This window comes from Bos taurus, chromosome 4, assembly GCF_002263795.3.
Source record: "Bos taurus isolate L1 Dominette 01449 registration number 42190680 breed Hereford chromosome 4, ARS-UCD2.0, whole genome shotgun sequence".
NCBI lineage: Eukaryota > Metazoa > Chordata > Mammalia > Artiodactyla > Bovidae > Bos > Bos taurus.
Window position 1 is genome coordinate 88,500,441 of NC_037331.1, and position 144,179 is coordinate 88,644,619.

Genomic DNA, 144,179 nt, shown 5'->3' on the forward strand with positions numbered 1-144,179 from the left:
AGTCAAGGCTATGGTTTTTCCTGTGGTCATGTATGGATGTGAGAGTTGGACTGTGAAGAAAGCTGAGTGCCAAAGAATTGATGCTTTTGAACTGTGGTGTTGAAGAAGACTCTTGAGAGTCCCTTGGACTGCAAGGAGATCCAACCAGTCCATTCTGAAGGAGATCAGCCCTGGGATTTCTTTGGAAGGAATGATGCTAAAGCTGAAACTCCAGTACTTTGGCCACCTCATGCGAAGAGTTGACTCATTGGAAAAGACTCTGATGCTGGGAGGGATTGGGGCCAGGAGGAGAAGGGAACAACAGAGGATGAGATGGCTGGATGGCATCACTGATTCAATGGACGTGAGTCTGAGTGAACTCCAGGAGTTGGTGATGGACAGGGAGGCCTGGCGTGATGCGATTCATGGGATTGCAAAGAGTCGGACATGACTGAGCGACTGAACTGACTTACTGAACTGAATATTCTATGCTGCTGCTGTGTCACTTCAGTCGTGTCCGACTCTGTGTGACCCCAGAGACGGCAGCCCACCAGTCTCCCCCGTCCCTGGGATTCTCCAGGCAAGAACACTGGTATGGGTTGCCATTTCCTTCTCCAGAATATTCTATAGTCAACCTAAATATTAAATTCAGTTTTGAAAGACATAAAAATAAAACCAAATGAGAAGTAGTAATAGTTTCTTCCTGGAACCATGGTCTAGATTGCCCTAATTTCCCCATAATCATTTTCTTATTTGATTCACTGACTTGCCATCGTCATTGCCAACTTCTTAAAAAATAAATCCTAAAGTGAATATTTTTCCACTCAAAAAATAGGAGTTGTAGTTGAAAGGTGTGAGCTGCTTGGATTTTAAAGAGATAAGTGGAATGTTTGAATAATGAATTTTGAAGATACAGTATCTGTCAAAACCTTGGCTAGAAGAGTCAGAAGAATTTTCTATCTTTATAGAAAGCTGTTTGATTTCTTCTTCTTCTCCCCACCTCTCCTTCTCCTTTTGCTAGTCCTTCACCTCCTCTCCTTCTCTTCTCCTTGTCTTCATGTCTGTTTTACAAATTTCCTTTCCTTTTTTATCCTAGAGATTTATTTTTAAGAAGTTGGCAGTGATAATGGCAAGTCAGTGAAACAAATAAGAAAATGATTGTGGGGAAAACAGTGCAATGTAGATCACAACTACAGGAAGAAACTCTTTCTCTCTTGGTTTTATTTTTCAGTTTTCAAAAAAGGATTTAATATTTATGTTGACTATGTAATATGGTCACATGGTTCTAAATTCAAAGCTAGAGAAGGGAGTAGAGAGAAAAATCTTTCTCTCATATCTATCCTCTAACCATTTGGTTTCTTCTGGACAGAAAGGCAGGATCAAGTTTCTTCTGTGTCCTTTCAGAGATATTTTACACATACATAAATAAACATACACATGCACACACACCAACACATATTCTTTTTGTTCTCTTGTACATAAACCAAAGCACATATTTTCCAGCTTAATTTTTCTGGACACCACTTACTTTTATTCATTGTTGCAAGGTATTTCATCATGTGACTGTACTGACTATATATATTTAACCAGTTACTTGTAAATACTTAGGATATTTCCACTATTATGTTGTTACAAGTTATACCAAATAAATTACCTTGTACAAATGTCATTTCAAACATGTCCAAGTATCTCTATATTCAAAGATAAATGGCATCTAGGTTAAAGGTAAATAATTTCAATGAGTACTGCCAAATTGCCATCTTCTCACACTTATGAATGACGATTTTCTAAGCCTTTTGATAATTACCAGTCTGATTCACAGAGTCACTCTGAAGTATGAATATGATTCTTCTCCTATTAAATATTCCACTAGCTAGTTATTAAGACAAAAAAAAACAAACACTTTTTTGTGCCTTTATCATGTTTATTGAATTTTAGTAAAGTGATTAATCGAAAGAACTCAATATGTGTTGGTGACTGTGTTCAAAGAACTGTTTGAAAAGTAAAAATGATATACCTCAGCTGGTTGTTTAATTGCATGATATTGAACCACTGATAGGACGGTTTTGTTTCAGTGACTTGGCAAAAGTAACTTATCATTTAGACTTAGATCCAAGTTCTTAATTTCATAGTAGTTCAAAATACATTGTTTTATGTGTTTATTTTTGCAGTTTACTTTCTATCAGTGCTGCTGCTGCCGCTGCTAAGTCGCTTCAGTCGTGTACTACTCTGTGTGACCCCATAGACGGCAGCCCACCAGGCTCCATTGTCCCTGGGATTCTCCAGGCAAGAACACTGGAGTAGGTTGCCATTTCCTTCTCCAATGCATGAAAGTGAAAAGTGAAAGTGAAGTCGTTCAGTCGTGTCCGACTCTTAGCGACCCCATGGACTGCAGCCTACCAGGCTCCTCCGTCCGTGGGATTCTCCAGGCAGCAGTGCTAGAGTGGGGTGCCATTGCCTTCTCTATCAGTGCAGCAAACATTTACTACCTAAAATATGCTAGATGCTATTAATACAGGATTGGAAGAGTCAACAGCACATATGACAGTCTCCCAAATCAGGAGCTCACAGTCTAATAAACAGACTTCTAAAACTTAATTTAGTCAGGGTATTGAAAGCACTTGCCTTTAATTTTAAATAGGCTATTAAGAAATCAATCCCATAAAGAGGTTGAATAAAATCTAAGCCAGGAAACTGTTTCAATCAACAAATGGATAATTATTCTCTTCTTGGCATTAATTAGATTACCCTTTTCAATACAGCAACATGAAATGTGAGATATAAAACTTTCCACTCCTTTTTACTCCTTAATTGCTATAACTGGGCAGTTTTCTTATAATTTGGAAATAGTTGATTTAGCTTGATCAATGCAATTATCTACTTTTTAAAGATCAAACAACTAATTGAAAGATCAGTGTTTTTAATGATCATGCTGTAGCCTTTCTCTGACCCTACATCATCTTATTTATGAATTAATATTTATCATATAATCAGAATCAGTGAACACGAAATTTATATATTACTTAATGCAAATAGATTGCATGATATTGATATATTTAACTTGTTTTTATGAACTCTCTATCTCTTGTTTATGCAACGTTAGACCTTAACTTACTTAATGACTGATTTCTTCCATAATGCTGCTGCTAAGTCACTTCAGTCATGTCCGACTCTGTGCAACCCCATAGACGGCAGCCATCAGACTCCTCCATCCCTGGGATTCTCCAGGCAAGAACACTGCAGTGGGTTGCCATTTCCTTCTCTAGTACTTGGTATCAATTTTGCCCCACAATTATATTATAACTAGAATTTACTCATCTGCTGTTGTTAATATCTTGTTACTTTGATTTTAGTACTTATTTCATAATTCATGCATTGAACAAAATAATTAAGACCTATTATATGTCAAAATAATGTCTATATATTAAGAGAGTAGCTGAATATCATAGTTGCATGAATGAGGTTTACAGTTATTTGGAAGACCAGTCTAGGCAGAGATAATCAATATTAAGGCAGGAAAAACAGCCTGGCATTTTCTGGGGAAAAGATGATAGTAAATGACTTATTTGGAGATGCACAGATACTGTTAGATGTCAGAGGTCTCACTTAGTGTAATGTCATCAAACATACCCAATAGAAATGTAGAAGAGATTCATCACTCATTCACTCCATTTATTTAATCTACTCCACTGGAAACACAAAGATCAGAACAGCAAAACCACTGCCTTGACATCTGATATTTTCAGTAGTTAAATTAACTTTTCAAAAAGTTCATGTTTTTATCATTTTCTTGATAAAACTTTCATTTCCCAAACGGTAAAACACAAGATGAAATATTTGACTTTTGAATAGTATTTTTCCTCAGTACAAAGAAGATTTCAATTGCCAGTAGGTCATAAACTCTGACTTTTAACATGATGAATGTATAAATTGGATGGCATGCTGTCTATTACACTTTCTTTTAGCCCCAGTTGAATAAGAGGTGGGCATCTGACCCATGATGAGCCAGATGGTTTTGGAGTAAGAAGCCTGATGAAAGGAATTTAAACTGGAAGGATCAGTAGAATGGGCGAGAACCATTGCACACCAAAGCAACATGGTAGTTGAAATTTTTGGGGGTCGTAGAGACCCTGATGGCTCAGACAGTAAAGAATCTGCCTGCAATGCGGGAGACCCAAGGTTTGAGCCCTGGGTTGGGAAGATCCCCTGGAATGACTACCCACTCCACTATTCTTGCCTGGAGAATTCCATGACCAGAGGAGCCTGGCAGGTTACAGTCTGTGGGGTTGCAAAGAATCAGACATGACTGAGTGACTAACAGAGGAAAATATGTAAGACACAGAAAGCCTTTTTTTTTTTTTTCCAGAAAGAAGCAAGAAAATACAGCAAACATGCAGAGAAGCAGCACCAAGACCATGTGGCTCCTTGAGAAATTGAGTCCTGTGCTTCCAGATTTTCCGGTCTTTATCTGCAGGGTTGCCACTCGTCCAAGCAAGAGGGACTCCTGCCATGAACCCTTTAAAGCACTTGGGCTCCACAGATCACAAACTCATGAGAAAAGTCTCTGTCCAAGAGATTTTCCAGGCAAGAATACTAAAGTGGGTAGCCACTTCCTTCTCCAAGTGATCTTCCCTACCCAGGGATCAAACCAAGGTCTCTGTATTGCAGGCAGATTCTTTACCATCTGAGCCACCAGGGAAGCTCCATAACTCAAGAGTGGTTGTTTAATTTAGTATTACGATTGATAAAACGCAAATTAAGTGAACGTTTTATTATAACAATATAATCAGCAATTTTGCTGAAATAAGAGTAATAATTAATCTTGTGGAATATATTATTTATAGCTTCTATATACCTTTATTTTATTAGTCATCCAAAATCTGCTTATCAGCAGAATACCTAGATATGTACAATGATAAATTTATTTATCTATGGTATTTTGCAATTTGGTTTCTTGACTTATCCCTTTTAAATATTTAGTCATGTGATAGGTAAGTAGCCCCTGTACTCTTATGCCATGTGCTACAGACATTGAGGGTAGGTCCATTTCTGGGACCTGCATTTACTTTTTTCTGGTTGAAATTTCTGACGTTATTTCTGTGAGATCTCTGTTGTATCCTTTTAACAATACCCCATTGACTTGACCTAATTTGAGGGGATTTCACTTCTTTGCACTAAAGAATTTTACCTAAGACAATCACAGAGGCAAATATCATTTCCTTCCAGTAGTCATGTATGGATGTGAGAGTTGGACTGTGAAGAAAGCTGAACGGCCAAAGAACTGATGCTTTTGAACTGTGGTGTTGGAGAAGACTCTTGAGAGTCCCTTGGACTGCAAGGAGATCCAACCAGTCCATTCTAAAGGAGATCAGTCCTGGGTGTTCTTTGGAAGGAATGATGCTAAAGCTGAAACTCCAGTACTTTGGCCATCTCATGCAAAGAGCTGACTCATTGGAAAAGACTCTGATGCTGGGAGGGATCGGGGGCAGGAGGAGAAGGGGATGACAGAGGATGAGATGGCTAGATGGCATCACTGACTCGATGGACATGAGTCTCAGTGAACTCCAGGAGTTGGTGATGGACAGGGAGGCCTGGCGTGCTGCGATTCATGGGGTCGCAAAGAGTCGGAAATGACTGAGCGACTGAACTGAACTGAACTGATGTAGAAGAAAAATAAATGGATTCTCATTTGAATTAAAAATCATGTAAACCATAGTTTACCAAATTCTGATTTTCTATATTCTGAACCTTTTAGAAATCAGGATTTTGAAAAAAAAAAGACCAGTAATACTGCCAAGTTTATCAGTAAGCATACTTCTGTTCCTCTGAATATTTAGATGGATTTTGAGTATACTGTAGGAGTGAAGCAGGCACAAAAAATAAAAAGTTTACATTAAGTTCCATCTTTTTAAAAATATTAAAATAATTGTTTTCTTTATTTTTTTGGTTGTACTGGGTCTTTGTTGCTGCCTCTGGGCTTTCTCTAGTTGCAGCAAGCAGGTACTACTCTTTGTTGCAGTGCTCAGACTTCTTATGCAGTGGCCTCTCTTGTTGCACAGCACAGGCTCTAGGTGCATGGGCTGCAGCAGTTTTCCCACGTGGGCTCAGTAGTTACAGCTCATGGGCCCTAGAGCTTGGGCTCAGTAGTTGTGGTGCTCGGGCTTAGCTGCTCCACAGGATGTGGAATCTTCCTGAACCAGGGATGGGATCAGTGTCTCCTATATTGACTGGCAGATTCTTATCCACTGTGCACCAAGGAAGTTCAAGCTCAATCTTTTTAATAGATGAAAACACAGTTAGATTGATGCCTTAAGTATATTAAGAACCAAAGTGATGTTAATGGTATATGACTAGGACTTCAGACAGAAAACTGAACATTAGGAGAAAAGAACTTCATGTAAAATATTAATATTAGTCAAAAAAGGAGCCTCATCTCTGGGGGGGGGGTGTGTGTGTGTGTGTGTGTGCACTAATTTCTAGGTGAAAACTCAAGAGAAATATTTCCTCTATTTATTTTCTTGGTTAAAATCAGATTATTCACTGTTTGGAAAATGTTCCCTGATTTAGAGCCAGAGAATTCTTAAACATGAAAAGATCTTATATAATTCTCTAAGTCCACCCTCTCCTCTTATAGATGAGAAAACTGAGGCCTAGTTTGCTATATTGATTTGCTCATAAATAGCAGCTAAAAATACCCATGTGTTTGAATTAGTAGTCCAATATTCTTTCCTTTAAAGAATATTCTTTCTGTAGTTTCTTTCAATACAAGAAAATCTAAGAAGGAAGTGATTATAATACAGAGGAAAGAGATTTAATGATCAATTTTAGAATCTATTCCTGACCTTGTTATTCATGAGGGCATTACTTTGAGATAAAGAAGAAATTTAAACAAAGATCTCCTGCACTATATTCAGATATAAACATATTTTGATTCCACCTAATTCTATGCATTTATTCAGATGTGACACAGATATTCAGATCTCTTCTGGTGCCTAAATGTGTGGAGAGTTGATCTTGATATGAAAAGAAAACAGAATTGTTGAAGTTCCATAAAGTTTCCTTTTCTTGTGGAGTTACTGTTTCAACCTCTTTTTTTCCCTTCCTTCCTCCTTAGGGGACTTAATAATTTTCCTGAACTGTTTTATCACTTTCTTCTCTCCAAGGTGAATTGTTGTACTTAAATGCTTTGGAAACTATCCACCTGTACCTCTTCAGAGTCCTCATTTTTTTTTTTTTTAACACTTTCTGCTTGTCTCTCTCTAGAAAGAAGGTCTTTCTCATCACCATTTAAATGTGCTAAGTTTCTCCTATTATTAAATGCAAGCAAGTGACCTACCTCCCTGATCCCCCTAAAAGGATGTTGTCATCCATCTATCTTCATTCTCTCCTTGTCCTCAGGGCCAAGATATTTGAAAGATAAATGTCTAGAGCCCCTCTCGTGACTCAGTGGTGGAGAATCCACTTGCCAATGCAGGAGATACGGGTTTGATTCCTGATTTGGGAAGATCCACGTGCCACAGAGCAACTAAAACTCGTGCATCACAACTATTGAGCCTGTGCTCTAAAGCCAGGGAGCCACAACAACTGAAGCCCGTGTGCCTAGAAATTGTGCTCCACAAGAGAAGCCAGCACAATGCAAAGACTGCACACCACAACTCAAGAGTCGCTCCCGCTCACCTCAACTAGAGAATAGCCCGCGCGGCAACGAAGACCTAGGACAGACAAAAATAAGACAATAAACTTCTTAAAAATGATAAATGCTTTGACTCTGTCTCCACTTGCTCAATGCATTTCATCTCAGCTTGACCCTCCCTTACTCTAAGTCCAAATCCTTGTCACAAATTCTGGCACAGAAATTGCTCCCTACTGTTACCACTGACTGCCTGCTTGCTAATATTTTTAAGTCTTTATCTTGCTTGTTCTATAGAACCACAGAATGTCCCATGTGGAAAAAAATCATCTACTCCATCACCTACTCCAGCTGCCCCTCCCATTCCCCAGCCATGATGGACGTGAAAACTGAAGATGTGAAAACTCAAGGCGTTCTCTTTCCCAAGCACTTTCACCACTGTTTCCATAGACAAGGGGAAGAAAGGAAATGTCATGATGCCGAAAGAGTCTTCACTGTTCATCTGACCATCTCTCTACCAGGAAGTGTTGTGCTGTGCTTAGTGGCAGTCATTTCTGACTCTTTGTGACCCCATGGACTGAAGCCTCTGTCCAAATCAATGCAAATCTGTGATGCTGAAAGTGAAATGATTTCAGTAAGAGGTCAGAGTAAAAATGACTTGTGTTTTGCATGTCTCATGAGTCTCCTTTGAGAACTTCATGATAGCCAGTCTTTTTAAAAAGCATCAGTAACTCTAGAATTTATTTTACAAAGGAGAATGGATATTAAGAGCCATGAAAAGTTTGACAAGAGTACAGTCCTACTCATAGTACTAGTGACTTTTTGAAGTGCACTAGCTGATACATCTACATGAATGAATTTTAATTGTCACACAGGGAAGAAGTAAAAGTTATATCTTGTTGCAAATGTGATCTATCAAGCAGCTGGATAGGTTTCTGCTAGAAGAGGAAGAAGCTGTCTTCTCCACTTCCTTCCTCTCTCCTCATACAGAAGTAAGATGTTATGTTCAACCTTTTACTCTGGCCAGCCTGGATCTTTTCTTGTTCAAACTCGAGTACTTTTAAGTTTCACATCCATCTGCAGCTCCTCAGCTTCGAGAATTAGGTCAGCATTTAAATATAGAGCCATTCATTATTTAAAAACTTGAGAAGCTTTGGAGCCATGTCAAGCCTCATCTCCGTGAAGCATTCTGCCTAATTCTTACTAACACTATTTGAATATTATTACTACTTGAAATGTCCTTAGTGCTTGTACACTCAATTTGTGCCAGAAATCAAATGTCTGCTCATGGGTTGCCTAGGAGCAATTCTCTAGTTTTGTTTCTTTTCTTTTCTTTTCTTTTCAAGTATATTTCTTTGCCCATTCACCTGGTTATTTTCATGAAGAATTTGGAGTCCACCCAACTAGATGAATAAAAACTGGCAACTTACTTAGCTTACCTATCCTAAATCTTAATAGGGATTTCCTAGTGGCTTAGTGGTAGAGAATCCGCCTGCCAATACAGGAGACACAGGTTCAATCCCTGGGTCTGGAGGAGCCCCTGGAGTAGGCAATGGCAACCCACTCCAGTATTCTTGCCTGAGAAATCTCATGCACAGAGGAGCCTGATGGGCTACAGCCCATGGGGTCACAAAAGAGTTGGACACCTCTTAGCGACTAAATAGCAACAAACAATGAATCTTCATCTCCTCACCTCTCCAAAAGGAATACTATTTCAGGTTTACAAGGTTGCCACAAGGATTGTATGCTCCCAGCATGCTTGGCACGTGGCAGACTTCTAGCACAGATTAGTTTCCTTTCTATCATCCTCATTTCCTCTCTTCTCTCCCTTTCTTTGTCATAGAACCAATAGCCAAGTCGCTTTTGGTACATACTTTATACACTCTCATTAAACGGATGGGTATTACTATGACAGATTATGGTAAAGGCTTATTTTGCAAAGGTAATACTGAAAACTGTGTGTGACTTGGGATGAGTGATTCTATTCTATATATCTAATATGTAGTTCAGCTGGCTAGGCATATTTTGCAACTTTTTCAGAGAATGCAATGAATTATTAATCCAAATTAGAGGGCGGTAGCTGGGGCCCTGTTGAGAGAACAGCTCAGCTCTGCCACATTATAGGCATACGGTCACCTGGCTGGGACAAGGACTTTTTGTAACGTGCCAAATGAAACTCTACAATGTGCATTGACTTTCTGTCCTTCTTTTGTTTTTCTGTTATTGGATGAATTTGTTGCTCGTGTGTGTGTGTGTGTGTGTGTGTGTGTGTATTTTGTCACAACTTATGTCCATTAAACATTACTGAGAAAATAAACAAGATGAAGGAACAAGTGTATCTTGTTAGATGGATTCATTGAGTGTTAAAGCTGAAACTCTTTCACAAGGTTCACAGCCTTTTCATGAAAGCCCAGTTTTGCCTCAACTCATGTCTGTGTGTGCATGTGTTTAGAGAACATGAAATACCACCAAGGTGCATATATGAATATGTGCAATCTCAGGAAGACTCTAGCTCTTCTCACATACAATAAATATATGCCACCCACCCAGCTGCCACAAGGCTGCTTTCCCATATATCTGGTTTGAGATTCCTGATTCTAAAATCCTTAGTATTACTCAGCCATTAAAAAGAATACATTTGAATCAGTTCTAATGAGGTGGATGAAACTGGAGCCTATTATACAGAGTGAAGTAAGCCAGAAAGAAAAACACCAATACAGTATACTAACGCATATATATGGAGTTTAGAAAGATGGTAACAATAACCCTGTATACGAGACAGCAAAAGAGACACTGATGTATAAAACAGTCTTTTGGACTCTGTGGGAAAGGGAGAGGGTGGGATGATTTGGGAGAACGGCATTGAAACATGTATAATATCATATATGAAACGAGTCGCCAGTCCAGGTTCGATGCACGATACTGGATGCTTGGGGCTGGTGCACTGGGATGACCCAGAGGGATGGTATGGGGAGGGAGGAGGGAGGAGGGTTCAGGATGGGGAACATGTGTATACCTGTGGTGGATTCATGTTGATATATGACAAAACCAATACAATATTGTAAAGTTAAAAAATAAAATCCTCAGTAGATTAATAATAATAAATAACTTATATCTCTGGGGCTGCCTGACCTCAAGACATGGTTAGTGATTTAATTTCTGGATGAAAGATTAGAAAGCTGTATTAATCAGATGTGCTCTATCTGGGGCACTGATAATTTGTTGTTGAAAATCAATGTTATTTTCTTATAAATATTTTTCTATTTAGTAAAGCAGGTCATATGATCTAAATCATAAGAATATACATTTTGACCACTGAAGTCAATTCAATTATTTTAAAACTAAATGGAAAAAAAAAAAATAAAAGGATTCTTTAAATGTTTTTTAGGATTTTCTCAAGTTGAACTTCATGCCAGTTGCTTGCCACTGGGCTCCATGATCATAGGCTGGGGATTCATCTATGACAGCCAGCGCTCAAATCACATGCATGTGGGAACTAATTTTTTTTAGGTCTCTTCCTGAACACATTGACCTGGTTAATGGATCACACTTGGTGTGACCACTTTGGACAACTTGGGAGATAGGTAAAGGACTGGTGATTGTATTTCTGCTTTGTAAATAAAACCATCTATACCAATGTATTCCACAGAGATGACAGACATAGAGAACAGATGTATGGACACATCAAGAGGGAAAAGTGGGTATAAAATGAATTGGGAGATTGGGATTGACATAAATACACTGTTGATACTATGCATAAAATAGACAACTAATGAGAGTCTTGGAGAAGGAAACGGCAACCGACTGCAGTATTCTTGCCTGGAGAATCCCATGGACACAGGAACCTGGCAGGCTACAGTCCAGAGAGTCGCATAGAGTCAGACACCACTGAAGTGACTTAGCACTCACAATGAGAACCTACTGTATCCAGCACTGGGAACTCAACTCTATGCTCTGTGGTGACCTAAATGGGAAGGAAATCTAAAAAAAGAGGGGACATATATGTCCTTATAACTCATTCATGTGGCTGTACAACAGAAACTAACACACTGTAAAGTAACTATACTCTAATAAAGATTTAAAGAAAAATAAAAGGATTAATGAGCTTCAGTGAGGAAGGACTAAGGACCACAGCAGGGGAAATCTTAGATAAGGGTCTGGGAGAGAAAGAAAGGACAAACAAGACTGATTTTGCTCAGGCACAGTTACACTAAAGGCTGGGTCCCTTCATCAGAGGAGTTCCAGCTGCTGGGAACTGGCATATGGGGCTGTACCAGAAGAATGGGAGAGAAACTTATCTGAGAGCCAGGAATTGTGGCTGAATCTGGGCTCTGCGTTAACCAGCTGTGTGATTTCAAATAAGCCACTATTTTGGATAAGGCCTCCACTTCCTCAGTTATAAAATAATAGAGTCAGATCACTCTGTTCTACTGGCAGTATCCTATGATTCTAAGATCCGCTAGTTCTGATACCATATTCTGTATGTAGTGAGGACATTCCTCAAATCCCTAGGTAGAACTGAGGAAACAACAGTGGGTACACTGTTGTTTTCTGAAGATTAATCGAATTCACTTTCAACTTCTGATATTGTATTTCCAAGTTGACTAGTACCTCTGTATCAATTTGACTTGCAGCTACCTCTTAACTGATGGGGAATGATCTGAGGACGTTAAACATGATTTACAATTTTTTTTTCAGAAACATACTACACAACTTTAAAACCTCTATGTTTGATAATTAGAAAATGCATATCCACAGTACTATTAGCAAATATAAATTCTATGTAAACTCAGTATTCTTGTTTAAAAAAAGAACTTTGCTAAGCCATTTTTACTGTTTATGATACTTTCTTTTAGTCTTATGACTCTTGTTTTCACCAAAAGTATTGATAGAAAAATCAGTGGAATAATATCTTTTTCCTATCTTTTGGTTATTAAGTTGTTTATTCTGTTTGGTTTTATTAAATAAATATTACTGATGTCAAGAACTTATATGCAATTCCCTGGCTATTCATATGATATGATCCCACATTAAAATTATCCTTGAATTGAAAAGGAAAATTCAGAAAAAACACTAAATATTACCTTAGAGATGAAATAAATCATTAAAGTGTGAAATGGAATCAAAAGAGATCTGAAATAGACATAGAATTCTACATGAAGTGAACATATGGACGATGCTAGAGGAAAATGCTGCAGTTTCCTAGACTAGAAGAAACACCAGCAGCTGGTTATGCTACTGGCACAGATGGAAAGACATGACATATTTTTTCTAATATATTAAAATATTCAGAGACATAGAAAATTTTAGTAGATTAAGAAACTTTATAACCTTATTATCTAAACCTGGTTAAAAATTCTTACAGAGCTTTGATAGGGAAAATGCAAAAGGAACTATTTGTTAAGAGTTATGGAATCATTTAACCAAGTTTCTTGAATCTATAGAAGGTATTTCTTTTGACTATATTCCTGAATAGAAGGGATGCATGAGGATTGTAACTGAAATTGAGTTCTGCCAAGGGAGTGTGAGTGAGAGTAGGGCAGAGTTTTAGGAGTCAGTCCTCTTTTCTCTGTGGAATTAAGAAAAAGAAATGGCAAGTGACTTGAAATTCAATGAGGCAATGTGACCATTTCAGTGAAAAAGTTCATCTGACTCACAATGGAAAATAACTGAAATGGGATTTTTATCCGAAACAAGCAACATTTATAGCCACCCAAGATATTTTATTCTTGCCTGGAAAATTCCATGAACAGAGAAACCTGCTGGGCTACAGTCCATGGGGTCGCAAAGAATCGGATATGACTGAGAGACTGACACTAAGATATTTTAAAGGAGCAAAAAGTATTCTCAATAGTTCTAAGAAAACAAGATATAGCCAGAAAAATCATAATAATTCTTTGCCTGTTCCCTCTCCACATGTATTATAGCTAAGAACGTGACCAGGAAGGACTTTTGGAAAATGTGGAAGGGAAGAAGTGCTAAGGTACTGCTCTTTTCCTGATCCAGAATTTTACAGCCTGAAAGGCAGTTGGAGAAGGACAGGGAGCCAGTTAGTCCAGCTGACATCCATCTTTAGAGATAAAAATGTTACAATTATTTTGATACACTTCTAGTTTAGACTCTTCCCAGGTCAGAGATTAGAGTTTTAGATGTCAAAAGTGGAAAGATGATACAAATGAAGCTATTTGCATGAGCAGAAATAGACACACGGATAGAGAGAACAGACTTGTGGACACAGAGGGGAAAGAGAGTGGGATGAATTGAGAGAGTAGCATTGAGAATATACACTACCTTGAGTAAAATAGACAGCTTGTGGGAAGTTGCCTCATATAGCACAGGGAGCTCAGTTTGGTGCTCTGGGATGAAGTAGAGGGGTGGGATGGGGGGCGTGTGAGGGAGGTTCAAGAGGGTGGGGATATACATAACTATATACATAGGGTTGATTCATGTTTTGGTACAGCAGAACTAGAATAACATTTTAAAGAAATTATATTCCAATAAAAATATTCCAAGTTCATTTAATACAATAAAGTTATACACAAAACCAATTTAAAAGTATCTTTTTAGTGTAACTTAAATGCTACCTTAAATAAGTACAAGCACTGGGATGCAAAGCAGGTACCATGGCTCCAAAAGCCATACTCATTACACTGCTTACCTTTATCTGACCATCCCTTAAATATCAGTATTGCCCAGGGTTCTCTGCTGGATCCTATTTTATCCTCCCTCTCCACACTTTTTCTGGGAAATTCCATACAGCCCAGTGCAACCACATGCTGCTGCTGCTGTAAGTCGCTTTAGTCGTGTCTGGCTCTGTGCGACCCCATAGACGGCAGCCCACTAGGCTTCTCTGTCCCTGGGATTCTCCAGGCAAGAATACTTAGTGGGTTACCATTTCCTTCTCCAATGCATGAAGGTGAAAAGTGAAAGTGAAGTCGCTCAGTCGTGCCCGACTCTTAGCGACCCCATGGACTGCAGCTCACCAGGCTCCTCCGCTCATGGGATTTTCCAGGCAAGAGTACTGGAGTAGGGTGCCATTGCCTTCTCTGAACCACATGCTGACTACTTTCAAATATATCTAATGAGCCTTAAACACCCCAGACACATACTTGACAGCGTGTCATGGATGTCCTACAGGCAAATTGAACTTAGCACTTAATAAAATAAACCCATCATTTAACCCTTCCAAACTCTTAGCTAAAATGTGAAGTTCTTTGTGGGAACTCTGCTTATCAATGTTTTACTTCTCCTTGTTCCATACCTTCCTTTCCAAGTCATATTTCTCCAATTCACACACTTTGTATGTTTTGGAAGCTACCTTAAGTCCATTCGTTGCTGTTTATGAGTCGCTAAGTCATGTCACTTTTTCTATCCAGTGGACTGTAGCCCACAAAGCTCCTCTGTCCATGGGATTTCCCAGGCAAGAATACCGGAGTGGACTGCCATTTCCTTCTCCAGGGAATCTTCCACACCCAGGGATTGAACTCACGTCTCCTGCATTGGCTGGTGGATTCTTTACTATTGAACCACTGTGGAAGCCCTCTTAAGTCTATTAATATTACCAAATACCAATAAATGAATGAACTAAAAAACAAACAAAAAATTACTCCATGTGGCAGTGGATGATGGCATGCCCATGGGTTGGCATGATCTGTCCAGGAGATGGCGCTCATAGTATATTTTTTGCTTTTAGGCTTATATGTTGAGAAAAATCTCACAATTTCCTTAAACAGATAATTAATTCAAAGCAATATGATGTTTCATGTCTTGTCATCTTTAGATAGTCCTCTTGGCTAACAAGACTTTATCTAATGATTTTGTGTCCTTATTTTACAGCTGAAGGTAGAGCTTGGCATGAAATTGTTAGAAGGAACAAAATTTATGATAGGAGAGAATTTGAGATGAGGAAGCATATATTTTGACACTTTTGATTCTAAAATTCCAATAAACATAAAGTCATAACCTTAGTATTATAGGGTGGGAAACATACAAGCTGGAAAGTATTAGTAGAAGAGAAGAGAGATTTGGGGAGAGAGAACTAATAACCACACATGCATCTAGGGTTATGTGGAATCACGAGGAGGAAAAACTTTATTTCAAAGGCAATTACACAGTGGAGTCCTGGCACTCCACATTTAAGATGTGTGATTATGGGTAAGGTCTCTCTCTCTCTGGTCTTTAGATTACTTTTCTAAGGAATGAATGGAGAAGGCAATAGCACCCCACTCCAGTACTCTTGCCTGGAAAATCCCATGGACGGAGGAGCCTGGTGGGCTACAGTCCATGGGGTCGCTAAGAATCGGACACGACTGAGCGACTTCACTTTCACTTTTCACTTTCATGCATTGGAGAAGGAAATGGCAACCCACTCCAGTGTTCTTGCCTGGAGAATCCCAGGGACAGGGGAGCCTGGTGGGCTGCCATCTATGGGGTCGCATAGAGTCGGACACAACTGAAGCGACTTAGCAGCAGCAGCAAGGAATGAAATTGAGCTAGATAATACCTATGAATACCACAGTTCTAAAATTCTGTGGCTGCCAAACAAAACTACAGAGTAAGGGGGAAAAATAATTGCAAGTTCAACTGGGGAAAGACATAGGTTAAGAGAGTAGCCTTCTGAAAAGTTAACCTACTGGTCCTTGCATAGAACTAGTTTTGAAGCCAAGCAGGACCCGATGGGTCCTTGTCTCCCACATCCTCAGCTTATCTTTTGTCTGTAGAAAAACTTTAGCCAAATAATAAGTTTAATAAGAGAAGTGAGAAAATACAGAAACAAAGGAAAACAGTCCAAGAAGACCAGATAATAATAGCTTCATAAGCAAAGTCAAGGACCTTTATTTCCTCCTCACGGGCTATAGACACTATTCTGAGGCATATCCTTTGAGTTATCTTGTATAATAAAACCTCCACCAGGTGGAAGTTAACTACACGATGACCAGACGGTCATGACATAAGCTTCCGCAGTTCTGAGAACTGGACTCAAGGAAATGGGAACACACTGACCCTGGAACTGAAGATTAACTGTACTTAAAACAATTAAGATGACACTGAGCAAACTGCCACATGACCAATTTCAGAGTTGACTGTGCTGTTTCTGTTAATACATGTCGCCCCTCCCTTTACCTATAAAAGCTCTTGCCCACTGGTTGTCAGTGGGGTAAGTTGGACTTTGGACAAGAGTCCAACACCCTCCCCCAGTTGCTGGCATTGAAAATAAAGCAAGCTTTCCTTCCCATCAACTTGCCTCTTTATTGGCTTTTGAGCTGCAAGCAGCTGGACCCTACATCAGGTTACAGTTTGTTGATGGATAGTAGTTCTGGGTCACTATCTTCAACCAATGGTTGCATACTAGGCTCACTGGGGAGTATTTTAAATTATAGCAATGGCTGGGGCCCATCCACTCAGACCAACTAAACAGAGTCTCTGAAGGTGGGACACAGCTCTCAGTACTTGGTAAAAGTGCTCCAGGCAATTCTGTTGCACAGACAAGATTAAGAATCACTAATTTAGATAATCAGAAAGACTCTTAAAACTAAAAACCTTCAATGAGGATAAACAATGTTCTTAATACTGATGAAAGGTGTAGGCATAATTTTGGAGGGGAAAAAGATGCAAATGGAAAAATGAGAACATAAAAGAAGAAAGAGAGGGTAAAATACACGATGCAGAAATCTGGGGGAAAATACAGAAGAGAGGGTCAGGTGGCGGGAATATGGGCAAACTCAAGTTGTCTTGCTTTTGGAAAATATAATCTAATTTTAAATGAAAAAAATTGCCCTGTTTAGGAAAAAAATATACATTTCCTTCGCCTTCCATTCTAAACCTTCCATGCTGTTATTATTGTCAGGAAGGAAATTAAAGTGGGAAATGTTAGGAACAAGAAATAACACAAGCTATATCATGTTATCTGGAATCTCTTCTCTCTCTTTTCTAGATGGAAAAGACTAAGTGTAAGGCATTTCTATGCAGACAGAGTGTTCTGATATCCACGTGTCTCTTTGTTATTGAACTTTTTGTTGAATTAGGTTGCATGTGACTTTTATGGTTATCTACCTGATTTTACTGTTTTGTTGCAAATAAATCTGCAAGTTTTTTGAGTAATAGAATCATTCTTATATGCCCTTCTATCAGACTACTTGGCTTAATTCTGGGTGGAGACAAACTATTTGCTGCTTGGTTCATTGGATTTGGAAGCATTAAAAAAAAAGAAAAAGAGTCATGCTATGCATGTTTCTTTCTTGTAAACATACAGAATTCCTATTCCTGGAGAATCTCACACTCTAGAAAGTTCTTACCTGAATGAGACTGCAGAGGAAAATATACCAATCTCTCAGAGAAAACAAGATAAAATAAAAATCAAATTTATGTTATACACATATTCATACACATATACCCACACACGAAGGTTTGTATATAATTTCAGGGACTCGTTATGGTCTTGAAACTCATCCACGGATTTCTTTTGGGCCCTGGATCTCATCAGGATACATCCATGAGGGAACTGGACTGGGCTTGTGAATAAGAACTGTTGCAGCCTTTGATTTGTTAAATGAATATACACCTAAATGGCTTCATATGTATGAATGAATTTTTCCTGAAAGACACAGAAGTTGACTTGGACAATTAAGAAAAAAAAATTCCCTGTTCTCAGGCAGAATTAGTCAACATCATAAAGTTGTCAGTTCTCCCTAAGTTAATTTAAAATTTTAATGTAATTCAATAAAAATACCAGTAAACATTTTTAATGGAGACAAACTGATTAAAATTTCATATAAAAATTTAAGAATAGCCAGAAAAACACTGAAAAGGTAAAACTGTGAGATGAGCTAACCTTACTAGATATCAAAACACACCATGAAGTCACTATAATTAAATCAGTGTGATACTGGCTCATGAATAGGCAAACAGGCTAGAGCAATAGAACGGGGGGATAAAAATCCCCAAATAGACACAGCACATATGGAAATTTAGTATAATATAAAAGAGTATTTCAAATCACCATAGGAAAAACGAACTTTATAGTAAATGGTGCTGAGACAACTGGGTAACAATTTTGAGAAAAAATAAAATTAGATACCTACCTCGTACTATACACAAGAATAAACTCCTATAATAATCTAAACAGATTATACATAAGAATAAATGGGGGAGGGATGGAGTGGAAGGTTGAGGTTAGCAGATGCAAGCTTTTATATATAGAATGGATAAACAAGGCCCTACTGTATAGTTCAGAGACCTATATTCAATATCCTGTGATAATCCATAACAGAAAAGAATATAAAAAAAGAATATGTGTATATATATAAATGAATGCCTTTGCTGTAAGCAGTAGTTAACACAACACTGTAAATCAACTATACTTCAGTAAAAAAAGAATAGAAGAATAAATGGAACAGAGATATAAATGCAAAAACAAAACAAAAATCCATACAAGTAATAGAGAAAAACATAGGTAGATTCCTCTTTAACTTCATTGCAGGGAAAGGCTGTAAACTATATTCAAAATTTGGAGACAATAAGTAAATTGATAGATTTGACTACATAAAAATAAAGTTATTTCCATGCAAAGAAAACCATTAACAAATCAAAAGATAGTTGAGGGTTTTGCAAGTAAGGAACTTGGAAGTTGCCACTTTGTCCTAAGAGTAGAAAGCTAAACAGACTGAAAAATCAACAACTCTTTGAATCCTTAGATGCGAGGACATGAGGCAAACCGCTGCTTCCAAAATTGGAGAGACAGTCTGGTGAGTACAAGGACTTGATCCTTCCTGAACAGACACTCACGAGAGATTTGGTTTTCTTAATAAGGCCTGCCCTCAAGGGAAACTAGTTAACCAGAGCCTGCTGTGGTATTGTTGTGTTCTGTTCAGTTGTTCAGCCATGTCTGACTCTCTGCGGCTCCATGGACTGTAACCCACTAGGCTCTGTTGTCCCTGGAATTTTGCACGCAAGAATACTGGAGTGGGGTGCCATTTCCTACTCCAAGGGATAGAGGATCAAACCTGCATCTTGTGCGTCTCCTGCATTGGCAGGCAGATTCTTTACCACTTGTGCCACCGTGGTATTATCAGAGCTGACAAGGAGGCAGCAGAGGATGAGATGGCGGGAGAGCATCACTGACTCAGTGGATATGAGTTTGAGCAAACCCTGGGAGATAGTGAAGGACAGGGAAGCTTGGCAAGCTACAGTCCACGGGATTGCAAGCAGTCGGATGTGACTGAGCCACTGAACAATAGCATACTCTAGTTGTCTGCTCCCACCTAAGGGAGGAGAAAGAAATCCTGAGAAACACTAGTGAAGTTCACAGTCCAGAGGCAAGGCTTACAGAAAGACTGAGACCTAATTATAGGATGCTTCTCCTACCTGCACATTTTACCGTCTCATTCCTAGAAACTTATTTATGGCAGTTGTTTTTATCTGGTGTATTATGTCCATCTCCAAAAAAAATTTACAAAGCAATACCAAAGGCAGAAAAAATATAATTTGGAGAGACAGAGCAAGCATCCGAATAAGTCTTGGCAGGCATGTTAGAATTATTAGATGGAGAATTAAAACAACTATGACTAATATGCTAAGGATTCTCGTGAATAAAGTAGACAGCATATAAGAAAAGATGGGCAATGTAAGCAGAGAAATGGAAATCTTAAGAAAGAACCAAACCAAAACAAAACAAAGGCTAACATGTGAGAGAGATTTTATAAAAATATCTGTGACAAGCTTATTAGTAGATTGGACATGACTGAGTAAAAACTATCTGAGCTTGAAGCTAACTCCATAGGAAAAAGTGAAAAAAAGTGAAAGTCACTCAGCCATGTCTGACTCTTTGTGACCCCATACACTATCAAAAAAGTCCATAGAATTCTCCAGGGCAGAATATTGGAGTGGGTAGCTTTTCCTTTCTCCAGGGGATCTTCCCAACTCAGGGACTGAACCCAGGTCTCCAGCGATGCAGGCAGATTCTTTACCAGCTGTGGGACAACCACCCAAAATGCAATGTTCATGTAATGGGAATATCAGCAAGAAAAGACCGAAAAAGTAACAGAAAAAAAAAAGAAACAAAATGACAATTTCTCCATATTAATGTCAGACATCAAACCAAAGATCCAGGAGCAGGAGGTTCAGTTCAGTTCAGTTCAGTCACTCAGTCGTGTCCAATTCTTTGCGACCACATGAATCGCAGCACGCCAAGCCTCCCTGTCCATCACCATCTCCCAGAGTTCACCCAAACCCACGTCCATCAAGTCGGAGATGCCATCCAGCCACCTCATCCTCTGTCGTCCCCTTCTCCTCCTGCCCCCAATCCTTTCCAGCATCAGAGTCATTTCCAATGAGTCAACTCTTCGCATGAGGTAGCCAAAGTACTGGAGTTTCAGCTTCAGCATGAGTCCTTCCAATGAGTGTTCAGGACTGATTTCCTTTAGGATTGACTGGTTGGAACTCCTTGCAGTCCAAGGGACTCTCAAGAGTCTTCTCCAACACCACAGTTCAAAAGCATCCATTCTTCGGCACTCAGCCTTCTTTACAGTCCAACTCTCGCATCCATACATGACCACTGGAAAAACCATAGCCTTGACTAGACGAACCTTTGTTGGCAAAGTAATGTCTCTGCTTTTCAATATGCTATCTAGGTTGGTCATAACTTTCCTTCCAAGGAGTAAGCGTCTTTTAATTTCATGGCTGCAGTCACCATCTGAAACGCCAATCAAGATAAATGCAAAAAAAAAAAAACAAACTACACCTAGGGGCTTCCATGGTGGCTCAATGGAAAAGAATCCTCCTGCTAATGCAGGAATCAAGATTGCTGGGAGAAATATCAATAACCTCAGATATGCAGATGACACCACTCTTATGGCAGCAAGCGAAGAAGAACTCAAGAGCCTCTTGCTGAGAGTGAAAGAAGAGAGTGAAAAAGTTGGGTTAAAACTCAACATTCAGAAAACTAAGATCATGGCATCTGGTCCCATCACTTCATGGCAAATAGATGGGGAAACAATGGAAATAGTGAAAGACTTTATTTTGGGGGGCTCCAAAATCACTACAGATGGTGACTGCAGTCAGGAAATTAAAAGATGCTTGCTCCTTGGAAGAAAAGCTGTGACCAACCTAGATAGCATATTAAAAAACAGAGACATTACTTTGCCAACAAAGGTTCGTCTAGTCAAGGCTATGGTTTTTCCAGTAGTCATGTATGGATATGAGAGTTGGACTGTGAAGAAAGCTGAGCACCGAAGAATTGATGCTTTTGAAATGTGGTATTGCAGAAGACTCTTGAGAGTCTCTTGGACTGCAAGGAGATCCAACCAGTCCATCCTAAAGGAAATCAGACATGAATATTCATTGGAAGGATTGGTGCTAAAGCTGAAACTCCAATACTTTGGCCAGCTGATTCGAAGAACTGACTCATTGGAAAAGACCCTGATGCTGGGAAAGATTGAAGGAATTAGGAGAAGGGTACAACAGAGGATGAGATGGTTGGATGGCATCACCAACTCAATGGACATGAGTTTGAATAAACTCCTGGAATTGATGATGGACAGGGAAGCTTGGTGTTCTGCAGTCCATGGGGTCGCAGAGTCCGACAGGACTGAGTGACAAAACTGAACTGACTGAACTGAGTTCAGTCCCTAATTTGGGAAGATCCCATTTGCCTCGGAGCAGCTAAGCCCATGTGCCACAACTACTGAGCCTGTGCTCTAGAGCCTGGGAGTTGTAACTCTGAGTCTAAGTGCACAACTACTGAAGCCAGCACATCGTAGAGCCCGTGCTCCACAACAAGAGAAGTCAAGAGGAGCTCCACAACAATGAGAAGCCTGAGCACTGCAAAGAAGAGTAGCCCCTGCTCGCTGAAACTAGAGAAACGCCTGCACGGCAGAGAAGACTCTGCACAGGCAATATATATTTATATATATATACATGTATGTATATATATATATATTTTTTAAACTACCACTAGGTTATCACATTCAACCTAGAGAAAATCTAATATAAAACAAAAAATATTTAGAGAAGTCAGAGGGAAAAACACCTTCTGTATAGAGAAACAAAGATAAGAGTAGTATCTGACTTCTTAGAAACTATGAACACAAGAAGAGGGTACAGTGAAATATTAGAATATTTATAGAAAACAAATTCACCAACATAAAATTCTTATACTGCAAAATTATCCTTCAAAAGTGAAAAAAAAGTAAAGACTTCTTGGACAAACAAAAATGGGGGGGGGGCATTTGTTGCTAATAGACATGCCTTGCAAGAAATTGTAACCACAAAAACTTAATAACTATACTTTTTGTTAAAAAGAAAAGAAGAAGATCTTTAAAGAGAAGTAAAATGAAATAGTTAAAACACTTGGATCTCTGTAAAGAAAAGAATATCAAAGAAGGATAATTGAGGGTCAAATATAAACTTTCCATTTTTTTATTCTTATTGATCCAGCAAGTAAAAGTTTATTCAAAATAATAAGCAATACTGTATTCAATTATGTACACATATATATACATATATATCTACTTATGTGTGTATATATATATATATATATATATATATATCCACTTATGTGGGCTTCCCGGGTAGCCCTAGTGGTAAGGAATCTGCCTACCAATGCCAGAGACATAAGAGATGCAGGTTCCATCCCTGGGTCAGGAAGACAATCTGTAGGAAGAAATGGCAATCTACTTCAGTATTCTTGCCTGGGAAATCCCATGGGCAGAGTAGCTGGCAAGCTCCAGCCCAAGGGCTTGCAGAGTTGGACGCAACTGAAGAAGCAAGAGCAATGTATTCATTTATAAAAGTGAGATAAATGACAACAATGAAACAAGGGATGAAAGAGAAAAGTTAGGATTACTTAATTGTTATAAGGCATTCATATTGCCCATGAAGTGGCACAATGTTATTCAAAGTGGACTTTGATTAATCACAAATGTACAGTGTAAACTCTAAGATAACTACTAAAGTAAAAAATAAAATATAACTGATATGAAAAGAAAGATGAGAAAATTGAATGATATAAAAGCTCAGTTAAGCCACAAAAGGCAGAAAAAGAATGAAAGACAAAAATAGGAGCAAAGAACAAGAGCAACAAACAGAACAGTAACGAATACAGTAGATGTTAATCTAACTAAATCAATAATAACTTTAAACATTGTGCTCTAGATGCACCAATTAAAAGAGATTGTGGGAGGAAATAAAAAACAAGACCAACTATATGCTGTCTACAAGATACTCACTTTAAATACAATTACACACACAGATTAAAAATAAATGGAGAAAAGCATACTACTGATTTCAACCAAGAATGCTTGATTGAAGAATCAAGAATGCTTCAAGAATGCTTCCATAAGATGTTGCGTGCTATGTGTCTACATGCTCAGTCGTATCCGGCTCTTTGCGACCCCATGGACTGTAACTCACAAAGCTGCTGTGTCCATAATTTTCCAGGCAAGAATACTGGAGTGGGTTGCCATTTTCTCCTCCAGGGAATCTTCCCAACTCTGGGACAGAACCTGCATCTCTTGTGTATCCTGCATTGGCAGGCAGATTCTTTACTAACTGTGCCACCTGGGAAGCCCCATATAAGAAGTCAACCTGAGAAAATGGATGAAATGCATATTGTAGATGTACTATTTTTGCAACTATTTTTGGATAAGTATCAGACTATTTCAAATTGAAAAATTAGAAGTTAAAAATAATTAATAAAATATCAATTAAATGTGCTGTATGACATGAAAATTTTCTTTAATATGTTCCTTTTTAAAATTTGCTAACTTTTGCTAAAGTTTAAGAAGGTTCAATTTAAAAATATTCTCAATTCTAAATGATACAGAAGGTATAACACGGTAGTTTCAAGTACTTATCATCAAATAAAAAACTCAAAAAGTGAATTTTTGAAACACATTCAGTTAACAAGTTAAGAAAAAAAAGATACATATGTGCTCAAAAAAAAAACAATTGAGAGGCTTGGTAAATTTTGGAAAAAAGGGGTTTTCTTTAAGGCAGAAAATAATGTTTTATAAAACATTTAAATTATGGTTTGAACAATTCTACTTAGGTTGTTTCCAAGAGTATTTTCAATTGAATATAGTTGTTCAAATGGTTCTATTACAAAAGAAATAAATAAATTGCAGTTAAAATAAGCCAATTTAGCACTGACAAATATTGTTTTCAACCTTAGACAAGTGTCAAAGTTGTTGATTTTAATAGTAGATTGCCAAATTGATGCAATTACTTGGTCACTATGAACTGCTTACCAAAAAAAGAAAACATAGGTACGTTTGCTAAGAGAACATCTTTTAAAAAACCTATCAAACACAGGATTTTCATTTGATCTGTCATGATATTTGGAAGCCATAATATGCAACTATGTGGGAATTTTTTGGATTATCAGGTATAAAGTTGTTCTGAATGGCTTTGCCTATAACTAGAATTTATAACCTCTGTCTTAACTTCTACAACACAGACTTCTTTGCAGATACAGTGCACTATAACTGGTAACCAACAGCACCTTCTTTATTCAGCTTCTTCCTGTAATTACAGAAGTACAGTTAACCTTGGAACAATGTGGGTTTGAATTGTGTGGGTCCACTTATATACAGATGTTTTTCAATAAATATGGTACCTGTAAATACATATGAATTTCTTTTTCACATTATCTTTTTATTTTGATGTCTAATGTTAATGATACATATAACATCTACAGTGTTTTTGTATCATATAAGACAATATTGATATAGGTACAGACAGACAATTTATCTTGTAAACAGATGGCATCAACTTATGGCATTGAGCATGCATGTTCAATCACTCATCACTTCATGGCAAACAGATGGGGAAACAATGGAATCACTGACAGACTTTATTTTCTTGTGCTCCAAAATCACTGTGGACAGTGACTATAGCCATGAAATTAAAAGACATTTGCTCCTTGGAAGAAAAGCTATGACAAATCTAGACAGCATATTAAAAAGCAAAGACATTACTTTGCCAACAAAGGTCCATATAGTCCAAGTTATGGTTTTTCTAGTAGTCATGTATGAACGTGAGAGTTGGACCATAAAGAAGGCTGAGTGCCAAAGAATTGGTGCTTTCAAACTGCGGTGCTGGAGAAGACTCTTGAGAGTCCCTTGTACTGCAAGGAATTCAAACCAGTCAATCCCAAAGGAAATCAACTCTGAATAGTCATTGGAAGGGCTGATGCTGAAGCTGAAGCTCCAATTCTTTGTTCACCTGATACAAAGAGCTGACTCATTAAAGAAGACTCTGATGCTGGGAGATATTGAAATCAGGAGGCAAAGGGGGCAACAGAGGATGAGATGGTTGGATGGCATCATCAACTCAATGCACATGAGTTTGAACAAACTCTGGGAGTTGGTGAAGGACAGGGAAGTCTGGCCCACTCCAGTTCATGGGTTGCAAAAAGTTGGACACGACTCAGTGACTGAACAACAACATTCCATTCTGAGCCTCTTCACTTGGACAGCCTCTAATTATATAACCAGTTTAAAGGGAGAGCCTCAGTACTGCTCTATCAGCCCACACAAAGCCACAGGCTCTAGAAAAACTAAGGAGCTGCAAGGCAGAAGGTAGAAGATCCCAGGTTCCAAATATGAAAGATCCCCAGCTGAACCTTTTGAGGTAGAGGTGATACAAGGTCAGTTACAAGCCACTCCAGATCTTTATTTCAAAACCAATGCATTTCTCTGAGAACTGATATCTCACTTAATGTTGTCTCTAGGTCAGCAAATCTATAATCCTGGGATTGTGAGGGCTGATGAAGGAGCCAGGAGCTAAGAGCCAAAATAGAGGTTCATTCACTCTGGCCTAAGAAACTGCAACTGAGATATTCACAGTATTAAAAAAAAAAAAATACATTAGATGCTGTTAAAAGTGGCGAGGAAGACTATTCAAAACTATTGCAGGGATTTCCCTGGTGCTCCAGTGGTTAAGACTCCATGCTTCCACTGCCTGAAGCATGAGTTAGATCCCTGATCTGGGAACTAAGATCCCACATGCCTCACAGCATAGCCAAAAACAAACAAACGAACAAACAAAAACCCCCACCCCAGAGTCGGGTGAACACATTACAAATGGGGTCTATTGAATCAACTCCGCTGAAACAAAAGGCAGGAGAGATTTTAAGCTGTGGGGAAGGCAGAAACTCTGGAGGATGTTAGGGAGATTGGTCACTGTGATTAGGACATTTTGAGAAGGAATTGGTGTTTTAGTTACTTTTACCCAATTCTGAAGAGTCTGACCCAGAAGACTTCTTCATAGAAGAGGAAGTGCAAAATCATGTCAGGTTTGTGGATCACTTCTAAAATGATAAATAATATTGCCTCTTTCTTTCTAGTCCTCATCCCTCCTTCTCATTTATTTGTTTTTCAGGTTGAATCTCAAACTCTTTGTTCTTCCAGCATCTTACTCGCCTTGGAAGTCATCCAGCATCTCTCCTTTCCCTTAGTCCATTCTGTTGAAAAGAGAAGGAGACACGATGAGAAATTATTGTCTAGTAAGGATATAAATGCAGTGAAGACATAATTTTAAAATAAAGATAAAATATCACAATGTTAAGAACTCAAATTTCTGAGAAGCAAGATTGAGACTGGTGGCTTTTACAATCTAACATTACACACTAGAGCAAGAAAATAAAAAGTACTGTACACATGTTAAAACGGCAAGAAAGATTTTACTCAAGATTATTGCAATAGGGGAGAGAGATTGAAGTCAATTCTAAATACAATAATAATTACAGTTCGGAATGTATAGTCATTGGGTAAGCTGAAGAAGCGGGTGGAAAGTAACTTTATTAGGTGTCAAGGGTGAGAGAGGAGAGGAACTTGATTAGATATCAAGGGTGGGGATTCTTTATAAACTGGTTTAGTGGGATTCTTTGCTAAATCCAAGCTTAGCAGATCATCACTGGAGTCTGGGAAAGGCTCAGAGGAGTCTGGCTAAATTTTGGTTAAAGAGAGATTCATTGTCAATGCACTAGTGAATTAAATTGCTGAAAACATTAGAGTTTAGAATGGGAAAATAAATACATAAAATGGTTGTTGAGGTTATTTTGAATAGAAATTTGGTTAATTTGTACATTCTGGTTTATGATGACAGGCTTTAGAAAACACTTGGCCTTCGTTTCCCAGTGGTCTTGTCCTGATTAAATTACTCATATTCACATGAAACTCTAGTGTATAAGTTTTGATATGCAGGAGGAAGGTAAAGAGAAATAATGTGGAAATGTTTCAAGATTTTTTTTATTGCATAGCTTAATATTTCTTTCTTTCATGTAAGTACAACCCCATTATATGGATTTTGCCAATTTCTTCCACACTTTCCACCCTCCCTCCTTCTCACTGACCTCAATCGTTTTCCTTTTATGCTGTCTTCATTTCTAAAGTAGAGAAAAAAGGAAAGTTATTCTTTTTATATCTAGAGTCCTATTTTCAATTTATTTTATATTTTCACATAATTTTTAAGTTCTTAAAATGTTAAGCTAGTTACTTTGCTTCCTTAAAATGTGCTATAGCAAGAGATAAACATACCCAACTATTTTAGGACATGAAACTTTAAATTATCTGTGAAAGCCAGATGAGTTTTAGAGACATTGGCATGCAAGAGCATGTATTAGAGACTATTTAGTTTCCAAAGGTCCTTCACAGCATCCAGTCCTGAAACAACAAACATCCTTTTGCTCTTGAAACTGGTTCAGAACAGAATAGAAAGAACAAGGCCTGCTGGTTGAAGCTTTGGAGGTAAGCCGACCATTTGCTTAACAAAGCAAGGCCTTGCTCCACCTCACCAAGGCGCTTTCATCTGAAAACTGGGTTTAAAACCAAATAGAAACAGGCTCTCTCCAGTGGGATTCATCTCTTCCTAGTTTCAGACCAGCATAAAGAATAGTTTCTTTTATGCTTTCCTGCTATTCACATTTTTAAACAGATCCAAAACTAGACGTATGCTTAAATAATGATAGCTGGTACACATTTCCTTTTCTCCAACTGGGGATTCAGATTCTTATTTTCCCAGAGCAAGGTGAAACTGCTTTTCAACTCAATGCACTAAAAGCTGATGTACAATAATATGAAAGGAACAGTCCTTAATAATGAGGAAGATAATTGGAAACATATAATCTCTGCTGCCCCTTTTGAATGCCCTTTTTATTATTATTTTCTTAGCCTTTAAAATCCACAGGTTTCTTTTCTGAGGGCTGGAGGTAGAGAGGAGAGCTCTTCAGCTGTACAGATGGTGCTAAAATCATATAATTTAATTTAACATGCCTTTCAGAAAGCCATTTGTTTCCCATATTCTCATTTCTGTGTAATTAATGAGAACTTTGCATTGATTTATGTCTGTACCTACTGGAAGCTTAAATACAGGGTTCATCACCAGCACAACCAACATTTCATCTCTGTTGCCTTTTGAGAATGGTCAGTCTCTTCTGGAATGGAAATAAAGAATACAAACTTAGACCAAAACTGATCACAGGCAAGTGCTGTTTGTGCCTGCAAATGACCATAACTATAAAATTTGTTATTGATCTTACTCACCCTCTCAACAATTCCTGGATGCTACAAACACAAATACATACTTTTGGTGTTCAGAAGTGGGTCAACTCTTCTTTCCTTAGCCACCTAAGTTCATGGGGAAGATGCCTTTGGATAAGAAACTAAGCATTGAATCACTAATATTTTAGGCTAGCTCCTGCCAGAACACTTTAAAAGACCATACAATTAAAATTTCCTTGAAATATAAGAGCACATGGAAATGCTATTCTTCAATCTTTGAAAAGCTTCTTCTTAAAAGACAATTGTTGAAGGAGGACCAACATTGAAGATGGTCATTCGCTTCTTCCTGATGACAACCTATTAGAAATAAAATTCTGAAGATCAGTTCCTAAGCAGAAAACAACCCAAAATAAAGGAGTGAAAATGATGGACTGATTGACAGGTAGGTAGAAATCTAAATATTCAATAATAAGCATTTTATTAAATGCTGTACAAGATAGTTGCTAAGGAAAAGGCACATTTTCTGTCTTTGAAGAGCTCTTGCATTCTAGTTACTGGAACAGAACGGAGGAAGTAAAAGCATAACCTCATTTGTTATTGTCAAACAACAAAAATGAAGCAATTTAGTAAAGAGTTGGATGTCCTTTATTCAGGGAAAGCAATCCACGGATTGGAGGGGAGTACAGTTCCCCCAAACACAGAAAAGCATTCTTCCCGAGGGATTTTAGGCAAAATGGAGTTTTATAGAGAGTTAAAAGAGGCAATGCTAATGGAAATACAAATATAAAGAACAGACTTTTCGATCCAGTGGAGGAAGGAGAAGGTGGGATGATTTGAGACAGTAACATTGAAACTTGTACATTACCATACGTAAAATATATGGCTAGTGGGAATTTGCTATATGACACGGAGAATCCAAAACCAGTGCTCTGTGACAACCTAGAGGGGCAGGATGGGGAGGGAGGTGGCAAGGAGGTTTAAGAGGGAGGGGACACATGTATACCTATGGCTGATTCATGTTGAGGCATGGCAGAAACTATCACAATATTGTAAAGTAATTATCTTCCAATTAAAAATAAAATAAAATTTAAAAACGCCTAAGAAATAAAGAGGCAATGAAAAAACAGGGCACAACTGGTCAGGAGGTCAGGGGTTTTCTTAAAAGGCTAAGGGGTCCTATTTTCTAGTGTAAGCTGAGTTAGGGAGCTGGAAGGTAGTGACTGGTGTGGTTGGGTTTCATTGGCAGCGAGGTGTTTCCCATAAACACAGGCTGAATTAAGTTTCAGTTTGTGACATGGGCCAGGCCACTGCGGTATCTTCCATTTTATGGGTCCCAGCATATACTGATCACCTGGATCACCATCAGTCCCAGAAATGGATGAGCAGTAAACTAGAATCATTCAATCTCTCTTTCTCCCTCTGTCTCAACATCTAGTTCTCTGCTCATCCCTGTCTTTACAGCATGTCTCACATTTATAAGGATTTTAGATGACCCAGAAACACTTGAAGACACAGAGATGGAGCCATGTTAAAAAATTTATAAATAAACCCAATAAGACCATGATAAAACTATTTTTTAGAAGAAGGAAGAGCAATTATGCACATTTTATTTGACAAGTCCTTTTTTCATGATGAGTCTGAACATGATGCTGCTTTTTTGAGGTTGTATCTTTTGTTTGGAGCATAGTCTTCAATTTCTTCATTTTGCATGACTCCATGTTGGTGTCTATGTATTAGATTAACAGCCCCCTTCCCAGTCTTGAAGGAAGGAACTGCTGTAGAAGATGAGCCTCTTCCTTGAACCCTGCCCTGGCTCTTAGTTGTCTCTCAAGCCTTTGTGATTGTCCAAGCAGCCTATTTTATTTGTAGTGGTTCCTAGTAATTGAAGGTTTTTCTTCAATTGGGACATGGATGTCCCAAATTGAGGAATCTAGGCAGCACCGAGATTCAGGCAGACTGGAAGCCAGACCCCTCAGGCAGCAACTTTGAAAATATGCAAATATACACAGTCTTGTGGGGCCCCCAATTCAAATCCTAAGGGCTACCAGAGCCAGAGAGTCAGAGGTATCCCCTGGGTCCCAGCTGCAAAAACCAGGAAACCAGAAGAGCACATGGCTCCTGTCTGGGAGAAGCCGCAAGCTGCAGCAAGGCAGAGGGGGAGGTGAGGGTGATGCCCACCAGGGAAGAAAAAAAGAGCAAAAAAAAAATGGCCCCCTGCAGTTTTCATCCCAGGGAGAATAAAGGCCACCAAACGTTTTCCAGGTCAGACGGCTGCCCATCAGGCTGAGGAGCCAAGACTAGTCAATGAACCTCTCCCACAAAGTACCCCTGTCACTGGACTTGCTGCTTCCTCCCTGGACCCTGCAGCAGGTAAGCCCAAGCGCCCAAGCCCTTTCAGAGTGGTTTCTCAGGTCTTTATAATCTGGTGGGTCTCGTGGCCGTTACCTCTGCTGGTTTTTAAAGCTAGATGTTTGGGGAGCTCATCTCTCAGGGACAGGTCTTAGAATTTGGAGGTACCTGATGTGGAGTTCAAATCCTTTAAGGAGACGTTCTGGGTTTCACGTTCCCTCCCGGGTATGGAGTGTCTGGTGAGTCGGTGGCCCAGCATCCTCTACCTGCTTCCACGGGCTTCTCTCCTCTGCAGATGTGTGGGAGTGACTCAGACAGTTTTTAGGGTTTTTTTTTTTTTTTTTTTTTCAGGAGAATATGGTTCATATGCAGCTGTCGATATGATGAGTCTGTGAGAGGACATGAGTTCATGATAATTGTGTGTCACCATCTTGAACTGGGAACCCTACCATTGATTTTTGAGTGCTGAGAATGATAAATAATGACAGATTCAAAACTATTTACAGTGAGTATGGGGTGAGGAAATTGAGTGAATAGTTTCATGATTTTCTATCAGATGTTTCGTGTCCAAGAAATCTGTTATACCTAGAAGAGGTCTGAACTAATCATTTAAAAATCCAGACCCCAAACAAAACAAAACAGAAACCCTGTTAATTCAAGCATGCACTGAATAGATTCCAGTTATTAAAGAAACCAAACCCAAGAAGTGTCTTAGTTCTTATATAAGGCCTTTCCATGAATAAGCATCATTATTAATGATAAATACTCTCAGAGTATACTGTTTGTTCAACCAATAAATCCTGAAGTTATTTGATTTTTTATTGCAAAATTATATATTTTCTTTGTGGCTACTATAAACAATTATTTTTAAATAATTTTTAATTGTAATAATTATATGTGTATATGTGCTTGTGTGTTAAGTCACTTCAGTCGTGTCTGACTATTTGTGACCCCATGGACTGTAGCCTGCCAGACTACTCTGTCCATGGGATTCTCCAGGCAGGAACACTGGAGGGGGTTGGCATGCCCGAGTCCAGGGCATCTTCCCCACCCAGGCACCCTGTGTCTCTTATGCCTCCTGAATTGGCAGGCAGGTTCTTTACCACTAGCACCATTTGGCGGAGGAGGCAATGGCACCCCACTCCAGTACTTTTGCCTGGAAAATCCCATGGATGGAGAAGCCTGGTAGGCTGCAGTCCATGGCGTTGCTAGAGTCGGACACGACTGAGCGACTTTACTTTCACTTTTCACTTTCATGCATTGGCGAAGGAAATGGCAACCCACTCCAGTGTTCTTGCCTGGAGAATCCCAGGGACGGGGAAGCCTGGTGGGCTGCCGTCTATGGGGTCGCACAGAGTCGGACACGACTGAAGCGACTTAGCAGAAGCAGCAGCAGCAGCACCACTTGGAAAACCCCCATTTGTGTATATATGTGTGTGTAAATGATAACAGTTTTATTTTAATTTTTTCTCCTTCATTTTATATCCTTTTCCTCACTACAATTTGAAAACAAATGAGAAAGATATCCTTGTCTCATTTCTTATCTTAGAAAAAAATGCTATTAACATTTGCATTAAGTATGATATTTGCCGCAGTTCTTTTTGGGAGGTTGGGGGACCGTTTATTTTTAAATAAGGAAATTCTCTTATTCTTAATTGCTATGAGTTTCTTTTTTCATGAATTGATGTTGAATTTAATCAAATATTTTTCCTTCGTTTACTGGAATGAGCATATGATTTTTCTTCTTCAGTCTATGTGTTGAAAAGCTAGTGTCCCTATATACTATATAAAAGTTGCTGCTGCTGCTGCTAAGTCACTTCAGTCGTGTCCGACTCTGTGTGACCCGATAGATGGCAGCCCACCAGGCTCCCCCGTCCCTGGGATTCTCTAGGCAAGAACACTGGAGTGGGTTGCCATTTCCTTCTCCCATGCATGAAAGTGAAAAGTGAAAGTGAAGTTGCTCAGTCGTGCCCCACTCTCAGCGACCCCATGGACTGCAGCCTACCAGGCTCCTCCGTCCATCGGATTTTCCAGGCAAGAGTACTGGAGCGAGGTGCCATTGCCTTCTCCGATATAAAAGCTAGTGTCACCAAATATGTTATTATAGAAAGTGAAAGTGAAAAGTGATCTAAAGTCGCTCAGTTGTGTCCGACTCTTTGTGACCCCATGAACTACACAGTTTATGAAATTCTCTAGGTCAGAATACTGGAGTGTGTAGCCTATCCCTTCTCCAGAGGTTCTTCCCAACCCAGGAATCGAACCAGAGTCTCCAACATTCCAGGCAGATTCTTTACCAGCTGAGCTACCAGGGAGTGTCACTATAGAATTACATAACAAATCACCCCCAACCTTAGTGACTTAAAGCAGCAATCATCTGTATCAGACCTATTAAATCTCCTGCCCATGGGATTTCGCAGGCAAGAATACCGGAGTGGGTTGCCGTGCCCTCCTCCAGGGCATCTTCCCAACCCAGGGATTGAACTCGCATCTCCTACGTTGGCAGGCAAATTCTTTACTGCTGAGCCACCAGGGAAGCCCTCATGCAGAAACTATAAGTCCAACTTAAAAAAAAAAAAAGTCAAAGGAAATCCCATTGGATGCTACTGAATTCCAAATGAGTTATATGAAATAGTACTGCGTTATTGTTAATGTTCAGAAATATTTCTTGGTACATTTTGGGGACTTTGATTTTATTATAAAAGTTCATGCACAGAGTTAAGCCTTAAAGTAAAAGCAATAAGTTATCTCCTCTCATACACCCCCACATTCCCAGTTTCCTCTCATCAGAAAGGCAACTTCTGTATTTTCTTGAATATCTTTAAAACGAAATGTCTTTTATTTGCTGCATCATTTTCCATCATCTAGCCTTTTATTTTTCCATTACAAAACCACCCCAATTCTATTACTCATTGAGTCTACGTATTCTGAGGTAATCAGACTAGAAATCACTTTTGGAACTCAACAGGGAAATATATTTTATTTATCAGAGAAAATATGTTCTTTTAGCAAAAGAATTGGAATTAACAAGACACTCTCTGAAGCACTAAGTCATGTGGCCATTCTAATTTTAATGATAATAGTCAATGATGGTGTGTGAATGTGCATTTTGTAAGTATATCACTGTCATTTCACCACAGGATTATTCAATGTTAGTAACTCTAGCAGCAAAAGATTTTGTAAACAGTGTTTCATCTTCAGTGTCGAGTAATTTTTATGTTTTGTCTTCACACAAAAGGTATGAATGATATCTTTTCTCTGAGACATACAGAACAAGATGTAAGATTTTTATAAAAGCTAAATATATCCTTGGATACATCTGCTGGAAGATTACAGGAGAGAAACGTGAGCTAGGCTAATGCATTTGAAGCTTGCTATGAAGTACAATATACTTTAAAGTAAGACTATTTTGGATTTCTTCCAAGCCACTTATTTCTAAAGAACCATAAGAACCTTATTAAGTCGGGATTATTCTGGGAGATGTTTTAACGTCCTTTTAAGTTTCTCAGACTACTTGTCCACACAATTTTCTCTTTCCCCCAGAGAATATTTTATCCAGTCTTTTAGGAGCTCTCATAATATTTCTCCTTCCCATGACTCCAAGGCATTATTATTCATTTACATCTTAAATCACTGTGTTAGGATCCCATCTCTAATTCTGAGTAGACAGGTATGTTTCACCTTAATTAAAGGAATATACATCATTCTTAAATGAACTGGGAATTTCTGAGCTCACTCTGTGGGCTAAGAAGGATGGTCTTTAATTTAGTATAATATTATTTTAAAGACCATGTCACAGGTAGCATTTTAGTGAGGTTCCTGACTAACAGGGGGTTCCCCCAATTTTTGGTTATAGTCAAGTAACTTGGTAAAGAACCCCAAAGAAAAATATCTATATTTTTTAATGACAGGATAGACTTTGATTTTAAAGCTTCTCTCAAACCCTAATCTTTCTGTGATTGACTGCTTAACTTTCTACTTTGAATAGATCAAGTCTCCTCTGCCATGATTTGAAACTTAGGTTGGTAAATGTGCTGTATTAGTGACTTGGTGATAAAGCTATATTAAAAAAAATGGCAAAGCATTAAGTCAACTATATTTCAATAAGAAAAATAAATTACAAAAATGGCAAAGCATAGCACTGTGATGGCTTTCAATCTGGACAGCCTCATCTGGTCTGTTTGCAATTATTTCAGAGTGTGAAATAATTTAAAATTTAATTCACAAATGAAGCAATGGAAGATACTATTGTGAAATTAGAGACACGATGAAAGGGTGTTCTTTCAAGGAGAGTGGCCACAGATGTCACGTATCTATTTTGGCCTTGAGATAATGGTAAGTATTTCTTCACAATATGGAATTCCATTGGTGACATTTGTGATTCTTTCAAGAGTTCCTTAATGTACTTGAACTACCTGGTGAACTGACTTAAGGGAATTTATTTTCTTGTTATCTATATGCCTAATGATCTTTTAACATGTACCTTTATGACTATCTTTTATGAGAATACAAATTGCTATTTCATAACTCTTATTATTGTATGTAATCACTCAACTGACTGGAGAAGGAAATAGCAACCTGCTCCAGTATTCCTCCCTGGAAATTTCCATGGATAGAGGATTCTGGCAGGCTACAGTCTATGGGGTCACAGGAGTGCAACATGATTGAGCATGCACATGCTCATACAACTGAGTGTCAGAAAGGTATTTAAAAGAAGGGCTGATGACCTAAAAAGGGAGTTAGCTGAGTAACCCCACTACCTTTTAACATTTTATTGAAGATAACATTCCAGCATTAAAGTATGCTTTAGTCAATGTTAATAGTTTTCCATATGAGAGAAGCTCACTACTCAGTCCCATCTGTTTATCTAGTACAGAGTACACTGTGACTTTTAACACAAGTAGTCTGGACTATACTATTTATTTTTAAGTAATAAAAATGCCATTGGGAAATATGTTTATATGTTGGCCCTTTTTTTTTACATCCCTTTATTCAGAAGCTTCCTTTACTTTTAGAATAATAACCAGTCACTTGTGAAACCAAATTCCTTGCAGTTAAAGACAATTTCACTGTGTTTTCCCATCCCCCAAATCTTTTCTTGTATATGGAGGTAATACAAGTGGTTAAAATAACCACTTACAAGGAAAAAAAGTAAAGGAGAAAGAAACTTCCAATGCAAAATCTACAGTAGATTTTTATTTATTTTATTTTATTTTTTTCAGTTTGCTTGCATGCTTAGTCTTGCATCCGACTCATTGTGACCCCGTGGACTGTAGCCTGCCACACTCCTCTGTCCATGGAATTTCTCCCGGCAGGAATACTAGAGTGGATTGCCATTTCCTCCTCCAGGGGATCTTCCTGACCCAGGGATCAAACCCAGGTCTCCCACATTGCAAGAGGATTCTTTATCATCTTAGCCACCAGGGAAGCCCCCTTTTCACTTAGAGTATAGCAAATGATACCCACAAAATAACATTGCCATTTCCTTCTCCACAACTAGTCTTTAAACCGTAGCTAATCAATAATTTCCTTTCTTTTCTCCTATACTTTCTCTTCCTAAGTCTCTCCCCTAAGCACTTCCAGGTTGGTGCTGCACATTTTGAATCAATTTTTGCTCAATAATATGCCTCAGTTTATTTTTTAAACCCTATTTTATGTCAAGGAGGATTTGATGGGGATGATTAAGAGTACAGAGGCCTTTATAAGATTCAATTTCAGTAAGTGCAGCTCGTCCTCACAGGAGTTGGAAAGAAAAAATGCGTTTCTTTCTGTCTCTTTGTCTCTGTCCCTGCTTGTCTCTGTTACTGTGTCTCTATCTCTTATATATACATGTCCTTCATTTTTGATGTACATTGGCTTCATTCATTCATTCTTTCTTTTTTTTTTAAACAGATTGGCTATTTATGCATAATTTGCAAGTCCATCTGATCTTTTCGTTCAAGCTTTCATACTGGTTCATGAAATATCTGTGTCCCTACTTTTAGTTTTCAAAGAGAGAAACTGATTTTGGCCTTGCATTTGAAATCTACACCGAGTCCAGGGTCCATGGATTTCATGGAAAAAATCTATAGTGAAAAACCAGTCTGAATTCTGGCACAGATGTTGAACAGCTGTGTGCTCTTAAACATGTCATCCATCTCTCTGGGTTGCAGTTTGGAGATCAGGCATGGAGAAAGGCAGCACAATTAGGCGTAAAAGCCTCAGCCAGGCAGAACAAGATGTAGGACCAGGCAGGGACAGACAAGATGGTGATTGTTTGTCTGGGTCCTTGCTTTGAACTTCTTTGGAGCTTCATTTTTAGAATTTTGGGATTAGTCACCTTCCAAGACTGTACCAGACACAGAAGGGAAATAATTTTACTTTATCTCTGTGCACTCCCTCCCCACCCCTTGCCCTTTCCTATTTTACTCAATTTATTTCCTCTTTCTCTTTCCTTCATCTGCCCTTTAACAACAAACAAGAGTCTGAGGAGTGCCAAAGATAGATTCTGGTGTGTATGCCGGAGACTGTAAGGACAGGCTGAAGGGCAGAAGGAGGGTTAGGAGGGCCACTCAGCCTGGAAGTCTGAGTCACTTGTTCATTTCTTTGGTAACTATTATTAGACTTGAGGAAATAAGCAAATGTGTTTTGATCAACTCTGCTTTATTATAGCTGTGAACGATATAACTGCCTAATTACTGAACTACACAAATGGAGGTGTCAGAAAGAACTGATTTAAATCATTAGTCAAAATAAACAGAAAAATAAACATCTCCTACTTATTTGAGAAATCCAAATTGGGACTTACCCGATGGCTCTGTGGGTAAAGAATCTGCCTGTAGTGAAGGAGACACAAGATCCCTGGGTTGAAAAGATCCCTTGGAGAAGGAAATAGCACCCCACTCCAGTATTTTTGCCTGGAAAATCCCATGGACAGAGGAGCCTGGTGGGCTGCAGTCTATAGGGTCACAAAGAGTCAGATTGTCAACTTTGAACGAAGCTGACGATATGGTATTTTTGACTGAGTGTTGTTGGTCAGTTATAAAAATTCAAATCATGAAGAACTAACTAAAGATTATCTGCAGGCTGAAGGACTAAACCATTTGTCCATATCCTCTCTGACACTCTTATTACAAAAGTCCTCCCTCGTTCTTTTATAATCACACTCTATGCTATTGGCCTGGGCTAGAATCAGACTCAAAAGTTCAAGCTTTGCGGGTAGAAGTGACTCCAAAAGAAGAACTTACTGGAGGGTCAGGGAATAACTGGCACATCTACGTTTATGTCTTTGCTTTTGAATGTTCATGTCCATGAATTTAAGCCCCTTTAACTCTATGGCCTGTGTGTACCTTCTCAGAACTCTATCTCCTCTTGTGTTCAACTCCATCAAAATGCCCTTTCTGTTGTCTTGCTTTCTCTCCATGTTTACATGTCCAGTCTGGGTGTAAAGGGAAATTAAAGAGGAAAGATTGCTTTAGGAGGTATGGAGTCCTTTTCAGCATCTCTCCCTGACATAGACATGGCTGAATAGAACTGATAAAAATCTCTTTGCTTAAGCTCCAGAGTTCTAGACTTGGTTTTCTCTCCTTTTTATAGATTCTCTAGATCTGTGTCATACTTGAGTCTGTTTCTCTATCCACTTAATTTCAGTTGGATCCTCCATGGCTCTGGCTGTGCTGTCACCCAGATTTCCTCTTAATACCTTCTAGCAATTTCTGAATTCCCCATTTGCCGCTTGATAACCATGTACCTGGCTTACTCGCTAAGTGTATTCTCTTCTGGGGCCCTTGACTAGGTATGATGAGTTTGGGCCTGAAGCTGATAGAGGCTTTTTTCTTCTTTTTTTATAAAGTACACATTTCTTTTATTTTTATTTTTTAAAGTTCTTCAAATTTGTTATTCTTCTTTTAAAGGCATGTGTGCTTGTGCATGTTCATGATTCTTTGTGAACTCATGAGCTGCTGCCCACCAGGTTTCTCTGTCCATGGAATTTCCAAACAAGAATTACTAGAGTGGGTTGCCATTTCCTTCTCTATTATTTTTATGTTTGTTTTTTTTTAAATTTGTGCTTTGCCTTTTACTTGCCCATTAGCTAGTGTTCAATTTGTTTTTTACAGAAATGGCTTGTGATCCAATTTTATCTGATTTTGGTTTTCATTTTTGAATACACAGGCTGACAGCTGCCTATGCAACAGAAAAAAAAAAAATGTGTGTTAAATGTCTTAAAGATCTTCTGAAAATGTTTCTTCTAGAAAATGTCCCTGTGGAATGACATCACATAAAAACCTGATTTGATTTCTCACCAGAGTAAAACATCAGCGGTGTCTTTCCCAGACTCATAGCTTGACAATTTATTACTCAATGATATAAAAAGCCTCATATACTACATTTTTATTACATATTCTTATGGTATGCTAATATGGGTCAACGTCCTCTGTGTTTCATGTTGTGTTAAGGAACTGACGTCTGTGATAAGGAGATGGCCATATTTTATTCTATCAAGTGTTTACAAAACATTAATATTTACATGTTAGCACTATGCCATATGAATCTATTCAGTGATAGTATTCAAAACCTAGGAGACAATAATGATTTTTTTGAGTATTTAATTTTTAAAATGGTGTATCTTAATTAATAGATGGTACTATATGCTGCTTTGTAAGCAGAAATCAGAGAAAACTGGGTCATGCATCATTTTTGCTACTGCATTCATTCATGTAGGATGTGAAATCAGATTTAGTGGCTCATATTTATTCATTTACTTAAAAAGAACCTTGTGATCTTGCCAAAAAAAAAAAAAAAAAAAACCTGAAACAAGTCTTTTCCTGGCAGGGGCGGGATTACAGTAAATAAAGTTTATTATGCTGTCCCGTCTGCCCATGGCAAATCACTCATAACACTGACTCTTCAATAGTGACAATGATTTGGACTTTCTTATGGTCAGAATGTGCATTGATCCTTTGTAGCACTAGAGAGTGATATATGTAAAGTCACTTAGGACTTTTGGTAGGTGCTGACTTGAATTCATTCTGTGTTTAGATTATTTAATTATCTTTGAATAAGGACAGTGCAAATAATTGTTTCAACTGACTATAATACTAAGCCCTACAAACAGCAATGCAAGTGTAATTAGTTTAACTTTAAAAAAAGTGAATCTACCCTGTATTAATCCAATACTTTCTAATGAGTAGGAATAAATAACTTTATTTCAATAATTTACCACTTCATTTCAATAATCAAAATAATATTCCAAATGGTCAAGGGAGATATTCACTGTGAATTCCTTACTGTTTCAATACACCAGAGGAGACCAAAAAAGGATTAGGAAACTCTGTATCTGCACTTCATATTCCTTACATGTGAAATGGAGTTGGGCTAGTAGATGATCCTGAAGACCTTGCCAGATGATACACTTAGTCAAGGGTTTGCAAAGACCTCAAGGGCATCTAAAGTCAGCTTCCATTCCTCCATCTGAGGCCTACTCAGAACTTGAGCAAAAGAAATCTAGCTTTGAAAGTGTTCAAAAAAAGATTGCTTTTTGTTTTTCATTTGGTTGGCTGGATGAAGCACAAGCTGAAATCAAGATTGCTGGGAGAAATATCAATAACCTGAGATATGCAAATGATTTCACTCTATGGCAGAAAGAGAAGAAAAACTAGAGAGCCTCTTGATAAAACTTAAAGAGGAGAGTGAAAAACCTGGCTTAAAATTCAACATTCAGAAAATGAAGATCATGGCATCTGGTCCTATCACTTCATGTCAAATAGATGGAGAAAGAGTGGAAACAGAGGCTGACTTTATTTTTTTGGGCTCCAAAATCACTGCAGATGGTGACTGCAGCCAGGAAATTAAAAGATGCTCGCTCCTTGGAAGAAAAGCTATGACCAACCTAAACAGCATATTAAAAAGCAGAGACATTACTTTGCCAACAAAGGTCCATCTAGTCAAAGCTATGGTTTTTCCAATAATCATGTATGGATGTGAGAGTTGGATTATAAAGAAAGCTGAGTGCTGAAGAATTGATACTTTTGAACTGTGGTGTTGAAGAAGACTCTTGAGAGGCCCTTGGACTACAAGGAGATCCAACCAGTCCATCCTGAAGGAAATCAGTCCTGAATATTCTTTGGAAGGACTGATGCTGAATCTGAAACTCTAATACTTTGACCACCTGATGCAAAGAGCTGACTCATTGGAAAAGACCCTGATTCTGGGAAAGACTGAAGGCAGGAGGAGAAGGAACTACAGAGGATGAGATGGTTGGATGGCATCACTGACTCGATGAACATGAGTTTGAGTAAGCTCCAGGAGTTGGTGATGGACAGGGAGGCCTGGCCTGCTGCAGTCCATGGGGTTGCAAAGAGTCGGACATGACTGAGAGACTGAACTGAACTTCCTTGGCCATTTGATGTGATGAACTTTGACTTATAGCAAAGTAAGCTTATTTCTCACTAGTGAACATTGTGGACACATCTATTTCCATTAGTGTTTCAGTACAGCAACAAGAGTAGTTTCATCTGAATTATTAAATACACGAAGACAGTTTCCTAAGGGGGCTTCTGTCTATTTTGTCTACTTGTCCTAGAGGAATTAAGCATGTACATCATGTATTGGAACTTCCCTGGTTGCTCACATGGTAAAGAATCTTCCTGAAATGCAGGAGACCCAGGTTCAATTCTTGGGTCATGAAAATCCCTTGTAGAAGGGAATGTCTACCCACTCCAGTATTCTTGCCTGGAGAATGGACAGAGGAGCCTGGTGGACCACAGTTCATAGGGTTGCAAAGAATCAGACATGACTGAACAACTAACATGTATTAAGTAACTAACATATTGAGTAACTAAAAATATTGAGTAATTAAATGACATGTATTGACATCACGTATTAAGTGACACCAGGGAAAATGAGTCAAGAAACTGCCAGTCATAGAATCCAGACCATCAGTTTCATATTCAAAATACTGAAATATATTTAAAACTCTTTGACTTAAACCTTTAAAAATAATTTTTAAAGTATTGCCTAAATAAAACAGAGTTTTGTTTTTAAACTAGACAAGGTATGGATTTCAGATTTTGGGGGGCACAGAAAAAATAAAACCATTCTCTTCCCTGGCTCTTCTAAGTCTTCTTTAAGGCCAGATTTCTCATTCAATATTGTAGGTACCCTTAGAGTGCTGCCACTGAAAAGTACTAAATGACTGCGAAGCACTTTGTGAATATGGATGCTATCCAAAGGCTAAATGAAAATCTATAGCAGAAAACAATAATAAAAATCATACTCCAACTGGTAGACACAGTGTTTTAATAATTTAATATGGTTTTAGCACAGAAGCAAACATATTACTTCTCTAATTTATTGATGGCCATGTAATAGTTGCAATAGAAATGGATGATTTATGAATTCATGAATTATTCTTCAGCTAGTCTTTATTCTTGAAACTAAGTGTTTAAGTCTTGCTGTAGGCTTTCATTCTTGGTGCTATGTAAAAAGAACTTTCTCTCAGGCCTGAAAATGTAAGCAGACCATATTTGTATAATCCAAACACTTTTTTCATTATTAATTTCTACAACCAGCCTGTGATGAAGGTATAGCTTGTTATTTCAATATACAATGAAATGTGCATAGTCTGTCATTTGGGCTAGAGAGCTATATGTTAATGAAAGGGAATTGCTATCAGATCCCAGTTCAACCAACTGTATCTTTCTTGGAAATAATGTTTTTCTACGTTTGTGTTATAGGATTGCTTTATACAGTGATCGTATCCAGTACACAGTGATTGTATATTATCTTAAAGTCATTTACTCACATGGCATGTACAAGTCACAGATCCTGTGATGTCCATTTAGCAGATGTTTACTTGGCTGTCCTAATTGTTTCTAAATGAAATCTGAGCTGCTTGTTTGAACTCTGAGTGCACAGCACATGCCCTGTGGGTGAGAGAAAACTCTTTCATTTGCTCCTATCTTAGATGCACTGGAATTCTCTTGACATTCTATTTTAACCCCATCTTTTCTAAATCCACTGAGGGTTTATTACAACCTGGACTCAGATTTGCTTATTGGATCATTGTGCTCCTTGATGGAATGGAATCAAGTTTTAAGGGACTATTCCTAGACACACGATTGGAAACTGTTAGAAAATGATTACTAAAATGTAGGTGTAGGCTAGTGGGCCCCCACTAAGTTAACACTAATCTTTCTGAGTAAAACAACTTTAATAATAAATAGAAAAATGACCCTCCTGGAAAACAATAAATATATAAATGACTCTTCTAGAAATGAAATAAAATCCTGACTGACCACTTAATTTACTGTCACCTTGTAAAAATTATTTAACATAATGTCTGTACTTTTTTGCCCTAATTGAACAAAAGTATAAAACAGTGGTATGTCCTTCATAAAGTTGTCTGAGGAACAATTAAGATTATCCTTGAAAAGAATTTAGCAGGGCACCAGGCTCATAGACATCCTTCAATGTTGACTAACAATAGCAAACAGTTCTAAGTACAGTTCCTAGGATGCAGAGGGTTTTTGATAACTGTGTAAATGAGGCACTGAAAAGGTATAAGATTGGGCTGTAATCATAAAGAAAAGCTATTTTTGTCTCCAACTGCCCCTTTATGACGTACTCACCAATAAGAGATTTTCTCTGTCATGGACAAACACTGAGCAGATCCGTGACCTTTATGTTCATTCTTAGTAAAGATACAAACATGTAAGCACAAAATTATGGTTACTTTAAAGCACTAGATACTCCATCAAGTCACAAATCTAGTATTCTGTCTAAGATTTGCACTAATATTTCACTCTTCCATCAGAGTTCCTATTTCACTCCCTTTTCCTGCTTCTTGTGTAATCTACAGTTGGTTGACCAGAAGCCTTAGGTGGGAAGGGGCTGGGAGACATCAAGCAGTCTTTTTATTTATCTTCCCCTCTTGTTGTGTTAGAGAATACCAGGGACGGATAAGGGGAGGGAAGGGAGAAGAGAGGACGGACAGTCATGTTCTTGCTTGACTGATGACTAAATACGTAATGAATGAACTTCCTCTCTGACTCTAGGAAATGTTTAGACCTGGTTCTTTTTTTAGTGGCCTTCCATTTGGAGGGTCACTGCTCCCTCAGCCAGTCTCTGGGGGCATATTCTGTGTGTGTGTCTTCTCCCTGTTGGAGTCCCTGTCACTCCCCATCTAAAGGTTGTCATCTTAGAAGAGTTTGAACTGGCTGCAGGTACATGTTTTTTTCTGTCTTTGAGCCCACATCTAGTCTACAATAAAAATCATTCATTTTTGGCCCCCACCATTGGTGGGAGTATAGTTAATGTGTGAAGCCCTCTTCTCTACCTTTTCCTCTTCTGGTCCACACACCATGTGTATTCCAGGCATCACAGACTCTCCCAATTTGGAGGCAACAGATTCCAAGCTTTCCAAGTGGTTCAGGGGAAGCCTCCCATCTTTGGGCTGAAGGGAAGGAGGAAGCACTGGTTCTTGCTTTGTCTTTTCGCCTCTCACAATGCAGTCTGTTGCTTCCTTGAAGAAGGTGGAGACCCACTCAGGGGAGCTGCTCTCTTACAGTCTCTTTCAACACTTTAATATTTTTAAAACAGATAAGGAGGGATTAAAGAAAAAATGGGGGTAGTTTTATGTTATTTAACTTAGGAATTTCTGCTAGTGGTAGAATGACTCTATATTATTATAGAAATAACAATGGTAATAATAAATTACATTTATTGAATATTTATTAGTGCCAGATATTGCATAAATGTTATTTTATTTGCTTCATTAAAAAGAAAATCCTACTGGAAAGTGGGTCTTAATTTCTAATTAAAAAAAAAACAAGGTATTGAAGCACAGAGAGCTTTAGTTACATGTTCATGGCCACCTAGCTAGTTAAGGGCCTATGTTATGCTATGCTAAGACACTTCAGTCGTGTCCAACTCTGTGCGACCCCATAGATGACAGCCCACCAGGCTCCTCCGTCCCTGGGATTCTCCAAGCAAGAACACTGGAGTGGGTTGCCATTTCCTTCTCCAATGCATGAAAGTGAAAAGTGAAAGTGAAGTCACTCAGTCGTGTCTGACTCTTAGCGACCCCATGGACTGCAGCCCACCAGGCTCCTCTGTCCATCGGATTTTCCAGGCAAGAGTACTGGAGTGGGGTGCCATTGCCTTCTCCGAGTTAAGCATTTTAATTTAGAGGGACATACTCAACACACTGCAGACTGCTTTTTCATTACTATTAAGTGACTCAGTGATTATTTTAGTTTCACTTTCCATGATCTTCTAGGATTTTACACAGTTCCTGACAGAAAATAGGCTTCAAATTTGTATCAGATGAGTGAAAAAAAATGACAAAATTTAAAGATACTATAAAACATATAGTCTTTTTTTTTTTTTTATATATATAGGCAGAGGTTTTCTTCCACAATTGAGTCAACATGAATTTGGGTGGGAGACACAAATCAGTCCATTATACAAGGTCTTAACTGTGACAATCTCATGATGTGGGTTGACAACTTTTTATGGTATCCTCCCAGATTTGTGTTGTCAACTAATTTGAGAAAATGGTGGTGGTATTTTTCAGTGCAGGATTATTACCACAAACTCAGCTTACCTGGGAAAAACACAAGTTTGGAATTGTTCAGCTTCATTTTAAAACAGGTTTTGTTTTGTTGAAGTGGCGCTAGTGGTAAAAAAGCCACCTGCCAGTCCAAGAGACAGATAAGAGTTTGGAACGGCTCCCTTCCCCGGTGGCTCAGACAGTAAAACGTCTGTCTACAATGCGGGAGACCTGGGCTCAATCCCTGGGTTGGGAAGATTCCCTGGAGAAGGACATGGCAACCCACTCCAGTATTCTTGCCTGGAGAATCCCATGGGCAGAGGAGCCTGACGGACCACAGTCCATAGGGTCACAAAGAATTGGACAGGATGGAAGCAGTTTAGCACAAAGAACTCCTTTTAACTTTCCTGTGACCAACAAAACTCCTGTAAGTAATGAGATCAGTCTTTACACATTCTAATCCTCTAGGACAGATCATCACCCAGGAACCTGAATGAGTAGCACTTTGTAGCCAGCTCAGCAATGAAGGAAGCTCCCCTCAGCACTGAGAAAGGAGGCAAGGAACATGGCTCATTAGTCTGTGACTGCAGATTCTTTGTTCACTTAAAGATAGATCAGTGTCTTAACTCTTTTTTGGTTCTGCTAAAACTTACTCTTCTCTGCAGAACTCTTCTTTGATTTCTAAGTTTTTAGAATTTTCTTGGCAGGGTTTGCGAACGCTGCTCTTAACATTCTTCTCAAAAACCAGTTTTAAAATTTTCCATGATAAATGCTTTACACAGTTGGTCATTGTAAACATCCTATGTTTTCTGTTTAATTCTTCCCTAGGCTTCAGCATTTTTACTTCTAAAAATGTTAGCACTTATAGGATTTACACTTGTTAAAGAAAGATGATGCTTTTTAGAGTCCAGGCTCTATAGCCAGACTTCCTGGGTTTGAAATATGGCTCTCCAGTTTATAATCAGCATGTCTTGAAAAAGTTATTTAACTGCTCTGTTTCAGCTTCCTCATCTTTAAATTGGGATTAAAATAGGATGTTGTTAAGATTCAAGAAAGTGATTTATTTAAAAGGACTTAAAATACTACTTGATATAGAGAAACACTCCATGAAATTAGTTATCATTATTCTTCCTATTTTTTTACTTTTATTGAATAGTTGTGGATGTCCCTGGGCAGTTTAGAAACCCCCATATTCCCTCTTCTGATTATATGGAATCAGCTACCAGGGGAGCTCATGGCCAGGTTTGAGTAAGACCCAACTTGTGAAAGGCTGCACAGGCAGACTCTGGGTTCCTGACCTGCCCTTTGTCTATTCCTTCCGAATTGGAAGCATGACTTAGTAATGTAAGATCAGCTTTCAAATCCCTGCCTGCCAAACCCACTCCTCTGACCACTAGTTGGTGGTAGAGATTCTAGACTTGTGGATATAGCTTTCTCTTCATGTTTGTGAACATAGGGTTCTTTGTATAGCACTGGGAAGCCATTATTTTAGTTAATTAAGAGTACCTAGTATCCTTAGGTAATTTTGCCACAGTTTATCTACCAACAGGAGTTCCATTAGTCTCCTACTGCCCAGGCTTCTTCTTGTCCTTGAGGTGCTCAAAGTCATCCTGAGGATCTTCCCTGGGCTGGTCTCCTCAAAGCACATCAAAAATTATAGCACAATGACATTTTTTGACATGATAAACCAAAAGAAGGAAAAATCAGGAGGTTTGGGAAAGTAAGTCAGTATGCCTAGGAGATGCAGGCATCAGAGCTGGAGCTTTAGGAAGCACCCTACTTGACATCTCAGACTTTAGGATATATTAAGATGATCTGATCCATTGGGCAGATTGCTCAACTCTGTTAAACTTGAGTTTCCCGATTTGTGAAATGTTGTCAATTATACTTCCTACTTTATAGGTTTATTGCTATAGATATTTATTAAGTATCTATCAACTATATATATTTTTTCATCTATTATTTCTGTCTCTCTATTATGCCTCTCTCTCTTGGGCTTCCCTGGTAGCACAGATGATAAAGAATTGGCCTGCAATGTAGGAGACCCAGGTTCAATCCCTGGGTCAGGAAAATTCTCTGGAGAATGGAATGGTAACCCACTCCAGTATTCTTGTTTGGGAAATCCCATGGACAGAGGAGCCTGGAGGGCTACAGTCCATGGGGTCGCATAGAATCAAACATGACTGATCGACTAACACCTTCATCATGTATCTAGATATAACTTCATCTGGGGTCATTCACTGTATAGACTGTAAAAAAGAAAGAAAGAATAAAGCATCTTTCTACTCAAAGCACCTAGGCTAACCTCTGCTCTCTCTTCCCCTTTATTAGTCAGTAGCATTAGACATTGGTACCGAGATTAAGAGGCACAAAATACTATGTATAAAATAAGTAAGCTACACGTTATTTTTAATTTCTGTAAACATCAACAACTATTCTGTAGTCTTTTTTGCTAGTAACGGTATTAGAAGTCATACTTGTCTGTTTTTGTTGACTCTCACGATGGTTTATTTCCTTGCATGTTGATAAATTTTGAAAGTGAGTATGTATTTGGTTGATCTTTACATACAGAAAATCTATTTGACTGGATTGAGAATACTTACATACTGATGGTATTTGTGTTGGCTTTTGCTAAAGCCAGGGGACACTTCTCCAGATCCTGAACCATCACTGGTTCAGTTGCAGAACTTTAGATTTAGCATTTTCAAAACTAATCAAACCTGTATCAGCAATCGCCTTCAGGGCAGCTCCACTCTTTGTATGTTCTCAATACTCACTCCATTGGTTTCAGTTCATAGGTTGTTTGTGGTTGTTTGATTGACACTCAGGTGGTTTCCCTTACTTTTTGTGAAAAATGAAATTATGTTCTCTCCAGAATCCAGCTCTTTTATACTAAGAGGTTTTACAAGAGGACTCTTCCATATTACTAATACTTGAAAAAGTAACTTTGTGATTAAAAATTATTTGATCATATGTCTTTGATCTGTCTTTAATATACACAATTGTAAGTTATGTTTTATTATAATGATCCAGTTTTCCATCCTTCTCCTCCTCTGTATGTTATTACTAACATTTCACACTTCTTCCTATATGAGCATGTGCCATTTATAAATGTGTTATATACATGGATTCTGGAGAGTTACTATGCATATTTTTGTTGTAGTTTCCTGACCAGTAGCTTGTATTGTACATATATATTCATTTGTAACACACTCCTAGGTGATTATCATAGCAGTAATGAGATTTGAAATGTATTATAAACTGATGGACATGTTTAATAAAACATTATGGGTTCTGTCAATGAAACTGCTTTCTACATAAAGGCTTATTATATATATGTATTTTTAAATCCTGAAAATGCTCTAGAGTTCCAAGAATTATCGATGATATCTGATTTACATCTGACTAATTGAGACATCTTTGTGACTCCATGTGCTATACAGTCCATGGGATTCTCCAGACCAGAATACTGGAGGAATCCAGAAAACAGGCCAGAATCCTTTCTCCAGGGGATCTTCCCAACCCAGGGATTGAACCCAGGTCTCCAGCACTGCAGGTGGATTCTTTAACATTTGAGTCGCCAGGGAAGACCTTCAGAAACGTAATAAATGTCAAAGTTGGGTTTTGACACACATGGTATCAGATTTGTAAGGATATTTAAGACTATTTTTGGAGTTCAATTTGGTGCCAAGTAGAAATGCATAGAACATTATTTTGGGCATAGTTTCTGCTTCATGTTAAGTTTACTAGGTGGCATCTGCCAGTTCTACATCATATTTGAGGGAAGACTTTGAATCTTTTATAGAAATATTTTTAAAAACTGTTTTAAACTTAACTTGTCAGGTTCATGGGAATTTGCCGGACAGATGTGTGCTGTACTGTTGCTGGATGCAGTCTCCTACGTGTGTGTGTGTGTGTGTTTCTTTTTTTTAATCTCTGCTCATTGTTTTTTCTCCCTCTTCCTTTCCCACCTTCCCTGGCTTGGCCCACTGACTTCTCTTCCCACAGATTCAACCCACCTCAAGCTCCCAGGCCAATCCCAACTTGAGGCATTGATACCGAATATACTCCTTCAGATGATTTGGGACACAGTGCTCCATGCTGATCCCTGTGCTCCAAAGCGGTGCCTTGGGTCATCATTGTTTCCAGCTTGGCTATTGCATGGTGTCCCAATGATGAAAGCTCAGAGCCTGTTTTTTTATACAAGTAGCAGCCTGGGCTTCTCTTCTTGGGTCCTGCAGGATTACTGGTAAACCTTTGCCTTTGTTGGCAAAGCCTTTAGTTTCACCATCTAAGAAATTTGAAAACATGCATTTGTGTTAATGTGTTTCTCTTATAGTTTCTGAATCATGATTCACTAATAAGAGAGGCTTCCTAGAACACCTCCAAGGACTGGTCCCTACTTCTTGGAGACAAATTTCTCTAATGCTAGTACTACCTGATTTTCTGAGCATTGCTCAGCACTATTCCTATTGTTAATCTCCCATTTCCTGCCCAGTGTACCTATGTTATTTATCTTGGCTCCATCATGTCAACTGTTTACTGGACATTTACTGAGCAAACACTTTACTGTGTTTGCTGAACACCTTAGGCACTGAATCTTTGCAATTTTATTGAGTGGATCAATTACCATGCTCTAGTCCTTCCCTCTAACCACTTTACCTTTTTGCTCTCTGTCTTTGAAGAATATATTCTATAACTTATCTCTGGGCCCCCCCTAGAGAAAGTACAAGTTCAAAAATTTATAGAACATGAATTTCTTAAAATTCAGAAGTAAAAAATTAGAATTTTTACTTATCCTGGATTGGTTTGGTTTAGTCATTAAGTCGTGTCCGACTCTTGTGACCCCATGGACTGTAGCCCATCAGGCTCCTCTGTCCATGGGATTTTCCAGGCAAGAATACTGGAGTGGGTTGCCATTCTAATATATATATATATATATATATATATATATATATATATATATATTACTCCTCTTTGATATATTAAGTCCTTTGACTCCTTTCTTTTTGAAAAAAAAAATTTGTTATATAAAAGGGAATTCAGAAATCATTTTGTAGAGTACTTTCAATTTACAGATAAGGAAATGTAGGCTTGACATGTTAAAGTTATTTGTTCAAGATTAAATTAGAGAAAAGCTAGGTCTCTTTATATCTTACCTAAGAGAAGTTTAGAAAAACTAAGCTCTATATACTTTAGACTTTATTTGCCAAAGAGTAGCAGCCTCTTTATTTTAATGATAAGTGATATCTAAGGATTGTAATAGACGTTAAATTTCACAGAGTAGACTGTTGAGTTAAACCAATGCTGTAACCAAGCTTTAGAAAAATTTTCAACTTTATAGAATTAGCTGTTTCAAAAACCAAGAGACTCCATGAACTTTTTAGACTTACATACTAGCAGTGACTAAGGCAATGTCAGTAGGGGGCAGCCAGCTACTAAAATTTAGAAACGTGCCTCTTGGCTTTTCAATTCTTAAAGTTTCCAAATCAGATTTTATACAATATTTATGTGTCTGACCCAGTGGTGATAATTTTTGATTAAAATAAGAATTTATTCTATTTCTATATCAACTATTCCAGTGCTCACTGGAGTACTGAAAATCAGTTCTAACACCAACCAGAGTTAGTGTCAGACTACAGGTTTATTAAGGGGTAGGGTACCCAACAAGGCCACCTTCACCTCAGATGCAAGCCACAAGTTCAGGGGATTCCTTAGAACACTCACGCTTCTGATTGTCTGGGTCTAAAAGTGAGGGTTCCCATCTCACTGTTCGGTAAGTCACTAGAAAAACTCACAGAACTCAGGGATGTGCTATACCTCTGATTACAATTTTTTTTCATTTTTACAACATTTTCTCTTTACCAGTCATTTTAAGTAATGGTTTATTTTGTTTTATCTCCTTTGGCTGCTCTGTGTGGCTTGTGGGATGTTAGTTCCCTGACCAGGGCTTGAACCTGGGGCCACAGCAGTAAAACTGCCAAGTCCTAACCACTGGCACACCAGGGAATTCCCTTGATTACAATTTTGTTACAAAGTATACAAATCAGGAGGACCAGTGGAATGGGGAGCTGTGTAAGGCAAGGTCTTGGAGATAATGTAGACCTTCTGTATTCTTTCTTATGGAATCAGGGCATATTCTTTGGGCAATCAGTGTGTTCACCACCCAGAAAACTCTACTGAACTTTGAGGTCCAGAGTTTTCTGGGAGATCAGGTTGACCTCACATGGCTCTCAGCTCCAAACCTTTAATAGGACCTTTCATAGGTCTGAGACCAGCTCCCATTCTGAAGCTCTCTGCAGAGCGGAGCAATTCATATCATAGCATAACAAAGCTACTTCTAAAACTGGAGCTAACACAAGGATTTAGAGTCTCCCTTTCAGGAACCAGGAATAATGGTCACTCAAATTCTTTATTTTACAACAGAATCGTATTACATAAATACACTCAATTTTGCCAAAGAACATTGGAGTTTAAGAGTAATCTCCCAATTACCATTATCTTTATCTGTTGCTGTTCCTAAAGTACTAAAGAATCATATATCAGTGATACATTATAGATTTTTCTTTTTTTCCTGAAAGATTATACAGAGAGAAAAACTCAGGAAAAATGTTTTGCTATTAGAAAATGTAGAAACACTTCATTCCTGATTAAATATTTTCAAAGTCTGTAACTTAAAAACTAACGTCTAGGTTTATATTCAGCTCATAATGGACATTGGGGAGGAGTAAACAAATTATAGATAAACCAACAGAGAATACAGGAAGAAAACTGCTGAATGAATAAGGTGGTGGTCTTCATTAGGCAAAGGGAAACCAGATTTGTGTCAGTTGCCTCTGTCCATAGCTAGCTGTATTATCTTGAAGATCTGGATGCTCTGAATCTCTCTCTCCTATATTCAATATGTAGAAATTATATGCAATTATTTTAATTATAGTTAAAATACATTTCATCATTGAAAAATATCTTTTATAAGAAACGATCAAGTCCACGGTATTGAAATGGGACTAAAGCCATTACTTGGACCTCCTAAGTAGCACTAGTGGTAAAGAACCCACATGTCAATGCAGGAGACATAAACAAATGTCGGTTCCATCTTTGGGTTGGGAAGATCTCCTGGAGGAGGGCATGGCAATGCACTTCAGTGTCCTTGCCTGGAGAATCCCCATGGACAGAGGAGCCTGGCAGGCTACAATCCGTAGGGTCACAAGAGTTGGACATAACTGAAGCGGCTGAGTACGCAAAGCCATTACTACACAGGGTGCTGTTACCTACAGCTGGCAGTGGGGTTCCAGATTTCAATGCCTCTGGGAAAAGAGGGCTGAGTGTATCTTATGGGGGTTGGAGATTGGAGACTAATTTCCACATCCATAAATGAAAGCTGTAAAACCTTTATGTTGTCTAAGTTTACATCTGGATACAACAGTTGCATGGATAGTGAAGGGAGAAAGCAAAGAATCCTAAATGATTGGAAGCTAGACAATTATTGGAATATTAGGGCTTCAGTTCTAAAAATGTGAAATCCTTGAAGACATATAACACATGCTATTGATTTGTGAAACCCTAGGAGCTGAGTTGAGGCTACTGAGAGAGAGAAAGAAAAATAAATCCACGAAAAATAAACATACCAACAAAATTTACAAAGCGTCTGAAGAAATCCAACTCCAAGATATGAATTGTCCCTCACTGCAGACAAACACATAAACCTGAAAACAATAACAAACAAAACTTCAATCATAAAAGTATAGATGTAATTCAATTATCTAGAATATACTTTAAATAAATATGTTTAGAAACCTTGAAGCAATATCTATAAAACAAAAAGTGGGAGCTCTAAAACAAAGACTGGTTCTTGTGAACCACGAGCCAATTAGATTCTTTGTAAGGAAAGAAAAAGTATTTAAAATGGGAACCGCAATAAAGATTCGATCCCGACCCAGGGATCGAACCCACGTCTCCGCATTGCAGGCAGACGCTTTAACCTCTGAGCCACCAGGGAAGCAATAAAGATTATACTTGCTCAATTGAAGAGAAAAATTTTAATAGAGAATTTTGAAGATTACCTAAAATACCAATTAAAAAGATAAAGAGATAAAAAATATAAAATGAAGTTTAAAGAATTAGAACATAAATATAGATGCTCTAGAAGAATCTAAGTGAAAGTGAAGTCGCTCAGTCGTGTCCAACTCTTTGCGACCCTATGGACTGTAGCCTACCAGGGTTCTCAGTCTATGGGATTTTCCAGGCAAGAGTACTAGAGTGGGTTGCCTTTTCCTTCTCCAGGGGATTTTCCCGACCCAGGGATCGAACCTGGGTTTCCTGCATTGCGGGCAGACGCTTTACCCTCTGAGCCACCAGGGAAACCCAGGAGAAGCTGAAGGCCAACAGTTTACAAAACTGGAGAATGATATAAATTCTTATACTGAAAGAGAACCTTCCGTATCATGTATGACAAATAGAGGATGAGATGACTTAGACTGGGTAGATTGGATTTGTTTAGTTTTTTTTTAAAAAACGTCGGCATATTATTTTTGTTTTTATTCTTATACAGCATTTAAAAGTTATACTCTTTTTTACAGTTATTACAAAATATTGGTGATATTCCCTGTGTTTTACAAGATTGGATTTGTCTCATTAAGATTACAAAAGTCTATACTATTGCACAATTGCACTCATCTCACACGCTAGTAAAGTAATGCTCAAATTCTCCAAGCCAGGCTTCAGCAATATGTGAACCGTGAACTTCCTGATGTTCAAGCTGGTTTTAGAAAAGGCAGAGGAACCAGAGATCAAATTGCCAACATCTGCTGGATCATAGAAAAAGCAAGAGAGTTCCAGAAAAACATCTATTTCTGCTTTATTGACTATGCCAAAGCCTTTGACTGTGTGGATCACAATAAACTGTGGCAAATTCTGAAAGAGATGGGAATACCAGACCACCTGATCTGCCTCTTGAGAAATTTGTATGCAGGTCAGGAAGCAACAGATAGAACTGGACATGGAACAACAGACTGGTTCCAAATAGGAAAAGGAGTTCGTCAAGGCTGTATATTGTCACCCTGTTTATTTAACTTATATGCAGAGTACATCATGAGAAACGCTGGACAGGAAGAAACACAAGCTGGAATCAAGATTGCCGGGAGAAATATCAATAATGTCAGATATGCAGATGGCACCACCCTTATGGCAGAAAGTGAAGAGGAACTCAAAAGCCTCTTGATGAAAGTGAAAGCGGAGAGTGAAAAAGTTGGCTTAAAGCTCAACATTCAGAAAACGAAGATCATGGCATCCGGTCCCACCACTTCATGAGAAATAGATGGGGAAACAGTGGAAACAGTGTCAGACTTTATTTTTGGGGGCTCCAAAATCACTACAGATGGTGACTGCAGCCATGAAACTAAAAGACGCTTACTCCTTGGAAGGAAAGTTATGACCAACCTAGATAGCAGATTCAAAAGCAGAGACATTACTTTGCCAACAAAGGTTCGTCTAGTCAAGGCTATGGTTTTTCCTGTGGTCATGTATGGATACGAGAGGTGGATTGTGAAGAAGGCTGAGTGCCGAAGAATTGATGCTTTTGAACTGTGGTGCTGGAGAAGACTCTTGTGAGTCCCTTGGACTGCAAGGAGATCCAACCAGTCCATTCTGAAGGAGATCAGCCCTGGGATTTCTTTGGAAAGAATGATGCTAAAGCTGAAACTCCAGTACTTTGGCCACCTCATGCGAAGAGTTGACTGACTGGAAAAGACTCTGATGCTGGGAGGGATTGGAGGCAGGAGGAGAAGGGGACGACAGAAGATGAGATGGCTGGATGGCATCACTGACTCTATGGACGTGAGTCTGAGTGAACTCCTGGAGTTGGTGATGGACAGGGAGGCCTGGCGTGCTGCGATTCATGGGGTTGCAAAGAGTCGGACACGACTGAGCGACTGATCTGATCTGATTTAGTCACTAAGTCATGTCAGTCTCTTTGTCATCCCATGGGCTGTAGCCTACCAGCTCCTCTGTCCATGGGATTTCTCAGGCAAGAATACTGGAGTGGAGAGCCAATTCCTTCTCCAGGGGATCTTCCTGGCCCAAGGATTGAACCGTCTCCAGCGTTGCAGGTGGATTCTTTACCACTGAGCCACCAAGGAAGCCCACTGGAACATTACTTAGCCATTAAAAAATATGAAATAATGTCATCTGCAGTATCATAGATGGACCTAGAGATTCTCATACTGAGTGAAGTAAGTCACATAGAGAAAGGGAAATATTGTGTGATATCCCTTGTATGTGCAATCTAAAAAAAATGATACAAATGAACTTATTTACAAAACAGAAACAGACACACAGGCCTAGAGAATGAACTTGTGGTTACCAGGGGGTAAGAGTCGGGGGACAGGATAGTTAGGGAGTTTGGGATGGACATGTACCTTCTGCTATATTTAAAATGGATAACCAATAAGGACCTACTGTATAGCACAGGGAATTCTTCACAATGTTCTGTGGCAGCTTGGATTGGAAGTATGTTTGGGGGAGAATGGATACATGTATATGTATGGCTGAGTCACTTTACTGTCCACCTGAGATTATCACAACATTGTTAGTCAGTTATACTCCAATATAAATGAAAAGTTTTTTTTTTCCCTTAAGTATGGTAAGTGAGGTCGTTTAGTAAGGTTTTTTATGCAGATATAAGTACTAGTTCTTGGCCTTTAGCGCAAAATAATCCATATGCCAAAGAAATGTATTTCAGGGTGGTGTATTCTGGTACTCTTAACTATCTACATTTGATTGTAAATGTTTATTACATTTTCAAAATTTATTACAAATTTCCTGAAGATTTACCACTACCTACATTATTTATATATTTTTTGTTGCCTTAGACAAAAGAAGGCAATTTCCAAAACCTGAAAACAAATTGAAACAAAATTATGGATCTTTATCATTTAATATTTGCACCGTGGTCTGCTTTTACAAAATTAAAATTTTAGGCCTATGACATTATTGGTTTTGTGTGCTATAAATTATTACTTTAAAAATTCCCCTTTAAGTACCAAATTATTAATCTACCTCTTAATTTAATTGCCAAATTGCCTTTTGGCAATTAAATGTTACATTAATAATTTGATTCTTAGATTATGCTGCTGCTGCTACTGCTGCTGCTAAGTCACCTCAGTCGTGTCCGATTCTCTGTGATACCATAAACGGCAGCCCACCAGGCTCCCCCGTCCCTGGGATTCTCCAGGCAAGAACACTGGAGTGGGTTGCCATTTCCTTCTCCAGTGCATGAAAGTGAAAAGTGAAAGTGAAGTCGCTCAGTCATGTCCAACTCTTAGCAGCCCCATGGACTGCAGCCTACCAGGCTCCTCCGCCCATGCGATTTTCCAGGCAAGAGTACTGGAGTGGGGTGCCATTGCCTTCTCCGTAGATTATGCTGAACCTCAATTTGATAATTAAACTATTATGTTGAATCTATTAGAATATTAGTTAGTTTCTAAAAGAAATATTAACTGGTAAGAGTTTGATACATTCTGTGGCTTGAAAGAAGTCTAATTTAAATTGACAAGCTTTCTTGTATTCTAGTTCATAGCATTTTACATTTAGAATAAAATAGAATTAAGATTTGAAAGTTAAGTATCTAGTTCCCAGAACTATACATCTTTCAGTGTCAGGCAGTGAAGAAATTGATTACACGAATCATTTTTTTTCTCATGTCATAATATGTTCTTGCAACATTAATATTTTCAAGACATTTACCTGATACATTAGTTTATTTAAGTTGAGAAAAATAGAGATCATTATTTATGTTGATTTGTAACCTGAAAAACCGCAGATCTGAGGTATAGATTATTTCCATTTGGCAAAGCATTTTTGTTTAGTTGAGGTGGCTCAGATGGTAAAGAATCTGCCTACAATGCAGGAGACCCCAGTTTGATTTCTGGGTAAGGAGGATCCCCTGGAGAATGAAATGGCTACCCACTCCAGCATTCTTACCTGGAGAATTCTATGGAGAGAGGCAATTGGCAGACTACAGTCCATGGGGTCACAAAGAGTCAGACGTGACTGAGCGACTAACACTTTAACTTTGAGGTGGTTAAGGGACATAACTAGTCTGTTGAATCAGAATACTACTTAGATGGTATCTAGCAAATGCATGGATAATCTTTTATTAAAATTCTTAGCATATAAATTCTACTTCAATGAAAAATAAAAATCTAGACAGTAATGAGTTTCAGTGCTACTTAATCAAATGGACCACATTTCCATTATGTGAATTGGTTGCCAGACTCTCAGAGCTCTGAACAGAAATCCTCTGATATTCATATCCCGTTCCACTGAAAACTATCAAGACAGCATTGTTCAACCTATGTTGAGCTGTGGCATGAATTCTCAGACTGGGCATTGGCTGTGGCTTCCTTTGTGGTGCTTCTAGGTCTGAGGTACTGATATCCTCACTGCTGTCAACAGTGGGAGAGTAGAAGCCCTCCGCTTTCTAGGTGCTCCTGTTTTCATTTGTTTTATACGGCAGTCTGCTCTCTGTTTCTAATTAAGATGCCATCACCCAGGGCAGTTTGAGATCAGGGAATTGTGTTCCTGTGAACTGTCTCGTGCAAAGATTGCAGTGTAAATAAAAGAGAAACAGCCTTTCATTATTTGCTTCAAGTGCAACAACTCAATGGAATAAAACAGACAGTATTTGCCTTTGCCAAGGCACAGAGCAGCCTTTGCTCTGATGATACATGAGACTGAGATCGTGTCTTTATTTTCAGATACCAGGAAATCACATATAGAATAAATTACATGTAATATAGTATGTATTGTAAGCCCCAAATAATTAAAGCTCACTGGATAATTCCTAAATTGTAGCAGACCTTAATACTGTAGCATGAAAGACTTAAAGTAACACTTATATTTTGAGCTAAGAAAACTAAAACAAATTTTAAGGATACTAATTTGGAGTGGGATGTGTAGGATAAATTGGGAAGTACAGCAACTAGAGTCAGGAAGGTAAGTTAGGAAATTGGAAGAATTTTTATTGTGGAGTGATGACTATGGTCATAATATTCTAGGTTGAGAAAAGGACTTATTGGTAATCTGATAAGGCCCTCTCATATTTCACTGACTTAGGATTGATAGTGAGAAAAGAATTCTTCACTGAAAAAGTCATTAGCTTTCTCGCAGGTTAGAAAAAAATGGAATAAATAAGAAATTATGGACGAAGAGGCCACATGGGTTGAGTCTCAGTTTTTGCTGTATCTTGCCCATATTTGACAGAATTTTAAACCATGATTTACCATAAAGTTAGCAAAACTTAAAATTCAGAATTAACTTAATTCAGAACTAAGATGTCCCCAGACCATTTCAAGAGGACTATTTGTAATGGGCGGGAATAGTGGCTCAGATGGTAAAGTATCACCTGCACTGTGGGAGACCTGGTTCAATCCCTGGGTCGGGAAGATCCCCTGGAGAAGGGAATGGCTTCCCACTCCAGTATTTTGGCCTGGGGAATTCCATGGACTGTATTGTCCGTGGGATTGCCAAGGGTCGGACACCGACTGAGCGACTTTAACACATATTTGCAATGTAGTCACATATTTCATAAAATTTACAAAAGCAAAATATTTTTAAATTTAATTTTTATTTTATAATACAGTGTAGTTGATTTACAATGTTGTGCTAGTTTCAGGTGTGTAGCAGAGTGATTCAATTACACACATACATATATCCATTCTTTTTCAGAGTATTTTCCCATATAGGTTATTATAGAGTATTGTTTCTTATCCTTGTTGATTATCTATTTTGTATATAGTAATGTGTATATGTTAATCCCAAACTACTAAATTATCTCTCCCCTCACCTTAGCCCTTTGGTAATCATAACTTTGTTTTCGAAGTTCGTGAGTCTCTTTCTGTTTTGTAAACAAGTTTATTTGTATCATTTTTCCTTAGATTCCACATTCAAGTGATATCATATGGTATTTATGTTTTTCTGTCTGACTTATTTTACTTTGTACGATAATCTCTAGGTCCACACATGCTACTGAAAATGGCAATATTTCACTCTTTTATGGCTGAGTAATGTTCCATCGTATATACATGTACCACATCTTCTTTATTCTTTCCATTGATGATAAACATTTAGGTTGCTTCCATATCTTGGCTATTGTAAACGGTGCTACAATGAACATTGGGGTCCATGTATGTTTTCAAATAATGGTTTCCCTAGATATCTGCTCAAGAGTGGGATTACAAAAGCAAAATATTTGATCACAGTCAATACCAGTGTCTGTGTTCAGTTCAGTTCAGTTCAGTCGCTCAGTCGTATCCGACACTTTGCGAAACCTAGAATTACAGCACGCCAGGCCTCCCTGTCCATCACCAACTCCTGGAGTTCACTGACACTCACGTCCATCGAGTCAGTGATGCCATCCAGCCATCCCCTTCTGCTCCTGCCCCCAATCCCTCCCAGCATCAGAATCTTTTCCAATGAGTCAACTCTTCACATGAGGTGGCCAAAGTACTGGAGTTTCAGCTTTAGCATCATTCCTTCCAAAGAAATTCCAAGGCTGATCTCCTTCAGAATGGACTGGTTGCATCTCCTTGCAGTCCAAGGGACTCTCAAGAGTCTTCTCCAACACCACAGTTCAAAAGCATCAATTCTTCGGCTCTCAGCTTTCTTCACAGTCCAACTCTCACATCCATACATGACCACAGGAAAAACCATAGCCTTGACTAGACGGACCTTTGTTGGCAAAGTAATGTCTCTGCTTTTGAATATGCTATCTAGGTTGGTCATAACTTTCCTTCCAAGGAGTAAGCGTCTTTTAATTTCCTGGCTGCAGTCACCATCTGAAGTGATTTTGGAGCCCCCAAAAATAGAGTCTGACACTGTTTCCAATGTTTCCTCATCATTTCCCATGAAGTGATGGGACCGGATGCTATGATCTTCGTTTTCTGAATGTTGAGCTTTAAGCCAACTTTTTCAGTCTCCTCTTTCACTTTCATCAAGAGGCTCTTTAGTTCCTCTTCACTTTCTGCCATAAGGGTGGTATCATCTGCATATCTGAGGTTATTGATATTTCTCCTGGCAATCTTGATTCCAGCTTGTGTTTCTTCCAGTCCAGCGTTTCTCATCATGTACTCTTCATATAAGTTAAATGAACAGGGTGACAATATACAGCCTTGGTGTACTCCTTTTTCTATTGGAACCAGTCTGTTGTTCCATGTCCAGTTCTAACTGTTGCTTCCTGACCTGCATACAAATTTCTCAAGAGGCAGATCAGGTGGTCTGGTATTCCCATCTCTTGAAGAATTTTCCACAGTTTATTGTGACCCACACAGTCAAAGGCTTTGGCATAGTCAATAGAGCAGAAATAGATGTTTTTCTGGAACTCTCTTGCTTTTTCCATGATCCAGAGGATGTTGGCAATTTGATCTCTGGTTCCTCTGCCTTTTCTAAAACCAGCTTGAACATCAGGAAGTTCACGGTTCACATATTGCTAAAGCCTGGCTTGGAGAATTTGAGCATTACTTTACCAGCGTGTGAGATGAGTGCAATTGTGTGGTAGTTTGAGCATTCTTTGGCATTGCCTTTCTTTGGGATTGGAATGAAGACTGACCTTTTCCAGTCCTGTGGCCACTGCTGAGTTTTCCAAATTTGCTAAGTGCAGCACTTTCACCACATTATCTTTCAGGATTTGAAATAGCTCAACTGGAATGCCATCACCTCCACTAGCTTTGTTCGTAGTGATGCTTCCTAAGGCCCACTTGACTTCACATTCCAGGATGTTTGGCTGCAGGTGAGTGATCATACCATCATGATTATCTTGGTCATGAAGATCTTTTTTGTACCGTTTTTCTGTGTATTCCTGACATCTCTTCTTTATATCTTCTGCTTCTGTTAGGTCCATACCATTTCTGTCCTTTATCGAGCGATTCTTAACTCAGTTGTGCTTCCTTTTATATGGGTGGGACTAGAGAGGCCATGGGAATTTTTGACATCTGCCTGGCGGTGGCCGGGAGGACCAACCCCATGTCCAAGGAGCTTTGGCTGCACGGGTGCAGGAGGGCCTAGAGGAGCTATCCCACACTGAAGGTCAGGAAGGGCGGCAGTGAGGAGATACCCCTCGTCCAAGGTAAGGAGCAATGGCTGTGCTTTGCTGGAGCAGCCGTGAAGAGATACCCCACGCCCAAGGTAAGAGAAACCCAAGTAAGACAGTAGGTGTTGCAAGAGGGCATTGGAGGGCAGACACACTGAAACCATACTCACAGAAAACTAGGCAATCTAATCACACTAGGACCACAGCCTTGTCTAACTCAATGAAACTAAGCCATGGCCGTGGGGCAACCCAAGATGGGCGGGTCATGGTGGAGAGATCTGACAGAATGTGGTCCACTGGAGAAGGGAATGGCAAACCACTTCAGTATTCTTGCCTCAAGAACCCCATGAACAGTATGAAAAGGCAAAATGATAGGATACTGAAAGAGAAACTCCCCAGGTCAGCAGGTGCCCAATATGCTACTGGAGATCAGTGGAGAAATAACTTCAGAAAGAATGAAGGGATGGAGCCAAAGCAAAAACAATACCCAGCTGTGGATGTGACTGGTGATAGAAGCAAGGTCTGATGCTGTAAAGAGCAATATTGTGTAGGAACCTGGAATGTCAGGTTCATGAATCAAGGCAAATTGGAAGTGGTCAAACAAGAGATGGAAAAAGTGAATGTTGACATTCTAGGAATCAATGAACTGAAATGGACCGGAATGGGTGAATTTAACTCAGATGACCATTATATTTACTACTGCGGGCAGGAATCCCTCAGAAGAAATGGAGTGGCCATCATGGTCAACAAAAGAGTCTGAAATGCAGTACTTGGATGCGATCTCAAAAACGACAGAATGATCTCTGTTCATTTCTAAGGCAAACCATTCAATATCACAGTAATCCAAGTCTATGCCCCAACTAGTAACGCTGAAGAAGCTGAAGTTAAACAGTTCTATGAAGACCTACAAGACCTTTTAGAACTAACACCCAAAAAAGATGTCCTTTTCATTATAGGAGACTGGAATGCAAAAGTAGGAAGTCAAGAAACACCTGGAGTAACAGGCAAATTTGGCCTTGGAATACAGAATGAAGCAGGGCAAAGGCTAATAGAGTTTTGCCAAGAAAATGCACTGGTTATAACAAACACCCTCTTCCAACAACACAAGAGAAGACTCTATACATGGACATCACCAGATGGTCAACACCGAAATCAGATTGATTATATTCTTTGCAGCCAAAGATGGAGAAGCTCTATACAATCAGCAAAAACAAGACCAGGAGCTGACTGTGTCTCAGATCATGAACTCCTTATTGCCAAATTCAGACTTAAATTGAAGAAAGTAGGGAAAACCACTAGACCATTCAGGTATGACCTAAATCAAATCCCTTATGATTATACAGTGAAAGTGAGAAATAGATTTAAGGGCCTAGATCTGATAGACAGAGTGCCTGATGAACTATGGAATGAGGTTTGTGATACAGGAGACAGGGATCAAGACCATCCCCATGGAAAAGAAATGCAAAAAAGCAAAATGGCTGTCTGGCGAGGCCTTACAAATAGCTGTGAAAAGAAGAGAAGTGAAAAGCAAAGGAGAAAAGGAAATATATAAACATCTGAATGCAGAGTTCCAAAGAATAGCAAGAAGAGATAAGAAAGCCTTCTTCAGCGATCAGTGCAAAGAAATAGAGGAAAACAACAGAATGGGAAAGACTAGAGATCTCTTCAAGAAAATCAGAGATACTAAAGGAATATTTCATGCAAAGATGGGCTCGATAAAGGACAGAAATGGTATGGACCTGACAGAAGCAGAAGATATTAAGAAGAGATGGCAAGAATACACAGAAGAACTGTACAAAAAAGAGCTTCACAACCCAGATAATCACGATGGTATGATCACTGACCTAGAGCCAGATATCCTGGAATGTGAAGTCAAGTCGACCTTAGAAAGCATCACTACGAACAAAGCTAGTGGAGGTGATGGCATTCCAGTTGAGCTATTCCAAATCCTGAAAGATGATGCTGTGAAAGTGCTGCACTCAATATGCCAGCACATTTGGAAAACTCAGCAGTGGCCACAGGACTGGAAAAGGTCAGTCTTCATTCCAATCCCAAAGAAAGGCAATGCCAAAGAATGCTCAAACTACCTCATAATTGTACTCATCTCACACTTTAGTAAAGTAATGCTCAAATTCTCCAAGCCAGGCTTCAGCAATATGTGAACCGTGAACTTCCTGATGTTCAAGCTGGTTTTAGAAAAGGCAGAGGAACCAGAGATCAAATTGCCAACATCCTCTGGATCATGGAAAAAGCAAGAGAGTTCCAGAAAAACATCTATTTCTGCTCTATTGACTATGCCAAAGCCTTTGACTGTGTGGGTCACAATAAACTGTGGAAAATTCTTCAAGAGATGGGCATACCAGACCACCTGATCTGCCTCTTGAGAAATTTGTATGCAGGTCAGGAAGCAACAGTTAGAACTGGACATGGAACAACAGACTGGTTCCAATAGGAAAAGGAGTATGCCAAGGCTGTATATTGTCACCCTGTTTATTTAACTTATATGAAGAGTACATGATGAGAAATGCTGGACTGGAAGAAACACAAGCTGGAATCCGGATGGCCGGGTGAAATATCAATAACCTCAGATATGCAGATGATACCACCCTTATGGCAGAAAGTGAAGAGGAACTAAAGAGCCTCTTGGTGAAAGTGAAGGAGGAGACTGAAAAAGTTGGCTTAAAGCTCAACATTCAGAAAACGAAGATCATGGCATCTGGTCCCATAACTTCATGGGAAATAGATGGGGAAACAAGGGAAACAGTGTCAGACTTTATTTTTGGGGGCTCCAAAATCACTTCAGATGGTGACTGCAGCCAGGAAATTAAAAGACGCTTACTCCTTGGAAGGAAAGTTATGACCAACCTAGATAGCATATTCAAAAGCAGAGACATTACTTTGCCAACAAAGGTCCGTCTAGTCAAGGCTATGTTTTTTCCTGTGGTCTTGTATGGATGTGAGAGTTGGACTGTGGAAAAAGCTGAGAGCCGAAGAATTGATGCTTTTGAACTGTGGTGTTGGAGAAGACTCTTGAGAGTCCCTTGGACTGCAAGGAGATGCAACCAGTCCATTCTGAAGGAGATCAGCCCTGGGATATCTTTGGAAGGAATGATGCTAAAGCTGAAACTCCAGTACTTTGGCCACCTCATGGGAATAGTTGACTCATTGGAAAAGACTGATTGGAAAAGACTCCCTCTGGGAGGGATTGGGGGGCAGGAGCAGAAGGGGACGACAGAGGATGAGATGGCTGGATGGCATCACTGACTCGATGGACGTGAGTGTCAGTGAACTCCGGGAGTTGGTGATGGACAGGGAGGCCTGGCGTGCTGCAATTCATGGGGTAGCAAAGAGTCGGACACGACTGAGTGACTGATCTGATCTGATCTGATCTGATAAGCAAAAGTTAGTGAAAGTGAAAGTGCAAATCGTTCAGTCAGATCTGACTCTTTGCCGACCCCATGAACTATACAGTCCGTGGAATTCTCCAGGCCAGAATATTAGAGTGGGTAGCCTTTCCCTTCTCCAGGGGATCTTCTCAACCCAGGGATCAGACCCAGGTCTCCCACATTGCAGATGAATTCTTTACCAGCTGAGCCACAAGGGAAGCCCAAGAATACTGGAGTGGTAGCCTATCCCTTCTCCAGCAGAAATTCATGACCCAAGAATTGAACTGGGGTCTCCTGCACTGCAGGCAGATTTTTTACCAACTGAACTATATCAGGGAAGCCCAAAGGAAAAGTTAAGATGTTGATATATTGAAGTTTGGATGTAAAGGGATTGTATTTATGTAGTTGCAGTCACATTGTGCATCAGTGTTTTTTAGCTGCCAAGGTTAAGGAATGATTGCAAAGAATTCTTCTATACCCAGTTGAGTCAACGGACACAATGTCATCAGTGAATGAGTACTGGTTGTGAGTGCTGTTAATTCACAGTACTTAAAAGTAGTCACAGCAGTACAAAACTTGATGTTCCCCCCAAGCACTACAGCTCATACAGACTTTAAAATTTCATATTTCATATATGAATGAAACATGTTAGAAGATTCCCCAAATTTGACAACAATCTTAAAATTTACATGGCATGAGTTGTGAAGCTAATCAATAATAAATAAATTTCCATCAGCCATGCTAGAGGAAAAACTAAATTACCTTCCTATTCTCTCTATAGAAAATAATCTTACAAAATTGACATGTATAAAGTGATAATCAAAGAGTAATTATCCACAAACATAACCTTGAAGTAAAGTATATTATTTAATGATTTAATTATATTAATTTTCTAGACTTTTAACGTTTATATTGCCTGTTAACTTTTCAATATTTGTGATTTTTATGATATCTTTTCCCTAATATGTGTACATTCATTCTAAAGCCAAATTTTGTATTGAATTACTTTAAAAAATGTATCTACAAATTGCATATGGTTAAGGTCACACAAAACATGGATTCCTCCATTAATCAGGTGCTTAAGAATCTATATAAAGAGAGAGGTTTTTTTTTTTTTTTTTTTTTTTAAAAAAGGAAGTCAAGAAATACAGGACACTTCACCACTTTTGAATACTGTTCTTAGATAAGGGCATCCATGGTTAAACATGTTCAAGATCATCTATTGGGATTTAGGAAGAAAATATTTCAGCTTCTGTATATAATTTAAAAAAAAGCTATGGATTTTTTTTTTTTTTTTTGCATAGGCTTAATGTTATAATTTTTTGCAATCGTTGTTTAATCTGTTTTTAATTTCTTCTTCCAGTTTCCTATTAATGGAGTTTTATCAGAGTTTTAATAGGAAAATACAATGACCATAAGTGATATGGAAAAAAGGTCTTATTATAGGGATTACATCCAATCATTTGTGGAAACTAGAGAAGAAGTCAAAGGAGGGTGGTTATCTGTCCTTTGGTAACCACCAGTGAGGTTAAGTCAGAAGGACTAATAGGAAGAAAAGCTGGAAATCAGGTACAGAAGAGTTAGGAAAAATGGCAACTGGGAGGACCAACTTGAATCTATGAAATCAAACTGGAACCCATGTCTGCTTTTCAGTGTCTTTGACCTTGGCTATGTGTTTGGTTTAGAAAAGATTGGTGATCTTCACCAAGGAGTTGCACAGATTCTTGTCTCAAGGGTCAAGCTCACAGGAGATTCCATGGGAATTGAAGTAGATGTGGGTCTGACAGGTGCCCCAAGCCTACAAGGTGAGCCAAAAGATCAGCTCCACCATGTGTAAGCTGTAATGGTAACTGGCCTAACTGGTCACCTGTATCGACTTCAGAATATAATGACTACTGCTTCCCTATTGGCTTTGTAATTCAGGCAAATTTGTCTGGTGGCCAAACCCTAATATACAACTATCTAGGGAATGGAATTTGGGGAAGTGACTTTCTGGCTTATGAAAATTGGTATGTTTCTTCATTGACTAGGGATTGTTGAATATGTTTTCATGATTGTTGAACATTCAGATATACTCCAAAGGAATTAGAATCTTTTTCTTTCTGTTTTCTTTACCTTTTTTGCACCTAAGAATAATGGATCAATTAACACCCTTAACATATATCCTTATATAATGATAATTTTATTTCTATAGAATAGAGTCCTATAAATAATCTGGTCCAAATAGTAGTCATATTTTTAATTTTGATAGATGTTAAAAGATGCTTTTCCAGAAAAGTCTGTATAGCTTAACATTTCTAACTACAGTTTTTTTTAGTATATTGATTCTCCCTGCCAACAAGAGAAATGACACTTTTTAAAATTTATAATAATCCAATGAGTGGATGTGTTATTTCATTTTAAATTTGAAATTCACCCTTTCCTAGATATTTTGAATAAATGTTCATAATTGATGGCCATTCAGATATGCCCTTTTGTTAACTGTTGATCCATTATTTTGCTCAGTTTTCTATTTTTTTGGGGGGGTTCTTTCTGTCAATTTGTGCCATGTTATTTTTTTTTGGGGGGACTTATAATTGCAAGGGTGTTTATAGGAATAATATAAGATCTGCTATGTGATGTTATCTCTCTTCAGAGAATATGTATGTTTTCTTCTTTCAGGTATCCAGTGGCTATAACAATACAGAACCATGTCAATTTTATTTCAAGAATGGTATTGATTCAGATCTCAGCTGCAGTCTATGCAGGAGACCAATGATTTCTGATTTACACTTAATCCTAGGGTGCAGCCTTTTGGTCCCTTCCTTTTATTCTTTTAAATGATTTAAAATCTAATTTCGATATTTATCTCTTAAAGAAGCCCTTCAAAAGATACATTTCAGTCTTTTATCCTCTCTGACATTTCTCTTGGAATCTGCAAGGAAAAAACCACCTCCAAACTTCCAGGCTCACCTTCCTGAACCTCTGCGTAATGCTTCACTATTTAACTATTCAAGTCCTTTAAAGAGATTTTTAAAAATACATGATAATGAGCTTTTCTACTCAGAGGTCAGGTCAAAGTACTCAATTCATCATTACCAGAACCTGATATCTGAATCTGAAATTGTAATGGCACTCATGCTTAGAGAGAAAGTATTGGTAACACTGGGGTTTCTGAGTGAGTCCTCAATAAATGGCATACCTGTCCTCCATTTGAGATTAATGACAACTTGAGAAATAAGACAAAGAATCAAAGTTGTGTCCAGGAGAACTTTCTTAAAAACAGAGTTTAAGCTGCAGAAATAGCTTAGCATGACAATCAACTTGGCTTGTTTACTGAAACCCAGACCCAGGCAGATGTACCCAAGCCATTACGGGCCAGGTTCTACAAGGCAGCCACCTCGTGTAGCTCTTTTGACCACACAGCTAAACGGAGGATAATCTTAGCTGTATCCATGCAGGCCTGCGTTCTAGTCAGGTGTCTTATCACCTGCTGAAGAGTGAGCAAAGGAGTGACAGAGAGGTGATGGTACTTAGGGAAAATCCCTTGTTGTGGATCTCAGAGACAGAGAAAAGAAAAAGTAATTGCAGCAATTTAAGTTTATTAATTGAGAAAGATCATCAAAAAGGCTAAAATTTCATGCTTATATATGGCTTAGCATCAAGACCTATGGGCTTTTGAAGGGTAAATATTAAATAATGGATACATCAGTGCTTGGTACTTGGACTTTTTAAATTATATGACTTTGGACAAACTGCTTAACTTCCAGCCAATGTTTCTTCATTAGTACAAAGGAGATCATAATCTCTTTTAAGCTAATGTTTTTTGTTTTAATGCTCAAATGATATGATATGTTTAAAATATTGTACACCATAAGGAAATTCTGTTAGCCTATTTGTGTGTGTGTGTTTGCTATTTGCAACACTTTCAGAGCACAGCTTCCTGGGCACTTCTCCTTATTAGGATGTTTGTTTGTCTGCCCTCTGCCCTCCTGTCAGTGCCCAAGGGGCCTCTTCTTTCCTTAGCAGAGCTCCATCGTCATTTCCATGCAGCCCAGGCTTCACACTTTCATTGCCTAGCTTTGTTCTTTTTTCCCCCAGCACAGATGAATGGCAGGTGTTACAGATCTTTTCTAACTTAATATTATGTTTGTGGCGAAAATCACTTTTCCATTTGAAAATTTCTCCCAAACCCTGAAGGTTACTTTTTCTTATCAAAATATATTCTTTAGTTCTCTGACATGCTAGCTCATTAAACTGCATCTCAGCTCTGGGGGCTCTGATGGAGAAAAATCTGCTGGCTGTTATTTTCTCTAGTATTTGTCTCAGGCTTTAACCAAAATATAAGCAGAGAAATGTCTGAATAGATAATTATAGTAATATGATATGATGTGACACAATGTAATGTAATGTAATATATGATGTGATACAAATAATTTTGTGATAACCCCAATCCCAGCCAAACCCCAAATTTCCTCTTCATGCTTCTATAAATGTCATACAGAATTTCAAAATGAGATTATTGCTAGGTTAAATGTAGCAGAGATTTCTTTTTTTTTTCCCTAGGAAATTATCTTGCTGTTACAGTCTAAGACTTTTAGTAGAAAGTTTTTTGTATGCTAGCTCTCTTTGGTTATAAATTATGGAGAGAAGAAATTAAAAATGCAAGTATGAAGGTTAAAGTTGCTCAGTCATGTCTGAGTCTTTGCGAGTCCATAGTCTATACAGTCCATGGAATTCTCCAGGCCAGAATCCTGGTCTGGCAATCCACTCCAGTATTCTTGCCTGGAGAATTCCATGGACAGAGAAGCCTGGAGGGCGGTGTCTCAGAGTCAGACACGACTGAGCGACTAACACACACACACTCCTGCACTGCAGGAGAATTCTTTACCAACTGAGCTATCACGAAAGCCCAATGCTAGTAAAATGCAAGTATATCTTTTATCAATAAAAATTCTATTGTTTAAAATTAAAATGCTTTCTTCTAAAACCCTAATGCTAAGTTCATTTCCATTATTCACCTGAGCTCATGAGATATTTTACACAGCTGGCTTATGAAATGGGTGTGCAAAATATTAGATGTTTCCTTTAAGCGTACTAAATATCGTCTAAAGATCATCTCATTTTTAGAAAGCTGTGCTCATCGAAACCATCTTCTGGCCTTTCCTAGTTTTGCATCCTCTTTCGTCCACTGCTGCCTGAGGTTTTACTGTGGAAATGTCTTCTGCCTCATCCTGGGGTCCCAGCCACGCTGTCACTGCATTCTACCACTAGCATCTATATCCACTCGAGCTGAGAATGCTTTCCTCTCACAAGTTGAAGTGCAGGGTACATTGGTTCCTTTCTATTTCCCAGAATTCTTTGTCTATTAACAAAAGGAACTCTGACCTTGGGTTTTAGAAACATTCTCCATTTATAATTACTCTTCCAAAATGGATGAGTTTGTTTGAAATTTTTAAATTAAGGTTGCCCAGGGTTTTCCTCTGTTGGCCAGCATTCATTTTCTCTGTTGAATATATGAAATTTCCTCTGAATTTTTATCCTCTGAATCATTTGTCTCTGTTAGACTGAGGCTGCATTGTACTGAAGAATCATGGTTTTCTACAGGATAAATGTTTGGATAAATGATGTGCCTGTATAGTTAAAAAATAAAAAAACAACCAATACCTATACTTTATGAGGTGTGCCATCAGGGACCATCAGTTTAATTTCTGTATTTGTTTCTTGTTAGCTTGGGGATTAATTTTTTGCTTTTATGTTTGCGTTGTATGAGGAAGATCTGCACTCATATCTGTGGTCATTCACTAGATAGTTAACACTTGATATGTCATGTGTGACAGCCCCTCTATCATAGAAGAATAAACGTGATAGAGAATTAGGTGACAGAGAAAAGCCCCCTTGTTTTGTGATTCTAAAGAAAATATCTGAGGATGTTTTATAATTAGGGTCATCTTTCCCTAGGATTGAAAATCTCTCTCCAGTATTTCCATATAGTCCTTTCAGTAGCTTTCAGGACTTCTAGATTTAAAGCTGGATAGTCTGGTGGGTTATAGTCCGTGGGTCACAAAGACTCAGACATGACTGAGTGACTGAGCATCCATGCATTCAGTTCAGTTCCGTTCAGTCACTCAGTTGTGTCCGAGTCTTTGCGACCCATGAACCACAGCACGCCAGGCCTCCCTGTCCATTACCAACTCCTGGAGTATACCCAAACCCATGTCCATTGAGTCAGTGATGCCATCCAACCATCTCATCCTCTGTCGTCCCCTTCTCCTCCTGCCCTCAGTCTTTCCCAGCATCAGGGTCTTTTCAAATGAGTCAGCTCTTTGCATCAGCTGCCAAAATATTGGTTTCAGCTTCAACATCAGTTCTTCCAATGAATACCCAGGACTGATCTCCTTTAGGATGGACCAGTTGGATCTCCTTGCAGGCCAAGGGACTCTCAAGAGTCTTCTCCAACACCACAGTTCAAAAGCATCCATTCTTCAGTGCTCAGCTTTCTTTATTGGCCAACTCTCACATCCATACATGACCACAGGAAAAAACATAGCCTTGACTAGATGGACCTTTGTTGGCAAAGTAATGTCTCTGCTTTTGAATATGCTATCTAGGTTGGTCATAACTTTCCTTCCAAGGAGTAAGCGTCTTTTAATTTCCTGGCTGCAGTCACCATCTGCAGTGGTTTTGGAGCTCAGAAAAATAAAGTCAGCCAGTTTCCACTGTTTCCCCATCTATCTGCCATGAAGTGATGGGACCAGATGCCATGATCTTAGTTTTCTGAATGTTGAGTTTTAAGCCGACTTTTTCACTCTCCTCTTTTACTTTCATCAAGAGGCTCTTTAGTTCTTCTTCACTTTCTGCCATAAGGGTGGTGTCATCTGCATTATTGATATTTCTCCCGGCAATCTTGATTCCAGCTTGTGCTTCTTCCAGCCCAGCGTTTCTCATAATGTACTCTGCATATCAGTTAAATAAGCAAGGTGACAATATACAGCCTTGATGTACTGCTTTTCCTATTTGGAACCAGTCTGTTGTTCCATGTCCAGTCCTAACTGTTGCTTCCTGACCTGCATACAAGTTTATTGTGACATTGTACAGGAGACAGGAATCAAGACCATCCCCAAGAAAAAGAAATGCAAAAAAGCAAAATGGCTGTCTGAGGAGGCCTTACAAATAAATAGCTGTGAAAAGAAGAGAAATAAAAAGCAAAGGAGAAAGAGAATATAGCCATTTGAATGCAGAGTTCCAAAGAATAGCAAGGAGAGATAAGAAAGCCTTTCTCAGCGATCAACGCAAAGAAAAAGAGGAAAACAATAGAATGGGAAAGACTAGAGATCACTTCAAGAAAATTAGAGATACCAAGGGAACATTTCATGCAAAGATGGGCTCAACAAAGGACAGAAATAGTATGGACCTAAGAGAAGCAGAAGATATTAGAAGAGGTGGCAAGAATACACAGAAGAACTATACAGAAAAGATAATCACAACCCAGATAATCACAATGGTGTGATCACTCACCTAAAGCCAGACATCCTAGAACATGAAGTCAAGTGGGCCTTAGGAAACATCACTATGAACAAAGCTAGTGGAGGTGATGGAATTCCAGTTGAGCTATTTCAAATCCTGAAAGATGATGCTGCGCTCAATATGCCAGCAAATTTGGAAAACTCAGCAGTGGCCGCAGGACTGGAAAAGGTTGGTTTTCATTCCAATCCCAAAGAAAGGCAATGCCAAAGAATGCTCAAACTATGGCTCAATTGCACTCATCTCAATTGCTAGCAAAGTAATGCTCAAAATTCTCCAAGCCAGGCTTCAGCAATACGTGAACCGTGAACTTATAGATGTTCAAGCTGGTTTTAGAAAAGGCAGAGGAACCAGAAATCAAATTGCCAACATCTGCTGGATCATCAAAAAAGCAAGAGAGTTCCAGAAAAACATCTATTTCTGCTTTATTGACAATGCAAAACCCATGTATTAGCATCCTGTCATAAGACATTTATTTTCTATATGCTGTTCTCCACATTCTCAAGTGTTAATTCTCTTTGAGAACATTGGAGTGTAAGCAATGCCAGACCTCCTATGGAAATTATTTAAGTTTAAGGCTAACTATTTCATTAATGTACAACTTTGACATTTTATTTAGCAGTGAGAAATATGAGTGTCCCTAGAGCTCCAGAAAACAATAAGCCTAAGATGGAAAACAACCATAGGTCACTCTCATGTCTTCATTGTAATATGAGAAAGATTGAACACCTATCAGCCTGAAAATTTCATTTTCACCAGTAAGTTAAAAAAAAGTCTGCTCATAACTAGTACAATACTAGTCAGGAATATGCTGTAATTTCATTTTTAGACGTGATCTGGCTCAGTTGTGCTGGTGAAGAATAGAAGAAAAATAAAGTTAGTAAGCATCAAGTTTGGGAACTTACAGAATTTTAGTTTTTAAAAACTACAGACTCAAAGGCATAGTCTATATAGATATCAGCAAATATTGCAGCATTTTAAAATATAGTCTAGTTTTTATCGCTGAATTGAAAAAATTCTAGATTGGACTTTCAGTCCAGATCACCAGTTTCAGACAATGATTCAGGAGGAAAAATGTTAACGGACATCCTTCCCCAAAAGATCATATGGCAAAAAAATATTGAGAATTCCAAGGGAAACAGAACTAATGGGTTTCTATAGAACTTTCAAAATCTTTGTCTTGATAATAAACATGCAATGTGGATCTGCCAAATGGCATAGAGTGGTAAGTGTTTCTCAAAGTCATATAGCCAGGAACTCCTTTTTTTCCAATTAAATATTTTACAATATTTGTGGGACCTCTAGTGTGTTTTCAAGCAATTTTGGAAAAACTCTTTCAATCCATGGCTTTAAACATTTTATCAATGCTGATGATGTCCATATTTTTATCTTTGGCTTTTGTTTTTCCCTTGAGGTTCAGAAGCATATAGATGACTGCCTTCATATCCCTATTTGGACATCGAATAGCCATCTCCAGCCTAACATAGTCAAACAGACTATGTCAACCCCATACATTCATATACTCAACCTACTTTTCTCAGTAGGTCTTACCTCAATAAATTGTACCATCATTCATACAATTATTCAAGCCAGATTAAGGTTTGCTGTCACCCTGGAATCCTCTCCTTCTGTTACAGATTGCATTCTCTGGAAGCATATGCTCAGATAAAACTGATGTGCAGGATGTTGATCAGGAACCAACATCTGTGAAAGGAAGAAGGTGGAGGCAAGGTCAGGCGGAAGGGAGGTTAAAACGTGCAATGTAGTCCCAATAGTGCTTCAGTCAAGCTGGCCGAGAGCTCCAAGTGGATAAAGTCCATCAGAGTCGTACCCTCTCAGGATCAGTGGCTGCTCTCTTGGACTCCTGCCTCACCTAGGTCAGTTGCCACAGCAGATACGCAGGGAAAGGCATGACCCCGATTTGAGATGTTTCCTCACAAGTAAGTGCTGGCTAGTGCTCTTCTGAATTCTTGAGGGACTCAACAGAGCTGTAGAGTTCTCAGTTCTGGGCAGCTTTCTCCTCTTGTAGACTCTGTCCTCTAGGACCGTGATCCCTAATCCTTTTGGCAACAGGGACTGATTTTATGGAAGACAATTATTCCACAGACCAGGGTTGGGGGATGGTTTCCGGATGATTCAGGGCATTGCATTTCAGTTCAGTTGCTCAGTTGTATCTGACTCTTTGTGACCCCATGAACTGCAGCATGCCAGGCCTCCCTGTCCATCACCAACTTCCAGAGTCCACCCAAACCCATGTCCATCAAGTCGATGATGCCATCCAACCATCTCATCCTCTGTTGTCCCCTTCTCCTCCTGCCCTCAATCTTTCCCAGCATCAGGGGTCTTTTCAAATGAGTCAAATCTTCGCATCAGGTGGCCAAAGTATTGGAGTTTCAGCTTCACCATCAGTCCTTCCAATGAACACTCAGAATTGATCTCCTTTAGGATGGACTGGTTGGATCTCCTTGCAGGCCAAGGGACTCTCGAGAGTCTTCTCATACACCACAGTTCAAAAGCTTCCATTCTTCAGTGCTCAGCTTCTTTATAGTCCAGCTCTCACATCCATACATGACCACTGGAAAAACCATAGCCTTGACTAGATGGACCTTTGTTGGCAAAGTAATGTTTCTGGTTTTTAATATGCTGTCTAGGTTGGTGATCTCTTTCCTTCCAAGGAGTAAGAGTCTTTTAATTTCCTGGCTGCAATCATGATCTGCAGTGATTTTGGATCCCAGAAAAATAAAGTCAGCTACTGTTTCCACTGTTTCCCTATCTATCTGCCATGAAGTTATGGGACCGGATGCCATGATCTTAGTTTTCTGAATGTTGAGCTTTAAACCAACTTTTTCACTCTCCTCTTTCACTTTCATCAAGAGGCTCTTCAGTTCTTCTTCACTTTCTGCCATAAGGGTGGTGTCATCTGCATATCTGAGGTTATTGATATTTCTCCCGGCAATCTTGATTCCAGCTTGTGCTTCCTCCAGCCCAGCGTTTCTCATGATGTACTCTGCATAGAACTTAAACAAGCAGGGTAACAATATACAGCCTCGACGTACTCCTTTTCCTATTTGGAACCAGTCTATTATTCCATGTCCAGTTCTAAGTGTTGCTTCCTGACCTGCATATAGGTTTCTCAAGAGACAGGTCAGGTGGTCTGGTATGCCCATCTCTTGAAGAATTTTCCACAGTATGTTGTGATCCACACAGTCAAAGGCTTTGGCATAGTCAGTAAAGCAGAAATAGATGTTTTTCTGGAACTCTCTTGCTTTGTCGATGATCCAGCGGATGTTGGCAATTTGATCTCTGGTTCCTCTGCCTTTTCTAAAACCAGCTTGAACATCTGGAAGTTCATGGTTCACTTATTGCTGAAGCCCAGCTTGGAGAATTTTGAGCATTACTTTGCTAGCAACTGAGATGAGTGCAATTGAGCCATAGTTTGAGCATTCTTTGGCATTGCCTTTCTTTGGGATTGGAATGAAAACCGACCATTTCCAGTCCTGTGGCCACTGCTGAGTTCTCCAAATTTGCTGGCATATTGAGTGTAGCACTTTCACAGCATCATCTTTCAGGATTTGAAATAGCTCAACTGGAATTCCATCACCTCCACTAGCTTTGTTTGTAATGATGCTTCGTAAGGCCCACTTGACTTCTCATTCCAGGATGTCTGGCCCTAGTAGCTCCACATTACATTTATTGTGCATTTTATTTCTATTATTATTACATCGGCTCCACCTCAGATAATCAGGCATTAGATCCTGAAGGTTGGGGACCCTTGTTCTAGGACTTTCAGCCCTGGCCCCTCAACTCAGGTGACTCTGTGCAGCTCTGCCTGGATTCTGTTTTCTTGAGCCATTACTGAGGGTCTCTTTCAAGCTGTAACCTGGGGTAGTTGTTGGATCTACACTTCATCTATTTTCCTTTTTCAGAGATCATTGTCCTTTGTTTTCTGATGTCTAGTGTCTTGAAGATAACGGTTTCTTTTTGTTGGTGTTTTTTTTTTTTTTTGGTTGTTTCGAGGAAGAAGGTGAATCAGTGGTTTGTTTCTTCACCTTGGCCAGAAGTGGAAGTTCCTCGAGTTTATCTTTTACACCTTTCTTTGTACAGTTTGCTTACTTTTACAAGAAACTGTTTTCTTGCAAGCTCCAATTATGTCCTGCATCAGCCCTCCTTTGTAAGTGAATCCTCTGGTAACTGTCCTGATTAAATCGATAGTTTGAAAGACATCTTGGTGTCCTTCCCTTTATTTCATCTTTTTTTCTCCTTGCTCAGGAGAGAAAACATAGCACACACATGCCACACATACACACACACAAAACTTATTTTAATTTGAGCTATGGCTACAGAGATCTTTAAAATTGAGGACAGGGATATATCTTACTTCATGTCTGCATGTCCAAAATAGCTAAGAGGAGCTGTCTAATTGAACTTTCTGTGATGATGGAAATGTTCTGAATCAAGGCAGACTATTGAACACTTGAAGTGTGCCTAGGGCAACCGACAAGATTAAAATTTTTATTTTATTTAGTTTTGATTAATTAAAATTTAAATTTAGATAGCTACTTGTGGCTACTGTTTTGGTTGTTGTGGGTATAAAGCTTGTTTTTGTCAGAGGTGGGTTTCCCTTGTGGTTCAGCTGATAAAGAATCCACCTGCAATGCGGGAGATCTGGGTTTGACCCCTGGGTTGGGAAGATCCCCTGGAGAAGGGAAAGGCTACCCACACCAGTATTCTGGCCCAGAGAATTCCATGGACTGTCTAGTCCATGGGGTTGCGACACGACTGAGCGACTTTCACACTTGTCAGAGGTAAATGCTGGGTTAGAATATTGTAGTTCATATCTCTCTTGTCTACCAATTTTTTCCTAAGAAATTTCATTCTATTGATAGGTTGAATTGCCATGGTATAGTGTGCAAAATATGAACTCCATTTACTTCCAACTGCTAATACTACTTACTAACTATATACATGATAAAATTTAGCTTCTTTGAATTTAAATTTTCTGAACAAGTGAGGCTAATGATACCTCATATTGGTTGGTATAAAGTTTATGTTAGAATGCATGGTACATAGTATTGCTCAGTAGACATTAATTTTTTTCTTCATTTTTTCTCCTATATATCTCTTTTAAAAAAATAGAATATTTCTGAAGGTGATGCTTATTAAACTACCCACACTTTGGTATTATTATGTTTAAAAACTACCTTTTCTCTGGTTTTATTTTTGCATAGGGAAAATGTCTCAAGGAAGAAGAAAAGCAATTATTAGACTATCTTAGAGGAAATAGGATGTGCTAAAGATAAGATTTATCAACTTGTAGTGTCAGCAGAGTAAGACAGCAAAGAGGAAACCCAAAATAGTTCGGCCTTAACAAAATACTGTCCTTTTTACTCTCAGGTTATATGGGCACCCTGTGGTTACTAAAAGTCAACAAAATTTCTCCCAACCTGTTGTTCCCTGAGAACTCTCCACTCATAGCAATCTTTAACCACCACGCTTCACATTCAGCTCAATGGGGCTGGATTACTGAACTGGTGTAGCACCTTGCTGCCAAGAGCCCCAGAGATAACATTCAGATCAGCCATGATGGCAACAACACAGTGTATTTAGCTTGTCTTTAAAAACTAACACCACAGGCATGCTGGAGACTTAATTCCATTGATCTCTATTGCTTTCCCCCTTTTCACTTCATCTGGAGTGGAATGTGGCTGAGAGCCCTACAATAACAAGGAGCTTCTCTATTTGCAAAATGACGACCATGTAAGACTGCTTCTCGAAGTGTAAGAACACAATCCACATGTTCTGTTGGCAGTCATCAATGTTTGTCACACGCAGACCCTGGACTACATGTGTGCAAAGTGCTGAGAGGATCTGGGGGCCTGACGTCAGGAGGCAGAGAAGCAGGAGTTAATGCTGTCCTTTGCTCTATTCTTACCTGCTCTGGGAGTGACGCTGGGAAAGTTATACCGTGTCTCTTAGCTTTAGGTTACACAGCAGTCCCCAAGCTTTTTGGTACTAGGGAGCAGTTTTGTGGAAGACATTTTTTCTTGGAAGACATGGATAGGTTGGGGAGGGCATGGGTGGAGAATAGTTTTGGAATGGTTTAAGAACATTATATTTATTGTGCACTTGATTTCTATTATTATTACATCAACTCCACCTCAGATCGCAAGGCATTAGATCCAGGAGGTTGGGGACCCCTGACGTATTTGATTAAAAAAAAAGAAGAAAAAATCCCAACACAGAAATTATACTGCTGTTCAGGGCAGTTGTGTCAATAAATGAAATCCAAAAAGCAAACCTCTGTGAGCTATGCAGTTCTTATTTTCTAGAACTATAGCACTCATTTAAGCTGAATTCCAGATTTTATCCAATTTAATTATTTTAAAAGTTTAGTTTTAAGCCATTTAAAAACTTTAAAGAAAACTGGCATTTTCTAAAATAGGTTGTGTACCCATTTTCACACTTTGGAAACCAAAAGTTCATTAGCTTGTACAGTTAGGCTAACTAGTTTTGGGGCATATCCAGAGAAAAAGAAGGCTTTTCTCTCCCTGCCAACACTGAATTATAAGACTATAGTTGTATCACAAGGCCTAAAAAGTCAAGCCTCCCTAGTTGCTAAGCTAAATTGCATTAGCAAGTACCCAGTAGAGTACATCCACACTGAACTTATTAAAATGTCAGACAAAGCTTAAAGGTCCCTGCTCCTCACCAGCTGATATCCCTCTTCATCTGATGCTGCTATGCTGTGGATGGCAAGCAATGTGTGGAAACTCACACCAAGTCATTTGGAGTTTGTGAAGAGACAGTGATGTTTATTTGAATGTGAGGATCAACTTTTATATATAAAAAAAAAGAGCCAAATTCCTCAATGTATTTTATACAGTGAAATCATATAAAATATTTCTGTTATCCTTGCAGAGGTACAGTATCATGCTGAAATACAGCATAGCATATAAATAAAGCTCTCCATATCTTTCCAAGATAAAATTCAGGGAATTAAATGGAAACCTGAAAATGAAAATTTACTTTAAAAAATAATAATTTTATTTGTTTATTTTTTTTTGGCTGTACTGGGTCTTTGTTGAGCACTGGCTTTCTCTAGTTGCGGCAATCGAGAGGCTACTCCTCTCTAGTTGCAGTGTGTGGGCTTCTCATTGCCATGGTTTCTCCTATTGCAGAATATGGGATTTAGAGTACATGGGCTTAAAGAGTTGTGGCACGTGGGCTCTAGAGCATGGGTTTAGTAGTTGTGGTTCTCAGGCTTAGTTGCCACACGGCATGTGGAAGCATCCTGGACCAGGGATTGAACTCATGTCCCTCACATTGGCAGGTGGATTCTTAACCACTGGACCACCAGGGAAGCTCTGAAATGTACTTTTGATCATCATTTCAAGTGATAATTTGGTAGGTGAGAAAACAGAGCACATCATTGAGGAAAATTTCATGAAAGCATGTTCGTGATATTGTAGCAAGTATACTATGTAAGATTTTATAGAACAACGATGACTATTGTCTCTTACCTAAGCCACTCTTATTATGGTTTTTTTATTGTATTTAGTTTAAAAAATCCTAGTATATCTATTCACTTGAAGGCAGAAATTATATACTTTTTTTTTAATAGTTCTAGTGACACTAAATCAAAAGTTTTAGATTGTTCCACTTGGCTTGATTTTTGTGCCATATATTTTGGGGATGAATACAAGAACTTGCTACTTTTAAAGCAAGTGACATGCATTATAGGAGAAGAAATTATCAAGTGCTTAAGGTCAATTTTTAATACAATATCAAATAAAGTGACATCTAGTGATTTCTGTGCTAATAGTATAATTATAAGAGCAGAAAACTCTGCAGGTGAGATAGCTCCTATCATGCAATATCCAAAATGTAGCCAAGAAATCCTTGTAAAGAAGAATTGTATTTTGCTCAAGAAGCAAGTTCTTGAAGCTAGCATCTCCAGCAAATGTCATAGATAGTATTACCTATTAAGTTCCCTTTAAATTATCACAATTCTCATAAATTTATCATACAGCAGCATGCCAGATTCCTTGGGATTCTCCAGACAAGAATACTAGAGTGGGTTGCCATGCCCTCCTCTGACCCAGAGATTGAACCCACATCTCTTACATCTTCTGCATTGGCAGGCGGGTTCTTTACCACTAGTGCCACCCTGTATTTATCTGTCAGTTCAGTTCAGTCACTCAGTTGTGTCTGACTCTTTGTGACCCCATGGACTGCAGCCCACCAGGCCTCCCTGTCCATCACCAACTCCCTGAGTTCACTCGAACTCACGCCCATTGAGTCAGTGATGCCATCCAACCATCTCATCCTCTGTTGTCCCCTTCTCCTCCCGCCTTCAATCTTTCATAGCATCAGGGTCTTTTCAAATGAGTCAGTTCTTCCCATGAGGTGGCCAAAGAATTGAAATTTCAGCTTCAACATCAGTCCTTCCAATGAATATTCAGGGTTGATATCCTTTAGGATGAACTGGTTGGATCTCCTTGCAGTCCAAGGGACTCTCTAGAGTCTTCGCCAACACCACAGTTCAAAAGCATCAATTCTTCGGTGCTTAGCTTTCTTTATAGTCTAACTCTCACATCCATACATGACCACTGGAAAAACCATAGCTTTGACTACGTGGACCTTTGTTGGCAAAGTCATGTCTCTGATTTTTAGTATGCTATCTAGGTTGGTCATAGCTTTTCTTCCAAGGAGCAAGTGTCTTTTAATTTCATGGCTGCAGTCACCATCCGCAGTGATTTTGGAGCCCCCCAAAAATAAAGTCTGCCACTGTTTCCCCATCTATTTGCCATGAACTGATCGGACCAGATGCCATGATCTTCGTTTTCTGAATGTTGAGTTTTAAGCCAACTTTTTCACTCTCTTCTTCCACTCTCATCAAGAGGCTCTTTAGTTCTTCTTCTCTTTCTGCCATAAGGGTGGTGTCATCTGAGGTTGTTGATATTTCTCCCAGAGATCTTGATTCCAGCTTGTGCTTCATCTAGTCCAGCATTTCTCATGATGTACTCTGCATATAAGTTAAATAAGCAGGGTGACAATATACAGCCTTGACATACTCCTTTTCTGATTTGGAACTAGTCTGTTGTTCCATATCCACTTCTAACTGTTGCTTCCTGACCTGCATATATGTTTCTCAAGAGGCAGGTCAAGTGGTCTGATATTGCCATCTCTTTCAGAATTTTCCACAGTTTATTGTGATCCACACAGTCAAAGGCTTTGGCATAGTCAATAAAGCAGAAATAGATGTTTTTCTGGAACTCTATTGCTTTTTTGATGATCCAGCAGATGTTGGCAATTTGATCTCTGGTTCCTCTTCCTTTTCTAAATCTAACTTGTACATCTGGAAGTTCACAATTCAGGTGCTGTTGTTGAAGCCTGGCTTGGAGAATTTTGAGCAATTACTTTGCTACCTTGTGAGATGAGGGCAATTGGGCGGTAGTTTGAGCATTCTTTGGTGTTGCCTTTCTTTGGGATTGGAATGAAAAGTGACCTTTTCCAGTCCTGTGGCCACTGCTGAGTTTTCCAAATTTGCTGGCATATAGTGTGTGTATTGCTAAGTCATTTCAGCCATGTCTGACTCTTTGCGACCCTATGGACCATGGCCTGCCATGCTCCTCTGTCCATGGAATTCTCCAGGCAAGAATACTGGATAATTGAGAGTGAATTCTGATTTATATACCAAGTTTCCAAATCCCAATACACACTAATAAATTTGTTTGGGTGAAGATTAAATAAGGCAGAGGAGCTATAGCTAGGTTTCCAAGTCAGCTCAGGATATATCATGTGCTCAGGAAGTGTCAGTTGTATGTGCTTCTTATATATCCTCCAGGTATTAAGCAGGTACCAACCTAGGATTTCTTTGGAAGGAATGATGCTAAAGCTGAAACTCCAGTACTTTGGCCACCTCATGTGAAGAGTTGACTCATTGGAAAAGACTCTGATGCTGGGAGGGATTGGGGGCAGGAGGAGAAGGGGACTACAGAGGCTGAGATGGCTGGATGGCATCACTGACTCGATGGACGTGAGTCTGAGTGAACTCCGGGAGTTGGTGATGGACAGGGAGGCCTGGTGTGCTGCAATTTATGGGGTCACAAAGAGTCGGACACGACTGAGCGACTGAACTGAACTGAACATCTTTGAAAACATCACTGGTTAATTTTCATACAGAATGTCAATTTTATGAGGTTGTTCTCTATGTTCCTTTATTGTAAACTTTTCAAAATTATTTGTAAGTGTGTGGGTATGTAATGGATTCCAGAATTTTACTCTTTTATGTCCAAGTTCACTTCCAGGGTGTGAATAGTTCACAATATATATAACTGATAAAGAAAGTATATTAGTTAACTGTTTTTAAAAATTACAATAGGCTTGCGTTGGCTTTGCATCTTGCTGCCATTTTTAACCTACTGAATGGATTTGTAGAGATAGGAATGTAGCTGTACTCTGGGGATAAATTCTTAGGGGTGAAACAAAAGGTTAAGTTTGGACATGAAAAACAAAGTAAATAATGATTCATTGGTTGCTTTGAAGGTTTGACAGAAATGAACACTGAAGAATATTTTAATTTTAATTAATTTTTATTTTTAACAACGGGTTACGGGAAAACCATTTTTAATTTTTAATACGGTTTTTAAAGGTTGCTTTCCAATTACAGTTATTACAAAATACCCCTTTTATTCCCCGTGTTGTACACATCCTTGAGCATGTATTACATACAGTGGTTTGTGTCTCCCCTTCCCTCATCAGTATATTGTCCACATCTGCCCCCTACTGGTAACCACTAATTTGCTGTCTATATATGTGAGTCTGCTTATTTTTCTTATATTCAGTAATTTATGTATCTTTTACATTCCATATGTAAGTGATAGTCATACTGTATTTGTATGTTTTTTTTTTACTTTCTCTGCTTAGCATAAGCAGCTGTACTCTGGGGATAAAATCTCAGGGATAAAATAAAACTTTTTACCTATTATTTGTTTTTAACATCATTATAGCATCAGTTCAGTTCAGTCGCTCAGTCGTGTCCACCTCCCTGCGACCCCATGAATCGCAGCACGCCAGGCTTCCCTGTCCATCACCAACTCCCAGAGTTCACTCAGACTCATGTCCATTGAATCAGTGATGCCATCCAACCATCTCATCCTCTGTTGTCCCCTTTTCCTCCTGCCCCCAATCCCTCCCAGCATCAGAGTCTTTTTCGATGAGTCAACTCTTCGCATGAGGTGGCCAAAGTACTGAAGTTTCAGCTTTAGCATCATTCCTTCCAAAGAAATCCCAGGGCTGATCTCCTTCAGAATGGACTGGTTGGATCTCCTTGCAGTCCAAGGGACTCTCAAGAGTCTTCTCCAATACCACAGTTCAAAAGCATCAATTCTTTGTGCTCAGCTTTCTTTATAGTCCAACTCTCACATCCATACATGACCACTGGAAAAACCATAGTCTTGACTAGACGGACCTTTATTGGCAAAGTAATGTCTCTGCTTTTGAATATGCTATCTAGGTTGGTCATAATTTTTCTTCCAAGGAGCAAGCGTCTTTTAATTTCATGGCTGCAGTCACCCTCTGCAATGATTTTGGAGCCCGAAAAAATAAAGTCTGCCACTGTTTCGCCATCTATTTGCCATGAAGTGATGGGACCAGATGCCATGATCTTAGTTTTCTGAATGTTGAGTTTTAAGGCAACTTTTTCACTCTCCACTTTCACTTTCATCATTATAGCATAAGTAAATAAAGTAAATGTTGCTCAGTCGTGTCTGACTCTTGGCGACCCCATGGACTGTAGCCTACCAAGTTCCTCTGTCCATGGGATTTCCCAAGCAAGAATACAGGAGTGGGTTGCCATTTCCTTCTCCAGGAGATCTTCCCAAGCCAGGGATCAAACCCAGGTCTCCCGGGTTGTAGGCAGATGCTTTACCGTCTGAGCCACTGGGGAAGACTTTCATTATAGCATAATGCCCTCCACATCCATCCATGTTGCAGCAAGTGGGAAAATTTCATTCTTTTTTTGTTTTGAGAGTTTATTCTAATTTACTCTAGAACTGGTCATTCCTAGAACTGCCTGCCTTCAACTCTAGTTTCTCTGAGAAGGGGAGGAGTCAGGACATAAATGTGATGACATTCTATGGTTGGTTAAGAGTGAAACTGAAAATGGATAGGGATCAACCTAGAGGTATAGGGAAGAGAGGATTTGGAAAGAGATTACTTTAAGACTTAATGACACAGATTCTCAGCTTGAGGAGAGATTTGGATGTTATCTAAGCCAAGATGAAGAGTGTGTGTCCTTTGAGAGATAGTACCTAGATTTTTTTTTTTTTAGTCACCATATTCCAACTCTACAACGAGGGAGACGGCTGGTGTAGTTGAGTCCTGTCCAAAGACGTTAACTTAGTTATGTTATTATGCTATGCAGTGGTAAAAGGAAGAAAGTAAATATCCTTTGCAAATACTCTTTTTTTCTTCTTTGGAATATTTCCCCCTGTATTTATTTTTCTTTGGCACTGAGTTAGTTGTAAGGACAACTATAAATATGAATTTGTGAGTTTTTGAAATTTGGGTGGAGATATAAGAAGTAACTTTATATATAAATCTTTTTGTCTATAGGGTTTAAATCTGCCCTTAATAGCATTCTATTTCCTCCTTTGATAAATGAATAAAAATACCTGAACGCCTATTCTGGTAATTTTAGTCATCTTGACTGAGGTCAGAAAGTAAAATGAGGGGCTCTATGTTCTGTAACATTCCGATTGTGCAAAGATTTAGAGACCTAGAATCTTGAGAAGAAGGGAAGCCCAATCTGAAAAAAAAAAAAAAGACTTTTTCATTTGGATGATACTGATTCTATAATCATCTTTGCTTTAATTCTCATGAGGGTAGAAATCTGCGAAGACCTACATGTGAGTTACTATTCTTTTAAGTTTTTGCCTTTAAGGCACATGAATCCATTTGTTAAAATTTATCCTGGAAGTAGGTTATCATGAGAAGACTTCAGTTATTTGTATATTGTTCCTCTGTGGTCTTTTATTCCAAAACTTTTTTTTTTTTTTTTAAGATTTAATGTGACTTGGCTAAGAATCAGAGAGAACCAGATGCATGTCCTCAGGTAACATTCCCTGCTCGGAAGTGGCCACAATCAGGGCACTGTGTCCAGCAGAGACCTCGGATTCTGGTCTGCAAGCATCCTCACAGAGGCGCTGAATTGTCCTGAAAACCAGGGAGGGGCTTTGTGCCAGTAGCTTCCCTGAACTGTCTTTGAAACTGACCTTATTAAATTTCTGCCGGAGTAATTTGCTCTAGGGATCTCCTGAGTTACTTGAATGGATAAAAACAGGCTGTCAATCTTTGACCCGACTCTAGTTACTAGGACAGGGTTCATGAGGGGTTAGCAGGGCCTCTGCTTCAGGCTGAGGGAAAGCTCATGCAGGTTTATATGATACAAAAGTTCTTTCCTGCCTGAGCTACAGAGTCCTTATTTGCCCCCTCCTGTTATCTCCTGTCCTCATTTGGAAATATACAAGTTACAGTAACATACATAAGAAAAAAAATGACTACTAAATTATTTTTTGGCTTTTCACTGGGGAGCATATATTGTGTTGCAGACCTGGTTGGACAAAACTCCTTTCCAAAACTTAGTGTGTGTGTGTGTGTGTGTGTGTGGGGGTTTCCTCCTTTGCTTTTAACTGCAACATCCAGCTATTCATGAGCTTCCCTGGTGGCTCAGACTGTAAAGAATCTGTTTACAGTGCAGGAGACCTGGGTTTGATCCCCTGAGGAAGGTAATGGCTACCCACTCCAATATTCTTGCCTGGAGAATTCTATGGATGGAAGAGTCTGGCAGGCTACAGTCCATGGAGTCACAAAGAGTTGTACACAACTGAGCGACTTTCACTACTACTTCACTATCCAACTGTTCATATAGAATATTTCTGAACCTCAGTCACTGGTGGCGTTATTCTGGCTATTTTCCTAGGATATTCTTCTAACCCTCTGCATGTCCATAGCTGTAATGGACACTTGATGGAGGCAGGTACTCTCTGGATTCTCACACAGAATCTTCAATTAAAGTTAACCAGGAAAAGAACTGATTAAAAGAAAGACAAAGTTAAAGATAAAGAAAGACAAAGACAAAGATAAAACAAGATCCTGAGTAAGAATAAAATGATACAACAATGTGTGAGGACACAGCCCTTGGAATGACCTCCCCATCAGGGTCAGATGAGGGCCACTGGGTAGATATTATGGTGGTATTTATCTTTCTAAAGGCCAGACTTCCCTACTGGGCTCCCTGGAAGGGACACCTAGAAGAAAAACCTGGAGACACCTGGAACCTGGAAGTGGTAAGGACTCTTGGAAGCAAGACCAGATGGAGAAGCCAAGGTCACTTCCATCTTTGAAAACATATACCACTGAAGCAAGGACTTGCAGGAGTAGCCCCAGAGTCACACTAAGATCAGTGTCTGTCCCAGTCCTGTTTTGCTTGCTGGTGGGTGTATAGTGTTAGGGGCTCAGTTGTGTCTGATTCTTTGTTACCCCATAGACTGTCGCCCGCCAGGCTCCTTTGTCCATGGAATTCTCCAGACAAGAATACTGAAGTGGGTTGCAGTGTCCTTCTCCATGGGATCTTCCTAACCCAGGGATCAAACCCAGGTCTCCTGCATTGCAGACAGATTCTTTACTATCTGAACCTCCAGGGAAGTAAGTGGGACTTAAATGAGGTGAAAAGAAATTTAGAGAGCTATCATCCTGCCCCAAGTCCTAATGAACATTTCTTGAATTCGAGGAGAAAGGGGTAAGAGGAAAGGAAAAGTTAAGAGGCAAAGCAGGAAAGGACAAAGAATAAATAGAGTGGCACAAGTGAGGGCATGGAGGATGATTCTAGAAAGTCTCCCATGAGAGGGTGCAGAGGAGGGAAAGTAGCACTTAACTCTGCCATCTATCAGTTTTGTACTTGGGGAAGCAGTGTCATAAAATTCAATCCAGTTAACAGGATAAGAGGGGATTTATTCTATGCCAGACACCATGTTTCATGCTATGAGAAATAAGAAAATGAAAGAATGGTCCCTCCCTCTCGAGGTATTGAAGTATGGCCAGGAAGATGACACATTCACAAGAAACAATCATTTACATCCCACTGAAGTAAGATCTAATTAAAGATGCAAGCGAATAGCAGCCTGGCAGCAGAGGATGAAGTAATGAATGCTGTGTGTGGAAAAGCCTCACACAGCAGGTGTGGGTATAAAGAACAACCAAGTAGACGAAGCAGACACAGAAGGGAACGACTTTCAGACCGAGGAGAGAGCTTAACAGAAGAGGCATGGAGCTGGGGAGGGCTGCCTATGTTTGGAGAAAGGTGAACTTTCTCCTGACCCTGGAGTGAAGGGTGAACAGTAGATAGTCTGCAGGGGAAGGTGAGGCCTGGTTTCACAGATCCTGTAATATCAGGTTAGGGAGGTTTGACTTGAGTATGTTTGGAACGTGGATACACTGATGGCTAATCAAGAAGAGATTGACAAGGTCACAGTTGTCCTTAAGGAAGATGAATCTACAGGTGTTATGCAAGATCCACTAGAGAAAGCAGAGACTGGAAATAAGGACTGCCACCCAGCAATCTCCCAGGCATCTCTTGCATTTATGCATATCTTGCAAGCAGAAGGACTGATTTTTGTTCTGAACTCTTTTCAAGGATGTTTCTTCATAGTGAACAGCCTTGGAAGATAGCGATAGTGTCTTCTTAGCAAAAACTAGGCAGACCTCCTTGTCCCTTAATAACAACTTCAGTTTTCCCGATATCTATGCAGAAACTGATCTAGGTCCATCCTCAGTGCCCTTCGGAACTTGGAAGTAAAGGGAACTGATATAGATATATTGCTTGCTATGCTGTGCTTAACAAAATATTTGTCTCTGACCCAAAAGTCCTCTGCCTTCAGCTATAAACCATGAAACCAGGGTGGGCTAGCTTGTTGCTTTAAGTAGTGTAAAAAATCTCAAATCCATCATAATTTTTAATGGAGGATATACCCTTAAGATGGAGAAGGCAATGGCACCCCACTCCAGTACTCTTGCCTGGAAAATCCCATGGACGGAGGAGGCTGGCAGGCTGCGGTCCGTGGGGTCGCTAGAGTCGGACATGACTGAGCAACTTCACTTTCACTTTTCACTTTCATGCATTGGAGAAGGAAATGGCAACCCACTCCAGTGTTCTTGCCTGGAGAATCCAAGGGATGGGGGAGCCTGGTGGGCTGCCGTCTATGGGGTCGCACAGAGTCGGACATGACTGAAGTGACTTAGCATAGCATACCCTTAAGAAACTATTTAAGGACTTCCTTGGTGGTCCAGTGGTTACGAATCTGTCTGCCACAAGTCTGTTCTCTATGCCTGTTTCTCCATTGCTGCCTTGCAAATAAATTCATCAGTATCATTTTTATAGATTCCATATATATGTGTTAGTATACGATATTTATCTTTCAGGGAGAGGGGAGGAGAGGGTGAGATGTATGGAGAGAGTAAGATGGAATCTTATATTACCATATGTAAAATAGATAGCCAATAGGAATTTGCTGTATGTCTCAGGGAACTCAATCAGTGGCTCTGTGTCAACATGGAGGAGTGAGATGGGGAAGGGGTGAGAAGGGAGGGAGGTTCAAGAGGGAGGGGACATGTGTACACCTATGGCTGATTCATGTTGATATTTGACAGAAAACAAAAAAACTCTGTAAAGCAATTATTCTTCAGTTAAAAAATAAATAAAAATTTAAAAATGCATCAAATATCATTAAAAAAAAAAAAGAACTGCCTGCCAATGCAAGGGATACGGGTTTGATCCCAGGTCCAGGAAGATTCCACATGCTGCAGGGCAACTAAGCCCATGTGCTACAACTACTAAGCCAGGGCTCTAGAGCCCATGAACTGCAAGTACTGAGCCCGTGGGCTTCAAGTACTGGAGCAGGAGTGCCCTAGATCCCATACTCTGCAACAAGAGAAGCCACCACAATGAGAAGTCCAAGCACCGCCACTAGAGTAGCCCCCATGACAACTAGAGAAAGCCTTTGTGCAGCAGCAAAGAACCAGTACAGCCAAAACAATTTTTTAAGGCTACTTCAGTAACCCTAGTAGTACAATTTAGGGCAGAGATATAATTTTATTTATTTCTGTATATCCAGATATTTGACATCTGGGTTTCCCTGGTGGCTCAGTGGTAAAGAATCAGCCTGCCAAATGCAAGAGACCAAATGTTTGATCCCTGGGTTGGGAAGTCCCCCTAGAGAAGGAAATGGCAATCCACTCCTCCAGTATTCTTGTCTGGGGAATCTGAGGTGCTTGGTGGGCTACAGTCCATGCGGTCACAGAAAGAGTCAGATGTGACTTAGTGACTAAACAACCTGACATCTACATGGACCAAACAGTCTAGAAAATAGTTTCTTTATTGCAAAGATGAAGTGGGCAAAACACCCTGACCCAACTCCATGAAGGAACATCAATTATATCTCACCTTTGTCCTGAGTCTCATTCACTAGAGTCTCAGAGGGGAAGTATGGCTCCAGGAGAGGGCAGGTGGGTATCAGGGATTCCTATCATGTATAGAATACTAGCTCTTTCAATATGTCTAGGTGAAACCAAAACAGCTATGTCAAAGTGGCTTATTAAAACTCTTCAGAGGGTTAGCAAGTAGCCTGGCACATAGTAGTTAATCAGTAAGTATTTAGAGCCTGAAAGAACAAGTGAAATAAGGTAATTGAGATTACAAAACAGAACTAGTTGGGAAATTCTTGTCTTTAATCACCTACCTCAGTTCCAAAAGTAGAATTGTGTTTAAAATTATTTAATCTATTGTCTGTATACAATATGACCAATACCAGATATATATATTTTAGGAGTGGTTCTGCTACGTAATGTTTTTATGACCTTTAACCTCAGCACTCTTACCATGAAGTGAGAGAGTTGGACTTGATTCTCCTTAGAGTCTCTTCCAGTGTTGGATTCCAGAAGTATAGTTCATGGAGCTGGGTTATACTGTTACCTCTACCTTCTTTCTACTTTGAAAAAATAGCCAGAAAAGTTATTTCCATAGAAAAGAGGAAAGGTGAACAATTTGAGTGTATCAGTATGTCAAATAAGCTCCTTAGGTTTTTTTTTTTTTTTTTTTTGCTAGTAATGGCTTTCTTGCCCCATTCTTCACTTTTGAAGCAAAACTTAAATGAAAAGGTAGCAATTCTTTGACTAGTAAATTCATAGTGTCTTTCAGTTCAGTTTAGTTCAGTCCTTCAGTCATGTCTGACTCTTTGAGACCCCATGAATCGCAGCACTCCAGGTGATGTCCCTGTCCATCACCAACTCTTGGAGTTCACTCAAACTCATGTCAATTGAGTCGGTGATGCCATCCAGCCATCTCATCCTCTGTCGTCCCCTTCGCCTCCTGCCTACAATCCCTCCCAGCATCAGAGTCTTTTCCAAGGAGTCAATTCTTCTCCTGAGATGGCCAAAGTTTTGGAGTTTAAGCTTCAGCATCAGTCCTTCCAAAGAACACCCAGGACTGATCTCCTTTAGAATGGACTGGTTGGATCTCCTTGCAGTCCAAGGGACTCTCAAGAGTCTTCTCCAACACCACAGTTCAAAAGCATCAGTTCTTTGGCACTCAGCTTTCTTCACAGTCCAACTCTCACATCCATACATGACCACAGGAAAAACCATAGCCTTGACTAGACGGACCTTTGTTGGCAAAGTAATGTCTCTGCTTTTGAATATGCTATCTAGGTTGATCATAACTTTCCTTCCAAGGAGTAAGCGTCTTTTAATTTCAAGGTTGCAATCACCATCTGCAGTGATTTTGGAGCCCCCCAAAATAAAGTCTGACACTGTTTCCATTGTTTCCACATCTATCTCCCATGAAGTGATGGGACCAGATGCCATGATCTTCGTTTTCTGAATGTTGAGCTTTAAGCCAACTTTTTCACTCTCCTCTTCACTCATCTTTAATTTCTTCCAAAGAAGACAAAGAATGGGGTTTGGATAAGAATTCTTTCACATGGTCATAAAGGTGCTGATATTCTCACCAAAATATAGAAACACAGTTTCAGTACTGAGATTTCTGCTGGCATCATGATTTGCAGCTGGTAATTAGCTTTTATTGTTTGCTAGAAGTGTGAAGAAGCAGATACAAAAAAGTCTTCACCGTTGGAAGGAATGGCCTATTAATTGTGATTGCATGAAAACAAAAATACCTCATGGTGCTGTTTCTCCTGCCAAGTGTAAAGATGGACATATGGCTGGATGAGCTCAATTGGTTGGTACATTGTGTTAAAGAGGCCAAGGTCACAGGTTGAAGTCCAATATGTACCAGCCAGCTCTGCTCCCTTCTGCCCTGCCAAGCATCTTACCAACAGAAACTTTACTGGTAGTCAGACCCTATTGATGTTCTGTCAATTAAAACTTCATACTTGATAAATAGTGAAAAGAAGGTCACCAAGTTCACTCTGTTCTGCCTACTTTGAGTTCATGATTTCCTTAAAACAAAAATATTAAACATACTAATACAGTTCAATTTAAAAATATTCATTGCATTATTTTATGCTTATAAATCATAAGCTTTATTATGTTTATAACCAATGGACTTGCCTGGCAGTCCTGTGGTTAGGGCTCCATGCTTCCAACTCAGGGGGCTTAAATTCAATTCCTGGTCTGGGAACTAAGATCCCACGTGCTGTGAGGGGTGGACAAAAATAAAGAAATAAAAATTAAAAAAAAATGCTTATAATCAACAGTTTGCCCTGGGGACGTGACATAACACCTATTTTGGAAAAGCTTATTGTCTTGAGTGTCTTCAGTGTCTGCGCAGCACGCTGGAGCAGGTGAAAGGAGATACCCCATGTCTAAGATCAGTAGTGGCAGCCGTGAGTAGATATCCCATGTCCAAGGCAAGGAGCAGTGGCTGCGCTTTGCTGGGGCAGCCGTGAAGAGATACTCCACGTCTAAGGTAAGAGAAACCACAGTAAGACAGTAGGTGCTGAGGAGAGCATCAGAGCGCAGACAGACTGAAACCACAATCACAGACAACTAGCCAGTCTAATCACATGGACCACAGCCATAGGGTCCACGGACTAAGGAGGCCTTAGTCTTGTTGCAGGGAGGCCTGGCGTGCTGCAGTCCAGGGGGTCACAAAGAGTCGGACATGACTGAGAGACTGAACTGAACTGAACTGATTGTCTTGAGCGAAAAGAGAAACTCATGAAACATTTGACAAAAATAAAATAAACTAGAAATAATAGAGAACAGTGTGTGACTAAGACCCTGGAGTAAGAGTTAACATGCACATTTCCTTGAAATAATTTTTCAGAAACTATATTCATATATATGTTTAGTATCAGTGATAATTTTTAGAACTTCTTTTTAATCAACTAATGTTGATCAAAACATCTTTGCTTCCATCTAAACTGTGTAATTAGCCTAAAAGTGAGTCTGTGTGTGACTCTGTTCCCAGAAGTGTTATCCGGACTATGAGTACCCAGTCCAGGGCCATTACCCCTTGAACGTGCCTAGCCTCATCTGAGTGTTGTTGATGTTGTTCAGTTGCTAAGTTGTATCTGACTTTTGTGACCCCATGGACTGCAGAATGCCAGTTCCTCTGTCCTCCACTATCTCCTGGAGTTTGTTCTAATTCCTGTCTATTCAGTCAGTGATGACATCCAACCATCTCATTCTCTGCCCAATTATATAACATTGGGATCTTAGGACAGGCTTGTTTCCTCTGTGTGTGTATTTTTTCAATCTTCCCATGCAATCACTCACCAAATTTCTTTATAAATTATCTCTCAAAAGCTAGTTTTCAATGATATTCTTGAAACTGTAAAATAATATCCTCAGGATAATATTTTCTTTCTTTCTACCATTTTCTTTCATATTTCTACCTTTCTCTTTTCTTCTAATAATAATATCCTTTTTTCTCCTTTTAAAAAATTATTCTTTATATTTACCTTTGCTAACCTGACTTCCATAAAAATTTCACTAACTCTTTTACTTTTCCACACACATTGGGATTCTGTTTTCCTGGTTTATGCCGAAGAATGTTCTAAGATCTAACTCAGACTTGTGCACTTATCCTTTGCTTAACAACTTTAATTTTTTCCAGAAAATTCTGCTTTAAGTGAAAAGTTGTTGAATTATATAAAAAAAGACTCTTTAGAGAAAGATCATAATTTAGTTCATCTCAACATGAGCTATCCAAACAATTTTCACAGATACAAACATTTGGCAACAAAATGACAAAAGCAAGCTTATATAAGCAAACAGTTTGCAAGTTAAGAAATGTAGATTGTATATAAAATGAAATGTACTGAAAATTTATTGTGTGTACCAAATAAGACAGAGAAGCCGTGATGGCAAGTTTTGGAGATGAATGAGTATGAGCTAATCATCATTTGAATGTAGATTTTTTTTCCGCAGTGTTTTCTTCATCAATTTTTCAAACACAATGAGGCTCATGGTTATCTTGCCCATGAACTGCACTGAAAAGCAAAGCTGTAACTTAGAAAAATCAGTTTTAGGGCAACATAAAGACTTAACCACAAGAGTGCTTTGAAGTCTATGGAAAATATGTATGTGCACATTTTCTATGAAAAGTCACAGAAAATTCAAACTTGTCATCCCATTCACTTGACTTACACACACAAAGAAAAATGCTTTGAGTTCTTCTAAATGTGGCACATAATTCAGGTTTATTTCATGGATAATCTCTGAGTACTGACTTTTATGTTGAGTAAACATGTGTGTCTTAACCTGAAACTACAGTTTTAAACTATTACTTAGTGGAGTTAAGTAATATGGAGCATATTTTGGGGGGCATGTTTCTGGATTAAAAAAAAACATTGTAAAGAAAACAAAGGAATCCTCTGAAAAGTGATACAACCTTGAATTGTTGTTATGAAAACTTACTGATGAGTAATTGTGTGCAATGAATCTTCATCCTGGTCTCAGAGCCCATCTTTGGACACCTAGATGGGTAAGGGTCCCTTCCCTTCACTCTCCTCTGTGTAGACTTTCCCATCCCCTCAACATTGCTTTTAATGATCTCTTTGTGTATTTCTACTACTGTATCGTAAGATCTTTGTGTCTTTAACACTTAACCCTATACATGGCCTATAGTTCTTAAATAGATCAATGAATAGATATGTCTCCAAATTCCCTTTAACCACTTGCCTCCAGATGCAGGTTACTTCTGGAAGTAGTATCTGTGTTACCTACTCAATCAACTACTGGAAATAGTTGTTTGTCTTCAATTTGCTGTTTAGTCACTGAGTTGTGTCCAACTCTTTGCAACCCCATAGACTGTAGCCTGCCAGACTTCACTGTCCAAGGGGTTTCCCAGGCAAGAATCCTGGATGGGTTGCCATTTCCTTCTCCAGGGGATCTGCCCAACCCAGGGATCAAACCCACGTCTTCTGCATTGGCAGGCAGATTCTTTTCCATCGAGCCACCAGGTAAACCCTTTTTATGACATGTCTTCAGCTACTCAAAATCAAATAGAGCATTTCACATCTGGAAGCATTTCACATTTCCTCTATCAAAATTATATCTGATAATTTGAGTGGGAAATTACTATAGTGATCAAAAATTCACCTTTTTTTCCTTTGAATTTGCCTAAATGTTGGTTGGAATAAAATACTGGATTTCTCATTTAGTGATCTGAGACTATTTACTCTGGGCACCAGATGGTTGCCTCTTCCACTTGAAAATGAAAACATCTGACAGACTCTGTCAGGGCATGTGTCAGCAACGCCACTCGTGGGGAAAGTCTTCCAAATGACACACTTGTCTTGGAGGGTGTTTATCTGGAGCATGTGTTACGTCTTCAGATGCCTCAAGTTCACACATTAAAGACATTAGTTTAGCTGTAAATTGTGGCAGGTCTATAGGCTCAATGCTTGAAAGAGATCCTGCTTTGGGAAAATGAACATTTTCACTCTTCTTTTTCTTGTTCAAGTTCTAAAATATATTTATAAACTGAAAGGGGAAAAGAAATTCGTATTTTCTTTTGGAAAAACTATTCACCTTGCACTGATTTATTCACATACTGTCAGCAAACCAAATTTTCTTGGAGACTAACGTCTGCTAAGAAATTGTTCCTGGGAGAGCATCCAGATTACCTTCTGTCAGGCACTGCCCCACACTCAGTAGCAAACAATCCTCAAAACATCATTTCATAAAAAGCAACAAAATAAGGTCATTTGTAGAGATGTGGATAGACCTAGAGACTGTCATACAGAGTGAAGTAAATCAGAACGAGAAAAAAATACTGTATATTAACACACATATGTGGATTCTAGAAAAATTGTTCAGATGAACCTATTTTCAGGCCAGAAATAGAGACGTAGATGGAGGGAACAAGAGACCAAACATATGGACACAAGGAAGGGTGGGATAAATTGGGGTATTAGGATTGACATATAAAATAGATAGCTAGTGGGAAGCTGCTCTGTAACATGGGGAGCTTAGCCAAGTGCTCTGGGATGACCTACAGGGGTGGGATGGGGGGGTAGGTAGGAGGGAGGTGCAAGAGGGAAGGGATACGTGTATACATATGGCTGATTCACTTCTTTGCACAGCAGACACTAGCACAATATTTTAAGCAATTATGCATGTGTGCTAAGTCGCTTCAGTCATGTCTGACTCTGCAACCCTATGGACTGTAGCCCGCCAGGCTCTTCTGTCCACGGGATTCTCCAGGCATGAATACTGGAGTGTGTTGCCATGTCCTCCTGCAGAGGATCTTCCCAACCCAGGGATCGAACCTATGTCTCTTATGTCTCCTGCACTGGCCGGTGGGTTCTTTACCAGTAGCACCACCTAGGAAGCCCCAGAGCAATGATACTCCGATTAAAAAAAAAAAAAAGATAACTAACAAAAAAATCAGGTTGTACTGTGACAATGTGTAAATGTCTAGCTTACATGCATCACAGCTGAGTGCCCAACAATATTTTAATGCTAAAAATATGTGTGCTCAGTTGTTTAGTATTTTCCAACTGTTTGTGACCCCATGGACTGTAGCTCACCAGGCTCCTTTGTCCATGGAGTTTTCCCAGCAGGAATACTGGAGTGGGTTGCCATTCCCTTCTGTAGGGGATCTCCTTGACCCAGGGATCAAACCCACATCTCTTGATTCTCCTCCACTGGCAGGCAGATTCTTTACCACTGCACCTCCTGGGAAGTCTGAATAATGAAAACATGTTTTAGTTGTCACCCCTCTCTTCCACTGTAGGACAGCTAACAGCCATTAGGAAGACAAGTCTCTGGTTATAGAGATTGTGATCCTGGAACAATTTATCTCTTTACAATACTGATAACAATCTTGGCCTCATTAACACTGTGTCCATCTCTCAGGAAAATTATGATTTGATGGATTGTCATTTCCTGATGGCTCAGGAAGTAAAGAATCTGCCTGCAATTCAGAAGACACAGGAGATGCAGGTTTGATCCATGGGTCAGGAAGATCCCCAGGAGAAGGAAATGGCAACCCACTCCAGTATTCGTGCCTGGAAAATTGAGTGAACAGAGGAGCCTGGTGGGCTGAGATCCATCGGATTGCAAAGAGTCAGACAAGACTGAGCAACGAGGCATGGGTTATCATTTCAGTGTGAACTTCAAGAAGAAAAAGAAAGAGGAGAAGGAGGAGGAGGTGGAAGACAAAGGAAGGATTTCCAATAGATAAAGTGATGTGTTGTAACTACTATAGTAATTATGATACTATGAAAGTACTGAAGGATCAAGAAACAGACCGGTTTTAAAGAAACAGAATCACAGTATGACTTGCTGCTGCTACTGCTGCTGAGTCGCTTCAGTCGTGTCCGACTCTGTGCGACCCCATAGATGGCAGCCCACCAGGCTCCTCTGTCCATGGGATTCTCCAGGCAAGAACACTGGAGTGGGTTGCCATTTCCTTCTCCAATGCATGAAAGTGAAAAGAGAAAGTGAAGCTGCTCAGTCGTGTCTGACTCTTCGCGACCCCATGGACTGCAGCCCACCAGGCTCCTCCGTCCATGGGATTTTCCAGGCAAGAGTACTGGAGTGGGGTGCCATTGCCTTCTCCACAGTATGACTTAGTATGACTTAATTGTTGCTTTGACAAAACTGAGGTAAAGATAAAGAAGAGGAAATTGTATAATATTGCAAGGCCATACGTCACCACTATAGATTATACCCTCAGTAACTTTTTAGAATGAAACTTACACCAAAGCAGTTCTGAAATTATAAGCTGCAACCTCAGCTTGACAAGGCTTCTTTCACTTTTGAATTGCTCATCTCTCTTAGAATTCTGTCCTTGAGGTGGAGAAGAGTATATCTATGATTCTGTACCATTAGTGAACTGTCTGTCAGTACTGTATAAATAATTAATTATTATTAAAAATTACCATCACCATCTCCTCTTTGTCTCTAGCCCCTGAACATGGCCAGCACTTCTCTGATAAACTGCAGGGAACCTGTTTATTATTTGGCTGCTGTGATGAATAGAACATGCCAAGTATGCCCAGGGCAACAGAAAAATTCCAATAATAATAATTGGGTAAAATAACTTCCATGTCACATCAAAACAGGATTATTTGCAACTTAAATATTTTTCACTGACTTGAAAAACATAATTAGAATATTTTGAGTTTTAGTCTTTACAAAGAGGCAGGAATTAATATTTTGAACTTTAATCAATCAGCAAATATTTGTTGAGTTTTTCCTACTTGTGAAGTGCCTCAACAACTCATTCAAAAGGAGTACCCTCTCTCCTGTTCTGGGTCTGAAACTAAGCTCATGTCAAGGAATGGTCTCCCTTCCATAAAGTCTCCTGTACTAACTATGATAATTATTTCATCTTTATACTTGATAAAAATGAAAAAAATCTAGCACTTCTAGATATAAAATAATTCTAATTATATTAATATTTTCCTCCTTTTTTATCCAAATCATTCTCAAAATATACAATTATTTGATGAAAAAAGAATTATATATAAATATATATATATCAGTCAGTCAGTCAGTTCAGTCACTGTGGTCACTGCTGAGTTTTCCAAATTTGCTGGTGTATTGCATGCAACACTTCCACAGCATCATCTTTTAGGATTTGAAATAGCTCAACTGGAATTCCATCACCTCCACTAGCTTTTATTCATAATGATGCTTCCTAAGGCCCACTTGACTTCACATTCCAGGATGTCTGGCTCTAGGGGAGTGATCACACCATCATGATCATCTGGGTCATGAAGATCTTTTTTGTAGTTTTTCTGTGTATTCTTGCCACCTTTTCTTAATATCTTCTGCTTCTCTTAGGTTCATATCATTTCTGTCCTTTGTTGAGCCCATCTTTGCATGAAATGTTCCCTTGGTATATCTAATTTTCTTGAAGAGATCTCTAGTCTTTCCCATTCTATTGTTTTCCTCTATTTCTTTGCACTGATCACTGAGGAAGGCTTTCTTATCTCTTCTTGCTATTCTTTGGAACTCTGCATTCAAATGGGTATATCTTTCCTTTTCTCCTTTGCTTTTGGCTTCTCTTCTTTTCACAGTTATTTGTAAGGCCTCCTCAGACAGTCATTTTGCTTTTTTGCATTTCTTTTTCTTGGGAATGGTCTTGATCCCTGTCTCCTGTACAATGTCATGAACCTCCATCCATAGTTCTCAGGCATGCTGTCTATCATATCTAGTCTCTTAAATCTATTTCTCACTTCCACCATATAATCGTTAGGGATTTGATTTATGTCATACCTGAGTGGTCTAGTCATTTTCCCTACTTTCTTCAATTTAATCTGAATTTGGCAATAAGGAGTTCATGATCTGAGCCAGTCAGCTCCCAGTCTTGTTTTTCCTGATTGTAGAGAGCTTCTCTATCTTGGCTGCAAAGAATATAATCAGTCTGATTTCATTTTTGACCATCTGATGATGTTCATGTGTAGAGTCTTCTCTTGTGTTGTTGCAAAAGGGTATTTGCTATGACCAGTGCATTCTCTTGGCAAAACTCTATTAGCCTTTTCCTTGCTTCATACTGTACTCCAAGGCCAAATTTCCCTGTTACTCCAGGTGTTTCTTGACTTCCTACTTTTGCATTCCAGTCTACTATAATGAAGAGGACATCTTTTATGGGTATTAGGTCTAGAAGGTCTTGTAGGTCTTCACAGAACTGTTCAACTTCAGCTTCTTCAGCTTTACTGGTTGGGACATAGACTTAGATTACTGTGATATTGAGTGGTTTGCCTTGGAAATGAACAGAGATCTTTCATACATACACGCACACATTCTGGCAGTTACTTTAAGTGTGATGGAGAATAGACAATGGATTTTTATTAACCATTATGACATATTCATGTTTAATTTCTCTTTTCTTAAAGAGTTCAGTTCAGTTCAGTTGCTCAGTCATGTACGACTTTTTGTGACCCCATGAATTGCAGCACGCCAGGCCTCCTTGTCCAACTCCCGAAATTCACCCAAACTCATATCTATCAAGTCGGTGATGCTATATACATATATACATACAAATATATGTTATACATACAATGACAATATCTAATGAAATGAAAAACACTTGGAAATAGTGAAAATGAGTAGAAAATTTACCAGCAATGACAAAACACTGGAAGGTTCTTATCTTAAACCTCAAGTGATGGTCATGGGAAGAGAGTCCACATATTCAGGGGAGAATCCTAGCCCCACTTCCATTACCACCTGTAAGAAGCACTGTGGGTGCATTCTGAAAATTCTCATGAATAGTGCAAAATTTGCAGAAAAGTGACAGTGCTGATTTTTCTCAATGTTTTCCCATTTTAGATTAGGGAGAGCAGAAGTAGCTTGTGGGGAGATGGGGATGAAGCAATCAGGGCTAAAGATCTCTCACAAAAAAACTCTATAGTTATTTTGGGGGCAAGATTTGAGCTACCAGAGTACCCTGGACATTTCACCCATGCTAGAGAGGAGAGATGAGCTTCCCAGGTGGTGCTAGTGGTAAAGAACCCACCTGCCAAAGCAGGAAACATAAGAGATGAGGATTCAATCCTGGGTTGGGAGGATCCATGAGAGGAGGGCATGGCAACCCACTCTAGCATTCATGCCTGGAGAATCCCATGAGCAGAGGAGCATAGTGGTCTGTGGTCCATGGGGGCATAGAGAGTCAAACACGATTGAAGAGACTTGGCATGCAGACAGAGTTGGAGAGATGCAAGCTCTATTAACAAAAGACTCACAAAGCGTCAGAACTGCCTTTTCTTCTTTCCTCATCCCTTCTCTCGGTTTGTGGAAGTATAGAATACAAGGCTTTAGGGATATTACAGCCTAGGGGGCTATCAAAGAGAATCTACCTATATATCAGAGCACACAGAAATTTTGAGAAAGAATTCTGTATTAAGTGTGGACAAGATGAAAACAAATGGTTTGTTAATTGTGGAGATAAATGATAACAAAGAAGCACATTCTACGTGCAAAAGAAGGGTGTAGAACTTTCTAAATGAAAGGCAACATGAAGAGTATATATTTATTTGTTTTTATTTTTTTTTCAGTTTTATTAATATAATCAACATATACCATTTTATAAGTATAAGGGTTGGGCTTCACTGGTGGCTCAGTGATAAAGAACTTGTCTGCCAATGCAGGAGACACTGGTTTGATCCCTGGATCAGGAAGATCCCCTGGAGAAGGAAAGAGCAACCCGCTCCAGTATTCTTGCCTGAAAAATCCCATGGACAGAGGAGTCTGGTGGGCTACAGTCCATGGGGGTCATAAAGAGTCAGACACGACTTCATGACTGAACAACAACGAAATAAAGTGGTGCAGTGTGATGAGTTGATACATGTACGTATTACTAGATGATTACAACAATAAATTGACTTATGATCTCATCCCCTCCCATAATTATCTTTTTCTCTTTTGTGTGTGTGATAAGACATTTGAGAGCTACTCTGTTAAGCAACTTTCCAGTATACAATACAGTACTGTTAACAATAGTCCCCATGCTATAGATTAGAGTCTCAGAAATTATTCATTTTATACCTGGAAGTTTTTGTTTTTGTTTTAAAAAAAAACTCCATAGCACCATAAGTTATTTTAATGCAACATAAATTTCATGATCAATTTAAATATAACAAATCTTAAGATCAGAGATTAGATGACAAAACAAGTCCTGGGGGTAAAAGGGAGGTGGTAGAGTCAAGGAAACACATTGAGACCCAAAACTATGCCAAGGTAGAACTAATAATTAGACAGCACAGGACAGAGGAGATCTGGCAGAAAATTTCTCTCCACACTGTGTATTTTCGAGTTGGCTTCCATTGTACTGTGTCCCCATGGGCCAACCAGAATAAGCTACATGCATCAAAGTGATGCCTTGTTCTGAGGATTCCAGTTGTGTGCAGTCACTGGAAAGCAACAGCAGAGACTGGAGAAAGACAGAAGGAGGTTTGAGGATGTTACTCCTGGACGACTCCTTAAAGGACCAGGGTGGGCTAGTTGCCTTCTTGTACCAAGCCATAGACTCTCTCCAAAGTGAATATTCTCTCTCTCTCTCTCTCTCTGAGTTTCTCTAACTACTTTCCTCTCCCAATTTCAGGCCCAGGGCAGGTAATTGTTCTCCCCACCTCCACCACCCTATTACTAAGTTCCCTATTACAGCGTTATCCCTTGTGGTTTTCTTACAATCTGCCCCTGCATTTATGAACCATTTATTTATTATTAGACTCTTCTCAAATTACCCAATTGGATAGTTCCATTTCCTGACTGGTAACACTGACACAGAGCAAAGACTTGAGACAACATAATGATATTAATGTAATAGAGATACTAATAGATTAAAATGTAATATTATTAAGAAATTACTATGAGCCAGGTGCTTTTAATGTGCCTTACATATTTCTTCACCAGATATAAACACAAGAAAGGGAGTTATTTTTGTCATCCCTTTGTCTGCATTTCTCAGAGGAAGAAGTCTGAAGAAGACCACTTGGCTAAGTCAAACAAGTAGGAAGTCGACAAGCTAGAATTTTAATCTAGTCATTCTGAATGCCTTCACTCTTCACTGTATTCTGTTACCTTCTGTGAAAAATGTGGGGGACAGAGACAGTCTAATGAAGGCTAAATGGCATCTCAGAAGTTAAGAACCTAGGGAATGGGGCAGAAAAAGTATTAGTCAAAAATATAGCAAAGCAATGTTCTTTAAAATTAAGAGATGAAATTGCAACCTGTTCTAGAAAAATGTACTCAGACCTACAGATGCCAAGACTATTAAGCCTTAAGCATAAAAATACTCTTCTTTATAGATTTTTTTCCTCTTAGAGTGCCTTTTAAGAAACAATATCTCCTGTAGTAAAACAGAAAACATTTATGTAACATCCAGAATTCTTTCAGTTTGATTTTGCTTTATTTGTGTTTTTCTTCCCCTACTATTCACTTCAGCATTAAAATGGTTGCTTTTAATTACCAAGTAGTATTTATATTATGATCACAGTCTTATAATATTATTTCTATCTTTCTCTGCTTTCTACATATATATGTGTAAGAAAATTATGATTATCCAATGTTAATGGAGATTATTTCTGAGTGGTGGATTTGGATATTTCTCTTTTTTCCTTATAAAGAACATGTATCATTTTTACAAGAATAATGACATTATCCTTTCTAACATGAAAAATATACATGATTTTTCATTTAAAAATAGTGTTAACTACAAAGAACAACATTTATTCTTTGCTATATATAGAAAGTATTATATATCAAAGAAGGTAAAGAAATGGGATATATATGTATATACATGTATATATTATACTATACTATTATACTATTCTTGGTATCTCAAAGCAATTAAAGCAAGTATCTTTATGTTCCTAAAATATTAGTTTATTTTTCAATCTTTGTAGCTCTAATCAATTGAGTTTCACTTAATTTTCTCTTTAAAGTCTGAGAGTCTCATAGCAGTTAAAGTGTTCTCATTATGAGTTCAAATTCTCAATGATAATATGCTTGATGTAAAATTGTTAAGTATTGATCTAACTTTACCCTGCTTCCAGAACATTTTTTGGATGTGATGAAAAGCAAAATGACCTCACTTTTTATATATAGATAGATAGATATTTTCTTTCTTTGTTAAGCTGAATTCTTTTTTTTTTTTTTTAAGAAATAGCAAGTTCTTTATTGGTGATGACTTGGTACTTGTAAAATAGATAATTCATAATACTTTTTCCCCTGTCAAATCACTCAGATTTGTTGTGAATTGGGCTTGGATCCACTTTTTAAAATACCAATACCTGGTCCACCCCAGAGATTCTGATTCATTTGGTCTAGGTATATTCTGAGCATAAGAATTTTTTTTAAAGAATCATGCATTTTATGTATAGCATATCTCATTTAAAAAAATTAGCTAAATTCTTAAAAAGAAAATGGGATATTAGTAAGATGAATTTCATTTCATTATTTTTCAGTAATTCATTTATTTTTTGGCTTGTGTTAGAAAATTATACATTCACACAATGACTTGTTATGAATCTATAAAAAATAACAAAGAATAATTTTTTAAATATTATATTTCTACTGAGTATCAAAGTTAATCTTGTGCTCATAGGATGGAAATTACTGCTTTGTCTTCATATGCTTAACTTGATGCTCATTTATTTATGAGCTATATGTATGTTTCCAATAAAAATTTTAGGTTAAAATACTAAAAATTGTGTATTAAAAAACTTGAATGTGGAAAGTCAATTCTGTATTCCTGCTTTTCATAAGAGACTATTGAGATTGCAGTTCAGCCAACAAGTCATTCATTTAACAGATGTTTATCGAGCCCTTCCTCCTCAGACAGTGCACCGGGTTGCAGCCTTGATGAATAGGAGAATGCCCCTGTTGCATGGAGCTTACTTTTCAGCAGGAGAGAAGCCAATCAATTAATTGTGTTGTTTGAGGTAGCTGGAAGCACAAATTATTGATGTTGTTTAAATGCAACCAAAGATTATGTGGCAATCTAGGGAAACGCAGATTTAAAATCAAACACCACCACCACTACTTTTTGGGGGGATGATGTCTTGTGTTAAAGTGTTTTATTTTATGAGCTATTTCTTTGAAAGGTCCAGTTACAGTTGTATTAAAGATGGTGTCATTATAGGGACTTTCATATTTATTTACAAAACAGAAGCAGACTCACAGACATAGAAAACAAACTTACGACTACCAAAGGAGTAAGGGGGTGTGTTAGTCACTCATTCATGCCCAACTCTTTGCGACCCCAAGGACTGTAGGGGTCCTCTGTCTGTGGAGATTCTCCAGGCAAGAATAGTGGAGTAGATAGCCCTTCCCTTCTCCAGGGAGTCATCCCAACCCAGGGATCAAACCTGAGTCTCCTGCATTGCAGGCAGATTCTTTACCATCTGAGCCACCAGGGAAGCCACCAGAGACGGAAGTATTAGGAGTTTGGGATTAGCATATACAAACTACTGTGTATAAAAGACAACAAAGTCTTACTGTATAGCACAGTGAACTATATCCAATATCCTGTAAAAAACATAATGGAAAAGAATATGAAAAAGAGTATATATGTGTATACACACACACACACACACACATATATATATATATATATATACACACACACATATCTGAATCACTTTGCTGTACACCAGAAATAAATACAACATTGTAAATCAACTATACTTCAAAAACAAACAAACCAAAACAAACAACCACAATAATTAGTTCTTAAACCATTCTAGTCCTGGAAATTTGGGTGTCTCTTTTGGAGCAACTGAAGATTCTAACTTAATGATCTGCTGCTGCTACTGCTAAGTCACTTCAGTCCTGTCCGACTCTGTGTGACCCCATAGACGGCAGCCACCAGGCTCCACCATCCCTGGGATTCTCTAGGCAAGAACACTGGAGTGGGTTGCCATTTCCTTCTCCAATGCAGGAAAGTGAAAAGTGAAAGTGAAGTCGCTCAGTCGTGTCCAACTCTTCGCGACTCCATGGACTGCAGCCCACCAGGCTCCTCCATCCATGGGATATTCCAGGCAAGAGTACTGGAGTGGGGTGCCATTGATCACTTAGATTTAAACTTGTGATTATTTAAGGACAAAAATGTGTTAAGAAAGGAAAGCTTTCTACTAGCCATAACTTTCTATCTTTTATTTTCCATAGATATTGTCAGGAAAGCTTGTTAGATTTAGACATGGGCAAAGAGATTCCTGGGTGTCCTTTCAGAGGCCTGCTGGATATCACCAGTGTATCTCTGGGGAAATATCTGATTCTGCAGGGATATGCCCTTTTGATTGCCTTTCTCCTCAGTAGAGTGATTTACAGCTCTGTAGGGATAAAATGGCAGCCCAGTCCAATATTGTTGCCTGGAAAATTCCCTGGACAGGGAGCCTAGCAGTCTACAGTCCATGAGGTTGCAAAGAGTTGGACATGACTGAGCACACACAGGAGTAAAACATTAGGTTGTAGGAAACTGAGAGTAATGCAAATTACCCTTGTCAAGGGTGATTTATACTCTGTAGAAAAGATGACTCAAAGCTCTGCATTTGATTACTCTATGGGATATTAAACTGCTTTGCATTTATTAGCAAATGTATTTCAGTGTTTCCAGTTGCCTGTACTATACACATATGTCTGATCTTCAAATTCTCTTTAAACAGGTTCCAACATCTTACTCATTTCCTCACTAATTAATGAATTAAATAAAATCTTTGACATATGCTCATTTTATATTTGTATGAGAGTCATGATGTACTATTTGAAAATTGTACTTAAGCAATATGGAATGCTGACCTAAACAATGTCTGAATTTAGGAACATTTTTATTTTGTTTAGCTTTGTTTTTAATAAAAAACAAAACATGAAGGCTTATTTCAGAAAAGTTGCTTTAATGTACTAAATATAAAATTTACCTTGCTTAAAGGATTTATTCTGTATATTTACATTTAAATTTGTTTAAATCACTCAATTTTTTTCTCTATTTGAAAGACAAATCAGTAAGATATTTTGTCAATGATATGGAGCACATAGGAAAAATAGAAAAGAAACAATTAAGAGACCCTTGACAGTATAAAATGTCCATTCTTTATGATTCTACCTAAAGTTAACATAATTGAATGAAAGTGTGGAAACTGAAATCAAATTTACAGTTCCTTATCATTGTTATGCAATTTTAAAAGCACTTTCAACTTACTATTTTATTTATCACCTTGACAGCATCAGAGGCAGATGGATAATGTATCAAATTCTGTATGTTAAAAAGCACCAAGAGGTTAAATGACTTCTATTCTGATAATGGAACAATGAAGAGCTTGCAATACGATGAACAGGTCTCAGGTCTTCTGTTACACGATTGAGTTGTGCTCATCTCTTTTTACTATAATATATGCTGAAATTATGGATGAAATATCACTCCCCGCCTTTTTTGGTTTTGCTCAATGAGTGCCCGTTACTTGGCTTAAGTTGGTGAGAGGATTCTTTTTCACTAAATAATGCAAGAGTTCCTAGTGACACAGAAAAGAACAAGGAGCTTTTTTTACCAGCAAAGCTTAGGCAGAATTTGGTTATTTTATAATTTAAACAAATTGCTAAATAGCAGATTTGGTTTTAATATGTTTTTCTCTTTGTGCACTTGAAAGCTTTTGGGATCATGTTCAATTTTTAATCTTTTTAAAGAGTGAAATAAAAAGCAGGGAGTTCCAACAGTTTAGTGAAGAGATTTTTTTTTTTTTTTTTATTCCACAAAGGCTTGGGATCTTAAGGTGGAGGAGAAAAGTGAAGGTTAACAATAAAATCCAATAGTTTTTTTCCTTCTAATAATTTCAGCAAATTTCAGAGAAAGGGACATTTATTATTTTATCAATTCAATATATTTTCTAAATACTTCTGTGTCAACCATTGTGGTAAGTGCTGGTGGCAGGAAGTACAACATGCAAGAAGATTTGCTTCTTGAATGTAAGGGAATTCTAGAAAGGAAAACAGAACAAAGAGCAAATAAGAAAGAGGAGACAGTAGCTTGAAAAGTGCTACACCTGGGATATGTATAGAGCATATTAGGCTTCCCTAGTGGCTCAGTGGTAAGAACTTGCCTGCCAATGCAGGAGATGCAGGTTCAGTCCCTGAGTTGGGAAAATCCCCTGAAGAAGGAGATGGCAATGCACTCCAATATTCTTGCCTGGAGAATTCCATGGACAGAGGAAGCCGACAAGTTACAGTCTAAGTTTCAGTTCAGTTCAGTCGCTCCATCGTGTCCAATGCTTTGCGACCCCATGAATCGCAGCACACCAGGCCTCCCTGTCCATCACCAACTCCCGGAGTTCACTCAGACTCATGTCCATCAAGTCAATGATGCCATCCAGCCATCTCATCCTCTGTTGTCCCCTTCTCCTCCTGCCCCCAATCCCTCCCAGCATCAGAGTCTTTTCCAGTGAGTCAACTCTTCTCATGAGGTGGCCAAAGTACTGGAGTTTCAGCTTTAGCATCATTCCTTCCAAAGGACACCCAGGGCTGATATCCTCCAGAATGGACTGGTTGGATCTCCTTGCAGTCCAAGGGACTCTCAAGAGTCTTCTCCAACACCACAGTTCAAAAGCATCAATTCTTTGGCGCTCAGCTTTCTTTACAGTCCAACTCTCACATCCATACATGACCACAGGAAAAACCATAGCCTTGACTAGACGAACCTTTGTTGGCAAAGTTATGTCTCTGCTTTTCAATATGCTACCTAGATTGGTCATAACTTTTCTTCCAAGGAGTAAGTGTCTTTTAATTTCCTGGCTGCAGTCACCATCTGCAGTGATTTTGGAGCCCCCCAAAAATAAAGTCTGACACTATTTCCACTGTTTCCCCATCTATTTCCCATGAAGTGATGGGACCGGATGCCATGATCGTTTTCTGAATGTTGAGCTTTAAGCCAACTTTTCACTCTCCTCTTTCACTTTCATCAAGAGGCTTTTTCGTTCCTCTTCACTTTCTGCCATGAGGGTGGTATCATCTGCATATCTGAGGTTATTGATCTTTCTCCCGGCAATCTTGATTCCAGCTTGTGCTTCCTCTAGCCCAGCGTTTCTCATGATGTACTCTGCATAGAAGTTAAATAAGCAGGGTGACAATATACAGCCTTGATGTACTCCTTTTCCTATTTGGAACCAGTCTGTTGTTCCATGTCCAGTTCTAACTGTTGCTACCTGACCTGCATATAGGTTTCTCAAGAGGCAGGTCAGGTGGTCTGGTATTCCCATCTCTTTCAGAATTTTCCACAGTTTATTGTGATCCACACAGTCAAAGGCTTTGGCATAGTCAATAAAGCAGAAATAGATGTTCTTCTGGAACTCTCTTGCTTTTTTGATGATCCAGCAGATGTTGGCAATTTGATCTCTGGTTCCTCTGACTTTTCCAAAACCAGCTTGAACATCTGGAAGTTCATGGTTCACGTATTGCTGAAGCCTGGCTTGGAGAATTTTGAGCATTACTTTACTAGCATGTGAGCTGAGTGCAATTGTGTGGTAGTTTGAGCATTCTTTGGCATTGCCTTTCTTTGGGATTGGAATGAAAACTGACCTTTTCCAGTCCTGTGGCCACTGCTGAGTTTTCCAAATTTGCTGGCCTATTGAGTGTAGCACTTTCACAGCATCATTTTTCAGGATTTGAAATAGCTCCACTGGAATTCCATCACCTCCACTAGCTTTGTTCATAGTGGTGCTTCCTAAGGCCCACTTGACTTCACATTCCAGGATGTCTGGCTCTAGGTCAGTGATCACACCATCGTGATTATCTTGTTACAGTCTATAGGGTTGCAAAAAGTCAAATACGACTTAGTGACTAAACAACAACAACAGCAACAAAAATAGAGCATATTGGAACACAAAAGCAGAGAAACAATCCAGTTCCTGCTAGCCAGAATATGGTTTTTCCAGTAGTCATGTATGGATGTGAGAGTTGGACTATAAAGAAGGCTGAGCGCCAAAGAATTGATGCTTTGGAACTGTGGTGTTGGAGAAGACTCTTGAGAGTCCCTTGGACAGCAAGGAGATCCAAACCAGTCAATCCTAAAGGAAATCAGTCCTGTATATTCATTGGAAGGATTGATGCTGAAGTTCCAATTCTTTAGTAATGAAGTATTGGATGTGAAGAGTCAACTCATTAGAAAAGACCCTGATGCTGGGAAAGGTTGAAGGCAGGAGGAGAAGGGGATGACAGAGGATAAGATGGCTGGATGGCATCACCAACTCAATGGACGTGAGTCTGAGCAAGCTCCAGGAGATGGTGAAGGACATGGAAGCCTGGTGTGCTGTAGTCCACGGGGTCGCAAAGAGTCTGACAGTTCAGTCCACTGAGCAACTGAACAAGAGGCAAGGGATTTTAATCCTTGAACACATCATATCCAAATCTAGAATCCAACATGTCCAAACCTGAACTTATTAAATCCCCCTAAAATCACTTCTTCCTACAATTTCTTTTTCCTCTTCTTTTCCTGCATCACAAGGTCAATGAAGGATTTTTCGTTGGTGTCCTGGTCTATGAAACTTAGAGGAGATAGCAAGGTTGGAAATATAGATTTGACAGTTGTCACTGTATCTTTGTCTCTCTAAAAAATGTCTATGTGCATGCTTAGTCACTCAGTCGTGTCCGACTGTTTGTGACCCCCTACGGACTGTAGCCCTCCAGGTTCCTCCATCCATGGAATTCTTCAGGCAAGAATACTGGAGAGGATAGACATTCCCTTCTCTAGAGGATCTTCCCAATCCAGGGACTGAACCCAGACCCCCTGGATTTCAGGCAGATTCTCTTACCATCTGAGCCACCTGGGAAGCCATCGGTCCATGGACCATATCACGTATTCCTGGAAATGTCTCATTTGTAGAAACGTAATCCAAACAGGAACTCCAAATTGTACTTGTGTCCTTTATCCTCTCTTTTATTTAATCAGAAAAATTAATTTGTTGCAAGCCTTGATCACTGTAAACCTTGATCAATTAATAAACCACTCCAAAATAATTAGTTTGTAAGCAAAATAGAGGATTAACCTTTTAAGGTAACATTTTCATTTTCAATTAAGGATACAAACTTTAAATTTTTTTTTAGTTTTTAAAATTTTTTCCGACTCAAATAGTGTCTCCAAATCTCTCATAATGTTTTTAATTGGTGATAAAAATGAAAATTATATCACCTGAGACAGCAAATGACTGATGGAGTAGTCAGAATTGTCAGGGAATGAACAATCATGTGTCCATTTGTATTGCATTGTACATTACACTTCTAGTCACCAAACTGAGTGATACAGTCTATTAATTAGATCAAGTTAAATAAGAATTTGATAATCTGTAATTTTAAAAAAAAATTAAAGGAAGAAAAATAATCACCAAAAAAGAAACAAGATATTGGGACTCTTTATTTCTCCTAAGAACTTGCGTTGGAAAAAGAATGAGAAGTTATCTGTACAAGAAAGGAAGAATAATTAAATGAACTCTGCTCATTTTCTTAACACATATGCAGCTAAGTGAAGAAGAGGGTGTCAGTGGTGTTCTTTTCTTTTGGTTAAGATCAATTTGTATACTGAGAATCCTAAGTGGATAAGAAGCATAGGACAAGACCTTGAAAATATCAGGCTTTTATCCTGAAAATGTCATTTTCTCTGTAGGAGGTATTCTCTGGGGAGCCCAGAGAGATTTCCTATTTCTCCCAGATAGCAGTGAGGCTTCCGATAAATTTCTGCCTTTTAATTTGTCTTGTTCTGTATGGTAACCACTACTTAGCTTCTGGAAATTGAAAAAAGACTGCTCAGTTAATAAATAAAAATAATATTTTTTCCTGCTCTGTTCAGTTGAGTATCTTTTCTGGCAGTATGCTGGAATAAAAAATAATCATACTGCCAATACATGGTCTGTGATCTTAAATCAGGGCCAAAGCAAGATAGAACAAGTGAGATGTTAATTTATATTTTATTTTATGAAGCTCTGTGACCCACATCCTTGTGTATGAGATATACTAAATATATATTTTCAGAAGATGAAATGTGTACAGGGACTCTTCTCACTGTGCCTTCAGAGGCTAAAAAATACCCTTCCTGATGTGATTAAGTAAAGTCCATTAAAACATTCCACACATGGTTTTCTCTGGAATTAAAATTCCATAAAAAGAGATTCTGTGGTTTAATCTCTCACTGGTAGGAAAACTGACTAAATTGATTTCATTTTATATGAAGATTCTCTCAGGGTGGCAAATGAATGATGGAAGTGAGGCCACAGGATCTTTAATCTTAACAGATGATTTTCAACTTTTTGATTAGTTTTGATACAATCACTGATAAATACTTGATTAGCTCATCTCCCTTTATTCATTAAAAGTCCTCACCAAGATAAGAAACTTGGAACTATTTTTAGTAATCAAAGTCTCCAGAATTTTCTTGTGCTCCTTCCTTCCAGCTCTATGGTCTTTCCAAATTAAAGAATACCTAAAAATGGCATGCAATTCAAGTTAAATATGGCTGATTTCTAGTCATCCATTAATCAATATTGTTCATCTTACCACCTAAATATTGAAAGTATGATTAAAGACCAGGAATGATAAATTTTGCAGAAATTTGATTTTCATCTTCTAGTACCCATAAAGTAGGGGAGGGAAACACAAAAATTACATGAAGTATAATGACTGTAACATAAGCCCAGATATTCTGGGAAAGCACATCTACATTAAGAACAGAGATAAATCTCTTCATGAGGGATAAAATGTACCATATTAAATGATGACTTCATTAACACTTTAGAATAAATAAAATAATGACCTGCATAGAGAGCTTTCTTATCAGATCCTATGATCTATGACAAGATCATTCGAAACTCATTGAGTAAAAGCGTTTTGCTGTTTGGAAGGACAGGACAGACAATGGGGTAGGGGTAATCTCTGGCACTGTGATCTTTCAAGGATGGATGTTGGCCTGTGGGAGAATCAGGCTCAAGAGTCCTATTTCTCTTAATGATATTTCTGATAAGACCTAGGTCAGAGTAGCTCTAAGATCACACCCTCTAATTAATGAATATCCTGAGTTCAGTGACTCAGTGTTGCCAGTTAAGGGAAAGCTATAAGATTTCAGTCTTTTGGATTTGTTCTCCATGGGGTAAGCCTTACTAGAAAGCTGCACCCTTCTGTGTAGGCTCAAGCTGAAAGTTATTTATCTACAACACCAAAATACTTCTTAAGAGATAATTTTGGATATATTCCAATAACATATTTTCTTGTTTTGTTTTTCTAACTTTTTATTTTTATCTTGGAGTATAGTTGATTAACAAAGTTGTGTTCGTTTCAAGTGTACAGCAAAGTGATCCAGTTATACAGACACATGTATCTATTTTTTTTCAAATACTTTTCACATTTATGTTGTGACATAATATTGAGCAGAGTTCCCTGTGCTATGCAGTAGGTCTTTGTTGGCTATCCACTTTAAACATAGCAGTGTATACATATCAATACCAAATTCCCGATCTATTCCTTCCCCTGCAACCTCTCCCCTGGTAACCATAAGTTCGTCTAATAACGTGTTTTCAGTGAAGTGCTCATGGTTTCAAATTTTTATGCTACAATCTAGCTATAATTATTTTAGCTTGGAATATTTTTAAATGCATATACTTTAATGGACATATTAATTATGATTTTCTGTTTAGTAAAATATTCGTAGCATATTTGATGCTGAAGCATGCAATTTGTCCTCTAATTTCCTAGATAAATAGGTTATGATATCTAAATTTCAGCTGCAGTTTCTAAATATAGTTTATTTTAGACTTATTAGTCATAAAACAAATACTTAAAAATGAAGATAGCAGTTGAGAAGGAATCCTACAGAATTTTTTTCCTGAAAATTTATCTTTTTAAATTTAGTATTGAAATCACTCATATTCTTGGTAGATAAACATATGAGTAAAACAAAGTATTTTTATTTTATTTATATCAACCATAGAAAACCACTTATATTTTTGTCTGCTTCCTTCTAGGCATTTTGTATATATTTAATTTATACTTCACAACTTATTTCTGTTCACTGAATCAAATGCTGGAAAGAAGAAAAAAATGTGTCAACTAGTTTTTTGTGTTGCAGATTTTCCATGATTGTTAAAAATACAGCATATTTCAATAGACAGATACAGTACTTATAATTTTCCAGGTCCCAGGGCAGACCCTTGATTGGAGAAACTTTAGCTTTTCAATTTTTCAAGGAGAGAACAGCATATATTGAATATTACTTGTCTAGTAAACTAATGTGTTTGCAATTATGAGAGATGAATCCATTTTAAAAACATAGATAAACTATACTCTTTGCCTACATAGATTGGAAATACCTGTAGAAATAATTGTAAACAAGTTAGCAGTGTTGAGGACCCTTATTCACTGGTCTTTGAATAATTCTGGGGTAGGAAATAGTTCCCATATATAAACAGATGGATATTTCTCCCAATTTTATCTGAATAATGATTGCATTTTTATATTCCAGGAATTTTAAATTATGGATACAAAAAGGCATTCATTGTGTAAGATGATGTATGTGAAATATACAAAGAGGTAAGTAGATTAAACATGGCTACATATTCTTTGCTACTTCATCATTTGAAAGGTTGAATTTGGGCTGAATCTGTTGCTTCATTAATAGAATAGAGTACAAGAAAAAATGTAAGACATGGAACATTCTGGGGCATCGGAGGCTAGAAAAACTCCTGCAGCTTTTGCTTTGGTCTTGTGGAACACTCATTCTGGGGGAAGCCAACCTCCATGTAAAAAGTGCAACCCTAAGACTCCATGTTGAGAGAAAGCCCAAGCTAGCCACATGAAGAGAACCAGATGGCTGACCAGCCTCCATCTGTTCACCTATCTAAGCCCAGGTACCAAATGTGAGTAAAGAAGCCTCCAGATGACATGCTTTCAGCTTCAGCTGGAATATGGCTGCAACATTATGAGGGACTCCCCAAGCTGAGCACATCCAACCACAGAACCATGAGTGTTAAATAACGAGGCTACTAAATTTTGCAGTAACTTTTAAACAGCCGTAAATAAGTATTTGATACACCTAGGTTATGACTGAAAAGAATCAGCCCAGAGTCACCTTACCAGTTTCATAGCAGGAACATAAAGCATCCTTTAACTACATAGTCCTGGTGAAGAGGAAGATTTCTGGAGTGGGATCAGGGGATCCAGCATCTAGCCCTGGCTCTACAGCTTCAAGGTGTTTGCACTTGAATAAATCACTTAACCTCTCTGGGTCTTGGTTTCACCATCTGTCAAATGAAGGAGTGAAACAAAATGATTTTTAAAGTATTGTGAAACCCTAAAATCCTGTGAGTTAGTAACTTGAAATCAGTAACTAGCAGTTCTTGGTTGTCTCCACTTCCTAACTCCTGTAGGTTCTTAAGTTCTATCATGAGTAAGAGGAGAGGAAATAAGAAAGTTATGAGCCCCACTGAAAATGACTTGACTCTTTCATATAATACCTCTGAAATGTTTTTTGGCTATGTCAAGAGAGCAGCCATATGGAAGGAAGGTATTTTGCTGAATCATAATACCTTCAGTTCAGTTCAGTTCTGTTGCTCACTCGTGTCCAACTCTTTGTGACCCCATGAAATGCAGCACGCCAGGCCATAATACCTTAGTATCAGGAAACTTGGATTCATGCAGGATCAGCAAACCTATGTTTCATAAATTTTTCCATAATGAAGCTATGATGAAATTCTCTGCTACAAAGAACTCAGATACCACATGTACTTTTGTCTCAAAAGTCTAAATGCTTCATCGACAACTTTCTAAAACAAACAAACAAAAAAAAGAAGCACAAAACCCGTGATTAACTCAAATATTCATTTGCTGAAGGAAATTTGAAATTCCATGTTGCCTAATGCTTCCTGAATTAAGAACCATTTAAACATCAAATTCTGAGGACTTCGAATTTGTTTCATGAAATGGGGACTTACAATCACTGAATGTGATTGGTAAATGCATTAAGACATGTACTTTCCTTTCTAGTTGTTTATAATCCCTCAGGAGAGACATGTGTGTAAGAAGTTTGAAAGAAAGAGAAGTGTTAGTCAGCAGTGTCTGGCTCTTTGTGACTCCACGGACTGTAGCCCACCAGGCTCCTCTGTCCATGGAATTCTCCAGGCAAGAATACTAGAGTGGGTTGCCATTTTCTTCTCCAGGGAACCTTCCTGACCCAGAGATTGAACCCCGGTTTCCTGCGCTGCAGGCAGACTGTACCGACAGAGCCACCAGGGAAGACCTTATAAGAAGTATATGTAATAATAACGAAGAAAAGTAAGGTGGGAGATGCTGATAATGGTCAGTTATAAAAAATAATCACCTTGGGACTTCCTGCGCAGTCCAGTGGTTAAGACTGTGCTTCCAATGCAGAGGTGTGTTCGATTCTGGGTTGAGGAACAAGAATCCCACATACTGAGAGCTGTGGCTGATGAATAAATAAATAAGTAAAATAAAACAATTTGGAGATAATTTTTACACTTTCAAAAATAAATTCAGAGTTTCGACTGAGGATCTATGTGGACCATGTTTAACTTTTACTCCAGCTGCAAGTTTGATGGTAGAATTCCACCTGAGTCTAGAGGCAGGGGACAGGTAAACTGGAGGAAAGAAACAGTGGGAGACAACATAAGAGACCCTCTCCCGAGAAGATTTTTGCCTGCTTAGAAGAGGTAGAAGCAAAATTATACAGACACACATACACACACACACACACACACACTGAATACACGCATTCTAAATCTTTTTATCCTTATTTGAAATGCTGCATCGATTATTACTTCAGAATCCTGTCCTCAAATCTTAGTCCCATTACTATTTTTCTGGCATTGATGGAGTGGCAGTGAGAGAGTTTTCTACTTTGGCTTAAATGATATAAGATGCATTTGCTCCTCATATCATCATATGATGACAGATGAGACCAGGATATTTGGAACAGAATTTTCAGCTTTCCCAGCTTGGGTTGAATTTGGAACCAGCTCTACCTGAACATGTCTGGAATGTTAGGAAATTTAGTCTATGGGAAGCCTAATTTTCAGGAGGACCAAGGTTCCAAGAACATCTTTTTTTTTTTTGAATGAGTCACTCTAAGCAGAATGCATGTGCTATATCCGTGTGAGGTGCTGCTGAATGATATCTAAGTAGATACGAAACTAAATAGCTTGAATGTTTCATATTTCAACACTGTGTAATTTGTACTGGGGTTCTAGCCACACATACTATTTAGTTTTACTCAGTCGTGTCTGACTCTTTGTGACCAGATGGTCTATAGCCCACCAGGCTCTTCTGTCCATGGGATTCTCCAGGCAAGAATACTGGAGTGGGTAGCCATTCCCTTCTCTCGGAGATCTTCCTGACCTGGGGATTGAACCCAGGTCTCTTGCATTGCATTCAGATTCTTCACTGTCTGAACCAAGAGGGAAGCCCTTCATTCTTTATACTACAGATCTATATACTAATTACTTATTCTTTCTGCCTATGCATATCAATTCTTTGCTTATACTGTTTATCTATGCTTTTTACCTGTAATATTCCAACTTCCCCACCTCATGCATCTACCGCCTAATATTTCCACTGCTTACTCTTCAAGAAACAGGTCAAGTGTCACCTCCTCCAGCAATCTTTTACAACCTCATTAGTCTGGACAAGACACTTTATGGCACTCTGCAAATCTCTTTCGTGTTCTTTACTAAGTCATTTGATGATGGTTTCTATACCACACTGTCTCTGAACTCCTTGAGAGCAAGGACCATGATTATACCTCTGTATGCTGCTGCTGCTGCTGCTGCTAAGTCGCTTCAGTCGTGTCCGACTCTGTGCGACCCCATAGATGGCAGCCCACCAGGCTCCCCCATCCCTGGGATTCTCCAGGCAAGAATACTGGAGTGGGTCGTCACCTCCCTCTCCAATGCATGAAAGTGAAAAGTGAAAGTGAAGTCGCTCAGTCGTGTCCGACTCCCAGCAACCCCATGGACTGCAGCCCACAAGGCTCCTCTGTCCATGGGATTCTCCAGGCAAGAGCACTGGAGTGGGGTGCTGTATATTCAATATCTAATTCAGCTTTTTGAATAAATAAATGACTGAGTGCTACACTTAGAAACAAGTGGAAGGGGATCTTCAGGGCAGGCAAAGTTAGAGGTAATTCAACACATCTGTGTTAAGTTCCTATTGCTGTTATAACAACTTGCTATAAATTTAGTGGCTCAAAACAACACAAATTTATTACCTTATAGCTCTGGAGGTTAAAAGTCCTAAAATCAAGTGTTAGCAGGGCTGCATTTCTTACAGAAGTTCAAGGAAACAATGTTTCCTTGCCTCTTCCACATCCTTAGAGTCTGCCTACTTCCTTAGCTTGTGGCCCCTTTTTCATCTTCAAAGTCAGCAATGTTACATCATCAAACCTCTCAGATTCTGGACTCCTTCTGCCACATATAAGGGCCTTTCTGATTATATTGGAGCCACTTAGATAATACAAGATAACTTTCCATTTCAAGATCCTTAATCACATCTGCAAATTCTGTTATCTGAAGAAGCATAGCCATAGGATTTGGGGATTAGGAACCGGGCATCTTGGTGGGGAGTATTATTCTGCCTACCAGGCTTCCCAGGTGGTGCCAGTGGTAAAGAACCCACCTGCCAATGCAGGTGAAATAAGAGAAGCAGGTTTGATTTTGGGTTTAGGAAGATCCCCTGGAGGAGGGCATGGCAACCCTCTCCAATATTTTGCCTGGAAAATCCCATGGACAGTGGAGCCTGGTGGGTTACAGTCCATGGGATGGCAAAAATTCAGATATGACTAAAGTGACTGAGCACACATGCACTCATTCTGCCTACCACAGTGTCTGTTTATGATGCCCATTAGCAAATGTGATCTAGTGCACAGTGCCTGTTTAAGTCTGGAAGGCGGAGGCTCATGACCTAACAATATGAAACTGATTCTTGTAAATCTACCCTTAGAAATTTGCCTTCTTGATTTTATATAGGGAAAACCATAGTTATTTATAGATATGTTGGAAGGATTTATAACATAAATGATCCCTCACATTGAGGAAGCTTTCTTTTAATGTACTAAGTATGACTTTCTAACCAAATGAGAAGAGTGAGTACAACATACATTATTACTCCCCTCCTTAAAAGTAAGAATCATTGCCGCACCAATAACCTTATATATCCTAGAACAGTGGCTCTCAACTGCACGTTTATGTCACCAGGGATGCTTTCTAACAGTACTAATACTTTGGATTACTCTGCCCTCCAAAGATTCTGATTTAATTGGCCTGGGATGGAGTCCCGACATTACTCTTTTAAAATCTATCTAGGTGATTTTAATATTCCAGAGGTTTCTACTCTCATTCACAAATCATAAATGATACATTACAAGTTATTAACATGGTAGTTATTCTGGTGTCAAATTGAAAGGGCTAGACTGTACAAACTGTGCAAGTTCAGCAGAACTAAACCATATTAAACTCTTCTAGACAATTTCTCATATTTCAAAAAGTAGCCACAGTTAGAAATTTGAGATGCTATGCATTTACCTGTAAATTAATAATCTCACTCCACTTGTGATATAGACACCAGAGATATATTTCAGGAAAGTGAAAGTGTAATTGCCTCACTCTTTGCAACTCCATTGACTGTAGCCCACCAGGATCCTCTGTCCATGGAACTCTGTAGGCAAGAATACTGGAGTGTATTGCCACTTCCTTTTTCAAAGGATCTTCCTGACCCAGGGATCGAATCCATGTCTCTTATGTCACCTGCATTGGCACCTGGGAGACCCCAAAACAGTCATAGTCCAATTTTTTAAAATAAGATGAAAAGAAGCAAAAAACATCAGGTTGTGCTGTGACAATGTGTAAATGTCTAGCATACAGGCATCACAGATGGCAGTTCCCAGCAATATTTTAATTCTGAAAATGTGTGTGCTCAGTTGCTCAGTCATGTCGAACTCTTTTCGACCCCATGGACTGTAGCCCACCAGTCTCCTTTGTCTGTGGAGTTTTCCTGGCAAGAATACTGGAGTGGGTTGCCATTTTCCATTCCAGGAGATCTTCTGACCCAGGAATTAAACCCACATCTCTTGATTCTCCTGCATTGCAGGCAGATTCTTTACTGTCTGAAAGAAGGAATGATTTAAACGTATTGAGGATGTGGTAGGGCCTGAGGACACATAAGGTGGGAAGAAATTTATACTGATCTTAGTTTGTTCTGAAAGTGGATAAAAAGGGGGAAAGCCTCATTAATTGCTTCACAATTATTTTGTTGAAAAAGCGATGTAAGGCAACAAGGACTTGGGTTTTGTGCATCTGAGCAAACCAAGATGATTATAAATATAAAGAAAGCTTCAGACTATTCTGTGTAAGGAAAATGACAAGCCTTCCCAGTGCATCACTGCTTTGGCAATGAACATGTAATTACACTGTTCTTTAAAAGTGCACTGCAAGCTGCATTTCCTGTCAGAATGGTGGCCACTTCTTAAACCACTATCTCTCGCAATTTTATTACACAGGGAGATCCTGTCTTCTAAACTCGTAGTTGTCAGGTTAATATATAAGTTGCAAGATATGTTTTCTCCCCTTGATTAGAGAGTTGGACTCAGAAAGAGAATTCAAGAAATATTCTCACTCTGAGTACTTATCTTCTGGCTCAGTGTGACTGTTTTAGGAGTTTGGATTCCTTTTTTGTCTGAGTTTAATGATTTAGCTAGTAACTACTGGGTCCCTTTTAAAAAAGGCAGGGCACTCCCCAGAAACTCAGAGTAGTGTGGCATAGTAATCTTCTGCAGGTTAAAATTTTTAATGTTTCGACCTATCCCTCTGAACTTTTCACTTAGGTGTTTGTTATAGGGCTCATGGCTCAGGAATAAAAGGAGACTCATAGCAGCAATTTAAGACAATAGAACTTTAACAAATATTGCATCCTTGATTCATTAGAAATGGAATGTTCTCTATTAGAAAAACCATCTTATTTCAAGTTCAGTACTTTTTGAAAAAGCATCTGATTAGGTTCTTGATTGTTTGGGTAATTCCCAAAGGGAAAAGTAGTTTAAGGGAAAAGTATTAATATCTTTGCTAACCTAGATTTTGACATTTAATATAAACAGATATCAGACAAATGCTATTTTCCATATCCAAGAAAATTTTTTCTTAAAAATCTGATATATTTTAAATGATTCTCCACTTTTTCACTCTCTTTATTCAAAAACAGTTCTTTCTCCCATGGCTCTCCAGGCAACAAAGCAGCAGTGGACATAATTATTATCCTACATATAGTTAAGTGAAATATACAACATGTGTCAGACACAAAAGGCCCACCCTGCAGATAAGATCTGTCATGCACATTCTCCCTCTATTTCCAGTTCAACAGACTGTGGTCTCTATTAAATTGGAAGAAATGCTTTCATTTTCCCACAATATAGCCACAATAAAGGGCTGAAGATGAAAATAGAATTTGTCTTGAAGCTGCTTTTATCCCTTTGCTTAATTGTAAGCCATAGAAAAGGTGAAAGCACATGTCGGAGGCGGGGGTGGCGAGAGACCCTTTCCATTTCTCTAATGCACGACAATTTCGAGACACTCACATTTGCCACTGCAGTCTCAGTGGCTTTATTGGTAAGAAGGGAAAAAAAAAAAAACTGTTCTAATGGTGTCTCCTGGGCTTGACAGTAAAGCTTGTTGAAAAGACAATGCCCTGTCCTCCAAATGAGGAATGAGGCTTTTTATTCTGCTTATGAAGGGCATTTATGCTTCATTATGAATACATGGTTATTTATGTGTGCCCTTTTACTGTAAAAGGTTTAAAGCTTTGCCACCCATAGCAAACACAATTAAAGGCAAGAGGACACCTCCTTGAACAAACAAAGGCAGGCAAAAAATAGGGCTTGCCTAGATTGAGGGGAAAATGAAAAGGATGGAGGTAATTTCTAGAGCACCCCCCGCCCACCTCATACTATATGGTTTACATTGTCTTAAATCTTCAAAATTTGTTAGGGTTTTTAATTCTCTGCCTTAATTTTTTTCCCTGGGATCCTTGTCATATATTATGATATTGCAAAATTAATGAATGAAGGTATGCTTCTTAAAGTGAGCAGCTATACATCTGTGCCTACTGAGACAACTCCAACAATGTACTTAAATGCCAAGTTCTGGTGGCCTGTGTGTTTACAGAACCATGTTATTTTAGAATTGCAACAGACTTTGGAGATATTCCAGTTCTATTCCACTGTTTTCTTCCTGAAAAGTAAAAAATAAAAAAAATGGAGACCCTCTAGTGAGAAGTTTTTAGTTATGCTTTTAACTCCTGAGTGTGTTTTTGGCAACATAAACTGAGCAAATGATGGCCTTAAGTGGCTCCCAGGAGCTACTTTGGCAGAACTGGCCTTTTCTATAAGCAGAAGTGCACATGTATACTAAAAAAGCCCTTGGTCTAAAGTACAATGATGGGAGCATGCATTGATTGAATTAATAAAATAAAACATGATTCCTGATGGATTGTGTGACATAGTTAGAGAGGAAAGATTCTATTGTGAACTGACATTCTATTTCCAAGCACTCGTCTCTAAAAGGTTAATACATAAAATTAACAGATAATGTGGGAAAGTATTATTCTATGCTTGCTGCTATCTGAATCCACATGGCTTAGAGTAGTGCTTGTCTAAAACTATCTAAAGAGTTGTGTCCATTCACAGCTGAGGTTTTTTTTTTTTAATCCATCCAAGGATAAATGAAATCTTAATAAAATAGAAGAAAATTAATATTTTAAATTATCTCAGTTTGAAATATAGTCCTTTTTCCTGAGATGAGCTCCTTTCTATTTTTCTTATATTAAAATATCTAGTTTTAGGAAATAATCATGCTGCTGTATGGTAGGTTTTTTTCTTCTGTCATCTTTATTTGGAAAAAAAAATTGATAGCGCTGTATTTAATTGTTCCTAGGAAGCCAAAAGCTTGCTACTTCTTGACCATATGCTGGGTGGGTTTTGACATATTAAGCACAGGAGCTCGTGGTGAGTAGGAGGCCCTGTAGCCTGGCTGCTGGGGTTTGACAGCGAGAGCGCTCACTGTAGGGAAAATAGTGTAGCACTGTGAACTGCCACCCTTTTTGACTGTCCAGAGCACGCAAAATCCTCAGATCATTCCTCTTCTGCTGTGTCTTATGAAACATCCTCTCTTCCGTTCTTTTTGTTCCATTCTGTGCTGTGCAGGTGAATGTCCCCAGGGGGACTCAATACATGACTTTATTCTGCCTGCCTGACCCAGATGTCCTGTGTCTGGATTTCTAATTCCAACTTCAAGACTCAGTATCAGTTGTGAAATTGCATAAAACTCACTTAGCTTCTTTAAATCTGTTGCCTCTAATGTAAGTGGAAATAACATTAATAGCCAATTTATAGGGTTATGCAAATTATTGAACAACATTATGTGTTTATGCCTAGAACTTAGAAACCCCTTAACAAATGGAAACTTTCTCTCTACAAAAATGTATATATATATATATATATATATATATGACAATGTATATGTGGTATATACATATTGTATATAGTATCATGTATTTATACATATATGACACTGTATATACTTTTTATATATGTGCATATATGAGTCATATATATATAAAGGTGATATATACACAGTATATACATATTATATATACTACATAGTATATACTACATACTATGTGTAATACATATTATATGTACACACACTACAAGTATATATATATATCTTCTATGTATAGGTGTGTATGTATATATACATACACATCATACACATAAGTGCATTTATGTGTGTAATGTATATATACATATATGACATGTTGCTGCTACTGCTGCTGCTAAGTTGCTTCAGTCATGTCTGACTCTGTGCGACCTCATAGATGGCAGCCCACCAGGCTCCCCCGTCCCTGGGATTCTCCAGGCAAGAACACTGGAGTGGGTTGCCATTTCCTTCTCCAATGCATGAAAGGGAAAAAGGAAAGTGAAGTCGCTCAGTCATGTCTGACTCTTCACAACCCCATGGACTGCAGCCTACCAGGCAAGAGTACTGGAGTGGGTCACCAGTGCATTCTCTGCATATATGACATATTAAATAATTATACAGTAGTATTAAATAGTAAGTTTTACAGGCTTAAAGAAAGGAGAGATAGTGCCACAGAAGTATAACATATACTTATTTAGGAACCAGTTGAGATTCTTCCTAAACCTTGAAGGGTAGAAATCTGGAGAGAGAAATGAAGCAGATGTTCAGAGAGATGGGATAGTGCAGAATGACCATGGGATCCAAAGTTGGAGGGCTTACAGTTGATAAATAAATGACTGGCATTTATTCTTATTCTAAAAAGTTGGCACAACTTGAATAATGAACCATCTTTTCAAAACTAAGCTCTTCTCAATTATTTTAGTTAAAAGTTTAAAAGGATAAGCGTCCTCTATGCCATGGAGATTTTTTGTTCTGTTGCTAACATTAAAGTTCGTAGATATTAGAATGAATCCAAAAGGCATGCTTTAAGCTTGTTTTATTAAAAGAACAGAAGTCACATTCTTTGAAGACTTGTAGTTAGTAATACACAAATGCATCTGCTTTACATTTCATTAATGGCATCAAAGACACTTTTTTAGGAGTTTCTGATTTTTGCCCTCAGCTTTTGAGATATGAAAAAACATTTGAAAATGAGCTTTTATTTTTAGAATGTTTTAGGCTGCTAAAGTGGTAGGACATATTTAAGGTGAAGGTTTGGGGTTTGATTAGATTTTGTTTGGATGTTGCTAAGTCAAGCTCTTTTCTAAAGTCATCAGACTCTAACTCCATTGTACAGTGGGATTTTTCTTAAATGTTTTCTTACTAATTCCATTTCCACGTGATGTGTGGGTTCACCTCTTCCATAATATTGCTAAAGAGATAAAAATTAGAAAGTGTACCCCCTAACTCTGGACACTCTTGTGTCTGCTTTAAATACTTGTCATTTTTAGAATACACTAGTTTGCACAGGACTATCTAACTATGGTAGTTTGAGGACAGGAACCAACCACAGGGTTAGTTTGCAAAAGTTGGTGTTTTCATTGTTTTATTTCAGAATAAACTGCAACTGTCATACCTCTAGTTCACCTTTATGGAGTTATATAAAGTGATATGAAGTGATAGCTTATATGAAGTGATAGCTTCTAAGCCATCACTCAAAGTCTCCAAACATGAATTTCTAGATATGACATAGTATGTCAACTCTCAATTGTATTTCTTACTCCTGTTTTCTGGGTTTCTCTACTCAGTATTCTATAACTATTCCAATGTTTATCTGTCTAAAATGGAATCTTCATATTTCTAAAGAAAACAACAGCAACCAAAAAACGCAACTCTGACTCTTCATCTTAATTATTCACTTTGTCAAAAGAATCATTTTCACAGGCCAGAAAATTCGAATTCCTCTTTGCTACTTCCCTCTTCCTGGTTCTTGGAATGTCTTTCAGATTTAGCCCATTTTTCCAACGACTTTAAGCCTCCCCTACCTCCAGTCCATTAGACAATAGTAAGGTGGATCTTTTGAAGACATGTTCTTCAGCCTGCTGTACTTAAGCATTTAGTAATTCTGTTACTTAATCCATGGACTCAGATTCCTTTGTCTGATTTTCAGGGTTGTCTATTCTTGTTTCCACTCAATCTATCAACTCAATTTACTCCCAGCCCCAGGCCACCATGCTCACACACATGAATGCTCACCTATCCAAGTCAAACCATCCTACTCCTTCTCTTATACAAGCCACCCTCAGCTTTCTCTCCCTCTGTGTATTGATTCACACTGCTGGTAGTCTGGAAGTAGCCTCTTTTCCCCCTCTGCTATACAAACATCATGACTTAGTTTGGGGCCAGATCAATTATCAGGTCAGTTGCTTGTCTTTGATGCAATTTCCCTGACTATTTAAGTTCATCTCAGTTTCTTCCTCCTTTAAAGTTGGTTTACCAGTAAAGACAGAAACTCACAAACTATTACTTAGTTGTTCCCTGATTGTTTCTTGTACATTGAGTTTGGTGACCTCTTTCCTATCAAAGAAAATTAAGTACCCGTTTTTGCACACAGCTAAGTACTGATTTTGGGGGGAAATTAATTGATTGTGGTTCTCTTTCAGGACTTAAATATCATTTTAAGGTTCTTTGAAACTATAGTCTTACTCACTCTAAAATAATTTGTACAAAAAATATTTCTTTAAAAAGATTTCAAAGCTAAGTCAGTCCTTTAAAAAGAAGTGGCTTTCAGTCTGGGTCCCAAAATAATCACATTCTTTAGAAAGCTATCCGTGAGAAATTCTGAGGAGAGTGCTTTAGAGGATATATAATAAAAATCTACATTTATGCTTTTATCTTTATCCAAACACCTCAGTGCTGAAGCAACAAACCCATAAATAAAAAAGGTCTTCAAGGCAGCAAAGTGAATAAGGAACAATGTGAAAACAAAGCAAGAAAGTGACTGTGGGCCACATGCCAATCATTTGAATCATCTTTTCAGTTACAGGAGAGCAGTTCATGCCACAAATACTTACCAACACTTATATGAAGAGAACTCACTGTCCAGGTTCTATAAATTGGAGAAAAGAACTCATTGTCCAGGTACTGTGGATAGGAGAAAATAAAAGACTGAGATAGAATGTGTTGACTTAAAAAGTAGTCCCAACCTAGACATTGAGAGTTATATTTTATTTGGTGGGAATTTTCAAGAATTTAAGCCAAGGAGATAACATCTCAAGTGACCCAGAGAGAAATGTTCCCAGGAGCTTGGGGGAGGAGTCAGGTTATATAGAAGCTTGCAACAAGGGGTGGGTAGTATGACGTCAAAAGATTATTGTTAATTAAGGAAAACCAGATATTTCTGGGCTTCCCTGGTGGCTCAGATGGTAAAGCATCTGCCTGCAATGCAGGAGACCCTGGTTCGATTGCTGGATTAGGAAGATCCCCTGGAGAAGGGAATGGCTACCCACTCCAGTATTCTTGCTTGGAGAATCCATGGACTGAGGATCCTGGTGGGTTATAGTCCATGGAGTCACAAAGAGTCAGACAGGATTGAATGACTAACACTTTTACTTTCAGATATCTCAAGTTAAGGAGTTTAGCACTTTTCTATGTATGTGAAGATGGAAGAGTCCAGGCTTACTGAAATCATTCCTTTCTCATGCATCTCAGCTATCTGGGGCTAGCATCCTGCAATTTGATTATTCACATCTTTAGTCCCTTACTCACTGTAGGGTGGCAGCTCAATGGCTGCTGGATAGCAGGCATTCTTCTTCATGGGCTCAGAAATTCATATTTGAAGGGCTGCAACTCCTGATGGCTGTGACATTCTTATTTACTGATATGGCAGGAAATACTTTATTTTGGGGGGCTCCAAAATCACTGCAGATGGTGATTGCAGCCATGAAATTAAAAGATGCTTACTCCTTGGAAGGAAAGTCATGACCAACATAGACAGCATATTAGAAAGCAGAGACATTACTTTGTCAACAAAGGTCCGTCTAGTCAAGGCTATGATTTCTCCAGTAGTTATGTATGGATGTGAGAATTGGACTATAAAGAAAGCTGAGTGCAGAAGAATTGATGCTTTTGAACTGTGATGTTGGAGAAGACTCTTGAGAGTCCCTGGGACTGCAAGGAGATCAAACTAGTCAATTTTAAAGAAAATCAGTCCTGAATATTCATTGTAAGAACTGATGCTGAAGCTGAAGCTTCATTACTTTGGCCACCTGATGCAAAGAACTGACTCATTGGAAAAGACCCTGATGCTGGGAAAGATTGAAGGCAGGAGGAGAAGGGGACGACAGAGGATGAGATGGTATCACCGGCTCGATGGACAAGAGTTTGAGCAAGCTTTGGGAGTTGGTGATGGACAGGGAAGCCTGGCGTGCTACAGTCCATGGGGTCACAAAGAGTTGGACACGACTGAGCAACTGAACTGAACTGAAATGAGACATGAACCTTATCTGTAGTATCTTTTTCTTCATTTTCTTATACTCTGTGTTTTCTCCTAGGTTGAGAAGAATAGGTTAGTCTACGTTTATTGTCTTCTTTTGATTCCAAAATCTCCTGGGTTCATTTCAAATGAGCAAAATGTACATATTGCCTTTCAATATCAATACTTTAAGAGAGAATATGCTAATACTAATGATGTTGATATTTTGCAAGGCTTTTTGGAAAAAAATCTCTCCTTTGCAAACAGTTCAAGGTTAACTTTTGTGATGTATAAAATCCACCTAATTATTTCATAGTTACATTGCATTTTTTGATGTAAAGTAACCCCCAACTAATCACCCAACTTACTCTTCAGTCACTGAATAATTCTGGATCATATTTGAATGTTCATTTAATTACCAAACACTGAAAACTTAACACTATTAAAGATTTCCAAATAAATGTCTCAAGTAGATTTCTTCCTTGCTTTTCCCATACACAGTTCTAAAGGTATATATATGCATTTTAATTGTCCCCAAGGGTACAATGGTTTCCCTTAGAATTTAACATTAGACATAATTATCCACTTGTTTTTATGAGCTATTTCACTTCATGAATATTTTATGAGTTAGAAACTTGTCACTCACCTTTAAAAATCTTTTAATATTTTCAGTATTTCAGAACTGTATTTTAGCTGATACATGAAAAAGAGCCCTAATGGTAAATAATTTTGAGATCTGTAGATAAACAAAGTTAAACAAATTTCTTTGTGTCAGTACTTCTGAGAGTCTTTTATATGCTAATATGCACTATGAATATCCAAGACCAGTATAATACATAACATTTCCTAGGTCAGGCAAGCAATCTAGATCCCCTCTTTTTTTTACAATTATCCTCCATCCTTCATAAGGTGTATAATATTCAAGTAACAGCATTAGTATATAATGTAGCAATGATATCGCTTGTCTCTCTTTATTCTTCTTTATTCTTTTCCTTTTCTTGTATTAAATCATCATCTGGTTCATCAGTGGAAGTCAGTACAGTGATAGAGACACACAAATAGTTACTAAAGCACCCTGAAAAGTCACACTGGCTTCGTTGGCTTTTTAAAAAATCATTGCTCTATAATGTATATTTGCTCCTATTTCTCTTCTGCTTAAAACTCCTCAGTAACAATTCATTGCTAAAAAAAAATTCTATGTCTACTTCTTACCTTTCCGAATTCATCTATCACAAAAACTCTCATGTCCCGAATGCTCCAGCAGCACTACACAGCTTGCAAATCACCTAATTGGCCAAACATGCCAGACTATGCTGGCAAGACAGTGTAAGGAGCTTTGTAGACTAACTGGCCTGTGAAAATGGTACAATTGTTTCTTTTAAAAAGACATTTTAAAGCTTCTAAAAACAATATTGAAGTACACAGCAAATGAAGAAATATTTATTCATGAAATTTCAATAAGAAAAGCATGAATATGTGGTATTCGAGCCAAGATGGCTCCCTTCTTCTTCCATTGAACTCAGTGGGACACTATTCTGCCCCACTGGGGGCAGACTTATACTATTCTGGGGCAGACTTGCACAGTCAAGAACAAAATTCTCTCTCTCACTCCAGCCACAGAAAAGGGATTTCTTTTTGAGAGCAATAGGGCATCATCATTTCTTATCCTGTCCCCAGCTACCTATTGCTGAGATTATGTTTCAGATGAATCTGGTTGTGAGATGGGAGTTTCCTTTTGCCAAACCATTACTCATGGATTGAAGACTCTACTTAGGGCAAAGAACTGCTGATAATATTGGGGTCTTTACCACTCTTTCCCTGGCTCATGAGGAAAGGCAGGCTGAGAAGTCCTCAGGATACTGCACCTCTCCATTAAGTGCTCAGGTCCTAAAGTGGGGATGTCATTCAGAGAAAGAGGCAGAAAAATTATTCTAAGAAATAATGGCTGGTAACACCCCTAATTTTTTTTTTTTGAAAAACACTAACCAACACACTCAAGGGGGCTTCCCTGGTGGCTCAGATGGTAAAGAATCTGCCTGAAATGCAGGAGATCCAGGTTTTATCCCTGGGTCGGGAAGGTCTGCTGAATAAGGAAATGGCTACCACTCCAGTATTCTTCCCTGGAGAATTCCATGGATCAGAGGAACCTGGCAGCTTACAGTCCATATTGTCACAGTTGGACACAACTGAGAGACTAACACTTTCACTATCACACATCCAAGAAACTCAACAAACTCCAAGTAGGATCTATAAACAGACACATTACATTAAATCACTGAAAGTCAAGAATGGAGAAAATCTTGAAAGTAGAAAAAGAAAAATGATTCATCACTTACAAGTTGTTGATGTTTAGCTGCTAAGTTGTGTCCGACTTTTTGTAACCACATGGATTGTAGCCTGCCAGGCTCCTCTGTCTGTGGGCTTTCCTGGGCAAGAATACTAGAGTGGGTTGCTATTTCCTTCTGCAGGGGATCTTCTTGACCCAGGGACTGAACTTGCATCACCTGCATTCGCAGGCAGATTCTTTACCAGTTGAGTCACCTGGGAAGCCCATCACTTGCAAGGGAAGTCGATAAAATTAACAGCCAATTTTCTAGCATAGATAATGGATGACTGAAGGTAGTGGAATAGTGTACTCAAAGTGCTCAAAAAACCCCGCCCAAGAGTCCTATATCCAGCAAGGCTATCTTTTAAAGCTGAAGGCTAAACAAAGACAGTCTCAGAAAAACAAAACAGAATTTTTGACAGGCAGAATTGCTTTATGAGGCATACTAAAGGCATACTAAAGGCATACTAAATACTAAAGGCATACATATTCTTTAGGATAAAAGTGGGGGATTCCAGATGGTAATTTGAATCCACTGACAAAAATCCAAAAAATAGAGAAAGGTAACTATAATTATAAAAGACAGCATAAATGGATTTCTTTTCCTTTCTTCTCTCAACTGATTTTAAAAGCAATTATATAAAATAATATGTATATAACATATTTTTGAGTGTTTACCATATAAAAATGTAATATATTCGCCAGTAATAGCAGAAGGAGGTGGGTAGAAGCGAAGCTGCAATTGGCTACAAAAATGACAACAGATGAACTGTGCAGATCCACTTACTTGCAGATTTTTTTTACTGAATTCTTACAACAGTACTACACCATCCGAGTTTGGTTGAATTCACAGATGCAGAACTATGGATATGAAGGGCCAACTGTGAAGTTTTATGTGGATTTTTGACTACATGGATGGTTAATTCAAGGGCCGACTGTCATTAGAACAATGTATGACTAGGCTTATACATTAATGGATGTATATAATAGTAATGCCACAAAAAGGAAAAAATAGAAACATATAGGAAAAATGTTTCTATGTGTCATTGTAATTTCATGAGTATAAATCTAAAGCTGAGTCTAAGTTAAGATGTATGTGGCAAACTTTATAGTAATAACTAAAAAAAAAAAGAAATACCTGAAACTAAAAACTTCAAAAATATATAGTGTAAAAATTTTTTAAATGACACATTAGAAAATATTTACTTAATGCAAATAAGGTGGTAAATGAGGAATAGAAGCTCAAAGAAAAGAGAAATACATAGAAAACAAAAAATAAAATGGCAGATATAAATCCAAATATATCTATAATAGCATTAAATACAAATAGACTAATCCATCAAAAGGCAGAAACTGTAAGGCTAGACAAATATGCTAGCCTGTTTTACAGCTCTATGTATGTAAAATTCTCCCTCAAATGTCTTTTCCATCTTGTTCACCTCTCTCACACCATTCAAAACATAATAATAATACAAAATCTAACCTTAGCATTTGTAGGCTCTAGGGAAAAAGTGAAATGGAGGCCTAAATGTCATATTGTCGTTTTTGTCGTTTAGTCTCTAAATTGTATGCAACTCTTTTATGACCCCATCGACTGTAGCCTTCCAGGCTCCTCTGTCCATGGGATTTCCCAGGCAAGAATACTGGAGTGAGTTGTCATTTCCTTCTCCAGGGTATCTTCCTGACCCAGGGATAGTACCCTCATCTCCTATATTTCAGGTGGATTCTTTACTGCTGAGCTACTGTGTTAAATAGTTATTAAATTTTTTTTTGGTATTTTTAAAAGATAAACACAACATCTCTTAACATCACTTTGCTTGTTCCAACTGCTAATCAAGTCGCTTACATGCCACGGCTGCACCCAAAACTTTCTGTTGTCATGCCTCACTTCCAACTCACAATCAAGAACTCCTCCTTTTATTTCCACTTTTATTCTTTCCTCATGATTTTTCTCTCTCCTCATTGACCTTCTCCCTTTTTTGGTACTCTCTTTAAAGAGTACTGACATGATCACAACAAAGTCTAAGAGATGTTAAGGGTTGGGGGTCGGGTGAGTCTGAGCAAGCACTCCAGAAATATCCTTGGGATATAGATTGCAGATGCAGTAACCTGGTTATTAAGACTGATTTAGGAATCATCTTTGGCCCTCATTTCCTCTTATCTTCAGTATCCAATGAAGTACAACATCTTGATGAATTGGCATTCTAATCCTGTATTAGAGAGTCTCAGGAAGAAATACTGTCATATAAAATCATAGTTAACCTTAGCAAGAGCAATTTCAGTTGGGTGGTATAAGTGGATGACATAGTACAGAGAATTATGTAATGCATGGAAGGGTGAGCAAATGGAGAAGAGTAGATGAATGTAGAAAACATTTTTGAAAAGTTGTGTGTGCAGTAGAGAACAAATAAAAGTATAAATGAATGAATAAATGGATGTACTGTGTTGTATCTTCTTACAGTTATAGAATAGTTTACTTCCATGGGCACTGATTTTACAATTACAATAAGAATATCTAATTCTTACTGAGAATGTGTGTACTCAAATTCTGGATTTCCAAGGAAGATATCCTCAGTCCAAGTTGTGAACTTATTCTTTAAGCCTCCAGTTTGGTATCACATTTTTGCAGAACAGACTAACCACATGATAAGAGCTTATAAGGAGGTTAAGGTATCGGGTGTGTATTTTAAGTAATGATCACCTTTATGATCTTTTTCAATTCTAAGAATCTATTATTTTATGGCTTAAATGGTCATTCAGGCATAGAATCAATTTTGTTCCCTAAATTTATTGTCATGCTAATCACATTCTCAAACTGTAAAGTGGTAATACTGTTGCCTGATTTATAGACTCTCTAGTTTCATTGTACCTGACTGAGTATATTATATTTTATAAAGTGCAACTACAGAGTTCTAGGTTAAAAACTTTAGATTTGAATACCTAAAAGAAAATTCCAGGCTGCCTAAAAGTATTTAATTGTTCCTTGTTTCTGGTTTTTAAAAAGCTTATATTGTATTAAGTTTAGTGGTAGATAAGACATAATACATGAAATATTTGTCAATAATTTTAAAACTTTAAACACTCCCCAGTTAAACTTATACCCTAATATATTTAGAAGGTAAAAGAGGAAGTGTTCTAGTCAGGGGAAATGGGCCTAGAGTCCTGCTCACTTAACTTTATCATTTAGACTTTCCTCTTAAACACAAAACCACACTACACACACAAAAACACATGCATATTTATACATACCTACCCATTAGGGCTGGAGAAGGCAATGGCACCCCACCCCAGTACTCTTGCCTGGAAAATCCCATGGACGGAGGAGCCTGGTGGGCTGTAGTCCATGGGGTTTCGAAGAGTTGGACACAATTGAGCGACTTCACTTACACTTTTCACTTTCATGCATTGGAGGAAGAAATGGCAACCCACTCCAATACTCTTGCCTGGAGAATCCCAGGGACAGGGGAGCCTGGTGGGCTTCTGTCTATGGGGTCGCAGAGTCGGACACGACTGAAGCAACTTAGCAGCAGCAGCAGCACCCATTAAGGCCCTGAAGAACAGCATTCAAAAGTGGCCAGGTTCGATGCACGATACTGGATGCTTGGGGCTAGTGCACTGGGACGACCCAGAGGGATGGTATGGGGATGGAGGAGGGAGGAGGGTTCAGGATGGGGAGCACATGTATACCTGTGATGGATTCATTTTGATATTTGGCAAAACTAATACAATTATGGATGGGGAACACATGTATACCCGTAGTGGATTCATTTTGATGTTTGGCAGAACTAATACAATTATGTAAAGTTTGAGAATAGAATAAAATTAATTAAAAAAAAATAAAAATAAATAAATAAATAAAATTAAATTAAAAAAAAAAAAGTGGCCAATCTCAGCAGTAAAAAGAGTCCACCTGCCAATGCAGGACATATGGGGTTAGGAAGATCCCCTACAGAGGGAAATGGCAACCCACTCCAGTATTCTTGCCTGGGAAATCCCATGGACAGAGCAGCATAGCAGGCTACAGTCTATGGGATCGTGAAGAATCAGACATTACTGAGTGACTGAGTATACATGCATACAATGCAAAATAACTTGTGATGAAATTCCAAAATGATGGTATCATTCAGCAATGAAGGAGATTAATATCCACCCAGGGACGGGGGAGCCTGGTGGGCTGCTGTCTATGGGTCGCGCAGAGTCGGACACGACTGAAGCGACTTAGCAGCAGCAGCAGCAGGAACATTTATGAAGTGTGTATAAATTATCTATTGCTGTGTAACAAATTACTCTAAGACTTAGAGGCTTAAAACAACCCTTATTATCTTACAGTTTCTGTGGGTCAGGAATTTAAGCATAATTAAGTTGACTTTGACTTCAGTTCAAGTCAAAGTCACTTACAAAGTTCCCAGGCAGGCATAGGCTACAACCACAGTCATCTGAAGGTTCTGTTGTTGCAGGATCTGCTTACAAATTCTCTCTGTGGTTTTGGTAGAATTCAGTTCATTACAGGCTCTTTGACTCAGGAGTTTAGTTTTTTTCTGGCTGTGGACTGAAAGTCACAGTCTCAATGAAAATAAAAAGATCTATATACATTTGTACTCAGTATTATTTAAGTTGTCAAACTTGAGAAATCTTTTGCTAGTTATATGAAATCAGATGTTTCATGTTCTTTACAATTTTTTAGAACTTTTCTTAATCTTATTTCCCCCCCAGAAACTTGATGAACATTAGCATTTATTTTTCAAATGCTACATTGCCTATATCTAAGTTTTATGGATTATGTTAAGTATGTGTCTTGGAGAAGAGGAACAGGGAGTAAACTGGAGATATACTGAGGCCTCCAGACACAACGTCTTGCTGTGCTTCAGAAGAAGATGTTTCTGTGTTTGAGGGGTAGTTGCATGTTGCCTTCACTCCTGCCACAACTTTGAACCCCACAATCATAGACTGAAGAAGAGCCACACCCCCTGTCCGAGGTATCTGTCACTTCATAACGAATTATCCAAAAGAGCAAAACCAGAGAGCAAGTTGCTAGGCGTTGTTTCTTGATATGGCATTTATATAATGTGGAATAAACATCTGTGGCTAATAGGATAACTGATGCTAAATGAGAATCATTAAAAAAAACAAGGCACATTTTGGAAAGTGAGCTTTCTCTTGCATACATCTTAGTGAATTTCACCCAAAGGACTTCTATATGCAAGATGATGCAAGAAGCACTTCAGTAATCATGCCTCATTTCCTCAAGGAGAGACGGGGAGCAGCAATGAGAGAAACCTGTTTTTTCCTAAAATTAAGGAAAGAAAATCCTGGGTATATGAAGATTTTGCTATCAAATAATGCACTAGAAACAGCTGAAATCACAAAGCTGGAAAGCAGCGCTAGGCTTTGAAAGAGTTCTGTCTCAAAAAGAGGACTAAAAAACAGAAAAACTGAAGATGACTCTCTAGACTGCCTCAGCTTCCCAAGAGCTCTTAGAATGTATGGGGCCAGTCTTTAACTTGACCAACTGTCTCCCACTCCTACTTTTGTCTGATTACATGATGTGCAAGGCAATCTGCTTTATGTTTTATACCAATTCCACTAGTTTAAATGCTGTATGTGCATCATTTTCTGTGCTCAGTCACTCAGTCTTGTCTGACTCTTTGCAGCCCCATGGACTGTAGCCTGCTAGCCTCTCCAGTCCATAGAATTTCCCAAGCAAGAATTTTGGCGTGGGTTGCCATTCCCTACTGCAAGAGATTCATCCAAATACACCCTTACAGAAGCATTCAGAAGAATGTTTATCCACATATCTGTGTCAGGTGGCTCAGCCAACTTGATATATAAAATTAACCATCTCTGATACTCAGAGTTTTTTTCCCCTATATCCTAGTGACAGTGGATAAGTCACTCCCTCATTCTTTCCAGTCCTCAGTCTTCCTTTTTGTAAAATGAAAAGAGATGATTTCTAAGTTCCCTGTATTCCAATCTCAGTATATCCCTTTCCCTAATATAATGTCTTTCTCACTTTTCTAGCCTTCTTCTGCACAAAGATACTTTTGTAGATATGTAAGTATACAAGCAGAAGCAGTGATGATCATTGATCCAATTACAAGAGACTGTCACATCAAAAATTGCTTATTTTTTCCCTACAAGAAGATAGCATTTCCATACGTTGTTAGAAGAATGAACAGAGTTGCTTTTTTTACTCCACTGCATATAGATTTGAGCTCTGTCATCCTCATTTTCTCATCTGGTTTACCTTGAGGCTAAAGGTACGCATGATAAGAAAACTGGCTATTATTTTCAGTGTAGACTGTGCCCTAAGGACAAAGGTAACTGGCTTCTGGGGGATTTAATGACCTTATTTGCATTAGAAATGTGTTCTCTAATCAACTGAACCAACTAAGCTAATGATCTGAGGGTTTTGTGTACATAGCTAACACACTAGGATTCACGAGAAAATGTCTTGTTAGTTAAAACACCAAACTCAAAAGGCAAAGCGATGTTAAGCAGACTGTATCGAGACCTCTAATTTAAGGCATGATTAATATGTTCAAAGTTACTGGAAATGTTTGTCTTTCCTGAATTGAGAGTAGAAAAGTAAAGTGTTAAAAAGTATAGGTTTATTAAAAGTTCACCTTTATGACACAGAGTTCTACTTTTCTAGTGTGTGCAAGTAAGTTTCCACTGTCACAGAAATGTTCATAATCAGAATTTCAGAAGACACGATGGAGCTAACACATGTAAGACATATCAGTTATAGAACTGATCAAGTTAAATAAATACTCAAATATACATATATCTAAATTTTGATTTTTTTCCCTGGAAAATTATGTTTATAAGATCACAAAATATTGTCTTTAAATCCAATCTAATGAGAATTTTTCAGTTAATTCCTCCATTAACAACAAAAAAGTGCCTACACTGACTGCAGCACTATTGACTGTTCTCTTCAGCATATCACTGTTGTCTTGAAGGTCAACCTTCACACTAGCAGCCAGTGATACCCTCATTTCTGTGATTGCATTTGTACCTCTCTCCATCCTTGTTTCTTCTTTCCTGAGTGAACAGTAAGAGGTTTCTTTTCCCCTAGGTTAGGTGGCCTCTGCATTCCCTCCCTTTGAAACCTCATGTCTTACTTGGATTGCATTATATAGAAATGATTCCTTCATCTAGATCTATCATCTTGATGAGCTACACTCTCTTATGAGCCATAAATTTTGCACATATATGGCCCTGTCTGAGCCAAGAGGGAAACATGCTTACACCTTTGGCTGTAGTTGGAAAAGTCATATTGACATTATGTAATACAATTCCAATAAAAGAAAATCTAAACTTACAACAAATCATTGATTAATATCTCTTGTATTTCAAAAATCTGCTGCAGGATTCTTTGTGGAATTTCTATGGTAGTTTAAGTTTTCATTTCTATTATTTCATAAATAAACTGTTTGCATGTTAATTAGGAAGTTACTTATCACCAGCTTTCTATATTGAATCATATATATAAGGTTCTAAGAATTTGTAAAAATTAAAGGTAAATAATAATGATGTAAAAACAGCAAAAATTTGCTAATTAAGAAGTACTATCCTACATCACAGTGACATTCAATTTCTTCTGTGCAGTGCACAAAATGAGCATAATAAACAAAGTGAGGTTCTTTTTTTTTTAAATGTAAGAAGGTAACTCATGTCTTGAAGTTATTATTGGGAATTGATAGAAAGGACTTACAGTAAAGACTGGGCTTCCCTGGTGTCTCATTGGTAGAGAATACACTTGCCGATCCAGGTGGATTAGACCCCTGGGTTGAGAAGATCCCTTGGAGAAGGAAATGGTAACCACTCCAGTATTCTTGCCTGGGAAATCCCATGGACTGAGGAGCCTAGCAGACTACAGTCAGTCTATTGGATCAAAAAAGAGTTGGACTAGTACAGCCACTATGGAGAACAGTGTGGAGATTCCTTAAAAAACTGGAAATAGAACTGCCATATTACCCAGCAATACCACTGCTGAGCATACACACCGAGGAAACCAGAATTGAAAGAGACATGTGTACCCCAGTGTTCGTTGCAGCACTGTTTACAATAGATGGGACATGGAAGCAACCTAGATGTCCATTGGCAGATGAATGGATAAGAAAGCTGTGGTACATATACACAATGGAATACTACTCAGCTATTAAAAAGAACACATTTGAATTAACTCTAATGAGGTGGATGAAACTGGAGCCTATTATACCGAGTGAAGTAAGCCAGAAAGAAAAACACCAATACAGTATACTAACGCATGTATGTGGAATTTAGAAAGATGGTAATGATGACCCTATATGTGAGACAGCAAAAGAGACACAGATAGAAAGAACAGACTTTTGGACTCTGTGGGAGAAGGCAAGGGTGGGATGATTTGAAAGAATAGTACTTAAACATGTATATTATGATATGTGAAACAGATGACCAGTCCAAGTTCAATTCATGAAATAGGGCACTCAAAGCCAGTGCACTGGGACAACCCTGAGGGATGGGATGGGGAGAGACGTGGGAGGGGGCTTCAGGATGGGGGACATATGTACACTCATGGCTGATTCATGTCAATGTATGGCAAAAACCACCACAATATTGAAAAGTAATAGGCCTCCAATTAAAATAAAAAAAAAAAAAGAGTAGGGCAGACAGCAACTAAAAATCAACACCATGATAAAAATTGATTCAGTATAATGAAGACTGAGAAATCATAAGCTGATTCCTGTGAATGTAATAAATCTCATTTAATGAGAAGGGAAGGGCTGTATTTGATCTCACCTTCTTCATCTTGGGACACTCTTGCTCTGAAGTTCTCTGCTCCAGCAATTCCTTTCCGCACATCCTCAGAGGGTCCAAGCTCTTCCTTGCCTCAGGGTGTTTGCACATTCTGTTCCCTCTGACCAAAACCCTCTTCCTCCCCACACTTCACCTGGAAAATTCTCATTCACATTTCAGAAAGCCTGTTAACTCACCATTTCAACTGAGTGGAGCTCTTCTTACTATTTTCTTTCATTGCATGTTTTCTTTTCCACTTTAGCTTTTTAAGAAGTTTATCATGTATTTCCTTGTGTGTTTATCTTCCTTTAAGTTGCAGATTCCATGAAGCCAGAGGAAACATTTTACCCTTATAACTGTAGTGCCTAATGTACTGTAATTGCTTAGTAAGTATTTATTGAATAAATGAAAAAGTTAATAGTCTTGGAAATTTCAGCTCTCTAGTTCTTGTAAAGTGGTTAAGATGGACCAAAGAATAAAACTTTGACTCACTTTTTTGATGACTTCACTCCTCAAGGAGTAGATGAAACAGCATAGGTATCTGCCTTTTTAAATTTAGATATTACAAGTAATTACATTTTTAGTGATAAAGATCTTGGAGAATAGAGTAGTAGAAAAACAAGAGATTATCAAACATAGGTATGAAAGTGTGATGACAGAATCCTCTGCAGAATGGGAATAAAGCCTGTCTGCATATATTATGGAGTTCTTTTGAAGGTCATATAAGCTAAAATAGGTAAGAAAGCTTGGAAAATTGTAAAGCCTTACAACTTGATTTTGTTCAGTCGCTAAGTCCTGTCCGCCTCTTCGAACCCATGGACTGCAGCACACCAGGTTCCCCTGTCTTTCATTATCTCCTGGAGTTTGCTTATACAACTATAAGACAGTAGTATGCCAGTTTAGGGAGAGGATATTTCACATATTAAGTAAGTAATATCATTACAGGTGGATTCTTTACCAACTGAGCCATCAGGGAAGCCCAAGTAATAGATAGGACCAAAAAGGAAAAGGGTTTCTAAAAATACATATAAAACCCAACCAGATTGAAGCACTTTATTTTAATTCTGAAGTAATAAATGTTAACTGTAGAAACATATATGGAATTAAGATTTTAAAATAAGTTCAGTTCAGTCTCTCAGTCGTGTCCGACTCTTTGCGACCCCATGAATCGCAGCATGCTAGGCCTCCCTGTCCATCACCAACTCCCAGAGTTCACCCAAACCCATGTCCACCGAGTCGGTGATGCCATCCAGCCATCTCATCCTCCTCCTGCCCCCAATCCCTCCCAGCATCAGAGTCTTTTCCAATGAGTCAGCTCTTTGCATGAGGCGGCCAAAGTACTGGAGTTTCAGCTTTAGCATCATTCCTTCCAAAGAAATCCCAGGGCTGATCTCCTTCAGAATGGACTGGTTTGATCTCCTTGCAGTCCAAGGGACTTTCAAGAGTCTTCTCCAACACCACATCTCAAAAGCATCAATTCTTTGGCGCTCAGCTTTCTTCACATATCCCCTTTAATTTTATCCCTTGGAAATAATCATTTTTAACATTTTGTGGATATTTTAACATTTAATTTTTGTTTTTATTAACAAAAATGTTGCAGTTTTCTAAAATGACTTTGTAATCTTTTCACTAAAAGATATACTTCTTAGTGGATGAATAGCTTTCCCCTTATTCAGTCTTATATCTGTTCACTGATTCAATAATTATCTTTTGCATACCTGCTCTATGCAAACAAGCATATTTGGTGCTGGGAAGACAGTGGAGGTCATGACAGAAAACAACCAAAATTTATTCCATTACACATTTGGTTCTAATACTGATAAATGCTAGGAGGAAAGTACCTGCACTTAATGGGCTGTTTGACCTAGTTGGAGACTAGGAAGTCAGGGGAGGCATATTTTGAGGATGGCTTTGAAAGGAGAGAAGAAATTAACTAAGCAAACAACCAAAAAGCTGGCATATTACAGATGACTTACTGTAGAAAGATACACGCAAATATGATTTTTGTGTGGGAACAGAGATTGGAGCATCATTAAAAAGTGAAATTCTGAAAACACTTTTAAACAATTCCAGCTAAGAAAAACAACAACAACAGAAGCAACAACAAAAACAAAACAAGAGAGACATTTAAAGAAACCAAATAATAGGAAGCATTTGTACAATCAAATTTTAGAATACCTAAAAATTATGAAAGAAGGGATAGAGAATAAAAAACTCTTATTATTCAAGGATCAATTTAAATGTCCTGCAATTTGGGGCACCTTCTCTGATCTCCTTAAATAATTCAATTGGGATATCAAATTGAGCTTAATACAGTACAGTCATTCCCTAACAGTTAGAAATAGACCCTGGTGGAGTAACTGTATAGATCCCGTGAACTCTGAAGCATGTATACTGTACACTGTCTTCATAGATGTGTATCTGAATCATTTTTCACATGTACATATGTGGATGCCATGCTTAATGATATACAAGTAGTTTTAGAAACACTGCTGCTACTACTGCTAAGTCACTTCAGTTGTGTCCGACTCTGTGCGACCCCATAGATGGCAGCCCACCAGGCTCCCCTGTCCCTGGGATTCTCCAGGCAAGAACACTGGAGTGGGTTGCCATTTCCTTCTCCAATGCATGAAAGTGAAAAGTGAAAGTGAAGTCGCTCAGTCGTGTCTGACTCTTAGCGACCCCATGGATGCAGCCCACCAGGCTGCTCCGTCCATGGGATTTTCCAGGCAAGAGTACTGGAGTGGGGTGCCATAAGACATCACTAGGAATGCTCAACTCTTCACTCTCACCAGCTTAGAGCCAGAAAATGTTTAGTTCACAGAGTTAAGCATTTAATAGAATCTCCATAATTGTTGATTAGTTGGCTGATGTTTTTCATGATCCGACTATTTCAATAGTGAATGTCAGAATTGGACACTATTTACATAAATTAGTTCCTACATAGGAATAAATCTTAATTTCTAATGGCAGAGAGATGTCTTGCAACTGTCAAGAAAATATTTAAGTGAGTGTGTACATTTGTGTTTTCTTTCTAAGGCACAGATTGATTTTTTTTTAAATGCCATTCTGCTAGCAATTCATTTATTCACTTACTGGTTCACTCATTTGTTCATGTACCACATATTTACTGGAACCTCACTTTTTGCCAGGCAGTAGGATAAATTTTTAGGATATAAAGATGGAGAGAGAACTTTTCAAGGCTTCCAGTCTAGCATAGGTAAGAGGCAGACAATTTAAACAGAAATGGCGGCATGGAGCTCTAAGGCAATGGCACCCCACTCCAGTACTCTTGCCTGGAAAATTCCATGGATGGAGGAGCCTGGTGGGCTGCAGTCCCTGGGGTCGCTAAGAGTTGGACAAGACTGAGCGACTTCATTTTCACTTTCATGCATTGGAGAAGGCAATGGCAACCCACTCCAGTGTTCTTGCCCGGAGAATCCCAAGGACGGGGGAGCCTGGTGGGCTGCCGTCTCTGGGGTCACAGAGAGTCGGACATGACTATTATATTAGAAGCATTAGAACAGAAAAATAGCTAGTCTAATATAAAGAAAAGGAGTACGTCAAGGCTGTATATTGTCACCCTGCTTATTTAACTTATATGCAGAGTACATCATGAGAAATGCTGGGCTGGAAGAAGCACAAGCTGGAATCAAGATTGCCAGGAGAAATATCAATAACCTCAAATATGCAGATGACACCATCCTTATGGCAGCAAGTGAAGAGAAACTAAAAAGCCTCTTGATGAAAGTGAAAGTGGAGAGTGAAAAAGTTGGCTTAAAGCTCAACATTCAGAAAAAGAAGATCATGGCATCTGGTCCCATCACTTCATGGGAAATAGATGGGGAAACAGTGGAAACAGTGTCAGACTTTATTTTTGGGGGCTCCAAAATCATTGCAGATGATGACTGCAGCCATGAAATTAAAAGACGCTTACTCCTTGGAAGAAAAGTTATGACCAACCTAGATAGCATATTCAAAAGCAGAGACATTACTTTGCCAACACAGGTTCGTCTAGTCAAGGCTATGGTTTTTCCTGTGGTCATGTATGGATTAGAGAGTTGGACTGTGAAGAAAGCTGAGTGCCGAAGAATTGATGCTTTTGAACTGTGGTGTTGGAGAAGACTCTTGAGAGTCCCTTGGACTGCAAGGAGATCCAACCAGTCCATTCTGAAGGAGATCAGCCCTGGGATTTCTTTGGAAGGAATGATGCTAAAGCTGAAACCCCAGTACTCTGGCCACCTCATGCGAAGAGTTGACTCATTGGAAAAGACCCTGATGCTGGGAGGGATTGGGGGCAGGAGGAGAAGGGGATGACAGAGGATGAGATGGCTGGATGGCATCACCGACTCGATGGATGTGAGTCTGAGTGAACTCTGGGAGTTGGTGATGGACAGGGAGGCCTGGCGTGCTGCGATTCTTGGGGTCGCAAAGATTTGGACATGACTGAGTGACTGAACTGAACTGAACTGAATATAAAGAAATGCAAAGAGAAACTTTATCAAGAAAAAATATAACCTGAGATCTAAAGGAGGAGCATCTGATAGCAGGTCCAAAATGGGGGTGGGAGGAGCGTGAGGAGAGTGGGTGTAGCGTAGCTTAAGAAGCCTGGAGAACAAGGGACATTGGACCACAAGGTTAACTTCGCTCCAGCACAATGTTTATGCAGTGGCAAGAAGTGAGATGGGAGACCCAGAAAGTTACTGAAGAGTCTTATAATGTATTAAGGAGGGTTCAGAGGAGATAGTCACGGGGTTTCAAGCTGGAATTTTGGCAAAGATCATTATTAGATGCATTTATAAAGTACTGCTGGCTTAATTGGGCTTCCCTGGTGGCTCAATGCTAAAGAATCCATCTGCCAGTGCAGGAGATGTGGGTTCAATCTCTGGGTCAGGAAGATTCCCTGGAGAAGGAAATGGCAACCCACTCCAGTATTCTTGACTGGGAAATCCCATGGACAGAGGAGCCTGGCAGGCTACTGTACATGGGTCGAAGAGTCAGACATGACTTAGCAGCTAAACAACAACTAGTGTAACCTTTTCTTATATGCTTGTCACTCTTCTGATCGTCAGCCCTGGTTCAGCTAATCTTGCTGACTTCCGGTGCCTCTCTCCTCACTCTGTGCTGTGGAGTGCATTTATCACAGGTTTTTAAAAGTACTTTGTAGACATTTCTTAATGAATT